General features: G+C 40.9%; 1 protein-coding gene, 2 long non-coding RNA genes and 2 pseudogenes across 6 annotated transcripts; 2 read left to right on the forward strand and 3 right to left on the reverse strand.

The window, feature by feature from the left end:
• Nucleotides 1-10,399: 10,399 nt before the first annotated feature.
• LOC117513844 lies at nucleotides 10,400-27,087 on the forward strand. The gene is made up of 3 exons (XR_004561728.1): nucleotides 10,400-10,519; nucleotides 23,904-23,911; nucleotides 27,077-27,087. It is a non-coding gene; the product is annotated as an uncharacterized LOC117513844 (long non-coding RNA).
• sh3d21 (SH3 domain containing 21) lies at nucleotides 24,894-82,957 on the reverse strand. 4 transcript variants are annotated; one of them, XM_034174076.1, is made up of 19 exons: nucleotides 82,778-82,957; nucleotides 78,806-78,963; nucleotides 78,643-78,700; nucleotides 68,082-68,188; nucleotides 64,269-64,359; nucleotides 64,120-64,181; nucleotides 63,970-64,009; nucleotides 63,410-63,504; nucleotides 61,337-61,438; nucleotides 60,984-61,035; nucleotides 33,825-33,875; nucleotides 33,400-33,450; nucleotides 33,137-33,187; nucleotides 32,935-33,052; nucleotides 31,449-31,614; nucleotides 30,037-30,117; nucleotides 28,365-28,561; nucleotides 25,447-25,510; nucleotides 24,894-25,320 (listed from the first exon to the last, which is right to left on the reverse strand). In XM_034174076.1, the coding sequence occupies exons 1-19, from the start codon at nucleotides 82,779-82,781 to the stop codon at nucleotides 25,288-25,290; spliced, it is 1,581 nt and encodes a 526-aa protein (XP_034029967.1). In that variant the 5' UTR covers nucleotides 82,782-82,957; the 3' UTR covers nucleotides 24,894-25,287. The 4 variants fall into 4 exon arrangements, with proteins under 4 accessions (XP_034029967.1, XP_034029968.1, XP_034029970.1 ...); XM_034174077.1 differs by lacking the exon at nucleotides 33,825-33,875; XM_034174079.1 differs by lacking the exons at nucleotides 33,400-33,450; nucleotides 33,825-33,875.
• Nucleotides 47,907-50,900, reverse strand: LOC117513839 (annotated as a pseudogene).
• On the forward strand, nucleotides 51,818-75,671 carry LOC117513842. The gene is made up of 4 exons (XR_004561727.1): nucleotides 51,818-52,034; nucleotides 55,932-56,288; nucleotides 58,508-58,513; nucleotides 75,659-75,671. It is a non-coding gene; the product is annotated as an uncharacterized LOC117513842 (long non-coding RNA).
• On the reverse strand, nucleotides 53,571-54,720 carry LOC117513841 (annotated as a pseudogene).
• Nucleotides 82,958-107,857: the final 24,900 nt, after the last annotated feature.

The following is a 107,857-nucleotide window of genomic DNA, read 5'->3' on the forward strand; positions in this document are numbered from 1 at the left end:
TTCTTGCGCATTTCTTAATCCCTCCCAGATGTGGCACGAATTGTGTTTTTTTTTCCCCATTCAGGCTGATTCGGCTTCATTCGTGCTCATTCATGCTAAGTGTGACAGTCACTCAATTCTACCAGAAGACTCAATGGTTAAAGAAAATAATTTATTACAGAATTGAATACAAAACTGTAAATTTAGTTTGCCCTCAGTCCCTGTCACGGCTGTGGGAGGAGCTGAGAGAATCTTGAATCCTGTCAATAGATCCCTTACAGTCACATGACCCAGCCACTTCCTGGCCACTCCCCATTGCCATGTTGCTGGTCATGCTCAGGGCTTCCTTGATTATTTACAAGAGAAACAACATACGTATTGCAAAGTGTGGGTCAAGCTTAGAGATAAACTCATCATGTCTGAACCTGATAGTGGAGTAAGCAAACCATACTAGGCCTCTTTCTGGCGCTGAATTACAGCAGTACAAGGAGAAAATTTCTAACCATACCCATGGTGTAATGGCGGAAAAAACAGTGAAAGCAGAGGAAAGATGAGTTGAGATGGCTTGTTTAAACAGCCAAGCGTATTGTGACTGACTAAAATTGACCTTTAGCTACACGTGGCACTGCCCTGCATGTGACCTGTGATGCCATGTGTAAAGCCTCTATGGAAGAGGCAGGGCCAGAGCCCATCCCCCCACAGCAGACAGGGACCACCTGGTGGTGGTGGGGCAGCGGAGGGAACGTCGAGCAGACAACTGAAATGCAGCAAGAGGTGAGTGAAACATTGAAGCTTTTAAAGGATGTGCTTGCATCTTATTGGTTTGTGGTGATATTTGATGGTAGCAGCTGTTTAGGGTTATGTGTGTGGCTGGAGACAGTTAGCTGATTATGAAACACTCTAGATAGTGGGTTAGGGTTAGGGTTAGATAGTGAGATATACCATACATGGGAATGTTTATGCCTTCATCCCCTGACTCACTGAAAGAAAACTGAGTCCTTGTCTCTATACTTAGGATAAATTGGGGGGGGGGGGGGGGGGGGGGGGTAGTATGTGTTAAGGCCTGAAATGCAAGAATTACTGTATAATAACAGATGAAATTAAGTCGACCACACAAAACATGAAATATCTTGGGTTCATTCTGTCTGCAATGAAAAAAGTAAATGTAAGGATCACTGCATATTTTATTTATTTATTCATTTTTTGTATTGGCCATATCTTTGTAACGTTTCTGATTTGGGGTTGTACTTATACTGAAAGCTTTCCTGTTGCCGTGCTGTTGCAGTGCTGCTACAACCAGTTTTGTAGTCGAGGCCACGTCCTTAGGCCGAGTCCAGATCCTGGGTGTCTGAGACCAAGGCCAAGACCGAGTCATTACAACTGCAGACCAAGGCCAAGGCCACAGTATCCAAAGTTTATCGTATTGCTGCAGCCCATTCCCATAAACTTATGCATAATTTCAAGCCACAACCAAGTGAGATGGATGTGATCTTAAATAATCTTTAGCGTACTTTGTGATGCAATGTGTTGGGATCACAGACATTAATATGTTACCCAAGTTGTTGTTGTTGTTGTTGGCCATTCGGCTGCTCCCGTTGTTGATCGGGGTCACCACAGTGGATACAGCCAGATCTACATTGGTATTTGTCACAACTTTTATGCCAGATGCCCTTCATGACACAACTCCAGTGTAATCTGGAGAAACACACACAGCCGCTGGTGTTCCAAAGAGGTCTCCCATCGACGTACTAACCTGCTTAGTTTCTGAGATCAGGCTTACACAGAGCAGACCGGCTGCAATATGTTACTCAAATGAAGGAAAATAATAATTCTTGGGTTATGACAAGGCTGTTTCAGAAGTTTTTTTAAATGTTCCGACTTGTAGATAGAGCATAGCGTAGCGTGTGCATGTAGTACTGTGGCAACAAGAAAACAGTTTGTTTGGTGGGACATATATAGGGCCAAGAGCCAGTCATAACAGCTAGGCCAAGGCAAGATATCACAAAATTTTCCCGAGACCTCCAACACTGGCTATAGCCAGCTCAGTCTTCATCATTTCTCTTTAATAATCATTAGCAGGATAATCAATCAATCAATCAATTTTATTTATATAGCGCCAAATCACAACAAACAGTTGCCCCAAGGCGCTTTATATTGTAAGGCAAGGCCATACAATATTTACGTAATAATTACGTCATTTTGTTTAAAAAAGTACAGCACAGCTTATGAAGGGCTTTTTAATGGTTCAAACATATACTCTAGTCTGTTTTGTGTTTTGAACCATATTGTGTTGAACCATGCTTTGTGTTTAAGAATAATTTACAACCAGAGCACAAAATAATTTACAAGCACACAAAGGTCTAAATAATTTCAGCCTCTAAAAAGTGCACCAGATTGATGCAGTTATCTTTACAATATACCACCAGACCCACAAGTTTGGTAGTGGTATTGCCACCAAACTGTGGTGATGCCACATTTTATGTTCAACTACTTTAAATACAACTTACTTTCACAGTACATCACTGACTGACTCAGTTCCTTAAAATTCCAGAGCAACCCTGATCCTTCAGTTTTCAGCATTTTCATGTCAGGCCTCTTAAATTCATCCTGTCCTATCCCACAGTATGAAAAGTAATACATTTCAGGGCTACCTGGATGATGAACAATATCTGTCTTCACTATGATCAACTATTCAGATTGTTTGCAGGACAAAACTAAAATACTTTCTTGTCTCCAGGATGTCATCAATATCCCACTCATATTCTTGCTTCAACCTCTTAGTTTACTTTTAACTGTTATTTTGCTCTTGTCTCAATGGGACCATGTCCTTGTTGACCAACACTTGATACTTTTTTTAGCATGGGATATTCCCATGGTAGTTTCAGAAGCACCACGTCTGTGATGAGCTCCAGATGTTGTCCAGATGTGCTTTGGAGGTGGAACGCTAATAGGCTGAGGCAGGAACACGCCGCCACCTCCTCCTCCTCCAAATCTACAAGCTTTACTGATCCAAAACTGACTAAAAATGAATTTCTTCTCCCATTGACAAATGTAAATCATTTTACACCACTGAAGTTTCACAGACTGAGTACAACAGCAGTCAGGGTCTCCCGTGGGATTGCCTTGTTGATCTGGTGCCATCACCTCACCCTCTATCTGACCACATATATTTAAAATTTTGTGACATACAGCAGGTAAAATAAGTATAGAACACATTACATTTTTCTTTGTAAATATATTTCTAAAGGTGCTGTTGACATGAAATTTTCACCAGATATGGGTAACAACCATAGAAGGCATGGAACTCTTTGAATGTCATAATACACATTATGCTTGGAGGTCAAATGGTTCAGGCACACGGTGTGGCGGAGTTCAGCGGCAGAAACAGAGGCAAGGTAAAAAACAAACAAAAAAAAAGCAGGGTCAAACACGGGCAGGCAGTCGAACAAGGACTAAACAAGGCTGAAATGATGACACAAAGTTCAACAAAGTGGTGGAGATGTGGGGAACACAAAGGGCTTAAATGGGACAGGTGGTGATTAGGAGAATGAGACATAGGTGTGAGAGAACAATCAGGAAGGGGGAGTGGCAAACAGAAGGGAAAAGACACACCCATACCAAGCCCTGACAGACAAGAGCGTTCAGTTAGACAAAAGCAAAGTGAATAGGCCCAACTAAAAGATAAACCTCAAATTGCAGTGATCCAAATAAAATACCAAAACCAAAGACAAACAAAATCCAAGGCCTACTAAATAAGAAATAAAATAAAGAAGACCCAACATGAAGGAACAAGGAATTAAACCAGGGAGCAAATGTAAGAACCAAAAAGGGATCAACAAGAAAATAAAGGCTAAGACAAAAGTGGAATGGAACTCACATGTGGCAAAGGTATAATAGACAGTACAACTAATGATATGATAAACAGAAAATAAAACCAGTAACTACAACATAACAAACAGAAAATAAAAGATCGAGTATCAAAGAGGTGGGCAAGGACCATAGATATCTACTTACTCGCTAGATGGAGGACCGGGGTGATCCGCTCATTCGCTGGCTGTTGCCAGAGCGCCACCACCTTCATTAGGGTCTGACAACCAGGAATAAATAGAAATCAATGTGGGCATGACCAATGATTTCAACAGAGTTTCACTATAAATCTGCATTTTTCGTGCCACTTGTACTGTGCTGTTACATTTATTCAAACTAAGTCTCATATTTGTACAGCCACTATTTGTCAAAACTAATGCAGAAGAGGATCAGATTATTTATATAACAGATTTGAATTTGTTAGTCTCAGTCCAGATGTTGTGATGCAAGACAGAAAATAATACCATAAGTTTGTCAAACACAAGACAAGATCCTAGTATGATTCTTAATTAATTTCATTAGGAAGTTAAAAGATGGGAAATAATTGGGGATGAAAGTAAGAGCTTTGCATGCTCATATTAGATATTAATATTAAAGACTGCTCTTAACCCACATGCAGCGCCACTTTTACAAAGCGCTTCCCCGTAAAAGTGTCTATTTGAAAATTTCAAATAAAATAAATAAAATGAAACAACCATGCCAGCCAGGGTGAAAGTAAGATTATTCAATCATTTTTTCTGGACCAAGTTGAAAGAAATCTGAAAACGGTTCACTGGAATATGGAGTATATCATAGAGAAATTAATCTTATTCATGTATATTCTTATATTAGTATAATACGAGGTCTGTTAGAAAAGTATCTGACCTTTTTATTTTTTGCAAAAACCATATGGATTTGAATCATGTGTGATTGCATCAGCCAAGCTTGAACCTTCGTGCGCATGCATGAGTTTTTTCACGCCTGTCGGTTGCGTCATTCGCCTGTGGGCAGGCTTTGTGTGAGCAGTGGTCCACCCCCCTCGTCGGATTTTTATTGCGAGAAAAATGTCTGAACGAATTGGAGCTTTGCTGCATCAAATTTTTCCAGAAACTGTGAGAGACAGCCAGGTGGACACCATTCAGAAAATTCAGATGGCTTTCAGGGACGATTTTATGGGGATCATACAGATTAAGGAGTGTTACAGCCGGTTTAAAGACCGCCCACAGCGGCTGAGAGCACGCCGCACTCCGAGCGGTGATCGACAGGCTGAAACGACCAGATCATTTCAAAAGTGAAGGCTGTGTTGATCCGGGATGTCGTCTGACTACCACAGAAATGGCAGAAGACGTGGACATCAGCACTTTTTCGGCACATTCCACTGTTACAGGAGTTTTTGTCATGGTTTTTGCTTCTGCCATTTCTGTGGTAGTCAGACGACGTCCCGGATCAACACAGCCTTCACTTTTAAATGGACTGCCTTTATATAGCTCTTTTCCATCTGCATCAGACGCTCAAAGCGCTTTACAATAATGCCTCACATTCACCCCGATGTCAGGGTGCTGCCATACAAGGCGCTCACTACACACCGGGAGCAATAGGGGATTAAAGACCTTGCCCAAGGGCCCTTAGTGACTTTCCAGTCAGGCGGGGATTTGAACCCAGGATCTTCTGGTCTCAAGCCCAACACCTTAACCACTAGACCATCACCCCCCCCTTTTGAAATGATCTGGTTGTTTCAGCCTGTCGATCGCTGCTCGGAGCGCGGCGCGCTCTCAGCTGCTGTGGGCGGATCTTAAAACCGGCTGTAACACTCCTTAATCTGTGTGATCCCCATAAAATCGTCCCTGAAAGCCATCTGAATTTTCTGAATGGTGTCCACCTGAAGGTCTCTCACAGTTTCTGGAAAAAATTTGATGCAGCAAAGCTCCAAATCGTTCAGACATTTTACTCGCAATAAAAATCCGATGAGGTGGGTGGACCACTGCTCACACAAAGCCTGCTCACAGGCGAATGACACAACCGACAGCCGTGAAAAAACTCATGCATGCGGACGAAGGTTCAAGCTTGGCTGATGCAATCACACGTGATTCAAATCTATATGGTTTTTGCAAAAAATTAAAAGGTCTGATACTTTTCTAACAGACCTCATATACAGTGTCAAAGCGACAGTCATGTGACCCACCAAATTCAGACAAAAAGCATTTCCATTCTATAAATTTGCTCTTACAGAATATCTCAGGATAGAAAACCTGATGTGAAGAAAAAAAAAAAACAGATCAATTAAAAAGGGATCAACTGAGAATTATGAAAGTGCGACTTCTAATTCTAATCTAATTACATTGTTTCCGCAAATCTGATTGGTTAATCGTGTGAAATTTCAGATGGTATAATATCGGGTGTAAGGTTGCAAAATATTACACCTTTTCACATTTAATGCATTACTCCGCACCCTGACTGGCCACGTGCGCTGCTTCACAGATGTCAGTAATGGCGCTGTTAGCTGAGAGGGACAGAAAGTCGCGTACCGATGACGATGCCAAAATCAGTGAATTTAACATACCATACAAAAGTACTGATGTGGATTCTGATGCACAAACAGCATTTTCAGATCACTTTAACCCAAAATTTAAGTCAGCACATCATAGATTTCTATGTAATCTAATGCCTGACTACGCAGAATGACGCTAAGTACAGGCTGCTTTCGCCATTTAGTGGATTAAATAGAAATCGATGGCAAGGACACAGACATGGGACAAAACCAAAACATGAGCCCAGGACAGGGCAGAACCATGACATGCTCCCACTTTCAAAGACATTAGGTGAACTGAATAGGTGACTTTAAACTGAACACAAATGTGAGGGAATGTGTTTGTCTATATGTGTTGGTCGTGAAATGGACTGGCAGGCCTCCAGTTCCCTTCCACCAGGAGTTAAATGGAAGAAGCAGGTTTAGAACATGTATGGATAGCATGACTGACATGGATATTTCATTTGTGATGGAACAGATGAGAGAACAGTGTTGTATACAGTGGAGTTAAAATATCAATGGAGTTTGTTCTTAACAAAATCTGTTTTGTATGTGTCTTCAAACTTGGAGTATTGATTGGAAATTATCAAAACTATGCAACACAAGAAAGATGTTTTCCACAGTTTAGATCATGTTTCAGTAAAAGTAATGAAACTACCTAATACCATAACCATCTTTTATGAATTGAACATTGAACTTCTTTATGTTAACTTTACTCAATTGGGGATCGTGAAGGGTGGAACTGTACTGTATCTGTGTTGACAGATAAACGATATGTTGTGTTACCAATTGCTTTGGACAAATATTTAAACTTATTTAACCCTTTAATTTAACCCATTTTTCAACAATTTAATAGTATACAAATAATGATCCTTGTCATTTTATATTATATTATACAAATAATGAAGGTTTATGAGTTCAATGGTACAAAGATTTCATGAGGTGAAATATTTCAATGAGGCGAAGCCAAGTTGAATGGTATGTTCCAGCTTTCACCAAATTAAATATTTGTTTCATTGAAAGAATGTAAAAACATTCGTTAGTTGTTTTATATAACGGCTAAAATAGATCCTTGTCATTTATGAACAACATTAAAGGGACTTACATTTTGGTGTTCCACTGCTGCTAATGTCCAAATTGTGACATGTAGTCCAATGATGCTGTGCACTGACTTCGGACTTCCATAAAAAAAGAAAAAAAAAAGACTTTGTGTAGTTCCTCAGTCCAGCCAAAAATCACGTCACCTTTTCATTTGAACAGCTCTTCATGCATCCAGATGGCTTACAGCGGAGTGGATTTGTGTGTGCGTGTGTATGTGTGTGTGTTACAAGAATTAGCAGCATCAGTTAGCTCAATCAAATCGTCACCTTGGTAGAGTCGTTGTTCCCCACGCGCACGCACACACACGCAACTGGGTCGGCGCTTGTGTGCGCGTGTACTACCAAAAAAAAGACTGTACATCCTCAGTGCAGTAAAGAAAAAGCACGTCAGAAACTAGTCCAGCTTTTCGTTCTAACTTCCTGCCAACAGCCTCCAGACAGCGCAGTGTTTGTTTTGTGTGTACGTTCGCGCGTTTTGTGTGTGTGTGTGCACGCACGCGCATGTCTGCATGTGGGCACTCGCGTGCATGTGCATGCACGAGCATGTGTGCACCCGTGCATGTGTGCGCGTGTGTGTGCGCACGTGTGCAAAGTGCAATGGTACCAAACACATGGAACCAAATTTGCACTCTAAATGGAATCAAACTGCACTCTAAATTCAATGCAATACAAATGGGACGAATAATCCATGTCATGTGACATACAAAGCACCAATCAAATGACAAGGATCCACTCAGCTGTTATATAATAATTTACAAACAACAGAAAAGGGGCTTACATTTTGGTTCATCCTCAGTGCAGCCAAAAAAATAACATCAGAAATTAATCCATATTTGGTGCGTCACTGCTGCACAATCCAACACGAACTTTAAATACTAGGAGTTCAAAAATATTTCTGACAAGGAAGTCCACCATGCCGTGCATCAAATTGTCATCCGTTAGCAAAATAAACTGCGCCATGTTTGTTTTAAAGCTAAGAGCTGCCCGACGTGCGGGAAGGCACTTGTGCACGCGTGTACTACCAAAAAACGAAGACTGTGTATTTCCTCAGTGCAGCAAAAAAAGTCAAGTGAGGCGGCTTACAGCGCAGTGGATTTGTTTTGTGTGTGCATGCATTTGCGCATTGTGTGTGTATGTGCGTGCTCGTTGTGTGCGTATGTGTGCACTCGCATGTGTATGTGCGTGCGTATGTGCGCACACATGCGTGTATGTAGGTGTGTGTGTGTGCAGAGTGCAATGGTACCAAACGTATGGAACCAAATTTGCACTCTAAATGGAACCAAATTCCACTGTAAATGCAATGCAACACAAATGCAATGAATAATCCATGTCACGTGACATACAAAGCTCCAATCAAATCAAATCAAATCAATTTTATTTATATAGCACCAAATCACAACAACAGTTGCCCCAAGGCACTTTATATTGCAAGGCAAAAGCCATACAATAATTACAGAAAAACCCCAACGGTCAAAACGACCCCCTATGAGCAAGCACTTGGCGACAGTGGGAAGGAAAAACTCCCTTTTAACAGGAAGAAACCTCCAGCAGAACCAGGCTCAGGGAGGGGCAGTCTTCTGCTGGGACTGGTTGGGGCTGAGGGGAGAGAATCAGGAAAAAGACATGCTGTGGAAGACAGCAGAGATCAGTCACTAATGATTAAATGCAGAGTGGTGCATACAGAGCAAAAAGAGAAAGAAACATTCAGTGCATCATGGGAACCCCCCAGCAGTCTAAGTCTATAGCAGCATAACTAAGGGATGGTTCAGGGTCACCTGATCCAGCCCTAACTATAAGCTCTAGCAAAAAGGAAAGTTTTAAGCCTAATCTTAAAAGTAGAGAGGGTGTCTGTCTCCCTGATCTGAATTGGGAGCTGGTTCCACAGGAGAGGAGCCTGAAAGCTGAAGGCTCTGCCTCCCATTCTACTCTTACAAACCCTAGGAACTACAAGTAAGCCTGCAGTCTGAGAGTGAAGTGCTCTATTGGGGTGATATGGTACTAAGAGGTCCCTAAGATAAGATGGGACCTGATTATTCAAAACCTTATAAGTAAGAAGAAGAATTTTAAATTCGATTCTAGAATTAACAGGAAGCCAATGAAGAGAGGCCAATATGGGTGAAATATGCTCTCTCCTTCTAGTCCCTGTCAGTACTCTAGCTGCAGTCAAATGACAAGGATCCACTCAGACGTTATTTCAATATCAATATGCTCTACCAAATTTGAGAACATTAATCCTTTAATGTTCTCAAATTTCAGGTGGATTTTGCTAATTTCCCTACAGATAATATGTGTGCTGTGAATCCTCTTATTTTTTATGTAATTTATAAAGAAAAATGTTGCTAAAAACACTCATTTGTTATATCACCAATAAAAATCATGAAAGTCCTAAAAATGGCTGACTACAAAATGTTAACATCAGAAAATATTTTTAATTTGTAATAAGTGTGTTTTAGCATTTTTCTAGGTCATGCTGGTTAAATTCTCATTATTATATACAGCGGGTAAAAACAGTACTGAACACGTCACCATTGTTTTCAGTAAATATATTTCTAAAGGTGCTAGTGACATGAAATTTTCACCAGATGTCGGTAACAACCCAACTAATCCACACATAGAAAGAAACCAAACCATATATGTCCACATGTAACGGAGGCCAGCAGGTGTCGCTGTGCAGATGTGGTTAGTAAACCTCACTCCCAACAGCTCAATTGGATTCTCTGGTCACAAGGCCAGAGCCCTGGGATTTAGCCTTCTGGTTAGAGAGTCCGACTTCCATGCCAAGGATCATGAGTTCGTGTCCTGAGGGGAGCGAATAGGCTGAGTCATAACAACACAACGCAGAGTGCAGCCGCTACACACACATTAAGTTATGTGCAATAATGTGAAATGACACAGGGAAAAAATATTGCATACGCTAATGAAATTTTTTAATACTTCATACAAAAGCCTTTTTTGGTAATCACAGCTTCAGGATGCCTCCTATATGGAGAAACTAGTCACATGCATTGCTCAGTTGTGATTTTGGCCCATTGTTCCATATAAACAGTCTACAAATCTTGAAGGATTTGTCAGGAGATTGGCTGGACCATTCTATCAGCTTTATTTTCATTCTCTGAATCTAATTGAGAGTTTCCTTGGCTGTGTGTTTGGGATCATTATCTTGCTTCAATGTCCACCGTCCTTTCATCTTCATCATCCTTGTAGATGGCAGCAGATTTTTTATCAAGAATGTCTCAGCATATTTTCCCATTCATCCTGCCTTCATATTGTCAATTATATGACATTTGCCAGTGCTGTATGCCGATAAACCGCCCAACACCATGATGTGCTTTGTTTTTTTTTTTGTTTTTTTTTTTGTTTTTGTTTTTTTATTTTGATTTGTTTTTTTGTTTGTTTTTTTGGACCTTGCCTCAGCATCACATCTGCCTGTTAACTCCGCCTCGCTGACTATTATACTGTGTACTGAACCTTTTGCCAGATTAGTACACAAAGCCTTTTTGATTACTCCAATGTTTTTGTCTGTGAGTCTGCATTTGCATCCTATAACCTTCTGCACCACGCCACCTCGAATCATGACAGAGGAAGCCAAAACACCTATAGAGGAAACCCACGCAAACAGAGAACATACAAATTCCACACAGGAAAGACCAACTTGGAAGTGAACCAGGGAACGTCTTGCTTTGATGCAACATTGCTAACCACTAAGTCACCATGCTGCCTCACAGTCATGTCATTTTCCTGAAAAAAAAAATCAGCATTGCAATTATTGAAGGAGCTGCAACAAAGACAACCTGAGACTCTCGGTTTTCTCACACAGTTGCGTCTCGATGTGACTGAGGCTCATATACGTCATGTAAGACTCCTGACGTAGCTACTCATTTGACACAAAGTTATATCAGTAGGACCCAAGAATTCTCTAGAGAAATACCAGATACTTTATGCCACTGGTCAGAATCCAGGTTCCTTATTCATAACACTTTGTGTACTAAAACTGTGTGAATGCACAAAGGTGGAAATGTGCAACTCTAGTTGTAAAACCATGCATACACATGGTTCTCCTTATAAATTGCAATCACTGTTAAACTGTATGTGCGTGCACAAGATTGCTTTCCACATCTATCCTTATCCAGGAATCGGTGTTGACACTCCCTCAAGCATGCAGTTGCAAATGCAAACACTGTATGGATCATGAGATAGTAGACATAGCATTGCCAGAATAGTGAAGAAGTATAATTTCACCCATTGAACAGTGGTGAAAATCTTAAACAGGCTGTACAGCATAGAAGGATTTCAGGGTGTGCAATTTATTACAAAGCTAAAGGTACTAGATTATAGTGTATAATAAATTGCACACTAAGCGCAGCTGTTGTGTTTGGATCAGCTTCACAAAAATACAGGTAGGTTCTGTATATTTCAACAACTTAAATATAGGATCTAGTGATGTTCACGAATGAGCAAGCCTTACTTAAGGGGAATTCACTGCTAGATGATCTTGTTTTTATAGCATGTTTCCCATGTGCATAGCATGTGCATACTGAAATCATGACAATTAAGTTCACAACTTAGAAAATTGTGTATGATGTTTGTGATATGTAACAAGTGTAAAAACAAAAGAAAACAGAATTTTCACTACTTGTCTTATTCATGTACAACCCCAATTCCAGTGAAGTTGGGACATTGTGTAAAATGTAAATAAAAACAGAATACAATGATATGAAAATCCTGTTCAACCTATATTCAATTGAATACACCACAGATACAAGATATTTAATGTTCAAACTGACAGACTTTGTTGTTTTTATGCAAATATTTGCTCATTTTGAAACGGATGCCTGCAACACATTTCAAAAAAGTTGGAACGGGGGAACAAAAGACTGGGAAAGTTGATGAATGCTCAAAGAACACCTAATTGGAAACAGGTGAGTCTCATGATTGGGTATAAAAGGAGCATCCCCAAAAGGCTCAGCCATTTACAAGCAAAGATGGGGTGAGGATCACCACTTTGTGAATAACTGCATGAAAAAAATAGTCAGTTTAAGAGTTTAACAGTTTAAGAACAATGTTTCTCAATGTTCAATTGCACGGAATTTAGGGATTCCATCATCTACAGTCCAATAATATAATCAGAAGATTCAGAGAATCTGAAGAACTTTCTACACATAAGCGGCAAGGCCGAAAACCAACATTGAATGCACGTGACCTTTGATCCCTCAGGCGGCACTGCATTAAAAACCGACATCATTGTGTACAGGATCTTACTGCGTGGGCTCAGGAACACTTCAGAAAACCATTGTCAGTTAACACAGTTTGTCGCTACATCCAGAATGCAAGTTAAAACTCTATTATGCAAAGTGAAAGCCATACATCAACAACATCCGGAACCTTCTCTGGGCCCAAGCTCATTTGAAATGGACAGACGCAAAGTGGAAAAGTGTGCTGTGGTCTGATGAGTCCATGTTTCAAATTGTTTTTGGAAATCATGGACATTGTGTCCTCTGGACAAAAGAGGAAAAAGACCATCCAGCATCCATTGTTACCAGCGCAAAGTTCAAAAGTCAGCATCTGTGGTGGTATGGGGGTGTGTTAGTGCCCATGGCATGGGCAACTTACACATCTGTGATGGCACCATCAATGCTGAAAAGGTACATCCAGGTTTTGGAGCAACACATGCTGCCATCCAAGCAACGGCTTTTTCAGGGACGTCCCTGCTTATTTCAGCAAGACAATGCTAAGCCACATTCTGCACGTGTTACAACAGTGTGGCTTCGTAGTAAAACAGTGCAAGTACTAGACTGGCCTGCCTGCAGTCCAGACCTGTCGCCCATTGAAAATGTGTTGCGCATTATGAGGTGTAAAATATGACAACGAGACCCCAGACTGTTGAACAACGGAAGTCGTACATCTAGCAAGAATGGGAAAGAATTCCACCTACAAAGCGTCAACAATTAGTGTCCTCAGTTCCCAAACACTTATTGAGTGTTGTTAGAAGGAAAGGTGATGTTACACAGTGGTAAACATACCACTGTCCCAGCTTTTTTGAAACAAAGTTGCAGGCATCCATTTCAAAATGAGCAAATATTTGCACAAAAATAAAGTTTATCAATTTGAACATTTAATATCTTGTCTTTACGGTGTATTCAATTAAATATAGGTTGAAGAGGATTTGCAAATCATTGTATTCTATTTTTATTTACATTTTACACAACATCCCAACTTCATTGGAATTGGGGTTGTATGTGCATTACTGCAATACCACCACCAAATGGCGTGAATGGTATGTTTACATTCTTGTTCCAGGACTAATGATTTCATGCATAATTAATATCCTTATAATATTATGGGCTTGGGCACCTTTAAAAACCACATGCAAATATCTGGAGAGCAATATTTTTCTTGAAGGATGTTCTATATAAGTAGCCACAGAATAGTCAGTTTATTTTTCCCATATCAGTCTGTGTCAGTTTACTTCGTTGTTTATTTGGTCACACATTGCACCAGAAATGTTCCTTGCTGGTGAGATCACATGTGCTGCTGCATGACATCAGAGCAGGGACAACATATTCTTGAGTGCTTTCGCTCACATTGGCAGAGGCTACAATCAGCGATTTGGAAAGCTTTTCATCCAAAATGTCTCTGAATGATGACAATGAAATGGACCAAGTTGAGGAGATATTGAAAGAATAGAGCCGAGGTGGCGTACAGCCTTACAGGTTTGAGCCAGAACAGTCAGAACTATATTCAGATGAAGAATCAGACCAAAACAATGATGATCACAACAAACATGGTGGGGAAGTCAGAAGATCTGTATTGGTCAGAAATTTGGTTGTGTAAATTGTTAATGTTATTTTTTCACCACAGCTTTAAATGGGTAACACACTGGACCGATTCATGTTGAAACAGCCATATGATCAAATGAAGCCTCTTACAGACTGCATGCATAATATGCACCCTAAAAGATTTTACTGTATCATGGCATGCACACCGAAAACAAATCTGTTTAATTTACATAATTTCAATATGTACATCAAGTGGCACATGATCAGAATATATACAAATACCTTTACCTTCAGGGTAAATTCTGGGGGTGGTGACCATCTTCAGCTTCAGGTACTTGGCCAGCCCCACATCATTTATGTTGATGTAGTCACTGAAATACCACCAACATATGGTAGAGTTATTTACTTTTGTTTCCTCTTGACAAATTGTGCCCATGCATCTTCTTGCTTCTTCTCTGTGGGAAATTCAAGGACAACTCCAGTTTTGGGCACATTGCCACACCAAAACACAATACAGTGATTCACTATCTCCAAATATAGACTCCACATACCAAGGTGATTCAAAATATCCAAACTGGTTTTTCCATATAAGTAGCAGAATGCAGAGAAAATGTAAGTACAAGCAAGTCTCCCATCTTTGCAGGCTATTAATCCAGGCAGGCAGCTCCCTGCTGTGACGTCTTGTGCTTACTGACCTACTGACAAAAACTATAGGGCATGTGGTAATTTTAAATGCTCGGCGTGACCGCTCACAGCCATTTAGAACTTTTATTGACAGGGACCGGATAGCCCTTAGGAAAGGGTCTCCATCAGCTCTCCATGGGGTCTCCATCAGCTCTACACGCGATGGAGGGTGTAGAGCTGGTCCAATGTGCCACGACTAGGATGAAAACCATACTGCTCCTCCTGAATCCGAGGTTCGACTATCAGTCGAATTCTCCTTTCTAGTACTCTGGAATAGACCTTACCGGGGAGGCTGAGGAGGGTGATCCCCTGTAATTGGAGCACACCCTCCAGTCCCCCTTCTTAAACAGAGGGACCACCACCCCAGTCTGCCAATCCAGAGGCACTGTCCCCGACCGCCACGCGATGTTGCAGAGGCATGTCAACCAAGACAGTCCCACAACATCCAGAGACTTAAGGTACTCAGGACAGATTTCATCCACCCCAGGAGCCTTGCCACCGAGGAGCTTTCTGACCACCTCGGTGACTTCGGCCTGGGTGATGGACGAGTCCGCCTCTGAGTCCCCAGTCTCTGCTTCCTCTTTGGAAGACGTGACGATGGGATTGAGGAGATCCTCAAAGTATTCCTTCCACCGCCCGACAACATCCCCAGTCAGGGTCAACAGTTCCCCACCCGCACTGTAGACAGTGCTGGTGGAGAGCTGTTTCCTCCCCCTGAGGCATCGGATGGTTTGCCAGAATTTCTCTGAGGCCAACCGATAGTCCTCCTCCATGGCCTCCCGAACTCCTCCCAGAACCGAGTTTTTGCATCTGTGACTGCACAGGCTGCAGCATGCTTGGCCTGCCAGTACCTGTCAGCTGCCTTCTTCAGCTTGACGGCATCCCTTACTTCCAGCATCCACCACTGGGTTTGGGGATTGCCGCTGCGACAGGCACCAGAGACCTTGCAACCACAGCTACGAGTGGCCACATCGACAATGGAGGTGGAGAACATGGTCCACTTCGTTGATAGAGGGTTCCGCCAGTCGTTCCCAGCAGGCCCTCATGATACGTTTGGGCCTGCCAGGTCTGACCGGCTTCGTCCCCTCCCAGTGGATCCAACTCACCACGAGGCAGTGATCAGTCAACAGCTCAGCCCCTCTCTTCACCCGAGTGTCCGAGACATGTGGCCGAAGGTCAGATGATACGACTACAAAGTCGATCATTGACCTTCGGCTCAGGGTGTCCTGGTGCCAGATGCACTTATGGACACCCTTGTGCTCGAACATGGTGTTCGTGATGGACAAACTGTGGCTAGCACAGAAGTCCAACAACTGAACACCACTTGGGTTCAGATCGGGGAGGCCATGCTTCCCCCGATCACCCCCCTCCAGGTCTCACTGTCGCCACCCACGTAGGTGTTGAAATCCCCCAGGAGAACAATGGAGTCCCAGTCGGAGCACTATCTAGTACCCCTCCCAGGGACTCCAAGAAGGTCGGGTAATCTGCATTGCTGCTCAGCCCATAGGCCGAGACAACAGTGAGAGACCTGTCACTGACCTGAAGGCGTAGAGACGTGACCCTCTCGTTCACCGGGGTGAACTCCAACACATGAGCTGGGGAGCAATAAGCAATGCTACCCCAGCTCGCCGCCTCTCCCGTGGGCAACACCAGAAAAGTGGAGCGTCCAGACTATCTCTAGTCAGTACCTCTCAACCTCCTGCACAAGCTCAGGCTCCTTCCCCCCCAGTGATGTGATGTTCCACGTCCCAACAGCCAGAGGCTGTGAGTGCGGACCGGGCCACCGGGCCACCCACCCTCAACTGCCACCCAGTCCTCTCTGCACCCAACTCCCATGGCCCCCTCTGCAGGTGGTGAACCCACAGGAGGGCTGGCCCACGTCGCTCTTTCAGGCTGAGCCCGGCCGGGCCCCGTGGGCTAAGGCCCAAACACCATTCTCTCGCACATGAGCACCAACCCCAGGCCTGGCTACGGGGGAGCCCCGGCTCCGCCATACTGGGTGACGTCTCAGTCCTTGATTTTGTACTGGTCATGGGAGCTTCTGAACTGCCCTTAGTCTGACCCGTCACCTGCGACCTGTTTACCTTGGGAAACCCTACCAGGGGCACAAAGCCCCCAACAACATAGCTCCTAGGATCATCCGGGTACGCAAACTCCCCCACCACAATAAGGTGGCAGTTCGAGGGGGAGGCACCCAGAAACAATTACTTATATAGAAGTGTTCCGATATAAAGTCAAAGGGGTTATAAATAACCCCACTCTGTCATATTAGTCACGAGAATAGCTTGGTCGCTTGAGGTTTAATGGTATAAAGCAAGGATCAAGATCATCACTAAAAACTTATCCAGGCATAAAGATGTTCTCACCACATCCCCTAATTTTGTTAACATCCATCACTTTTTTTAATACAATCTCCACCCTCCTTCACTGGCTGACAGCTCAGTTTCTGTTGCGGTCGTCATCGTGTTATTTAAGAAAGGGTCCTTGTCAACTGATAACACTAGGATGTATGTTTTGGTTTTACCATATTTTGAAGGATGGCACTGGTGTTAGCAGTTGTTGGTCCTAACAGTACCTGCAACATCATGACTTGGACTCCTCCTGATGGGTTTGTGTGTAATATTTGCATGTTGTCCTCATGTATGTGACAGTTTTTTTTCTGTACACTTGTTTTCTCCATCACAAAAACATCCCAGTTAGGTGAACTGATGATTAAATTAACTGCAGTGAATGGTTGTGAGCACGTGATGGAGTAGTGACCTGTGTACAGCAACCCTCGCGTGCATAGAGAATGTATTATGTATTTCATACATAGTGCGAATTTGGTTGATTTGCGCATAAAGTGCGCATGAAGCAGGAATCGTGCAAAATGTGTAAAATTGTAGCTGCCTCGTACACCTGTTGCTACAACTATTTGTGCACACCAGAGCCTGAAAGACAGAGTGTGCACTGTGAGAGCCCATCGATCCCTCTCCCGGCAGGTGTCGGCCAAATTCCACACACATGAACATCTCACACCATTCATTTAGCACTTACAAATGTGTGGCCATTCGCACTTTTAACACAACAACAGTCAGCAGACACTCACTGTCGAGGTGGATGTGAAATTTGTCTAAGTGCCCCATGACTGTGAAGTGCACATGTGGCATGCCAGAGTGTCGGCTCCCCCCACAACACGTGTGCGTATGTTTTGCTTGAAAGACACCGGCATCGTGCACGCCTGTCCGTCGGTGCGATGTTTCATGGTGCGCTCATACAAGCTTTACTGCCATGAGTCGCCCTGAGTTGTACATATTCGCACTACGTGTGAAGGGGCCCTTACTGTTTGGCCATATTGTATGTTGCTTGTGTAAACTGTGTGAAATATTTGGAAAACAAAATATTTGGATGAGAAAATGATTTTTTTCATGCATTACTATAACTAAGGCTACAAACAAGAATCTTAATTAGTTTTGAGCAGAACCAGTATTTTATTACACTTCACATCTGCAAAGCAGCAATCAGGGTATTTTCACTCATGTGTGTCTGTGTCCACGTCCATGTGTCTTCTGGAGACATGGAAGATAAATCAAAAATGGCTGGATGGATTTCCTTTGAAGTTGATGGAAATATTACTGTATTCACGCATCTGAGCACCCCTGGCTGTTCCACGAGAAATTCTGCTTGAAGTGGGGGTGGGCATTTGCACTAACTCAACTAAAAAATATTCTCGTCAGACCACCCATTTCAATACATTGTCTGACTTCAGCTCCTGCGGCTGAAGCAGAGGAAAGCAGCAGGACCTGATGGGATCTCCCCGAGGCTGCTGAGGACCTGTGCAGATGAGCTCTGTGAGGTCCTCAGCCACATTTTTAACAAGAGCCTTAGCCTGGGGGTGGTCCCCACCCTGTGGAAGACCTCCTGTATGGTCCCGGTTCCCAAAACACCGCACACCAAGGAACCGGTCCACTACAGACCAGTTGCCATGACCTCCCACCTCATGAAGACCACGGAGCGGCTCGTCCCGTCTCACTTCCGCAACGTGGTGAGCGACATCCTGGACCCACTGCAATTCGCCTACAGGCCCAACATCGGTGAGAGTCATATTGTTATGTGTCGGACGCAGGACGGAGAACCGACCAGCGTTTGAAGGACCCAGTATAAAATAAGCAGAGCACGGTACAAAGGATAACTGAATTTAATAACATAACAGTGATGTGCAAATTACAAACAAATGAGTGCGCGGTCTGCGAGGTGGAGATACGGTGCGCTCCTAGCAGCACAAACGGTCCGGAGCCAGAAACAGTTCGGACCCAAGGACCCCGCCGACACCCCCCAGGTGGCCGCGACCAACCGAGTCTGTGAAAGAAGAACCCATCATGTGAGTCCACACTCCACACACAGAGAGACCACTCAAAGGTGTACATAAACAGCAAACACTTCCTGGCTTAATCACTAATCAGCTTCCCACCCTGCAGGCATGGAACACCCAGTTCACATTCTCAACTGCAGTGGAGGCTGATTAAACGACTAACATAACAGCTCAATATAATAAGGTGTGAGGGACACCACATTTACTGACTGTACTAATGTTAGTCACAAAACCTACTGTACCTCAGGAAGTGTGCTGACGAGCGTGAGACCTCACCCCCTCCTCTTTCACAGACCATGGCATCAAAACCTGGTATGGTCTCTGCATCCATGATGATGAGATGGCTCTCGAGACGACGATCTCACCCGTCTGGTCACAAGGTCGAGTCTCTGGCAAATACACACTGTGTACTCCAGACTTAAATGCCACCATGCCCCAATCCATGTAGATGCACCACAGCTGTGAGTCCTGACGAGCTGCACATGACCAGCCTCAGGTGATCAGGGTGAGGTCCTAATAGCTCAGCCACACAGCCACTCAGTCCTGAACGCAAGCCACCTGGAAGGAAAAAACAAAAGACAGAACAGAAGACAGAAACAAAAGGCAGCCAGGAACCCCCAGCCATACAACACATATTCTTTGATTTCTCCGGGGCTTTCAACACCATCAGACCGGTGCTGCTGCGGAGGAAACTGGAGGACGCAGGTGTGGATGGACATCTCGCCGCCTGGACCATCGACTACCTCACTGACCGCCCGCAGTACGTGCGACTGTCAGTCTGAGGTGGTAAGGTGCAGCACCAGGGCCCCCCCAGGGCACCGTCCTCTCACCTTTCCTCTTCACCCTTTACACCTCGGACTTCACCTACAACACAGACAGCTGCCATCTCCAGAAGTTCTCTGATGACTCCGCCATTGTGGGTCGTGTGTCTGAGGGGAACGAGCTGGAGTACCGGTCGGTCATCACAGACTTTGTGGACTGGTGTGAGCGCAACCACTTGTGTCTCAACACCAGTAAGACGAAGGAGATGGTGATTGACTTCAGGAGGAAACCACCACCTCAACCACCGGTGAACATCCAGGGGGAGGACATAGAGACTGTGGACAGTTTCAAATACCTGGGTGTTCACCTCAACAACAAACTGGACTGGACTCACAACACTGATGCCCTGTACAAAAAAGGCCAGAGTCGCCTCCACCTCCTGAGGAGACTGAGATCTTTTGGAGTGAGTAGGCCTCTGCGTAAGACCTTCTACGACTCTGTTGTAGCCTTGGCTCTAATCTATGCTGTCGTCTGTTGGGCCCCAGGCAGCACAGAGCGGGAGAGAAAGAGACTAAACAAGCTGGTCAGGAAGTCCAACTCTGTCCTGGGCTGTCCTCTGGACTCTTTGGAGGAGGTGGCTGAGAGGAGGGTGTTAGCCAAGTTCACATCCATCATAGACAACTCCTCTCACCCTCTGCACTCGACTGTAATGGAGCTGAGTAGCTCCTTCAGTGACAGACTGAAGCACCCTCAGTGCAAGAAGGAACGATACCGCAGGTCGTTCATCCCTGCTGCTGTCAGACTGTACAATAACACTGTGAAATAACCACATGCAATAATATGTCCACAAATCACGTGCAATAACAACTTCTTTACAAATTCCAGCACTAGTGGAGTTTATCACATCTATACTCCACTTCACATATTGTAAATAAGATGCTCCTATTTTTTAATTCCAATCATGTTTATATACTTATACATACTTATATACGAGGTCTGTTAGAAAAGTATCCAACCTTTTTATTTTTTCAAAAACCATATGGATTTGAATCATGTGTGATTGCATCAGCCAAGCTTGAACCTTCGTGCGCATGCGTCAGTTTTTTCATGCGTCAGTTGCGTCATTTGCCTGTGAGCAGGCTTTGTGTGAGCACTGGTCCACCCCTCTCGTCGTTTTTTTATTGTGAATAAATGTCTGAACGATTTGGAGCTTTGCTGCATCAATTTTTTTCCAGAAACTGTGAGAGACCTCCAGGTGGACACTGTTCGGAAAACTAATATGGCTTTCAGGGACAATTTTATGGGGATTACACAGATTAAGGAGTGATCCAGATGGTTTCACAATAAAAAAACGACAAGAGGGGTGGACCAGTGCTCACACAAAGCCTGCTCACAGGCGAATGACGCAACCGACAGGCGTGAAAAAGCTGACGCATGCGCACGAAGGTTCAAGCTTGACTGATGCAATCACACGTGATTCAAATCCATATGGTTTTTGAAAAAAAATCAAAAGGTCGGATACTTTTCTAACAGACCTCGTATATATATATATATATATATATATATATATATATATATATATATATATATAATTTCTACCTCATTTTCTTATTTTATTGTTTTGTTACAAGTATTATTATTATTACTTATGTTTGCACACGCTGTTTGATGCACATTTTCTTCTACTCGCACTCATCTTGTGTGTTTATTAAGAGCTGATGTAATGTGAATTTCTCCACTGTGAGATCAATATAGTCTTATCTTATTTCCTCGCAAGGAATGAAGCACGTGTCTGTGTGTCTGATTTTTTCCCCCTATCCCTTTGTCATTTATTAAATGTGTTTCTTGTCAGCTGATGTCTGGTGCAGCAAATAAATAAATAAATAAATAAAAGTGACAGGAAATGCACGGTTGGTTTTCAGTATTAATAGTTTACTTCACTGAAACTTTTTGCACAGCGTTTATATTAAAGCAGAGAACTCCAGCATGACATCATCACAAAGCTTCTGAAAGGCTGCACACACACACACACACACACACTCTCATCTTCAACTGCTTATCCAAGATTGGGTTGTGGGGGGCTGGAGCCTATCCCAGCAGTCACAGGGTGTGAGGTGGGGTACACCCTGGACAGGACTCCAGTCTGTCGCAGGGCCACATGTAGACAAACAAACACATTCACACCTACACGCACCCGCACCCCATGTGGGAGGAAGCCGGAGCACCCGGAGGGAACCTACAGGTGGGAGCTACTGTGCTGCTGGTCGGAAAAATTAATTCTCTACCATAAGCCGTCTCCAAAGGCATTTCAGAGAATTTGGCAGTACATCTAACTGGCCTCACAACCGCAGACCACGTGTAACCACACTAGCCCAGGACCTCCACATCCAGCATGTTCACCTCCAAGATTGTCTGAGACCAGCCACCTGGACACCTGCTGCACCAATCAGTTTAGAGAACCAAAGAATTTCTGCACAAACTGTCAGAAACCATCGTAGTGAAGCTGATCTGCACCTCGCCGTCCTCATCGGGGTCTCGAGCTGACTGCAGTTTGTCATCGCAACCAACTTGAGTGGGCAAATGCTCACATTCGATGGTGTCTGGCTGCTGATTAACTCTTTGTGAAGGAGATGTGATGCACTGCGTGAGGAAAATGGTTTTCACACCAGATACCAGTGTTGCCACAGTTACTTTGAAAAAGTAATCCAATTACTGATTACTGATTACTCCTTGAAAAAGTAACTTAGTTACTTTACTGATTACTCAGTTGGAAAAGTAACTAAGTTAGATTACTAGTTACTTTTTTAGTTACTTTCCCCAGCTGCCGACAACAACCCCCTGCCATCTCAACATGACAATACTTGTTTTGCCAAAACTCACTTTATAGTCACCCTTTCTTGACTTCAATGAAAATAAATACTTGTTTTATAAAAAGTAAAATAAAGACCTCTTTCTTGACCTCATATTTAACTGTTGACAGCACTGTAACAGTAAAACTTAAAATTTCTAACCTACATTGTTTATAAATGTAACTATTAAATTTTTTCTAATATTTAAATTCTCTCTAAACATTTTACTTGTCGAAATTATTATTTTAAGTAGTAGTAGTAGTAGTTGTAGTAAAAAAAACGACTTCAAAACTGGACCTTTAATCTAGGGGTGTTGTGGGGGGGGCACATCCTTGCCCCACGTCCCCATTCCATCTGGATTCACCCCTGCCTTGGCGTTTGGGCACAAAGAATGGATAACATTTATTTACGCAGGAAACATGACCAGATTTACAGGTAAGAAAGTTTTATTGTGTTTTCACATCATGTGGTCCTCAGAAAGAGAGTTTAGGTGTATTTGAGTGGAAAATAGTGTTAGTCGTTGACGTGTGGCGGAGGACCAGCTGTTTTTAGCAGCAGATACGGAGCGGCTCAGAGAGAAAAAAAAAAAGCATAAAAATGTCTTTGTAAAGCTCAGTGCATTTGTGCTGTTGTCACTGCTTTAAGAGGTGAGGACAAGTCGTAGCTGCTGCCTGGGAGAGGCTGCAAAAAACCGTGGATGAAAAGCTCGCAAAAACCGTGGATGAAAAGCTCGCAGCTCACTTAAAGTGGGCAGTTCAGTCTTCCTGCCCACGGACCACGTTTAATGCTGCTATCGACCCACAATGCAAAAATAATAGTAACGCACAGTGATTTGGAGAAGTAACTTTAATCTGATTACTGATTTGGAAAGATTAACGCGTTAGATTACTCGTTACTAAAAAAAGTGGTCAGATGAGTACCGGCATCACTGCCAGATACTGACAGGTTTTCTGACCCCCCCCACCCCCCCACCCCGTTAAAGCAAAACCGCACATTTTAGGAGTGGCCTTTTATTATGGCCAGCCTAAGGCACACCTGTGCAATAATCATACTGTCTAATCAGCATCTTGATATGCCACGCCTGTGAGGTGGGATGGATTATCTCAGCAAAGCAGAAGTGCTCACTAACACAAATTTAGACAGATTTGTGAACAATGACGCAACCGACAGGCGTGAAAAAATTCATGCATGCGAACAAAGGTTCAAGCTTGGCTGATGCAATCACACGTGATTCAAATCCATATGGTTTTTGCAAAAAATAAAAAGGTCCATTACTTTTCTAACAGACCTCGTATTTACTTCTTCTGGTTGGAACAGGGAAACCAAACCACATTTGACTTTAATCGCCTGCTGCTGTTAAATTTCTGATGTACAGTGGAAGACAGTAAGTGAACACACCACCGAGTTATTCAGAGCAGAAAGTATTTTAATTTTTAATTTAAAAAATATGAATAACATTATTACAATGATTTCAAATAAAGGTTTCTGCTACAGAACATTAATTAATACAATATTAAGATTCTGGTTTTTGTTTTCATTCCTTGAACCAGTTCAAAGTCTTGTTTAAAAGGTCTGTAATTATTTTCCAATATTCCCTGTATCCATCACAGTGAGTCACTGAGTTCTCTGTGACTCACAGTTTCAGTTTGCTCAGTACTCTGAGGTGGCAAAGGATTTTCTTAACTGCAGAAAATACAGCACACCACACACTCTGCATACACAAATCCAAGAATCACATGAAGCGTTCTTTTAAAAGTTTTCTTTAATAAAATGTGTTTCTCAACCCATCAGCATGTATTTTCAAATTTCCTTTTCTGCATGAACTACATGAGATCACGAGTGCCAGTTAACTTCCATCAACCCAGAATCCACTGAGAATTCGTAGGTATACAGCGCCCCCCAACGGGGTAATGCCGTGTTACAGCCTAGTGTTGCTTTCCAGCCCAGATGTTGGCAGTTTCAACTATTTAGATTTTAATACCTACTCTTTGTATAACCCAACAATATATATTTTAATTCTTTGCAGTAGACATCACAATATTTCCTTCTATGTACAGCAGCATATAATATGTTATGTTCAGCCCTTAAATCTGAAAAAGGTAAATTCTATTTAAAAAGAAAAATTATCTATAACAAAAGGAATAAAAAGCATCTTGATATTTGCTAAAATGTATATATTTAAAACATTTACATTGCTACCAAATGTAACCCACTTTGGTCAAGTGTGATGATTTCCAGCATTTAACTGTATAAAATCTTAAACAATACATATATTGTCTTTTGGAGGATCCATCTTGTCCACTCAGAATGAGTCTGATGCCCAGCTACTCTCTTGTCATCTCACTTTCCACTTAAAAAAAATATTAATCTTGGTAAATTTTGCAGTCCAGGACTGTCACAGTGTTTGCTGAGGTTAATGTTTCATTCTTAAACCACGTACTTCCTCCTGCATGAGAAAAACATGACAAATAAGACATTGCAGTACATTTTGGACACCAAGTTTTCAGTATTCTTTGTTGTCAGCAAACTACAAATGTGACCAAAACTTGACTCATACGAGTACTTCACTGACCTGAAGTGCCAATCTTTTGCTTTTCTCCTCTGTCAGTTCTTCTTTCATTTCCTGCATGTCTCGCCTGAACACAGGGGAGGAAGCAGACATGGAATATTTCAACATGTTTACTGAGGGCTCTGAAAAGCCCTTTTTATCTCAGCACTTTGTTGTTAAATGCTAACCATGTAATATATGTTAAAGGTGTGTTCCCTTTCAGTTAAGGCTTAGAAAGGATTTTCTTCGGAACAATAATAATTTGTTCTTTTGTGCTCAAATAAAGGATTCACAATTTTATATCAACAATATGCATAAAATGACCTTTTTGTGATAATTTAGGATTTTGACCCATGTGGGTTAAAATACTGTGACAAGATGACAAGGCACACTGGGAAACTTATGGTGTTAGCACCATGGAGACACACAGAAGGCCTTCAGCTGTGACTCAAAGTGTACATTACATCAATAAATGATTAAATAAATAAAGACATAAAATGGAAACAGAAAAACAGTAATGGACACAGCTAATGAACATAGGCCACTGGAAATCTTCTTATCTAGAACTGAAAACACAGGTGTTTAAATAGATTCTAAGCTAACTCTGAACATAGCAAAATGTGGGCATTTCACGTGAAAATTTTCCTGGATACATACTGAACAGGTAAGACCACATTCACACAAGTCAGCTGTCAATATTAACAGTTACAATAACAGTTATTTATTTATTTCCTTCCTTATTTATTTATTTATTTATTTATTTTTTTTGTCAGAATGAGTCAGGAGAGAGACTAACATATCATAACTTTATTAGATATATTTTTCCAAGATATTAGATGAACATTCAGAGTTCCCAGTTTGCATTAAATGCACTTTGAACCTTCAATATGTGCTTCCACCTTCATGTCATGCACCTGCAAGATCTCATGGTGGATACATTGCTCTAGGCATAAAGGTGGTGAGGGCTCTACAGCTGGCTATGAATGACAATTCATCCTCTGTGGTACCATTATTGGATCATACTGTGGCATTTGATAGAGAGACTTAAAAATGACTTTCACATCTCTGGTTGGTTTTTGTTCCATGGCTGTCAAACTTTACACTTTGATCACAGTGTATCATTATGCCTGTGCTGGTAAGAGCAGAGGTTCTTGGATAGAAAAAAAATACTGATAAGTGGGTGAGTGAATGAATCAGTTCTAACCAACTTGTGTAGACAACATCAAAACAATAAATGCTATCACCTTATAACTCATAAACATTTGTATGATCAATTCACAATATCTTTTGGTGATTGTGTAATTCATTATAATTGATGAATGAAAAAAAGTGCAATGGATTTGAAAGGATGATGTGAGGAGAGCTATGAAGAGGATGAAGAGTGGAAAGGCAGTTGTTCCAGATGACATTCCATTGGAGGCATGGAAATGTTTAGGAGAAATGGCAGTGGAGTTTTTAATCAAATCATTTAATAAAACTTTGAGACGATGCCTGAGGAGTGGAGAATAAGTGTACCAATACCAATATTTGAGTATAAGGGTGATGTGCAGAGCTGCAGTAACTACACAGGCATAATGTTGATCAGTGATAGCATGAAGTTGCAGCAAAGAGTAGTTGAAGCTGTGCTGAGAAAGAGGTAAAGATGTGGGAGCAGCAATATGGTTTCATGCCAAGAAAGGGCACTACAGATGCAATGTTTGCACTGAAAGTGCTTATAGCAAAGTACAGAGAAGGACAGAAGGAATTACATTGTGTGTTTGAAGATTTAAAGAGAGCCTCTGACAGGTTTTGAAGAAAAGAGTTGTGATATTATATGAGGAAGTCTGGAGTAGTAGAGAAGAATGTGAAGATGGTGCAGGGTATGCACAAGGATAGTGTTACAGCAGTGAGATGCACTGTAGGAATGAAAAATGCATTCAAGGTGGAAGTGGGATTACACCAAAGATCAGCTCTGAGTCCTTTCTTGTTTGCACCAGTGATGAACAGATTAATGGATGAGATCAGACAGGACTTTCCATGGACTATGATGTTCGCAGATGACGTGATCTGTAGTGAGAGTAGAGAGCAGGCTGAGATGAGTCTGGAAAGGTGGAGATATACGCTCTGCAGAAAGTCAGCAGGAGCAAGATGGAGCACATGTGTTTGAATGAGAGGGAGCATGGTGGAATAGTGTGGTCACAATAAGTAGATGTGGTGAAGGCAAATGAGTATAAATATAAAATCCAAAATGGAGAGTCTGGTAGAGATGTGAAGAAGAGAGTGCAGGGAGGGTGGAGTTGGTGGGGAAGAACAACAGGAGAACATCATGAGACCAGCTATGCTGTACGGCTTAGAGGCAGTGGCACTAACAAAAAGATAAAAAGAGGCAGGGTTGAAGAGGCTGCAATTTTCCTTTGAAGTAATGAGGATGGACAAGATTAGGAATAAACATATCAGAGGGACAGTTTGCAGGTACGGTGGTTTGGAAACAAAGTCAAAGAGGTGAGATTGAGACGGTTTGGAAATATGCAGAGGAGGCAGCCAGGGTATATAGGGAGAAGGATGATGAGGATGGAGCTGCCAGGCAGGAGCACAAGAGGGAGGCCACAGAAGATGTGGCGAGGATGGACATACAGATTGTTGGATTGGAAGATGTGGAGGACACGACAAGGATTATCTGCTGTGGGGATCCAAGAAGAAGAAGAAGATGCACTTCATGTGTTTAGGAGTAAATGCATGTATACTTAATGACTGCACCCCTGTATCAATGTGACATGGGAGCAAATGTTATTTTACCATATGTATCCTTTCCCATTACTCTGAACAATAAAATATCATGTACGAGCAGTTGTTAGTATCATAAAGGACATGATCAGTGATACCTTTGTTCTCAATACAAATCTGGTGCATAGTTGACAAGGATCTGTGATTTAATTACTTTAATACAGGTGAGCAATACTCACTCGTGGCGTGTCTGCAGCAGTTCCAGGGCCATCCTCAGCTCTTTGATCTCAGCCTGGAGGCTTTCCAGAGAAGGTTCTTCTTTATGCACCACAGGCTTTCCACCAACCACTGTTTTAAGGGGTGCTGGCTGAACAGGAGGCGGTGTCTTGGGTGTATGTTCATGCTTTTCAGGTGATGGTGTGGGATTTTCTGTAATCTGTAAAGATTTAGGTATATTTGCATATCATTGTGCAAACTCTGGAACTACTAAATATTTCTTTTTACAAATGACAGAAACTCAGATCTGAATGATATCTTTTAACAAAGGCATTTATATATATATATATAGTTGTACAAGTGGGTAGCATGTCTGCTTTCCATAAGGTCTTTAGTTCAAAACCAACTGTGCCCATGTGGTGACATGTACATGTGGAGTATAAAAGTTGTTTCAAGTTAATAGCCTTGTTTCCACTATCCCATCCAGGTCTGTACGGCACGGAAGAGTATTTTGTGCATTTCCACATTCAGCTTTAAGGACGGGTACCAAAATAACCAACCCATATGTACCACCTTTTGGCACCATTCGCTTGGTGGACCAAAAGAATGGAACAGCAACAAAAGGGATGAGCTAACGCACTGCTGTACATTGATTGGCTCATAGCAACATAGGAACGCATCATCACCCTGAGACAGCTTATGCACAGAATCTTGTTAAAAATATGTATATGCAGCATTTTAAACATCCACGCAACAAAGAATGCCAGCGAAAAGCAGCCAACTTTGGACAAACAAGGAGGTGCAGACTTTCCTGATGATCATTGCAGAGGAACGACATGACATCACACTGCCCATCTCAATGATGTGCATGTCAACATCTACCATGCTCCAGCTACCAAACAAAGGGTACTGCTGGCAGTTCAAATGCAAGCCAAACTATACTGAACCATTCTGAACTGTACCATACTGGCCGGACCACTCCGTGGAAATGAGGCTTAATATGTGGACCCATACCCAATCCGCTCTTGTGACTCAAACAAAAACATGATTATGGCCAAAGAAAACTAATCATGGCAGCACGGTGGTTTAATGGATAGCACTGTTGCCTCACAGCAAGAAGGCTGTAGGATCGATTCCCACCTGTGGCCTTTCTGTGCGGAGTTGGTATGTGCTCCCCGTGTTTGTGTGGGTTCCCTCCGGTTGCTTCGGCTTCCTCTCACATCCAAAGACAAGCAGGTTAGGTGGATTGAAAACATTAAATTGTCCGTAGGTGTGAGCGCGGGTGTGCATGTCTTTGACAGACTAGCATCCAGCCTAGGGTGTGCCCTGCCTCACGCTCTATGACTGCTGGGATGTGCTCCAGCGCCCCGTGACCCTTAATTGGAGTAAGCGGTTGACAATGAGTGAGTGTGAAAACTAAACATATTAGTGGACAAGAAGGGTGCAGTGATCAAAGTTCATGCCCTGATTGGTGCCCTGTCCAGTGTGTACCCCACGTCTTGCATAACGACCGCTGGAATAGGCTCCATACCACAACAACCCCGCCCCCTCTTCCCCAGAACCCTTAATTGAAATAAGTGGGTGTAAAAAATGAATGAAATTCAGTCCATCAAGACCGATTTTTGCCTTGATGTACAACCATTTTTAATGTAATCTGTATAGTATGTTAAAAAATAATTGACTAATGTCACAAACCATTTGTAAGGCAGGTACTTTCTCTGTCTGGGATTTCTTGGGGGGTGATTCTGGTTCTGTCAACTCAGCTCCAGTCTGATCCTGAAAAAATAAACAAAGAAAACAACATTAAACACCATCTGCTGGTCTGATAATTACCAATACAGTCAACAAACACCTTTGTTCAGAGTCACTGTCATTTCAAAAAGAGATATTCCAGAAGTCATTCCATACCAGCCAAGGAAGCTGGATGTTTGGGATAGTGAGAGAAACTCTATCCAACTGATTATAAGGACATCATTAAATGCTGCGCAGCAGTGCAAAATTCATGATTTTTGTGTTCATTCTAATGATTAACAAACTTTTTAAACCAGTTTTAGAACATTTTATGCTCAAAGAGACAACAAACTTGAACATCCACCTTGCTGTCTGTCAAAACAGCATTTACACAGCAAACCATTCAAAATATAAATATTGCTGTTTGTGATCCTTTCACTTTGCTCCTACTGCATCTGTAGAGTTCTGCATTTGTGTATGCAATAATACTGGGTGGATGTTATACCTACTGCTATGCTACTATGAGATTAGAAGAAAATTAAAGTATTTTATATTGGATTAGTAAAACGTTTTTGTTTTGTTTTGTTCTGTTCTGTTTTTTATTTATTTATTTGCATTGCAGCTAAAGTCAATTGGCAGTAGGGGGTGCCGGAGGCCCCTCAGAACACCTACTTCCGGCATTTCTGACACCAGCTGAACCTTGCATCTATCAGACTCTATAACCATTTAATTGCAAGAATTTTCAAAATTTGCCAATAATCCAGGCTTGGATTGGAATGATGATGAAAATCATTAGTTGAGTAAAGTAAGATTAATTAATGAGTCAATGACTAATCTTGACAATTTAAATTAAGAAGGTCAGACCTAAGCAATGAAACCATGGCATTAACACCATGAACAAGGAAGGAAACCATGAGCAAGGAAAATGTTTGTGGTACTATTCAGTTTAAGATATTTAATCAAAACCCTTCAGTGAAGGGAGTGCTGACTGCTGGTGGACGTTGGCCTGTGTTACTTCCTGCTTGATCTCTGTCCTAGGTGAAAGAATCTCTGCAAGGGTACTCTGGCTGTTTTTGATATACTGTATACACTGAAACCATAAAAATATGTTACTTTAATAGTCATGTACTAGCTAGTCATAGTTGACTATTATTAGGAATCTTCTCAACCCTTGTCTAGATGTAGGATACATCCATCCAGACTGGAAACTGCACACCAACACTTTGGTAGAAGATGGATCGTGTCCTCTTGGCACATCCCGGGTCCCGGTTTAAGTGACTGTACACTTTGGTTCTAAATTGTTCCCATTTTCAGCAAATGTCTTCATATCAAAAATCAGTCATCACTCAGTTTTAGTGTGTCTAACATTGACATACTTGTCCTCCTGTGGCCAGGCCTGACGGTGGCCTCCTGTGTGGTGGTTTGGCTCTGTTTGCTGTAGGGTGGCTGAGTTTATCGGTTTGCACTTGCACACCATCAAATTGGTCCGATCCTTTCTCCTCTTGCTGTTTTGATGAGACAGGAAGTAAATCCCCATTGGTTCTAAATGGGGTGGGGGGGGGGGTTAATTAATTTTTTATCAAAGAAATCTGACGTTTAACGCTACAGTGTGTCATCTCGTGGTGATGTTGCAGATTGCATGAGACCATTGTTTTTCCTCACATTTTCCCTTCTTTAGTGACGGGGATTCATGCTGCCTTGCCTTCTTTTGTGATGATCTAATATGTGTAATCTTTCATTTCACAAAAATTAGGACTTTCAAACTTGTTAGACTGCACTAGCAACCAGTAAACTGCATATAGGGAAGTAACTGATTCCTTTTCTTTGTTCTTCAGTATTCCAGCTGCACTGCAAAATGTGAAAGATGGAGTAAGTATGTCCCGTTTAGGCTACTGTACCAATAAGACAGTACAACATGGCAGCTTCCATGAGGGGGTCCTGCTCCCATGTGTACATACGAAGGGATCAATCTAAGTTTATGAAAACACATTGATTCATTGTTTCAGGTAATTATACACTAATGAACACACGGTTATGAATGCTATATTACATTTATGCCAATAAATACCCTTAAATCTGACACACTGCAGCTTTAAATAAACAAAAATGTGAGTATGCAAAGGCAAATTAAGAAGTAGAATAATATCTTTAACCAAAACAAACTGGTGTATGAACACAGTTTCATAATCTATTTGCATGGTGGCCAAAAGTGCAGCTTGAAGTTTCTCTTGTCTCACTTTCATGTAAAAAAAAAAAAAAATCTGAATAGTTCATCACAAGCAGAACACTGTAACTTGACTAATCCTGGCACATGGCTTTCTCCCTCCTTTAAATTAGGTTTATAAATAAAGAGCCTGGAGTTAAACGCTCGGAAAACACGGCTTTTGTAATCATGCAAAAGGATTTTTTTTAAAGCTGGAAAATCATCCCTTCCAGACGTGCTAACTTGGAAACCAGTGTAAGAAAGGTTTGTTCTCCATTGTTTTCTCACTTTCAGGCTTTCATGTGTGCTTCTATTTGCTCAGGAAATGGGAAATGGGCTGTTCTCTTCTGTTTGGGCCCAAAATGACTCATCCCAGAGTTTCCACTAACCCGACTAAAGGTCTGGCATCCTGGCATTCTTCTTTAAGGACACCGTGGCATCCAAATCTTTAGCATCTAAAAGCTTCCCTACGTTTTCCCACACTAAAGAGCAGTGACATTTACTAAAGGCTCTTGGCTTTACAAATGCTGCAGATGAATCAGTATTCCTGTTTCAGAGTGAGTACTGAACACGTTCTGCAGTAAGTAAACTATTAGAAAATCTTCAGCTTGACGCTAACTAATGGAACCAAAAATCACAGATGATTCAGGATCACTCACATGGGTAAAAATTTGATTGGTTTATCTTTGATCGGAGGTGGGCTGGGCTTCTGAATGGGTGGCAACTTGACTTTGGTTGGTGGGTTACTTCTTAAATCCTTAGGTGGTGTTTTGTCATCTGTAAATTAAGTGAACATACTTGAAAATACTATATCCAGACAGTGTTGTATTTATTATTAACACCGCTGGCATTATTTTATACCTTTTGCTGTTGTTGTGCCTCCTTTGTCCATTGCTGGCACTTCTGTTTTTACTGAAAAAAAAAAAAATAAGTGTGTTTTTTTAATGTTAACAGAGCACTTTGGGAAAATTAAAAATAGAAACACAAACACTGCAATATTTAATCTGTTTGTAAGGTAGAACAAAAGTGAATAATTGATATACACCCTGTTTGTGTCTGTGCATTTGTGTCGTGTGTTTAATGTTATATGTTTTTTTCTTTTCAGGTACAGAAATGCCATTCACCTTTTGTCGTTTTTGTGCCTCCTTTCTCCATTACTGGCACTTCTGTTTTTACTAAAAGAAAAAAAAAGAAGTGTGGTTTTAGTGCTAACAGATCACTTTGGGAAAATTACAAATACTGCAATATTTAAAATCTTTGTAAGGTAGAACAGAAGTAAATTGATAATTGCAACTGATATACACCCTGTTTTTTATGTATTTGTGTGTATGTCTATATATATATATATAGACACACACACACACACAGACACACACACACACACACACACATACAGGATGTTACAGAAAAATTTATATAATTTTGTAATCTAATAAAGATCAATTGTCATTCAAATGATCTGAAATTTTAACAGAATGTGTTGAAATAAAATTCTGAATTTAATGTATTACTTTTTTTTTTTCTTTTCAGGTACAGAAATGCCATTCACCTTTTGTCGTTGTTGTACCTCCTTTCTCCATTACTGGCACTTCTGTTTTTACTAAAAGAAAAAAAAAAGTGTGGTTTTAGTGCTAACAGATCACTTTGGGAAAATTACAAATACTGCAATATTTAAAATCTTTGTAAGGTAGAACAGAAGTAAATTGATAATTGCAACTGATATACACCCTGTTTTTTTATGTATTTGTGTGTGTCTATATATATATATATATATATATATATATATATATATGTATATATGTATATATATATATATATATAGACACACACACACACACACACATACAGGATGTTACAGAAAAATTTATATAATTTTGTAATCTAATAAAGATCAATTGTCATTCAAATGATCTGAAATTTAACAGAATGTGTTGAAATAAAATTCTGAATTTAATGTATTACTTTTTTTTTCTTTTCAGGTACAGAAATGTCATTCACTGGCTAAAAAAAGGCATTTTGTGTTAGAATATGCTGAACAAGACTGTGCAGCATGCATTTGTGAGAAAATTCGTTACAAATACACCAATTGCAATGCAGATTTGGACATGGCGCTAAAAGGATGAAGGATGTTTGTGCAGTGCAAAAGGATCAGGACGACCACCAGTACCGGAAAAGATGGTCAAGTGGGTTCAGGAAATGTTTTTGCAAAGCCCCAGGAAGTCCAAAAGAGCGAGTTTGGAAACCAAGATTCCTCCAACAGGTTGTCGTTTCAACTGACCTGATGTGTGAAATCCATATACCTTTGAATTTTAATTGAATTCCCATTCAGACTTTGGTGAATAAATCTTATTGTGCTTAACATGAAGCCTGTTTAGTTTCATTTGCCTAGAACAAGTAGTTACTCAGATATTTCCATCTCAAATTACAACCCCAATTCCACTGAAGTTGGGACGTTGTGTAAAATGTAAATAAAAACAGAATACAATGATTTGCAAATCCTCTTCAACCTATATTCAATTGAATACACCACAAAGACAAGATATTTAATGTTCAAACTGATAAACGTAATTGTTTTTGTGCAAATATTTGCTCATTTTAAAATGGATGACATGCAACACGTTTCAAAAAAGCTGGGACAGTGGTATGTTTACCACTGTGGTACATCACCTTTCCTTCTAACAACACTCAATAAGCTTTTGGGAACTGAGGACACTCATGATTGGGCATACAAGGAGCATCCCCAAAAGTCTCAGCCATTCACAAGCAAAGATGGGGTGAGGATCACCACTGTGAACTACTGCATGAAAAAATAGTCCAAGAGTTTAAGAACAATGTTTCTCAATGCTCAGTTGCAAGGAATTTAGGGATTCCATCATCTACAGTCAGAATCAGAAAATTTAGAGAATCTGGAGAACTTTCTACAAGTAAGCGGCAAGGCCAAAAACCAACATTTAATGCCCGTGACTTTCGATCCCTCAGGTGGCACTGCATTAAAAACCAACATTATTGTGTAAAGGATCTTACCGCACAGGCTCAGGAACACTTCAGAAAACAATTGTCAGTTAACACAGTTCGTCGCTACACCTACAAGTGCAAGTTAAAACTCTACCGTGTAAAGCAAAAACCATACATAACATCCAGAAACACCGCCGCCTTCTCTGAACCTGAATTCATTTGAAATGGACAGATGCAAAGTGAAAAAGTGTGCAGTGGTCTGATGAGCCCACATTTCAAATTGTATTTGGAAATCATGGACATTGTGTCCTCCAGACAAAGGAGGAAAAAAAAACATCCAGATTGTTACCAGGGTAAAGTTCAAAAGCCAGCATCTGTGATAGTATCGGGGGGGGGGGGGGGGGGGGGGGGGGTTGTTAGTGCCCATGGCATGGGCAACTTATACATCTGTGTTGGCACCGTCAATGCTGAAGGTACATCCAGGTTTTGGAGCAACACATGCTGCCATCCAAGCAACGTCTTTTTCAGGGACGTCCCTGCTTATTTCAGCAAGACAATGCTAAGCCACATTCTGCACATGTTACAAGAGTGTGGCTTCGTAGTAAAAGAGTGCGGGTACTTGACTGGCCTGCCTACAGTCCAGATCTGTCGCCCAATGAAAATGTGTGGCACATTATGAAGCGCAAAATATGACTACGGAGACCCCAAACTGTTGAACAACTGAAGTCGTACATCAAGCAAGAATGGGAAAGAATTCCACCTACAAAGCTTCAACAATTAGTGTCCTCAGTTCCCAAATGCTTATTGAGTGTTGTTAGAAGGAAAGGTGATGTTACACAGTGGTAAACATACCACTGTCCCAGCTTTTTTGAAATGTGTTGCAGGCATCCATTTCAAAATCAGCAAATATTTGCACAAAAACAATAAAGTTTATCAGTTTGAACATTAAATATCTTGTCTTTGTGGTGTATTCAATTGAATATAGGTTGAAGAGGATTTGCAAATCATTGTATTCTGTTTTTATTTACATTTTACACAACATCCCAACTTCATTGGAATTGGGGTTGTATATCAAGTTTTTTGAAATGCCCTGTGTGTGTGTGTGTGTGTGTGTGTGTGTGTGTGTGTGTGTGTGTGTGTGTGTGTGTGTGTGTGTGGTGTGTGTGTGTGTGTGTGTGTGTGTGTGTGTGTGTGTGTGTATGTATGTTTCTTATTTGGAAAATTTGTAAATCACTTCTGACTGATCTGCAAGAGGTTGTTATTTCTTCTGTGCAGAATTTACCTTTTCATGGTATTAAGATACTCTTTTCAAAAACAATACAATTCGATACAGGCTCCACAATACCATTATCATGATTCACTGTGGATCGTTACACCCTGACCAGATGTCATAGGATAAAGCTGATAAGCATCTTCGACACCCCCTGGACAGGATGTCAGTCCATAGCAGGTTACTTCCTGAGCCAAGGCTGGACTGACTGACAGTGTAGTTGTTTCTTGTCCAAGGACACAGACAGGTAGCCTGAAAAATGCCTGGAATTGAATCCTGGTCTACAGGTTTGTCATCCAACTGTGATGCCAAGGAGCAGTATAATAATACAATGTATTACTTAATATAATAATATAATGTTAATGGACAACCCCTGCCTGTGATGCTGACGCCTGTGTGGAATTCTCATCTTTTTATTTATATTGTTTGATTTTCTATTCTCTGTTTCTTCAGCTTTGTAAAACTTTGCAAAACCTTGTAACTGTTAGAATGACCTAAGCAGAGGGTCACCCCTTTAAGTCTGGTCTGCTTGAGGTTTCTTTTTGAATATCATCAGAGGGAGTTTTTCCTTACCACTGTCACCTGTGTGCTTGCTCTAGGGGTTGGTAAGGTTAGACCTTACTTGTGTGAAGTGCTTTGAGGCAGCTTTGTTGTGACTTGGTGCTGTATAAATGATATATATTGAAATTGAATTGATAGATGAAAAGTTTAGTGCAATATTTGTGCATATTCCTATGAATTTGCATGTGCATTACATGCTCAGAAATGCCCCTTGGGGTTGAGTAAAGGGTTAGAGGAGGACTATGTCACTGTTAAAAGCAAGGGACAAAAATATTTTATTAGATGGTGGAATTTATACTTGTTTTCATCAGCAAGGAATGTGTTTGAGAAAAAAAAATCAGTAACAGTCCTTGATTAGATTATCAGACTGGTTGCATAAGACGGCAGAGATGTGCAGATCAGTGGGGCAGACTGGGTCACAGCTGTGTCCAATAAGACTGAAGCTACAGGTCTCCAGGGGTCCTGACAAGTTCTCAGCTCAAAACACAGCTCCCAAGAAGGCTTTGCTTTGAGAAATGATTCTCAAGTTATAATGCTCCGGATTCTTATCTGCGAGCGATAAGAATGCTTGACTCTCTTTGTATGAAGGTCCTTTTTCACATAGGTGAGGAATCTGGTTGTAGCCTTATTAAATAAACACAAGTCTGAAAAGTAGAAGCTTTCAGTGTGTAGTCTTTGGGGAAACAAGCCTGGTACTTTGCATAACAAATATATTGTTGTACTTCAACTGAACAAGAGCACAAGAAGCCTACCTTGACTGAGCATTGTGCAACATTCCCTCTAACGCAAGCTATCCACACAGCAGTTGTAGATAGAGCTTCTTCATGGGCCGGTTGTGAAATCTCTGTGACAGAGCTCCCCCTCCACCCCCACCCCTTCCTCCAAGACTTCTGAACTGTGTCACATGACCACTATGACCATCCCCCTTAGGCTGAGACTTCCTGTGACATGTGTGAGGAAGGAAAAAGAAATATCTGGTGACACTATTCGATGTAAGACTGTCGGGATTCATTTAGTTCAATCTTCATTTTTAATGATGGTGTATTCACCTGCCGTTTTAAAACTCACACTTAGACCATCACTCTGGAGTTACATTTATGCATTTGGTCAATGCATTTATCCAAAAGAACTTATACCAAAAACATTCTCACACCGATGCCACCTGCCTCTTGTGCAAGATGTCAATCTACACACTGAGGGCAATTTAAAATTAAGTATCTTACTGTAGATTCAAAAACATGCTTATTTAGGGTCTGCTCCTTGACCAAGGCAGCACCTACAGTAGTGTTCAGAATAATAGTAGTGCTACGTGACTAAAAAAATTAATTCAGGTTTTGAGTATATTCCTTATTGTTACATTGTGGGAAACAAGGTACCAGTAGATTCAGTAGATTCTCACAAATCCAACAAGACCAAGCATTCATGATATGCAGACTCTTAAGGCTATGAAATTGGGCTTTTAGTAAAAAAGTAGAAAGGGGGTGTTCACAATAATAATAGCATCTGCTGTTGACGCTACAAACTCAAAACTATTATGTTCAAACTGCTTTTTTAGCAATCCTGTGAATCACTAAACTAGTATTTAGTTGTAGAACCACAGTTTTTCATGATTTCTTCACATCTGCGAGGCATAAATTTTGTTGGTTTGGAACCAAGATTTTGCTGGTTTACTAGTGTGCTTGTGGCCCAACACCATAGTAGGAGAAACATGCCCGTATCATGATGCTTGCACCACCATGCTTCACTGTCTTCACTGTAAACTGTGGCTTGAATTCAGAGTTTGGGAGTCGTCTCACAAACTGTCTGCGGCCCTTGGACCCAAAAAGAACAATTTTACTCTCATCAGTCCACAAACTATTCCTCCATTTCTCTTTAGGCCAGTTGATGTGTTCTTTGGCAAATTGTAACCTCTTCTGCACATGTCTTTTATTTAACAGAGGACTTTGCGGGGGATTCTTGCAAATAAATTAGCTTCACACAGGCGTCTTCTAACTGTCACAGCACTTAGAGGTAACTCCAGACTGTCTTTGATCATCCTGGAGCTGATCAGTGGGTGAGCCTTTGCCATTCTGGTTATTCTTCTATCCATTTTGATGGTTGTTTTCCATTTTCTTCCACATGTCTCTGGTTTTTTTTGTCAATTTTAAAGCACTGTAGATTATTGTAGATGAACAGCCTATAATTTTTTGCACCTGCGTATAAGTTTTCCCCTCTCCAATCAACTTTTTAATCAAACTACGCTGTTCTTCTGAACAATGTCTTGAACGTCCCATTTTCCTCAGGCATTCACAGAGAAAAGCATATTCAACAGGTGCTGGCTTCATCCTTACATAGGGGACACCTGATTCACACCTGTTTGTTCCACAAAATTGCTGGTTCTGCTGGAGGTTTCTTCCTGTTAAAAGGGAGTTTTTCCTTCCCACTGTAGCCAAGTGCTTGCTCACAGGGGGTCGTTTTGACCGTTGGGGTTTTACGTAATTATTGTATGGCTTTGCCTTACAATATAAAGCGCCTTGGGGCAACTGTTTGTTGTGATTTGGCGCTATATAAAAAATTGATTGATTGATTGATTGACAAAATTGACGAACTCACTGACCGAATGCCACACTACTATTATTGTGAACACCCCCTTTTCTACTGTTTTTACTAATAGCCCAGTTTCATAGCCTTAAGAGTGTGCATATCATGAATGCTTGGTCTTGTTGGATTAGTGAGAATCTACTGAATCTACTGGTACCTTGTTTCCCATGTAACAATAAGAAATATACTCAAAACCTGGATTAATCTTTTTAGTCACATAGCACTACTATTATTCTGAACACTACTGTACATCTGGAGTTGGTCTGCATGTGCCGGACTGTGGCTACCCACTACACCTAGTGGTTGAACTGTGTCTAACTATAATTAGGATGGATTAAATGCAGAGGACAAATTTTGTATGTATGCATGTATAGTGACAACAAAGGTCCTTTGTCCTCTATTTAAAACAGCCACATTACATGACTGTTTGCTAAATGATATATCAAAACCAAATCATTGTAAATTGTGTTTGTAATTTTGTTCTTTTCTTTCAGAAAGTACTGATAAGAATATGTTAAAGCACTGGCCTGGTAAGTAGTTCCCCTAAGAGTAGTAGTACCATTAAAATCTTAATGATACCCATCCCTACATCTGTGTGGTTCTCTGCTCTGGGGTCTCCAGCTGTGCTAAAATGGATATAGCACGTTCAAGTGTTTCAGTCTCATTTGTATTGCAAATCATGTAGTGAGTAGCTCACTTTACACACACACACACACACACACACACACACACACACACACACACACACACACACACACACACACACACACACACACACACACACACACACACACACACACACAAAGATGTAACAAAATACCTGTATTTGATCCACCATCCCTTAACTTCATGTACAATCCACTATACCCAATAAGCAGAAGTTGTGTGAACCCAACTATGTAACAAGTTAGAAATATATTAATTTGGGCAACATTTGGCTTACAAAGTTATGCTCCATTTGTAAACGGGGCTACCAGTTTGAGAATGATGGTAAAAATCTTGAGATGAAGCTTGACTCTAAACCACATCCTGCCCTGCGGCTTGCAGGCTGGATTTCTATGTCTCCATGCTGCAAATGCTGCTGTGTTCAGCAGCCACCCGGATGAAAAAAATTATAAAGTCAGCTCTACTTTTGTAAGCAGTAATGATGATTTTAGAACTTACAAGTAATTCAAGTGTAACAAGGGAATCCCAAAATTCCAACACTCTGAGCTGGTATGACAAAACCCAATTGCACCATGTGGTGGTTAAGAATATGCTACAAAGTGTCAAATGAGAGCATTTATTTAACGAGAGGTTTCTAAAAAAAAGTTTTCTAACAATGTAAAATTGCTGATCTTTTTTGTGGAACGTGATGTAAATGCAGTGCACCAACAATATAAATTGCACGGAAATAATATATATCCTTCCATCTATTGTCTAAGCATGCTTATTCCAATTAAGGTCACAGGGGAGCTGAAGCTTATCTTAGCAGTCAAAGGGTGATAAACCCTGGAAAGACCGGCATAAATAATACATGTATGACATATTGATATAGAAAGTGAAAACACAAAGACAACACAGATTATCACTACATGGTGTAAGTGGGTTCTGTCATAGACAATTAGAGTACCATAGATCCATGACTCTCATACCTGTAACCTCCCTTATAACAACCACAGTGTAACAAAAATTACAAAGCAGCGTTTAAGAAGTGGATATATTGTACTTTTTCCCGTACATGGTCAGATGTTAGATACATGTGTGGAGGATATGGTCATAAAATGTAAATGGAAAATAGAATATATTGTTTGATTGTATTATTTAGAAAAGTCTTTGTACACACAAAATTACATTTCTTCTCTGCTTCAAACGGATCATAATTATAGTTAGACACAGTCTAACCACTAGAAACCACTAGTTGTATTAAGGTTTCGGTCTGTGAGAAGTATTGTAATGCCAGCTGCTAGTACAGGTAGTGATAGGAGCAGGAGTACGGCGGTTACTAGTGTTGATCAAATGAATAATGGTGTTTGATATTGTGTAGTAATTGGGGGTTTTATATTAATGATTGTAGTAATGAAGTTAATTGCGCCTAAGATGGAGGATACTCCTGCAAGATGAAGTGAGAAGATGGCGAGGTCTACGGAAGCACCTGCATGGGCTAGGTTTCCGGCAAGAGGGGGGTAGACAGTTCAGCCAGTACCAGCGCCGCTTTCAACGATAGAGGAGGCTAGTAGTAGAAGAAATGATGGTGGGAGGAGTCAAAAGCTTATGTTGTTTATTCATGGGAAGGCTATATCTGGGGCTCCAATTATTAATGGGATTAGTCAGTTACCGAAGCCTCCAATTATAATAGGTATTACTATAAAGAAGATTATAATAAAGGCATGGGCAGTGACAATAACGTTGTAGATTTGGTCGTTTCCGAGGAGTGAGCCGGGTTGGGTTAGTTCTGTTCGGATAAGTAGGCTGAGGGCTATGCCGACTATTGCTGCTCAGGCACCAAAAATTAAGTAAAGGGTGCCAATGTCTTTGTGATTAGTTGAGAATATTCAACGTGTAATTGACATGGGTGTTGTTTAGGGGTTGAAAGGTTGAGGCTTTCTCTTAGGGCTTTGAAGGCTCTTGGTCGAAGGATCCTTAACCCCTGTTTTGAAGCTTAGAGGTGTTTTACATGTAGGATTGCAAATCCTAAGTCGTTAGTGTTTATTAACCTAGGCTTAAAGAAAAATTATTTCTAAAAGGGGGGTTAGTGGAAGTAATATTGTGGATAATAAAATGGAGATGGGAAGAGAGGAGTTTAGGTTGGGTTGGTTTAGACGTCATGGTAAAGAAAAGGATATATTGTTGGGTGGTGTAGTTAGTGTTAGGCTATATGATAGTCGGAGGTAGAAGAAGAGGCTAAGTAGGGAGGAGAGTGCAGTTATGGTAGCTAGGAAAATTAGGTTATGATTGGCTAATTGTTGGAGAATAAGTCATTTTGGTAGGAAACCAGTTAATGGGGGTAGTCCACCCATGGTTAGAAGAAGAATAATTATTGAGGTTATTATGATTGGAGCTTTAGTTCAGGATAGGGCCAGGCTATTGATGTTGTAGGTTTTATTTAGGTAAAATATAATAAATAGGGAATATGTTATTATAATATAAATGGTTATAGTTATGAGTGTAATTATTGGGGAAATTTTGATGATAATAATGATTCAGCCTAAATGGGCGATGGAGGAATAGGCTATGATTTTACGTAATTGTGTTTGGTTGAGGCCGCCTCAGCCACCCACTAATATGGATAGAAGGGCTAGGGTTATTAGTAGGGTACTATTAATTTGTGGAATTTGAAGGAGAAGAATTAGTGGGGCAAGTTTTTGTCATGTAGAAAGGATTAACCCTGTAGTTAGGTTTAAGCCTTGGAGGACTTCTGGGAGTCAAGCATGAAGGGGTGCTAGTCCTATTTTTAAGGAGAGGGCTAGAACTATAATAGAGTTAAATAATGGGTGATTTATTTCGTTAATATATCATTGACCTGTCAGTCAGGCGTTTGATGTGCTAGAAAATAGTAATAGGGCAGAGGCAAGTGCTTGAACTAAAAAATATTTAATGGATGCTTCAGTTGCGCGAGGATGGTGTTGTTGAACTATAAGTGGGATAATGGCTAGTGTACTTAGTTCTAAACCCATTCAGGCAAGTAATCAGTGGGAGCTAGCAAAGGTAATAGTAGTACCTAGGCCTAAATTTAATAGGAAAAGGGATAGGACTGTAGGACTCATTAGTAAAAGAAGGAATGGCCAACATTTTTGGGGTATGAGCCCAAAAGCTTAATTTAGCTTATTTTACTAGAAAGTGGTGTAGAGGGAGCACGGGGAGTTTTGATCTCTCAGGGATAGGTTCAAGACCTTTTTTTCTAGGAGCTAGAAAGATTAGTGCTTTCATGTATCACCCTATCAAGGTGGTCCTTTTTCAGGCATAACTCCTTAATTGCTTCTGGAATTATATATTCTTCTTATCGTTTTCATCGATATGCTTTATGTAAGCTACATTAGCGTGTGAAGCAAAGAATAGTTTAAGTAGAATTTTGGCTTTGGGGGCCAATAGTAGAGGTTTAAGTCTTCTTTCTTTGAATAGTTGTTTTTGGTTGTGCAGTTAGGGGATGTTAGGTCCAAAGGGGGTGGGGGAATTTATGTACTAATACAAGATATGAACAAGGTACATAAAAAAAATCTAGAAGATTTTGGGTAAAAATGGTCAAACTCGATAAATTAGGGTTATAGAGTTAAGCCAGATTTTAGGTTATTGTGTAAAAATTTTATTAAAAATGAATAAAATAATGAATTATTTTAAAATACCACGTTTGTGTGGAGGGTGTGATGTAACTGTTTTTGATGGTTCAAGTATTGGTTATATAAAATAAAATAATTAAGGTATAAGTAGGGGGTATAATTAAGTCTATTTTAAATTAGCCAAAGAAATACTTAAAGAACTATAGAATGGGGGAATAATTGTGTTATATATTTAGGGTGTATAATTAGGGAAGTTACTATTTGTTTGGTTAGTAAATTTTTATATTTAGGTAATTGACATATTGTATTTGATCAAATTATAAGCCTAAGTTTATAATATATTTATTTGAATTGTTGAATGGTTTTGTTTTAATTGATTTTTGGATAAGCCTAATTTTTCTAGTTAGGGGGTTTGGGGGAACAAACGCAAAATACCCCGGGGGGAAACGATGGAATGATTGATGAAAGAGAAAATATTATGTACTAGTACAGTATATGCAATCCCTTGTTTCAAAGTTTAAGTGAATGATCTGAATTTCCAAATGCAAGAGAAAATGTACTAGCTTGATTATCATTGACGCTCTGCACTCTGAAATGCGGGGGAAAGGCTACCAAAAAAAAAAACCCCAGGCACTTTAGAGAGAACGCTCGGCTGATGGGATCATGGGTAATCGCCATTAACACATTTCAATCGGAGCACGTATTCACGGGGTGACGCGATGATCGGTAAGATGTTCCTGAGATGATTCTACACCCCAGGCACCGTAGAGAGAACGCTCGGCTGATGGGATCATGGGTAATAAGTGGGTAAAGTGCGCAGTGTGTGCTAAACGCATTCTGGGTTGGGGATACTTGTGAGAAATGTACCTGAGATTTCTCAGACAGGTATAAGATGATATGCTATTAAAATATTTCTAGGTTTTTGGAAATGCAGTAATATTTATTTTTGAAATCTTAATTAGGGTATAATTAGGTAGGGTGATTTCACTGTTATTTATGTCGAGAAATGTAGTTGTAATATAAACTTAAAAGCTATGTCGAAAGAAATGGGTGTGTCATTAACAAGGAAATAGTTCGTTGTATATGACTTTTTTGATGGGTATCTTGGGTAATATCAATTAATGTTCGAGAAAAATGAGTGTCCTAATACATGCATAATATGTATTAGTACATTAACATGCTTAAAAGCGAGAAAAACTCAAGATCATTATAAGGCATAATGTTCTAGAGTTTAGGTTGGAGTGTGTTTTACTAAGTAAAAGCCCCTGAAATTAGGGCAGGTTTAATGGAGAGGAGGAGGAGTGGGGTGATGTGGAGGAATAGAAGGAGGTGTTCTCGTGAGTGGGTTGGAATAATAAGGGATTTGGGTGGGGATTGACCTCGTTGGGTGATGAGAAATATTGATAAGGAGTAAGTGGCGGTGATGAGAACTCCGGCGCCTGTAAAGATTAGGGTTCATGGACATCATTTAAATAGTGATGTAATAATAGTTAGTTCTGCTATAAGATTAAGAGTTGGGGGGAGGGCCAGGTTAAGAAGGCACGAAAGAAGTCATCATGTGGATATGAGTGGAAGAATAATTTGTAATCCTCGAGTTAATAATATAGTTCGGCTGTGGGTTCGTTCATAATTTGTGTTAGCTAAGCAAAATAGTATGGAGGATGTAAAACCATGGGCAATTATTAATATGATTGCGCCAGTGATGCTTCATTGCGTTTGAATTAAGATGCTTGCGATGACTAGGCCTATGTGACTTACTGATGAGTAAGCGATTAGGGATTTAAGATCTATTTGGCAGAGACAAATTGAGCTTGTTATAATGATGCCCCAGATTGCTAGGATAATAAAGGGGTAAGCTATTTGATATGGAAGAGGTTTAAGAAGGGGGAGGATACGAATTATGCCATAGCCTCCTAATTTGAGGAGAATAGCGGCAAGAACTATTGATCCTGCGATAGGAGCTTCTACATGTGCTTTAGGAAGTCAAAGGTGTACGCCGTATAGTGGTAGTTTAACTAGAAATGCTATCATGCATGCTAGTCATCATAGGTTATTGGAAAAGTGTGGTGAGGTAAAAGAGTTATTGAATTGGGTTAATAAGAAGAATAGGGAATGAAGGTTTGTTTGTGAGGATAATAGAATAATTAGAAGTGGGAGGGAACTTAAAATGGTATAGAATAGGAAGTAAGTTCCTGCATTGAGGCGTTCTGCTTGGTTTCCTCATCGTGTAATAATTAGTAGAGTGGGGATGAGGGTGGTTTCAAATATAATATAAAATATAATATAGTTAGAGGCGGAAAAGGCAAAAATGAGTGATAAGTGAAGGATAATAATGATGGAAAGAAATGAGCGTTGACGGGGTATAGGTTCTAATTTTAAGTGGTTTTGTGATGCTAGGATTATTAGGGGTAAGAGTCAGAATGTTAAAATTAGAAATGGTGTGGATAAGGAGTCTGTGTATGAATAGAGGTTTGATAGGGTAAATAATTGAGATGGGGGGGTATAAAATATTGTGAGACTGTAGAGTGCGAAGAGTATAGAGTAACAGATGGATGTTGGTCAGAGTCATTTTGGGGGTATAATTCATAATAGTAAGATAAGGAGAATATTTGGGAGGATGATTTTTAGCATTGTAGGATGGTTATGGATGATAAGCGGTCTGTTGCATGTGTGCGGGTGGTGGCGACTAGAAGAGCTAATCCTGTAGCTGCTTCACATGCCGAAAGTGTAAGGAGAAGGATGGGAGCGGGGGAGAAGATAGTGAAGTTTTGGTTGGATATTCAAAGGCTTAGGGCTATAAATAATGTTAATATTATGGCTTCTAAGCATAAAAGTGTTGATAAGAAATGGTTTCGATGAATTGTATAACCAATTAGTGCGGAGCAGAATATAAGTGAGAAGATAAATTGTTGTAGTAACATTAGGTAATTATACTAGGGTATAATTGTCTAAGTCGAAATTAGATGTTTTATTTAAACTAATTACCCGGAGATGGGAAATGTAGGTACATTAAGGGTGGTTGGTAGGCACCATTATCAGCTTAAAAGGCTGATGCTATCCTATTTTAGCTACTTAGTGGGGTGTGAGAAAATGGCAGAGTGATATGTGGTTGGCTTGAAACCAGCAGATGGGGGTTCAATACCCTCTTTTCTTGATATTTGAGTTGTTTTGATGGACATTTTTATTAAGTTGGTATATATAGGTTTATTAATTGTATAGGTATTAGGTTTTGTTTATCTTGTGAATTTGTGGTTTAGATTAGTGGTGGGGGGATAAGGGGGGGGGGATATATGTGTCAGTACAAGATATGAACGATGTACATAAATTAAATCTAGAAGATTTTGGGTAAAAATGGTCAAACTCGATAAATTAGGGTTATAGAGTTAAGCCAGATTTTAGGTTATTGTAGTGAAATTTTGGGAAAAATTTTTAAAATATTAAAATGTGTCAAGAGGATTTGTTTACCACATCTTCGGATTACAAGACCGGTGCTTTATTTAAGCTACTGATACATTATAAGTTACGAGTAATTAAGGTATAAGTAGGGGGTATAATTAAGTCTATTTTAAATTAGCCAAAGAAATACTTAAAGAACTATAGAACGGGGGAATAATTGTGTTATATATTTAGGGTGTATAATTAGGGAAGTTACTATTTGTTTGGTTAGTAAATTTTTATATTTAGGTAATTGACATATTGTATTTGATCAAATTATAAGCCTAAGTTTATAATATATTTATTTGAATTGTTAAATGGTTTTGTTTTAATTGATTTTTGGATAAGCCTAATTTTTCTAGTTAGGGGGTTTGGGGGAACAAACGCAAAATACCCCGGGGGGAAACGATGGAATGATTGATGAAAGAGAAAATATTATGTACTAGTACAGTATATGCAATCCCTTGTTTCAAAGTTTAAGTGAATGATCTGAATTTTTAAATACAAGAGAAAATGTACCAACTTGATTATCATTGACGCTCTGCACTCTGAAATGCGGAGGAAAGGCTACCAAAAAAAAAAACCCCAGGCACTTTAGAGAGAACGCTCGGCTGATGGGATCATGGGTAATCGCCATTAACACATTTCAATCGGAGCACGTATTCACGGGGTGACGCGATAATTGGTGAGATGTTCCTGAGATGATTCTACACCCCAGGCACCGTAGAGAGAACGCCCGGCTGATGGGATCATGGGTAATAAGTGGGTAAAGTGCGCAGTGTGTGTTAAACGCATTTTGGGTTGGGGATACTTGTGAGAAATGTACCTGAGATTTCTCAGACAGGTATAAGATGATATGCTATTAAGATATTTCTAGATTTTTGGAAATGCAATAATATTTATTTTTAAAATCTTATATTAGAGTATAATTAGGTAGGGTGATTTCACTGTTATTTATATTAAGAAATATAGTTGTAATATAAACTTGAAAGTTATGTCGAAAAAGATGGGTGTGTCATTAACAAGGAAATAGTTCGTTGTATATGACTTTTTTAATAGGTTTCTTGGGTAATATCAATTAATGTTCGAAAAAAATGAGTGTCCTAATACATACATAATATGTATTAGTACATAAACATGCTTAAAAGCGAGAAAAACTCGAGATCATTATAAGGCATAATGTTCTAGAGTTTAGGTTGGAGTGTGTTTTATTACCAGGGTTGTTAGTAAGGCGGTTAATACGAGAGCTAGTAGGTAGGTTATGATTTTCCCTTTTTGGAGACTACTTATGTATATGCTTGTTTTTTGATTAGTGGATGATAGAAGGTGAGGGCCTATTTTTTCTAGGAAAAAGAGGTCAATGGTTTGGCTAGCCAGGTGATGACCAAGAAGGAGGTTGAGTTTAGGAAGGTGTCGGTGAATAATGGGTGGGAAGTATCCTAATGAAGAGGAGAAGGAAAACAGGGGTGAGTTAGGTGAGGGTTGAATTTGCTTATTAGTAAAAGAGGCTAGTTCTAGGGCTATTAGGAAACCTATTAAGGTTAGTGAAAGGGCAATTAGCTTTACTATTAAGGGTAGGGTTATAGGAGGGGTTTTTGTTGGAATAATTAATGAGGTAAATAATAAACCTGAAATTATACTCCCGTAAGCTAGGCGTTTGAGTGAGTTGATGAGTGTTGGATTATTTTCATTTAATGGTGAGAAGGATGTAAATCGTGGGTAACCTAGAACAACTAAGTAAATTAGTCGGGTTGAATAAATAGCGGTGAAAGAAGTAGCAATTAGGGTTAATGTTATAGCCCATGAGTTAAGGTAGGATATATTTATTGTTTCGATGATTAGGTCTTTAGAATAGAAGCCTGCTAAGAAGGGAAAGCCTGTGAGGGCAAGGCTTCCAATAGTAAGACAGGAGGATGTTGTTGGTAGGAGGTTATGTAGGCCTCCTATTTTACGGATATCTTGTTCATTGTTTAGGCTATGAATAATTGAGCCAGAACAGATAAATAGTATAGCTTTAAAGAAGGCATGGGTGCAGATGTGAAAGAAGGCTAATTGGGGTATGTTAAGGCCAATGGTTACTATTATTAAACCTAGTTGGCTTGAGGTTGAAAAGGCAATAATTTTTTTGATATCATTTTGTGTTAAAGCACATGTTGCGGTAAATATGGTTGTGATTGCTCCTAAACATAGGCAGGTTGTGAGGGCTAACCGGTTATCACATATTAGAGGGTTAATGCGAATTAGGAGGAAGATGCCAGCCACTACTATAGTACTAGAGTGTAATAGGGCTGAAACTGGGGTGGGACCTTCTATGGCAGATGGAAGTCATGGGTGAAGTCCAAATTGGGCGGATTTTCCAGCAGCTGCTAAAATAAAGCCCAGGAGAGGTAAAGTTATATCTAGTTTTTGGTTTATAATAAATAGTTGATTAAGTTCCCAAGTGTTTAGGTGTGTTGCGGTTCAGGCAATTGAGAGAATTAAACCGATATCTCCAACGCGGTTATAAATTACTGCTTGGAGGGCTGCAGAGTTAGCTTCGGTTCGGCTGAATCATCACCCAATGAGAAGGAAGGATATGATTCCTACACCTTCTCAGCCGATGAAAAGTTGAAAAAGGTTGTTTGCTGTAACAAGGATAATTATAGTAATAAGGAATAGAAGGAGGTATTTGAAGAAGATGTCTATGTAGGGGTCAGTGGCTATGTATCAAATAGCAAAATCTAGGATTGATCAGGTCACATATAAGGCTACGGGTGTAAATAAAATTGAGTAGAAGTCGAATTTAAAGCTAATGAGGATAGGGAGGGTGAGAAGATCTATTCAGGTAAAACAAGTGGTAGTGTTTTCTAGGCCTTTGTTAAGTAGTAGAAAAAGTGGAATAAGGCTGATAAAGAAAGTGGCTTTTACCGTGTTTTTAATTAAGAGGGGAAGTTGGGTATTAGGGGTTTGTGGGCGGAGAAGTGGATGTACAAGGATAACAAATATAATTAGGAAACATGATGGTGTAAGTGGGAGATTATTCATAGCTTTAACTTGGAGTTGCGCCAAGGGGATTGACTCCTAAGGCCAAATGATACTTTTATCTTTAAAGCACAAGAGAGCCTTGAATTTAATCAGGTTATAAAAGTTAGCAGATATTAAATTTCTCCCTCATTATTCAGCCCATTCAAGGCCGCCCTGAATCCATTCATAAACTAGGCCCAAGGTTAGGATGATGAGAATTAATGATGCTCAAAGAGAGGATATGGTTGGGTTAGGTAAATGATTACCTCATGGAAGGGGAAGCAATAGGGCAATTTCTAAATCAAAAAGTAGAAATAGAATAGCTACTAGGAAAAATCGGAGTGAGAAGGGGAGGCGAGCTGAGCCGAGGGGGTCAAATCCACACTCATATGGGGAGAGTTTTTCACTATTAGAGTTAATTTGGGGAAGTCAGAATGAAAGAAGTATAAGGATTGTGGATAGAGCAGTGGTTATTAAAATAGCTAGGAGTATATTAATTGTTTCCCTTTCTTGAGGAGACATAGTATAATTACTATATATAAGGATACATATGATTTATGGTTAATATATTTCTCCTCGAATGGTCGAGATTTAATAATTGGAAGTTATTAGTATTAAGTTATACTAGAGAAATAGTTAAGAACCTCATCAGTAAATTGATACGTAAAGGAAGAGTCAGACGACATCGACGAAGTGTCAGTATCAAGCGGCGGCTTCGAAGCCAAAGTAGTGTGTTGTAGTAAAGTGGAAGTTGATTAGTCGTAATAAGCAAATTAGAAGGAATGTTGAGCCGATAATTACGTGAAGGCCATGGAATCCTGTGGCAACGAAAAATGTAGAACCATATACACTATCTGCAATTGTGAAAGGTGCTTCATAATATTCTATAGCTTGAAGAAAGGTAAAGTAAAAGCCTAGAAGGATGGTAAGGGTTAAGGATTGAATTGCTTCTTTATGGTTTCCTTGAGTTAGGCTATGATGTGTTCATGTTACAGTCACACCAGAAGCGAGTAGAACAGCAGTATTAAGAAGGGGGACTTCGAATGGGTTTAGGGGTATAATACCTGTCGGAGGTCAATGACCACCGATTTCAGGGGTTGGAGCAAGGCTGGAGTGGAAGAAGGCTCAGAAGAATCCTAGGAAAAAGAAGACTTCTGATGTAATAAATAGAATTATACCATAACGTAGGTTTTTTTGGACTGGAGGTGTATGGTAACCTAAATATGTGCTTTCTCGTACAACGTCTCGTCATCATTGATATATAGTGAGAAGAAGAAGGATTAAGCCTATAAGTAGTAATTTGGAAGAATTATAATGGAATCATATGATTAAGCCTGTTGTCAGGAGGAGGGCGGATGAGGCGCCTGTAAGCGGTCATGGGCTGGGGTCGACTATGTGGAATGCATGTGCATGATGAGTCATTAAATGTTTTCTTGTAAATATAGGCTTAGAAGAAGAACAAAAACGTATGCTTGGATTATAGCAACAGCAATTTCTAACAATGAGAGGAGGGCAAGAAGTATTAGGGTAAATATAGCAGTCAATGTAGAAATTGTTAGGAGTTTAAAGGTTGCGGTAGCGATGAGGTGAATAAGTAGATGTCCGGCTGTAAGGTTGGCTGTGAGACGGACGCCTAAGGCTAATGGACGGATGAGTAGACTTACTGTTTCAATAATAACTAGAATGGGAATTAAAAGAGGTGGTGTGCTTTCGGGCAGTAAGTGTCCTAGGGCTTTAGTGCTATTATTTCGAAATCCAGTTAGGACTGTGGCCATTCATAGAGGAATAGCAAAGCCAAGGTTAATTGATAATTGTGTGGTTGGGGTAAATGTAAAGGGGAGGAGGCCTAAAGTATTAATGGAAATTAGGAATAAAAAAAGGGTTAGAAGTAGAAGTGTTCATTTATGTCCTGGTTTATTAATAGGTTGTATAAGTTGAATAATAAATTGTTTAATTCAATATATTTGAATTGTGGTGAATCGGTTTTTTGTTCAACGAGAGGATTTAGGTTTAATAATAAGTAAGGGGAAACATAGGGCAATAATAATTAATGGGAGGCCTATAAGAAGTGGGCTTTCAAATTGGTCAAAAAGGTTCATGTGGACAGTTGGTTAATATATAATTAATTTTAAAACTAGAGTAGATTGGGGGAGGGAGTATGGAAGGGTCATTAGGCTTGTATTAAGCTAATATTATGTTCAGGTTCAAGTTCAGTGAATTGAGTTTTCTTTATTTTCAGAGAGACTGGGTATATTAATATAGGTGCTTATTATAATTAAAGTTATAGGAATAATTAAAATGATTCAGGAAAAAATGAGGTACTTTAATCAAGGGTTTGGGTTAAGTTGAGGCATTGCTTAGGCATATTTGAATAAGACCATATTTAGGACTCATTTTGAGTCTCTAGTCAGTCTTTGAAGTACTGTAAAGGTAGGGCTTCAACAACAATTGGTATAAAGCTGTGATTTGCGCCACAGATTTCAGAACACTGACCATAAAAAACCCCTGGAAGTGATGCGACTAATGCTGTTTGGTTTAGTCGTCCTGGAATGGCATCTATTTTAATTCCTAAGGTTTGAACGGTTCAAGAGTGAATTACGTCATCTGCTGTAATTAAGAGTCGAATAGGGGTTTTAAAAGGTATAATTATACGGTGGTCTACATCTAAAAGGCGAAATTCTCCATGTATTAGGTCATTAGTTGGAATTATATAGGAAGAGAATTCTAAGTTGTTTTGATCAGTATATTCATAGGTTCAATATCATTGGTGACCAACAGCTTTAATAGTTAAAGAAGGGAAGTTTAGTTCTTCTATCAGGTATAAGATTCGTAGGGATGGAAGGGCCAGTGAAATAAGAATTAGGGCGGGGATTATAGTTCAGATCGTTTCAGCTACATTAGAGTCGAGAATAAATTTATTATAGGTTTTAGTAGAGGTTAAGGTAAATAAAATATAAAGTACAAAAGAGCTGATAAAGATAATTACAATTAAGCCTGAATCATGGAAGAGTAATAACTTTTCTATATGAGGGGATGTAGCATCTTGAAAACTAAGTTGGGCGGCTAGAGGCATGTAGGGCTCGTAAGGTTTTAACTTACAACTTCGTTATGACAAAACAATATAATTTTTACTAGGGCTCTAGTAAGGTGGCCGAGATAGGTGGCAAATTGTAAATTTGTCCACGGAGGACATTCCCTCCCCTTATTTGTCCCGGGGGCTCCCCCGCCTTCATTCCCCCAGGCGGGGGAGCCTAGGTGAATTCTTGTTGGTTTAAGTGCTTAGCTGTTAACTAAGAGGTTGTGGGATCGAAGCCCGCTCATCTAGTATAAAGATTTTAGCTTAATTAAAGTGTCTGTTTTGCATACAGGAGATGTGGGTTTATGTCCTACAAGTCTTATAGGGGGAGTACCTAGTAGTGTATTAATTAGTATATTATTAAGTAGAAGTAATGCTAGTGTGAGGGGAAGGAAGGTTTTTCATGTGAGATGTATAAGTTGATCATAACGGAATCGAGGGTAGGATGCTCGGACTCATAGGAATAAAAGGGAGATAATGAGTATTTTGGTTATGATAAGGTGTGTGGAGATGTCTGGTATAAGGTGTTGGTGAGTAGTGCCTATAAAGAAAATTGTTGTGAGGGTGCTTATTAAAAGGATGTTGGAGTATTCGGCTAGGAAGAATAAGGCAAATGGTCCTCCTGCATATTCTACGTTATATCCAGAGACTAGTTCGGATTCTCCTTCTGTTAGGTCGAAGGGTGTTCGGTTGGTTTCTGCTAAGGTTGAGGTGAATCATATTATTGCGAGGGGTCAGGTGAATAAAAAAAATGGTATTTTTTCTTGGGTTGTGCTAAAGCTTGTTAGGGAAAAGTTTCCTGTTATAAGGAGTAGGTTAAGTAGAATTAAGGCTAAAACGACCTCGTAGGAGATGGTTTGAGCAACGGCTCGTAGGGCTCCTATAAGGGCATATTTAGAGTTGGAGGCTCATCCGGAACCTAGGAGTGAGTAGACTGCAAGGCTGGAGAGAGCAAGGATAAGAAGTACTGGGAGGTTAAGGTTAATTGTTGGGGTTGGAAGAGGTATGGGAGTTCATAATAGTAATGCTAATGATAGTGCAAGTATGGGGGATAGGAGAAAGAGATAGTGGGAGGAAGATGAAGGTTTAATTGGTTCTTTAATAAATAGTTTTATTCCGTCTGCAAAAGGTTGTATTATTCCGTATGGGCCTACAATGTTTGGGCCTTTTCGAGTTTGTATGTAGCCTAGGATTTTTCGTTCAGCTAAGGTTAGGAATGCTACGGTTAGGAGAATCGGAATAATGAGGGTTAATAAATTAATTATAGTGATCATAGTTAAGGAGAAGAGTTGAACTTCTTTTGAAGGGGTTTAGGTCCTTTGCATTACCTATACTGCTACCTTAACATTATCTCGAGTGTTGTGTTATGTCTTGTTAACACTTTAGGTTAAATAAGTGTTTAGGGATAGGGCTTAAATGTTTTATTGGCCTTCTTTATTTGGTCCTTTCGTACTGAAGAAAAGCAAGTTATAGATAGAAACTGACCTGAATTGCTTCGGTCTGAACTCAGATCACGTAGGACTTTAATCGTTGAACAAACGAACCCTTAACTGCGGTTACACTGTTAGGATGTCCTGATCCAACATCGAGGTCGTAAACTTTCTTGTCGATAGGGGCTCTTGAAGAAAATTGCGCTGTTATCCCTAGGGTAACTTAGTTCATTAATCAGTTGTACTGGGTCTTGATGGTCAGAAATTCTGTTAATTAGAACTGTCGTTCGTGTTTTAGGAGTTTCATTCCTTATGAGGGTTGTGTTGTTCTTCATGGTCGCCCCAACCAAAAACAGGTTGTAAGTGATATGGATTTGTGAATATTCTTAGTCTGTTTGAAGCTCCATAGGGTCTTCTCGTCTTATAGGGTAATCTTCGTTTCTGCACGAAGAGAATAATTTAATTGATGGGAAAATAGAGACAGTTGAATCCTCGTGATGCCATTCATACAGGTCTTTAATTAAAAGACAAGTGATTACGCTACCTTTGTACAGTTATGTTACTGCAGCCGTTAAATAATATCACAGGGCAGACGGGACTTCTTATAAGTTCGAGAAGCGATGTTTTTGGTAAACAGGCGGGATTCTTGTTTGCCGAGTTCCTTTACTTTCTTTTTATCTTTCCCTTAATGCACGCCTGTGTGGGGTTTACGGTTTGGAAGAATAAGTTATCTGGTAATTTATATAGTTTTTAGTTCTCTCTGGTGGGAGGCCGAGTAAGTATCAGTCGATATTCGGGGGTGATGAACAGTGGTGCGGGGAGAGGCATGTGCCTCTTATTACTCATACTAGCATTATTTTTACCACAGGGTGGTATAGCTTAATAAGTTGGGGGAATAAGTTAATTTATCGGGATTTGGTGTTGATGGTTTGAGCTTTAACGCTTTCTTTAAAGGTGGCTGGTGTTAAGCCTACTTTAATGGAAATATTATAAATTATGAACTTTATCCTGTTTAGCAGTTGTTTCTGTTATCAAAGGGGCTGTCCCCCATTTGATGACTCTTGTAAGTCTTATGATTCTATAGGTGAAGTTAGGGTTTACAAGGCTGAACTTTTATTCATTTCTTAAGCAACCAGCTATTACTACATTCGGTAGATGTGTCGTCTCTACTTGAGGCTCTTCCTACTCTTTTGCCACAGAGATTGGGATAATCCTTTAAAATTGATGGCCTGAAGTAGCTCATGTAGTTTCGGGGAATAAAGCTGAAGGAGGTCTGTGCTTATTAGACTAGCTAGTCCATGATGCAAAAGGTACGGGGGTTAAGGCCTACTTTTTAGTGCTGGCATATTTATTTCAATTCTTTTTCAGCATTCCCTTGCGGTACTTTTTCTATAGTTCGTTTAACTTTTTCTATCGTCTATACTAAGGTAGTAAATATTTTGTTAGTGTTTTTAGGTTATTTATATAATTATATGTATAAAGTTTCGACTAGCAATGGTGCGTGTCAAGGTAGTCCTATTAGAGGACATCTTCTCAGTGTAAGGGAGATGCTTTGTTTTAGCTATACTTTGTTTTCAAGTACACTTTCTAGTACACTTACCTTGTTACGACTTACCTCCCCTTGTCCTTTATGAGTGTGGCTTATGTTAGGATTAGTAGTTGGATGGGGAGGGTGACGGGCGGTATGTACATGCTTTAGGGCTGATTTCAGTAGGCTATTCTAAGCTTATTTACTTCTAAATCCTCCTTCTTAAGCATTTTTCAGTGCTTATTTCGTGTTCCCTGGGAGGGAATGTAGCCCATTTTGCACCCTTTCATAGGCTAGGATAGGACAGGGTTACTTTTTCCCGTACATGGTCAGATGTTAGATACATGTGTGGAGGATATGGTCATAAAATGTAAATGGAAAATAGAATATATTGTTTGATTGTATTATTTAGAAAAGTCTTTGTACACACAAAATTACATTTCTTCTCTGCTTCAAACGGATCATAATTATAGTTAGACACAGTCTAACCACTAGGAGTATAGGCAGCCATAGTCCTGCACCTGGGTAACAAATCAACAGTACGAGACACTGATCAAGGACATGAAAAGAGTATGAGGCTAATGAGACAAAGAAAGATCAATGCCAATATTGAACCTTGGACTTTGATTCTGTGAGACAACAGTACTAACCACTGTTCCACTGTATCATCAAGAAGTATTAGTGCTCACTGTTCACTTCATAATGAATGTAAACATGGTAATGACAAATAATTATCTGCTTTGCATCACCTTTCTAACCCTACTGGTTGTTGAGATGTATGAAAAAATTTGGGGGTTGGCCAGTTATTACATAATTTCATGATAACCTATGAATGATTTCCTGATTGATATATACTGTACGTTACTTCTCAATCGGAATCAGAATCAGATTTATTGCCAAGTATGTTTTCACAAACAAGGAATTTGATCTGGTGTAATTGGTGCATAAACAGTAAGAAAAGCAAAGAAAAACACTTCTGTAAGAAGTAAAAGAGCTAAATAGGCAAAACTAAATTCACTGTTAAATGAATCTTCTGTTTTTCTTGTTTAATGCTGACAAATTATACATGTACTTTATTTGTTGTCTTTCTGATGTCTGATTCTGCTTTTTCCTTTCTGTTTGAGGTGTGGCTCCATCCAGAGATGGGTGTGGTGTTTGCTTCTGCTACCCTCCTGTCCTGTGCACCGGCAACATTTCCTGTATATTTGTTTTTGTAAATTGTTTTGTTTTGTTTTTCCCTCATATCATCAGAGGGAGTTTTTCCTTACCACTGTTGCCTGTGTGCTTCCTCTGGGGGTTGGTAAGGTTAGACTTTACTTGTGTGAAGCACCTTGAGGCAACTTTGTTGTGATTTGGCGCTATATAAATGAATATAAATTGAAATAAATATAACGTAATGAAATGGGACTGTGCAAAAACAAGAACTGAAGCACAGATGTATGTTCTGATTCAGATTTAAGCTCTGTTGGTGGAGATATCCTATGCCTGCGTTCATCTGCGTCTTATATGACAGCGCTGCTGATTGGAAGAGGACCATTGCGCCAGCCTACTCTACTGGCCAGAGAGTATGGCTCTCCACATGGAACCTGCCCCTATGGGGACTGCCCAGGAAACTTGCACCCAGGCTCATTGGTCCATTCCCCATATCAAAAATCGTTAACCCTGTTTCTGTTCGTCTTCGTCTCCCAAGGTCCATGCGGATCCATGCTACGTTCCATGTCAGCCATGTTAAACCAGTGAGGTCCAGCCTTTTTGAGTGAAATCAAAGACACCACTTTCAAGGTATGTGATCACTATGATTCAGTCTTATTGAGACATATGTGATGTTTTGTTTTGTTTTTTCCGAATACACCACAGGTTTACAAAGAGGCGGAGACTGATATATGTTGATCGCAAAATACAAGAATTTGATTAGAAAACCAAATTAAAGCCATATTACATTTGGAGACCAAAAACAACCCAGATTGATTGTGTGTACTGTAGTCAGTCATGAAGTGGACTGTATCTGAACATAGGTGGAGTGACTTTCAGACACTCAGCGCCTGAGGTTATGTCACTTTTATGGCTAAAAATATCTCTGAATCTGTGGGCATTTTTCAGAAGCTGTATGGCTAATTTTAGGGCCCCTTCACACATAGTGCGAAGTTTGATCGAAGTACACATGAAGTGCGCATGAAGCAGGAATCATGTGCAAAACATATATAATCATCCCTACCTCAAACACCTGTTGCTACAACTATTTGCACACACCAGTCACTGAAAGACAGAGTGTGCGTTGTGCGAACCCATCGATCCCTCTTGTGGTAGGTGTCAGCCACTTTCCAGCTGACACACACGAACATCTAACACTGCTTGTTTGGTACTTAGAAAATGTGTGGCCATTCACACTATTGGCATGACAGCAGTCTGCAGACAATCACTGTTGTGCTGGTCGTGAAATTTGTCGTGAAGTTCCCCACGAGTGTGGCTTTGGTGTGTGCGCTAAACTGACAGGAGGTGTGTCCGCCCACTAAAGCGGCTGTGGAGATCTGTTGATCTGGACGTTCCCGCTGAACAACACGTACTGTGTTTGGACAGACATGGACTAACAACTGGCCACTGTGACGTGTGTGTGTCTGTTTGCTGTCACCACGTGGACATAAATAAAAACATATATTGCTGTGGCGATATATACTGTGGGCTGCAGCGAGTGTGTGGGCGCTCCCTCGCTGCAGCCCATTGATAGGCTGCCCTCAGGTTGCAACAGACCATCAGATCAGAACATGCAACTTGCGATCTGACTTTCACGTCACCCACATGAGCTCTGTTCCATATGACGCAGTGTCAGTTCCGGTGCGCTGTCCACAAGACACGCGTGTCAGGCAGGACATGCACGTGGGCTTGCTGGACACACGTCAGCCGATGTGGACATGAGAAGAACAAACTACTTCTCATTCAGGTCATTTCATGACTGTATGCCTGTGACCATGGGTCATCTACAGAGGAACAGATGGATCATATTTTTATTGCCCGCTTGATAAGAGGGATCCAATATAAAATACTGTGTTTTTTATGATGTATGTTTTTTTTTTTTTAAATACGTCCATCTCTTTGTTGATTTCAGGCATTTTCCCCACACCATTTACAGGCCAGTGACGGTAGCTCAGTGGTAAAGTTTTGGGCTGGCAATCAGTAAAATGCAGGTACGAATCCTGTGGGTGGTATGGTTTTTTTGTGTATTTTTATTTATTCCACATCAGCAGCGCAATGTGGTTCCACAGGTACCAGCTGGTTTTTATGTTTTATTTATTTGACATAAGCGGCGCGATGTGGTTCTACAGGTACCAGCTGGTATTTATTTTTTATTTAATCCACATAAACGGCGCAGTGTGGTTCCACAGGTACCAGCTGGTTTTTATGTTTTATTTAATGCACATATGCGGCACAATGTGGTTCCACAGGTACCAGCTGGTTTTTATTTTTTATTTAATCCACATAAGCGGCGCGATGTGGTTCTACAGGTACCAGCTGGTTTTTATGTTTTATTTAATGCACATATGCGGCACAATGTGGTTCCACAGGTACCAGCTGGTTTTTATTTTTTATTTAATCCACATAAGCGGTTCAATGTGGTTCCACAGATGCCAGCTGGTTTTTATGTTTTATTTAATCCACATAAGCGGCGTGATGCAGTGCACCTCATGTGTTCCTGCTTGAAAGACACTGTTGTGTACACAAACCCTCACACCGGGATCATGCATGCCTGCTCATCAGTGCAATGTTTTGTGGTGCGCTAATTCGAACTGTTTCACGCTGTTTTGCCGTATTTGACCAAATGTCACACTATGTGTGAAGGGGCCTTTAGTTTTATCTGCTACATCAGGAATCACACAAGTTTAAAAGTTGGAAGTAATGATTCATAATCTGACATATAATTTTTTAAAAGATAGTGTTTACTGGCGTGTGATACGCCCTTTGACTTGTTACATGACGTCACGTCAAGCTGGGCGCCACATATAGCAGGTGGCAAGTTTATATATGGGCTATTTCATAAGCAAAGCAAAGTTTTGCAATTAATATTGTGAATCAAATTTAACTGCCATCTAATGTCCATCCTTGTTTTGTGCCAGTTTGTGCCATACCCAAGGCCAAAATATGGCTGTTGGGTATTGCGTAGGTTTTGCGTCGGTCCGTCCGTCCGTCCGTCCATCTGTGCTCGGCATAGGTCCAGTCCTATTACTGCCAGGGTCTTCAAATTCACAGGGAGCATTATTGGGACACAGATCTTGGAGAAGTTCAAAGATGGCTAACCTTGACCTATTTAAAGAGGTCAAAAGGTCACATTCTGTTTCTTATATCTATGCTCATACGGCTGAGGGTATTTTAGCATTGCATTTTTTTTTTTTAAAGTTATTGCTTGCAGAAGTGGCTAGAATGGACTAACACACTCATTCATCTATATTTTTGCTGAGCAGTGGAGGGGAAAATACAGAAAACCACCACAGTGATGCTTCCAGTTCAACAGTCTGCCCAAGTACCCACTGCCAACTAAAAACCACTGCAGTCAGAAGTCATTATTCAGAGCTCCGGTTACCCACTGCAATATCAAACATCGTTTGTTCCTGTGCTTCTTACCTGGGGGTTTGTCAGCGATGGTACGTGCAGGCGGCTTACTTGCATTCCCAGACTAGAGGAGAAACAGGAAACTCATCATGTTACCAAATATGTCGCCTTGTGCATGAGAGACACATCTCCTCTACACAGTCTTTCCATGAGTAATTGCGTGAGTGAGTGAGTAATTCCAAAGCAGAGGAATAAAAACACAGCTCTGAGTCACTGCACTGACTGTAGACATTCAGAAGCAAGTCAAACACCATCTTGGTATGTTTTCCTCGTTTAAATCTTGACTTGAATATTCACACTCCTTTAACATGTGGGGAAGTTCCAATCCAGCAACAATTCTGAGGTTGTACTGTGTGCCCACTCACTTTGAGGCTGTCCATTTGTGGTATCACCATGACAAAGTTATCAGGAAAACACCCACAGCGTCCATTTAGCTCTCCCTCCCACCAGCCTTCATCTTCTGTTTCCTTCAGAGTGAGATTAAAGAGTCACATTAGAGCGCAAAGGCACCGTCCACTGGGATGTGAAATTTCTGGACGAGATTACCAAAGGGTTAAGCAAACATGTTCCAGTGATTATCAAGTCATGATCTCAGACAGAACTATTCTGTGGGAAACTGATGGATCAGTGGTATTCAAGTGCCTCGTGACTTCATTGTGAGTTTTCAAACTAGTTTGGCAGGTTGAACAATATCCTAACACACAACTACTATGAAACAAAAGAAATTACAGCCAGAGGACTTTTTTTAGTCTGAAAAGCATGACATCAGATTGAAGCAGCAGGACCTTCGTGGCCGGGACGACGGTGGGGGATCGAACCCACGCGGCTCGCACCAAAAGACCGTTCCTCTACCAGATCAGCCAAAGGGGAACTCCCCCATTAGCCAAGCTAGCGGGAACGTCTTTTCAATTGGGACCCGGGACTTTCATCCCGCTACAAGAAGAACACAGTTTAGAAAAAAGTGACAACCTCTGGGGCTAAAAAATGAAGCCAGTACAGAAGTGTCAAAACTTGGAATTCATTGACTGATCACTTGAGGCAGGAAAAGCAAGTCATTCTACATAGAAGCCCATGTTAATACTTACAATTTTACACCAGAAATGAACATGTTTACAGCCTGGTACAAAGAAAAGTTTTGGTGTTTACATTTTATGTTGGTTTCTTAGAATGTAAAAGATGGAGAATCATGCCCTACTTTTTCTGGGTCAGGATCAAAACTTCTCAATTGCCCTTTGTTTGCTGTGGAGTTGACAGTGCTTGTCCTCCTTGAGCATTGTATTATAAATATTTGAGATAACATCTTGCTGTATGGCTAATTGTACAAACAGACCATCTAAGAAGTCTGTGCTCCAGTATTTCCGTTGTGTGAAGCTTTAGTATCATTTAATTTATATGTTAGCAGCATTAGTACTAATTAGCAGATATCAATAACTTGGTGACATTAGCAACAGTGATAGTGCCATGCTTATACAATATTCTACTGGTTGCACTCTTAATACGTGCATCGTAAGAACCACCTAGTCTGCAAAAATATGTGTTAATATGTGTTTGGGCTTTATTTGTCACACCAAGGTTGCATTGGTATTGCCCACAATCCACCTATTTACCCATTCATGGGTTAGCCGGCAGCTAGGTGTATTCAAGCACTGCCAAGTTGGCAACGTACACAGCCCCTGAATTTAAGCTTCTAACCAGCTCTTCATTGAACCTATGGCCTAAGTCACAGAGGATTTTTTTTTTTTTTTCATTTTTATACAGTCTATGGTTAGGGCCCTGTCCCACTGGCGTTTAGGAGGATTTGCGCATGAAATGAGGAGACAAAAGCTGAGCGTCCGCAACAAAGGTGGGTGGAAATGACAAATGTCCTGGGGTGGATCAGCGAATACATGAGGAAGAAGAGTGGATATAACAGGGAACAGAAGCGAAGGCGACCGCGGAGGCGCTCCCATGAGGGGCACAGCGGCCGTGATGCACTCACATCATCCGTGCCCACTCTGTCTGCATGCGTGACATACCATTTGCGTCCGTGATGTGGCCGTGCTGGGCACGCGTCATATCTGTTGTGCACGCTGTCCCGGTCCGCTGCCAAGCCGCGCCAACCCGTTGGTTGCGGATATCAGCGGATGACAGGGGATATGCGGCGCGTTGGTTGTGTATGTCCTGCGTATGTCTTCAGTATGTGTTCAGGCAGTGATGCGGATCTCATCCGCAGCAGGATTTTTGAGCCGCTCAAAAATCCTGGCTGTGGACATGCGTGCCTCTGCGGATGATCACGGACGTGTTCGGATGGCGGCCGACTCATACAGGAATGTTACACAGTTATTGCGGTTCTTTGGCAAATGTGGGCCACTTTTATGCACATTCCATCCGCAAATCCTCCTAAACGCCAGTGGGACAGGACCCTTAGAAACAATGTCAGAAAACAAACTCAAACCGACCTTGCGGACTAACTTTATAATATCTCCTTTTTTCAGATCCAACTCATCTTCTGCTTGGGCCTTATAGTCAAACATGACTTGGCAGTATTCCATCTCTGAGAAGACACAAAGAAGAAAGTACGCGAGATTTTAACAGTAGGACAGATCTTATCAGTCAGGCTGGCAACCTTGACACTGGAATGTCTTTCATAACTGCCACAACAAATTGTGTGAAAGATATAGTGAGTAACTGGAGATAAGGTTGTGAAGCCGTGACCTTTGATAGATATCGCACTTTGACATATCACTCTATTACAATGAATGGCAAAGCCATGTTTCTACCAGTATTTGTACCTGAACTTTCCCATAAATTTGGAAATACTTGATGTACCACATGTCATACAGTGGCTTGCTTGTAGGTATATCTAGACCCGTCAAATTCCTTTTGAGACATGCCTGAACAGTCCGGATGCTGAGTCAACACTATTCCTAAACTAGCGAACTATTTATGAGCAAATATTTGTCAAATAGCATAAATAATACCTTTATAGCAGCTTGAATTTCAAAGTTAGTGAACTTACCATTTTTTGCTTTGTTACGCACACTTGCTCTTTGAGTTATCTTAAAGCAAATAAAAACAAAATACTGTAAGTCAAAAGAAAACCAACTCATGCAATGTTAAGGATTTTGCAATTACGGGAAAAAAAAAATTACTAGATTACAGTACATACCGCTTTGCTGAATGTTGCATCTGTAATTTTGGGTCGTAATTTACCCTCATGGTGTTTGACATCTGTAAAATTGTAAGCAATTTGGTTTTTAAAAATAGGTTAACAGAACAGTAGTGTGGATTAAGGATACAAGAATTGGATTTACTCACCTTTTGGGCAAACAAAGATTTCTTTCACAAAATTTGAGGGAAATGCTCCTATTTTGCCATTTTTTAATCCCATCCACCATCCGTCTTCAATCTGTCATACGGATAACATCAAATGAGACAAAATGCAGCAAGAAAATATGGAAAGAGCAAGAGAATAATTTTCATGACAAGACACTCTACAGCTGAAATGCAGTTGATCAATTAGTCAAACATCCAAGTATCATTTCTAAGCCATTTTTTGGAAATACCACAAGTCACAGTTGTTTTTTTCAAGTTTCTGAGATCATGCGATTTATATTCTGAAGCGTCTCATATGTTAAAACAAAAATACTGCCGTGTCCTTTATGGCCAGAATAATTAGTTACTGTGATTCAGACTCCAGATAAGAAGGTGGTGTGAACATAGCATTAAGATGGATACCAACTGCCATAAAACAAGAAGAAGATCTCAATGAGACAAATGGTCTGTGTCTTAGAGAATGAGTACATTTAAGAAATCATGCTGTCAAACTGAAAGACCACACTCCAGAATAAAAAGAGGGAGGGACTATAACTTCCATATGTCTCAGGACAAGACTTGCTTGGAGTGTGACAACAAGAACAACAACAGCAGGTCAGCAGGCCAACTGTAAAGTCCCCATCACACATAGCAAGAATGTGCCGGAACCATGCCGGACACTGCAAATATTGCCATAATCCGACGCAGTCAGGACTAAAAGAGGTGTGGTCAGCCGTGTCAGAACGCATCTGAAGTACCTCGTCCACACCATCCAAAGCATATGCTGACAACAGAAAGATGACACAGACTGCTGTCAGATGGCCATAAAAGGCGCTGCAGCCTGCCCGAGGTCCAAACGTCTGGATGGCAAACACGGACTGGAGCGTTGTGTTCGTCGCGTGTGCGTGAGTGTGCACATGCACGAGTGTGCAGCGTACGTGTGTGCGGGGCGCACGTGCGCTCCGCGCACACGTGTGGGGCTGCAGTTATTAGCACTCAGCCGTGTGTCTGTGTGTGTATGCATATATGAGCGTGCGCTTAATACCACTAGACAGCTTCATTGAAAGTTTGCTGGCAGCTTGCCATGCTGTCTCCTGCGTTAGATGGAGCGTTTCAAGTGAATTTTAATTTCTTTTTTCTTTTCTGCTCTCTTCAGGAGCACATGCAGATCCAGTATGGATTCACTATTGCTATCATGAGCTGAAACCTGAGTGGCCAAAAAACCTACACAATGTCACAACAATCAGGGCCCCTGTGACGGTTTTGTGCATGCAGGAACACAGTGCGAGCAGCTGTAAAAAAAAAAAAAAAACATGCTGTGAAGGTTTCGTGCATGCAGGAACACAGCGCATGTGTTACCACATTGCGCAGCTGCTGTGAAAAAAATAAAAATAAAAAATACATGCCACCCACAGGATTCGAACCTGCACTTTCCAAAAGCTCTGACTGCCAAACAGAAACTTTACCACTGAGCTACCATAGCTATCCTGTAAAAGGTGCAGGAAAATGCCTGCTATCAAGAAGGACATGGATGTATTTAAAAAAAATACACCCACACACCATTTTATTGAATCCCTCTTATCAAGTGGGCAATACAAGTATGATCCATCTGTTCCTCTGTAGATGACCCACAGTATGCACAGAACCAGCGATCACTGCAGAGGCCCCTGTCAGCAGACACACCCCGTGTCAGTTCAGCGCACACACCAACGTGTCACTGTGTCTGTGTTATGTCTGCTGTCAGTGAGTCTCTGATCATCAGCTGACAGGCACCTCAGTGTACTGTGTGCGCTCTGACCTACCTGTCCGGCCCCCATGTGGTCATGTCTATGCAGCATATATATCAGCATTTTATGGTAGTGTGCCCCCGGCATGCCACATGTGGTGGGGGAGCGGCGGGGGGCAAACCACATGTATGCCACATGTGTTTCGGGGGGGGGGGGGGTGAGCGCGACGCACACGTGTGATACACATGCAGACCACAAAGGGGGTACTTAGACAAATTTTACATCCAGCTTGAAAGTAATCATCTGCTGACTGTTTTTGTGCTGATAGCGTGAATAGCCACACATTTTCTAAGTGCCAAGCGAGCAGTATTAGATGTCCGTGCGTGTCACCTGGAATTTGGCCGACATCTGCTGCGAGACGGATCGAATGGGCTCTCACAGCGCACACTCTGTCTTTCAGCTGCTGGGGGGCGCAAATAGTTGTAGCAACAGGTGTACGAGGCAGCTACGATTTTTCATGCATTGCATACGATTCCTGCTTCATGCGCACTTCATGTGCAATTTGACCACATTTGTACTATGTGTGAAGGGGCCCTCAGCAGAAACATTGAGATCCTCCATCTACTATCACATTTTGCTCTGGTTCAAGCTCACCACAAGATTGCACAGTTTAATTCCTTTGTCTCAGCCAGAGGCAATTCAGACATGTAGCAACACAGAAGTAAAAGCTATGCTGTCTATGTTGTGCTTCAAAACAGTAACATCTCTTTATTAAAAGCTTGCTGGTCGCTCTATTAATAGTGACATCCTTAACTATTTGGACAGGGACACATTTTTTTGTAACCTTATCTCTGTATACCACCACAGTGATGTTGAAATGAGACAAGATGTGTTTGTAGTGTAGACATTTAGCTTTAATTCAAAGGGTTTAACAAAAACATTACATTAACCATTTAGGAATTATACTCATTTTAATACATCGTCCCTCCATTTTCAAAGGCTACAAGTAACTGGACAAAATAATTATAACGATTATTGTTTTAACCAATCATTACTTTTAGAGCCAGCTTTATTTAGTCAAGTTAGAAGGGATTGTGCGAGAGAGACTCATTAAAGAAGGCACAACATTAAGCCCTTGTCTACACAGAAGGTGAATTTTCCTTATATGATCGTTTAAAGAAATAGCTCTGTCCACACGAAACTGCCGAAAATGCAGTTTGTACATATGTACATATGTACAATATACATATGCCAGGCCTGTATGTGGCACAGTAACGCTTTGACAAAATGCCAATACGATGCAAAACTTTTGCGGACATGCCTGAACCCACCTCTGTGTGGATGGGGTCTAAGACACCCATTATAATGCTGAAGGCATTATAAGCTTCTGTAGCTGTGATTGCATAAACTGTGCAGAGTACAACTTTTGCCTGTTGAGTCACCAATATCCAGCTTCATGTGAAAGTCTACACTACAAGAAGAACATCCTGTACAGGCCCTGAAGCCCGTTGTGCTTATCTCCAGATACCCTAACCTATGACTCTAACCCTATCGCCATTCCCCAAATGAGGCCAGTGCCCATTAACAGCTAGGTGGAGGGAAATACTGTAGGTTTAAGTGCCTTGTCCAAGGACATAGACAGGTATCTTGAGCGGGATTCAAACCCAAATCTGCATATTGGCAGGCTAGCTACTTATCCACTCAGCTACCTACACAGCTGAATTATTTCATGACAACTCTGCTGTAGTAGCATTCAGAGGCAAAACTGCAAAAGTTGTGTTGCTGACTAAACACTTATGGATCAGATTATATTCATGATCAGCTCAGAGAATATACTTCATCAGCATCTTGACTGGCATTCAATCTCATTCCATGATGAAAGCAGAGCTTTGCTGTCACACGTTAATCACTGACAGCAGTCATTAAACAGTACGTATCATGTTGCATTTACAATCTTCTTAAGGTCTTCTCTGACAAGGCGTTACACCTACAGGATTCAGGGATTGCATTGCACTGAGCCAGCTTTGATGCAGTTCCACTGTATTCAAATACGCAGTGGAGTTTAAGCAGTTATATGTGTGGACTGTACCTCTTTGATAAGCTCTATAGTTTCCCCAACAATCAGCTCCAGCTCATCTTCATTTATGGGACTGTAGGCAAACGCAACCTCACATTGCCTCACTTGCTTCTTCTTCACTGGAAATGGGGGAATCACCAAACACATTAGCTGACAGATGTACAGTTTACTACCTACTGATAATACTAATGATAAGAATAGGTAGTGTTTATAAAATAGACAACTGACATTTTTCAAGGGTGGTAATAAAATTGTGCAAAGTTTCTATAATGTGTTGGAATGGTGCGTGTGAGTCCAGAATGTTTTAAAACGGTAAACCTTAGGCCACAATAGTTTTTAGAAGAAGAGTTCAACCCTTTTATTTCCTGTTAGTTACGTAATTCTTTAATGTTAATTTACTGTCTTATATATTTATAATTTTTTAGGTTCTTGTTATCATATACAAGGTCTATTAGAAAAGTATCCGACCTTATTATTTTTTTAAAAAAACCATATGGATTTGAATCACGTATGATTGCATCAGCCAAGCTTGAACCCTCATGCGCATGCGTGAGTTTTTTCATGCCTGTTGGTTGCGTCATTCGCCTGTGAGGAGGCTTTGAGTGAGGTGTGGTCCACCCCTCTCGCCGCTTGCCGCAAAGAAACGCCGTGATGAAGCCTTCCAGGACATGTTTGGGCATGTCCAGCTCATGCACAATCACAATTGGATATTCACACAACTGGAAAGCAACCGGAATCTGTCTGAAATCCACCTGAAAGCTGTCCTGAGAGACCAACACCGAGGTGGTTTTGTGCCGCGCCATGAGCGGCACGGTGGCGCATCCCTCCGCTTCTTTTTCCATGAAAAAAACTCCTGTTGTGGTGGAATGTGCCAATAAAGTGCTGATGTCCACATCTTCTGCCTTTTTGTGAAAGTCAGACGAGGTCCCGGATCAACAAAGCTTTCACGTTGGAAATGATCTGGTTGTTCCAACGGGGTGTCAGCCTGTCGATGGGGGCTGGGAGTGCGCCGCACTCTCAGGAGTTGTGGGCAGTCCTTAAAGCGGCAGTAACACTCCGTAATCTGTTTAATCCCCATAAAATCGTCCCTGAAAGCCATATTAATTTTTTGAACGGTGTCCACCTGGAGGTCTCTCACAGTTTCTGGAAAAAAATTGATGCAGCAAAGCTCCAAATCGTTCAGACATTTATTCGCAATAAAAAATACACGAGAGGGGTGGACCACACCCATGGGCGTAGATTTTCTCCCAATGTAGGGGGGGATGATTCTGGCCAAGCCTAGTGGCTATTAATAAAAATAGTGGGGCTGCATGGCATTTAGAAAAAACCCTTAATTAGCACCATTTTAAGAGGAGCTAGCCTAATATAGTTCTGGTTAAATAACTATTTTAAAGCTAAAACAATTACTTGCAGACTACTGATTGTTCTTTCAATTATAATAGGAATTACAACAGGTCAACATTAATAACTGAACAGCACAACACTCCTGTTTATTTAACTATAAATTATATTAAATATCATAATAGCAACTATAAAGCTGTAAATAGAAATGACATATTATAAAGAACAAGAAAATTTAACTTTGTATCAACAAATGCGAAGAAATGTCATACTGCCCAGGGTTTTCATGCAAGATGAAATCTATGTCACAGTATGGGAATGCTCTTAACTTCTAAGTTAAAATTAATACTTAAGGTTCTACACACTAACACAGTACTTATATCTAATAGCCAGACTCAAGTTGAAGTTGAAGTTGGGATAACACCAAATATTGAATGACACTGTAAACTCTTTTGCCAACATGTTCAGCTCTATTTTGTTTGTATGGCAGACAGCAGTGTGTTCTACATAGTACTTGTATCTAAGAGTCAGACTCAAGTTTAAGATGAAGTTGGGACACCAAATATTGAACACTTTTTACATGACTGCTCAATCAACTCAACCAACATGTTCAGATCAAGGTTGTCATTACTTGTCAAGCTCTGTTTTATGTGAAATTGTTTGTATGGCAGACAGCAGTGTTCTACACAGTACTTAATCTAAGAGTCAGACTCAAGTTGAAGTTGGGACAACACCAAATATTGAACGCCTTTGTGGTGACCACTCAACAAACTCTTTTGCCAGCATGTACAGATCAAGGTTGTCAAGCTCTGTTTTGTGTGTATGGCACACAGCAATGTGATTGAGTCTCTTCTGTGACACAGTAGCTCTCAGCCAGGTTTTCATGCGTCTGAGTGTGGAAAAACTTCTCTCACACTCACAGCTTGACACAGGGCATACCAACAGCAGTTTGAGTAACACAGCCACTTCAGAAAACAAAGCTCTGCATGCTGGATTCATTTCCTGATATGCCGTTCTTGCTTCATAGACTGTTGTTGCATTTGTTGTTCCTTTAAACATGGGTAGCTGGTACTTGAGCTTGTCCAGTTTGCATTCAGGGTACTGCAGTACAAGGCCTTCATTCACTGTGCCACTGACTGTGGCTTCCAATTCCAGGTACCTCTGTAAATCTTGGTTTGAGGCATCAAATCTGTTGTTCAGCTGACCCAATAGGGTGTCAAGGAATTCAAAGTACTGAGGCCTGAAATAATCCTTGGCAGTTTGATATGTAGCTGCAGCAGTAGTTCCAAACTTCTGTGGAATTTGTTTCTTCCTGGGCATTTTTATAGCCTCCAAATCCATCTTTTGGATCTTGTCCTCAGCCAAATCATACAGCTTGTTGTAGGACTCTTCTGATCTCAAATTTTGAAGCTGTGATTTAACAACATTTGTGGCTTCAATCATGCCTGAAACATCAGCAGACTGGGCTTGAAGAAACCTGTTTAATTTTTCTAGTATAGCAAATGGTGTCTGTGCCATCAGCAGTCCAAGTAGCGTGGTGCCTTCTTCAAGCTTTCTGCACAAGCCTTGGGCTTTTGAGGCAGTCTCTCCCTTTCCTTTTCCCATTTCATTTAGAGATTCAATGATTGGCTCATACTGAGTTAGGGCTCTGTCAATGCCAGTGGCCCTGCATAGCCAACGGGTTGGGCAGAGAGGTCGAATGAATCTAACAGGACCTGCACCTGCAGTGGCTTCATTGTGGTCTGTGTCATCTTCATCTTCTGTTGTTGAAGCAGAAACGAATTCAGTAAAGTGTGTCTTGTATTTTCCTGATGATTTAATCATCACACCAAGATCATGAACACAATGAATGGCATCCCTGATGGTGTTACATGATGTGGCAGCCTGTTGCATCACAAGGTTGGTCATGTGTGCCCCACAATGAAAGAATAGTGCCAAGGGCTCTCTCTCTTTTACCTTGCTTTGACACCCTTTGTAGGCTCCACTCATATTGGCTGCGCCATCATATGTTTGGGCTCTCAGGTGTGACAGTGGCAGGTTGAGTTGTGTCAGAACATCAAAGACCATGTTAGCAACAGCTTCACCTGTGGTGCTGGTCAAATTGTACAGGCCAAAGAAAATTTCGTGAGGATTCATGTTGTCATCTACATATCGCAAGCAAATGGACTCCTGCTCCTGTCCAGAGATGTCCTGGGTTCCATCAACCATTATTCCAAACATTTGGTTGTTAGTCACCTCCTGTACTAGCTTTCTCAGAATTGAATTTGAAAACATTTCAAGAATCTCATTCTGCCCTTGGGGAGACAGAAAATTTGTTGATCTCTTCATGTACATTCTTAGATCAGGGTCATCATAAGCCATTAGCTTGAGCAGTTGGATGAAATTGCCTTCTTCTGGTGAATGTCCTCTGACAGGCCAACCCTCCCGTGCTAAGTACCTGAGGCATCCAAACACTTTCAAAAGGCATTTTCGAGCAGCTTCCTGGCCCTTTTAGTGTCTTTGATCCATTAGGGTATCCACACTGGGACCTTTGGCAGATGCAAGCTGGGTAGTGGCCAATTTGTGCTGGCTTGAGGATTCATGGTTTCCAAATTTTGCTCTTGCCTTTTTCCAGTTGTCAAAGCCCTTTGATATGAACGTTGGCTCCAGTGGTCTATCGGGCTTCATTGAAAATAGACCCATCTGACTTTCCTTCATGCATGTGAAGCACAGTACCTTCTTCTTTGCCATGTCATAATGGATCCAAGGGTATTCTGTGTACCATTTTGACTGGAAAAACACTTGCTGACTTTTGGTTTTCATTGAGGGAATTTGTTCTGGGTTTGGCTGGTTTGGCCTGGCAGGAAAATTTGAAGCATTTAATTTGCTGTCCTCAGGTTGATGAGAACCAGAAGGGGTATCGCTCAAGAGCTCATCTTGTGTAGAACTGATGGCCATAGGCTGCTCATCCTTGGTCAATTCAGGATTCACTACTTGTGATGGAGGTTCCTCATCCTTGGTCAGTTCAGGATTCACTTCTTGTGTTGGAGGTTCGTCATCCTTGGTCAGTTCAGGATCTACTAATAGTATTGGAGGTTCCTCATCCTGGGTCAGTTCAGGATTCACTGGTGTTGTGTTTCGTATTTTCTTGAAATATTTTTCAATGACACCAGTATCACTTCTTTTTCTTGACATGATTTTCTTCTGAAGTGATTAGGAAAAGCTTTAATAATTTACCTCAGGAATGATTTAGAATTAACTTTTTTTTTTTTGCTTTTAACAATGCAGTGGTCAAAACTGTTTTTGTTTGGTTCAAAAGACATCTGCAATAGGAAAACGTCTTCTTATATGAGCTATAAGCAGTTCTACACTTTTGTCTGAATATTAAACAATAAATATATGTAATACAAATGCAATTTTATTACTGTAGTTCTATACAAAATGGTATATTCTCAATCTTAACATTTAGCAATGACCAAACACAGTTAATCTGTTGTTTTTAGCAACACATTTCTCAGCATTTTGTGTTTACAAACACTGATAATATCAAAATCTCAGCTTGCTATAATATCTGGTCTCCAGGGACTAACAAATTAACAGTCTACCCCAGTTAAGCAGTGCCCTGGTAAGAACATGTGTTGGCCATCATACATGTATGATTCATCATCACAGATTTATCACTATGCATTTATTCAAAGTTTATTGCAAGTTGCAACACTTTTTTGAAATTGCAAAGGAACTGTTGTGCTGTGACAAATATATATTATATTACTTTACTTTCATACTGTAGACCTCAGATTCAATCTCAGACTTTTCTTATAATCAGTCAATATGTTAACTATTAAATGTATATTACATCATAGTTTGCATTTGCAACTGTTTGATGCAATTGTACAGTAAGCACTTTTCAGTTTTCATGCAGGTAAAAGTAAATTGATGAAGTAAACTTACCAGTGTTTGCCACACCAAGCTTCTTCAAGGGGTGAGTGACCTGAGTGACCACTGTGACCTAATTAATTAGGACATAGGAAAGGGGATGGACATAGGGGTGTGCCATTTTTAGGGAAGGAGCCAAAGGGACGATGGGAGCAGAGAGTTGGTACTCTCTGATGACCCAGTGATGGGAGTGACACTGAGTCAGTCTCTCAGAAGCTCTCAGATGTATTGCTGGTATATATTTTGAGAAAAAAAACAAAAAACATACCAGGTTACTGGTTAAAAGATTGCAACTCAAGGTCAGCAAAGGGGGGGGGGGATGATTACATTGTCCATCCACCTCACCCCTTTTGAAGGGGGGGATGTATCCCCCCCATCCCCCCAGGATCTATGCCCACACCTCACTCAAAGCCTGCTCACAGGCGAATGACGCAACCGACAGGCATGAAAAAACTCACGCATGCGCACGAGGGTTCAAGCTTGGCTGACGCAATCACACGTGATTCAAATCCATATGGTTTTTTAAAAAAATAATAAGGTTGGATACTTTTCTAATAGACCTCGTACACACTATTATCATCATCATCATCATCATTATCATCATCATTATTATTACTTCTATTTTGTCATTTGATTTTTAAATGGACCACAATGGAAGTAAGGGTTTTCACTTTCTTGTGTCATTCATGTATTTTTAATGTATTTACAACTATATTATGTACTTACATGAACTTACTAAATAACACACTCCCGCTTTTAATATAGAGATGATTTACCGCACAATGGTGAAATGGCGTGTTAGTCCAGAATGTCATTAGCAACATTAGTTAATATACGTAGTTTCTCCAAAAATATTAGTCCTATCAATGCACCATTTTCAGAGCGTTCATCCTTGACCCAAAATACATAAGCATATCAAACAGCAAAAGGAAGCTCTCCACACTCCACACTTTGATCATGGACCTCTCCATGCATGTATGCACACATGCATGGAGAGGTTTTTGTATTTTCTGCATTCTGCCGCAAGTAAGTGCTTCTATTTTTAGACATGCACAAACAGAGACTGTGGAGGAAGACATCAAATGCAATACACTTTTCACTCATGGTACCAGCAACATGACACTTAACACAGTCATGGTAACGGCAACATGACACTTAACTAAACTGAATAAACCAAATGAACTATAAAAACACAATCAATCAATAACACTAACAACACTCTTAAACTAACATGAACCACAATAACAACATTTAAAACTCCCAAACCCCAAACTCCCATAGTACATTGCAGCACAACATCCATTGTTTACTGGTTAGTGAAATTGCTAATTTCTCCAAAAATATTTGTCCTATCAACTTTCTGTTTTCACAGCATTCATCCTTGATCCAAAATACATAAGCATACCAAATGGCAAATGTCAGCTCTCCCAAGTTTCTCCATGATCGAAGCCAAACACACACGCACGCACACAGAAGCCACGTGGATATTGTAATACAGATTACATTATTAAAGGTAGTATCTCACTGGGCTGCGACAGCCTGCAAACTGAATCTACAAGGAAATTTGCGCAGTTTGGCGTGAGGTTCCCAACAATTCACTATCCCCTTGCCTCAGTCGCAGGGTGGCACCAAAGCAATACTTGATTTCTGAAAAAAAAGTCCCCGCGATGAACTCCCTCGTCAGATTGTCAGATGAGCACCTTGTACCCCTCTCCACATAGTCTCTGTGACTCAGAACGTGCGTAACATGTGAGACACCTTGTGAAGGGTTGACACACACTTTTCCATTTATATGATTGGAGAGGAACAGCACTTCTGAAAGCACCTGAACGAGTCCAGCAGCATCCAGTGGGAACCCACCTGTTGTGCACACACATGACCAAGCTGGGCGTGTCCTGTACAGCCAGCTGATTTATTGTGGTTTCTTGTATTTATTCATTTACTTATTTTTCTGAGGACAGAGGCGAATTTAAGTTTAATGCTCCTGGTCGGCCGCCACCCACTGTGCACGCGTGCACGCCGTGCTGGACGGAGGATGTCAGCACTCTGGTTTCATTTTTTTTTATGTTATTTTTATTGGGGCGCTTCTAAAGGATCGTGGTGCCTGTGCATCCTGTCCTGCCACAGCAGAGCCGTGCCATCTAATTGACCTCAGTTTTATGCGTGTCCCAGCTGTGAACACACAGTCTGGCTGCACCATGCTAGACGCATCCTGTCCAGCCACAGAGGAGCACACACGGACCAAATTTTCTCTTTTCATTAACTTATTTTTTCTGAGGACTGCAGTCTAATGCTGCCGGTCGTTGGCAGGGACAGTGACGTTTTAGATTTAGAATGTTATTTGTTTACAAAATATGCACTTGTACATTTTATTATAATGTAACTATATGGGTATAATTAATACAAGATCTGCACTTATTTTTGGCCTTCAATCCAGGTCAATTTATTGACCTTCAAAATAAAGAATTTGGGCACATCCATGTTTAAGGAAAAAATCTAAATGAATGGATAACATGTTTCTCTTCAAGAAGTAGCTTCACCACATCGACTACGAAAAGCAGTGAAACAAAATTGTGGAGAATGAGACGTAGACAAGTGCATCTTTTGTTTTTTTGTTTTTTGTTTTTTTTTTGTTAGTCCAGTCTCACCCTATTAGATAGTGATATGTCATGAAATGTAGTGGATTTTTGTGATGGGTTTCTCTAACCCTAATGACCACAACCCAAATGCACATGATGGGTCTGCACCCCCCCTCAGTTTGTGATCTTTATTATTTCATGATATTATAACAAAAATCTACTACATTCTGTGACTAATAGATTAAATCACTTTTCGTGATGGTATCACGAAATGACCGTGATATATGGTTGGTTTTGTTTTCATTAATTTAAATGCAAACCATCATCCAGATGGTTTGCATTTAAATTCATGAACTTGTTCTAATCCACATACGAGCTGCGACTGAACATGACACATAATTTCAGTTTCAATTTATTTTCATTTATATAGCGCAAAATCACAACAAAGTTGCCCCAAACACATATATAACCCTGGACTGGCAGCCTGTCCAGGGTGTACTGCCCCCTGACCCTATGGCTGCTGGGATAGGTGCAACTCCCCCCCCCCATGACCCTTGGAGTAAGCAGGTATAGAAAATAAATGAATGAAAAGATGGATATTCAACCTGTAGAGCCCCAATGTCACTCTCCTGTGTCCCAGTAAATTTTTTTTAACATATTTGTATTAAATTTCATATCTTTGAACAGTGTTCTTGACTAATACATGTTTGCATTCAGATAGCTCAGATTGTTCTGAACATTTTGATATGCCACACATGAGCATTATATGAAAAGAAACTACTTTAAAAGGGAAATATCTTAAGGTGTGGTAAAACTGAGAAAATACCCTTAAAGGGGATAGAGAATCAAAATCATCTTTTTCATGTTTTTGGTGTTAGTTCAGAGTCTCCCCGCTGTGGGGAATACATACGAAGTGCCAGCAAGTTTCAGAACCTCTGTTTCAAGTAATTGTCCTTTTTTGAATTTCCACCAGAAAATAGGCCAATTCGTGTTTGAGGGAAACATTGCGTCACATTTTCACCAATAGCCCCCCCACACACGCCCACACCCACCCCCTTTCACAAACGCCCCTTCGAAATGAATTATTCATAAGGTTGTGCTCACCCATTCCTACCACTGGAAGAGGAGCAATGGCGAGCTACAGGTGTGCCTTCCCAGGCTGTCATAGCAGACTACGATCTTTCCATATTCTTCCCACGGAAAGCAATGTACGCAATCACTGGCTTTTATTCATTTTTAACCACATCCCCAGGACATACAACCGCCGACTATTTCTTTGAGCACGGACTGCACGCACGGAATGCGTGGACTGTTTCACCAACCTTGCACAATTTCGAGCTGGCTTAGTCGCCATTTAATACTCAGTAGAGGGTCAGTTCCGACTTTGAGACAAAATCAACCCCAGCAAAATCAACCCCAGCAATCAGTACAGCCTGTAAGTATCACATTTTCTTTTGTTTTAAATTTGTGTTGCGCTATATTCCTGCTGTAAGAATTGCACGTTAGAATGGCACGTTAGCTCTGGTTTGTTCCTCTAAAGGGAATGAGCTAACCTCTTAGCAGCTAGCTATTTGCATTATTATGCTGGCAGCAAGTAAGCCTGCAAAGGGCAGCTTGCTTATTTCAATGCATAACCTTTGGAAGTCACAGTAACCGAATTAAAACAAAACAAATGATGTTTCGCGGATTTTTTTAGTCCAATTTTGCATTTTTTTTTTTTTTTTTTCGTCCTCATCAAGCAGCCGGTCGCGGCGCCGTGAAGGGAGAGCACGTGCATTGTGTTCTGCGTGTGTCTGTTTATAAGAACCTTCTCGCCCAGAAGAAAAAAGAGCGCCAACAACTACCAGTGATGCCGGTAACGGCACTGAGCTTTACAAAGACATTTTTATGTTTTTTTTTCTCTGAGCCGCTCTGCATCTGCTGTTAAAAACAGCTGATCCTCCGCGCTTTCTTTTCAGTGAGAGTAAGGGCAGCCAATCAAACAACGGCAACCGATCAGCGCCAACACCTACATGCATTTCATAATGAGGTTGCCAAATAAGCTCCGAAACGACGTCTTTAAGGGCAAACGACGCATTCTAAACCCAGCATAGTAACATAGCTGTTTCAGAGAGCCTTTTAGGAAGGTTCTGAGCCATTACAGACCCAACCAATTTTTTTTGGGCTACATATCACATCACAGAACAAGGATTAATGCCCCATTCAACCTCTCTCTATCACCTTTAAGGCTCCCAGGGTTAATCCTCAAGCCTTGTGCTTTTGTACAAATTTGATGTGCTTCCTGATGGAATTAACACAACTCATGCATTTTTAGGACTAGAGGTGGGTAATCCTAGTTTCAGTGAGTAAAAGTCCTACCACGTTTGTTCCATCCACCCATTAAACCAGCTGTTTCTAATGATCTCAAATGAAATCACATGTTTAGGTGCACAGGTACACTTTTACTGACTGAAACTGCCGTGAGTACCTCTCGTCAGAACATTAAAAATTTCTTATCAGTTTTTTTTCTTTTTTAAAGCCAATGAACAAACTATTGCAATCAACTGCCTTCACTGTTGCTCTTCAAATACTTACTGTCTTCATTCATCTAGTGTTGGAACTGATTGTGCTCACTGAGTGAATTCAATGAAATGCATACCGCTAACAGTGGTAGAAAATATTAATCAACCACATTATTCCAGGATAAATTCATGTGACATTAAGGAGGACATAAACTGCAGAAAATTTTGGTGGAGTACCTTTGCGAATGCTTCGTGGTTCCCTGTTGCTGCCACCCATCAAACAGACTGGCACCTCCTAAAATTAGAAAAACAGTGTATTTTACATATGAATAAACATGAATATTCTTATGCAAACAAATCATAAAGGTATAATGCTGCAAGCTCTTTAGTGTGATCAAACCTTGCAAAAGCTGGCGGGGATCATTCCTCTCTTGCCTTTCAGATCCCCTATCAGCCATCCTTCCTCACTGGACTTGGTGACGTTTTGAACCACATCTCCCATCTTCACTGTCAGCTCGTCTCCCATGGTGCCCTCAAAGTCGTGCAGCACCAGCACCTCTACAGTGCAACAATAAATGGAGCAGAAAATTATGTTCTTTGCACAAAGGGTAGTGCACAGGCTTCACAAGTGATGCGCCCTAAGTTTTTCCAAACAAATTAAGGCAGTGTAACATTGTGAGCACGATGATATGTTGCCATGAACTGTAATGCTTTCATCTTTCATTTCAAACAAAGGGTAAAATATGGATTGTTACATTCATGTCCACAGGTGATTGGACAGTGACAATTTATTTTTGTAATTTTGCCTCTGTACACTACCATCACAGAGTTGAAATAAAACAGTAAAATTCTGCTTCTAGTGTAGATTTCAGCTCAATTCAAGGGGTTTAATAAAAACATTGCACTAATCATTTAAGAATTAGAACCATTTGTGCACATAGTCCCTGCATTTTCAAAGCCCACAAGGAACTGGAAGCAATAAATGCCATATTTTCCAGAGTATAAGTTACACTGCAGTATAAGTCACATCTTTTTCTGTGTTATGACCACTTTAATTTGGGATTTTTGTGCATTGTTGTAGCATTTTTATTTTTTTAATTACTGGCACTTATTCTCTTATTATTGGACTTTATTTTGTTTAATGCTTTGATTCTTGGGAAAGTTCTATATAAACAGCCATTATAACTGCTATTATTAATAACAAACTTGTGAATTTTGGTATATAAGTCGCACTGGCGCATAAGTCGCAGGGCCAAAATAGCAATAAATAAATAAATAAATAAATAAATAATAACACAACTTATACTCTGGAAAATACGGAGAATTCCATAAGGAATATTTTGAGGTTTTGAAATTAGTGGAAGTTACCTTGGACCTCGCGTGATGTGTGTTCCCTTGGTGTGAATACTAACATCTGTAAGATGTCTTGTAAATCACTCCAGAGGTGTTACCTGATTACTATAAAAACAACATTTTTAGATTCTTAAGTGTCGATTTCTACTATCTTTTACAAAATACTGCATGGGAGAGACAGATTTGTACAGAAATGAGCCATTTCAGAGCATTTTTTGCCATTTTGGATAATTTTGTTCACGTGAGCAGCCAGCTGACATCTCTGTGCCTCTCTACTCTGATTGGCTGTTAGCGTCTGCTTCCCAGAATCCCTCATGCAAGTCGGAGGAACCTCCACGTGATCTATGATGTTGCTATGGTCACTATCAAAGGCTGTATGGGCCACAGCCATCTGTTTGTTTGAAATTTTTGCTTCAGAGGAACTATTTATTGATTTGTTTTTCCAGAAAGTGTGAATTTTGATCATAATGACAATGTCTTATTATGTCAGTTAGCGTAATAGCAGGCTAATGCTTATTTAGTGTGGCATTATCCGACATGATGAACAGCACATTGGTTTCACTTGCTGATTGAGTAACAAGCAGTAAATCGCACAAATCACAAATTCCTTTTCAACACAGAATGATGTATTCCATGTCTGCACAAACAAGGACTGCCCGCAAGGCGGGCAGGGTCAGACTTGTATAGCAGTTTATTCACTTTCATTTAGGTTTACAATATGTTGTGTGGGCCGCCTGAAGAGGAGGTACTGCTGGCCCACCACCACCAGATGGCGCCCTGCCTGGAGTGCGGGCTTCAGGCACGAGAGGGCGCTGCCGCCACGGACACAGCCGGGGGTGACAGCTGTCACTCATCATCTCATGACAGCTGTCACCCATCAACACTTCTTCATGCTACTCCATAAAACCCGGACGTCATCTCCACCTCGTTGCCGAGATATCATCGACCTGTGAAGGTAACAATCTCAGCCGTATAAATAACTGTGTCTAGTAAACTCATTTTTTGCAGCTGTTTTTTCCTGTGGAGTGTACTATCTGGAGATTGGCGTGACCGGCGACAGCTTCGCTTTACACCCCACCAGATAAGTACTGTGTGACAGGAGCTGCACGAGTGTGGATGAGAGGTGGAGGTGGAATCTCCACCAGTGCTGTTACTGGGTCTGCACACACCCACATCTTGTTGTTTCTGCTTCTTGCCAGCAGTACCAGATCCGACATTCGGAGACGGCGGCCACCTGGGGACTCGGGACTTGGCGGCTCCAGTATTCTCCGGGTTCGGTGGCGGAGGAAATCGTGTGGTTCCGGTTCTTCTCAGGACAGACGTCTTCTATCCTCGAACCTGCCCACACGTCACCCTTGTGATTGACTGTTTGCAAAATTTCACATTCCTCTGTATTGTGGTTGTGCTCATTCACAACAGTAAAGTGTTCATATTCGACTCTTTCATTGTCCGTTCATTTACGCCCCCTGTTGTGGGTCCGTGTCACTACACTTTCCCCAACACAATAGCTGCCAACAAACTCTTAGCACTGTGCTCTATGACTTGACCAAGGCTACAAGTTGACCAAGCGGGTACTACGAGTTGGTAGATGATGAGTTGACTATAAACCCAGTAAAATACTGTTTGAATCTCTTAATGATTGAAGCAAATTTAAATCCAAGACATATTCAGTGACTTGGAAAAGTTCATTTATCCATCCCCTGACTTGTCTCAAGAAAACTGTACTTGAAAGTGATGAATTGTCTTTAAAAAGCCTTATATTTGTTTGTCCAGTTAGTTTTGGACTCTGTAAACAGCAGTAATTCCTAAGGGGAATTGGCTATTCATATGTAGCCATATTAGTAATTCCAAATTCTGTTCATACATAGCTCAGCCTTGTTATGGTTAGGGGTTATTGTTGTGGTTAGGATTTGGATCAGTGGTTGTGGTTAACATAGTTTAGGATCCTATGTATCAATACCAAATAAATGTAGAAGTATATAGCCTCATGATCACGTGACCTATATTGACAAATGAGACAGATGCTAGGTACCTGTAGAATTTAACTCTCCGAGTACGGCTACGCGTGGATAGCCACTGCTTTCCTAAAGCTAGCATCTCACACAGCCTAGAATACTGATGATCATAGCAATTTTTGGATTCATCAACTTTTGTGGCAAAAATCAAGCCCATAATCTCAATGAGAGGTGAATGCTGATAAACATAGGCATTTTTGGATTCGTCAACTTTGTTAGCAAAAATCAAGCCCGTATCTCATGGAACGGCAAATACTGACTAACGTAACAAATTTTTGCTGCCCTTGAGGAAGAATTGGTTTGTCTGGCAGAAGATTTGTCTGCTGCAGAAGATTAGGAAAAAACAGGAAGACAAAGAAGAAAGGAAGAAGAAAAGGTACACTGTTTGGCTCAGAGAGTGGTTGCAAGCCAAAAAGAACTTTAGCGACACGTGTTACAACCATTTACACTTATGTTCTACAAACATTTGCGGAAAAATGAATTTGCTAAGAAATTTTCAACGTATTCTAAAGTTCAGCGTTCACCGCTCCATGAGATACGAGCTTAAATGGTTAACGTGATATTTTTGTTGACGCTTTTGTACTAAAGCTGAAAGTTTACACTACAAGCAAATATTATGTTTCATTTCAACTCCATTGTGATGGTGTACAGAGGCAAAATTAACAAAATTGTGTCATTGCCCAACTACTTAGAGTCCGGACTGTAGTTTATCTTTGCTAAACATACATTAGTCAAGTCAACAGGATAGACGCATTCCAGAAACAATCTTTAGTGTTTGCTGAGCTGTGGATACATGTGTCAATCAATTCCCTTTGTATCTATTATCCATATACTGCTGGTTTACTCTTAGCTACATATCACATTGCATCATAAAATAAATCTGTTTTTATCACCATAATAGCTACACTTCTTGATTTTACTGTCTCTCTGTAAGTGCATAACCAATATCATGAAAAAAGTCCATCTTACTGTGACTATATCAACACATAATAATGCTGACTCACCCATGGTGTCTTCCTCTCTGTTTTGTATTTAAATATGCAAGTTGCTCACAAAGCAGCAAACAAATTCTCAGCTGAAATGAGAACTGAAAGTGTGGTGGTTTACAAGACCGAGCACCGATTCAGCCAAGGACCTTCTTCTTCCTTTTTGTGAAATATTAACACTGAGTAACTTCTCCTGAGGCGAGTCAAGGCAAGTCAACTGCAAGGAGGAGGAGAAAGATAAAACCAGTAAGACAGGTTTGTAGTGAAAAAAACAAATCGAATGAGTGTCGCTTCAAATGCAGCATGTCAGCAACAGCAAAGAGCATAATAGTGCAGCAGATAACTGAAACAATTGTGCAAATGGTGATACAAGCACCAAAGTTAGTACAAATACTCCTTAGACATTACTCTTTTGAAAAAACTGACTGGCCACTTGAGTTTCAATAGGCGGCCAGGTAGGGGTCAATTGAAGAATTACACAGGGGTCAAAATTAAAAATGCTCAAATCAGTTTGAAAACTATATATACTATATATACTATACTACATTATTTGTCTGATCATAAAGATTCCAAAAAGGTATAGTTTGGACTATCTAATCAATTCAATCAATCAATCAATTTTTTTATATAGCGCCAAATCACAACAAACAGTTGCCCCAAGGCGCCTTATATTGTAAGGCAAGGCCATACAACAATTATGTAAAACCCCAACGGTCAAAACGACCCCCTGTGAGCAAGCACTTGGCTACAGTGGGAAGGAAAAACTCCCTTTTAACAGGAAGAAACCTCCAGCAGAACCAGGCTCAGGGAGGGGCAGTCTTCTGCTGGGACTGGTTGGGGCTGAGGGAGAGAACCAAGAAAAAGACATGCTGTGGAGGGGAGCAGAGATCGATCACTAATGATTAAATGCAGAGTGGTGCATACAGAGCAAAAAGAGAAAGAAACAGTGCATCATGGGAACCCCCCAGCAGTCTAAGTCTATAGCAGCATAACTAAGGGATGGTTCAGGGTCACCTGATCCAGCCCTAACTATAAGCTTTAGCAAAAAGGAAAGTTTTAAGCCTAATCTTAAAAGTAGAGAGGGTGTCTGTCTCCCTGATCTGAATTGGGAGCTGGTTCCACAGGAGAGGAGCCTGAAAGCTGAAGGCTCTGCCTCCCATTCTACTCTTACAAACCCTAGGAACTACAAGTAAGCCTGCAGTCTGAGAGTGAAGCGCTCTATTGGGGTGATATGGTACTACGAGGTCCCTAAGATAAGATGGGACCTGATTATTTTAGGTTTTCACTTTATAACACAGCCTGTTAGGAGGCAAGCTGCATTAAGCCATTTCATCCTGTATTTGCCCTTATTTGGATTGGGGGTTAGTAGAGTGCCACCCTGTGGATTAGGGGTGTAAAAGAAAACCGGAGTGTTACACAATGCTAGAAAATATACAAGACTTGAATAAATCTAGTTTGTGATGTAGATTTTTAAAAAAATCCCAAGTAAAGTTAGTCACATGATGGTGCAGGTGCAGCGGCAAGGTCTGGGTGCACCTGGAATGATGTGGAGGAACATCGGGTGTTCAGAGGAGGAAGTGATGCAGGATGTGCTGAAATGCTCCACCTCAGGCACCTGTGGTGGATAAGTGCTTTTGCTTGTGCTCTTTGGTGATGTGTATGCAGAAACATCTCGTCAAAAGAAAACCTGTCACTTAGTTTGCTATCAAGCTGCAGTGCACCATTTGCTGGTGCACCAGACAGAAAACTCTTTGATTGGTTTAATTAATTTTATTTTATGCCCAAAATACCACTGGAAGTAATTATGTGACTACATACAACTCCTTTGCGCAATACTCCTTACATACATTGCTCTTGGATTATGCACAATCTAAACAAAGTGGAGTTGGACAAACCTCAAATGCACTTGTGTCACATGCTTCAGACCATACAAGGTCTGTTAGAAAAGTGTCCGACCTTTTTATTTTTTTCAAAAACCTGATGGATTTGAATCACGTGTGCTTGCATGAGCAAACCTTGAACCTTCGTGCGCATGCGTGAATTTTTTCACGCCTGTCGATTGCGTCATTTGCTTGTAAGCAGCCTTTGTGTGGGGATGGGTGGAGTCTCTCGTCGTTTTTTCTTTGCAAGGAAATGGTGGAAAGACTGGAGCAGTGTGACTGCATCAAATTTTGCCAGAAACTGGGCGACAGCCAGGTGGAAACCATTCGGATTATTCAGACGGCTTTCGGTGACGATCCTATGGGCATCACACAGATTAAGGAGCGGTACAACCAGTTTAAAGACAGCTGCACAACGGTGGAGAGCGAGCCACGCTCCGGGCGGCCATCAACATGCTGAAACGACCAGATCATTTCCAAAGTGAACGCTGTGGTGATGTGGGACCGTCGTGTGACTATCCGAGAAACTGCAGAAGAGGTGGACATCAGCACTTTTTCGGCACATTCCACTGTGACAGAAGATTTTGCCATGAAAAAAGTTACAGCGAAATTCATGCCGATGGCTTGGGCATGAAGCTGATGGCGGAGCAAAAGCGCCACTGTGTTGAAGTCTCACAGGACATGTTGTGACATGCCCAGCTCGTCCACAATTTCTCGGATAGTCACACGACTGAAAAGCCACCGAAAGACATCTGAATCTTCCGAATGGTGGAAGAGGTGGACAAAAATGTTCCAATCATATTGAAAGGTATACCATATTATTTGTCTGATCTTGATTCCAAAAAGGTAAAATTTAGACTATCCGTGACTAAATGTTATGAAGTAATGGCGTTAAAACAGCAAAAACAATGGCGAGGGTCAATTTCAGCTAAAGTTGCCCCAATTTTGGTAATAAAGTGATGCAACTTATTGGTTGAGCTAATGGGATTAATAAATGGAATAGTTTTGGTTGTGTTGAATGTTCGGTCTCCAAACTAAAGGTCAAACAAGGCTGACGTCCATTGGATTCTATGACATATGTTACCCTGTAGTATGATAACTAAGCATGACACATGGTATTCCTTTTTGTAACCCTATTAACTCAACCAATAATTTGCATCAAGTTCTACCAAAAGCGGAGCAACTTTAACTTTTGACCGTTGCACAAACTGAAATTGACCTTTGTCATCCTTTCAGCTGTTTTTTACCATCAATTCATAACATTCAGTCATAGATTGTCCAAACTATACCTTTTTGGAATCCTTATGATCAGACAAATAATAAGGTACACCTTTTGATATGATTGAAGCATTTTTAAATTTTAACTCCTGTGTAATTCTTCATTGGCCATTGTAGGTCAGTAGAGGTCAGCTCCAGGATGCCTCCACATCTAAAAATGAACATTACTTAGGGCCCCTTCACACATAGTACAAATGTGGTCGAAATTACGCATGAAGTGCACATGAAGCAGGAATTGAATGCAATATGTGTAAAATCGTAGCTGCCTCCAACGCCTCGTACACCTGTTGCTACAACTATTTGTGCACACCAGCAGCTGAAAGACAGAGTGGCCATTTGCACTATTAACACGACAACAGTCAGCAGACAATCAATGGATGTGAAATCTGTCTAAGTACTCCACGAGTGTGGCTTTACAAACAGACACAGTGACACATTGGTGTGTGCACTGAACTGGCAGGTGTGTGTCCGCCGACAGGAGCAGCTGTGGAGATCTCTGGTCTGGAAGTCCCAGCTGGAGAAGGCAGACCGTGTTTGGACGGACATGACTTAACAACTGTCCACTTTGACGCGCGTGTGTCTACTTGCTGTCCTCACATGGACATACATAACAACATACTGTATACCACTGTTGCAATGGGCTGCAGCCAGTGAGTGCACCCCACGCACATTGACAGGCTACCCCAGGTGAAACGGACCGTCAGATCATAACACACAGCGGGTGATCTGAATGTCATGTCACCCATGTGAGCTCTGTTCAAATCAAATCAATTCAAATCAAATCAAATCAATTTTATTTATATAGCGCCAAATCACAACAAACAGTTGCCCCAAAGCGCTTTATATTGTAAGGCAAAGACATACAATAATTACGGAAAAACCCCAACGGTCAAAACGACCCCCTGTGAGCAAGCACTTGGCGACAGTGGGAAGGAAAAACTCCCTTTTAACAGGAAGAAACCTCCAGCAGAACCAGGCTCAGGGAGGGGCAGTCTTCTGCTGGGACTGGTTGGGGCTGAGGGAGAGAACCAGGAAAAAGACATGTTGTGGAGGGGAGCAGAGATCAATCACTAATGATTAAATGCAGAGTGGTGCATACAGAGCAAAAACAGAGAGAAACACTCAGTGAATCAAGGGAACCCCCCAGCAGTCTAAGTCTATAGCAGCATAACTAAGGGATGGTTCAGGGTCACCTGATCCAGCCCTAACTATAAGGTTTAGCAAAAAGGAAAGTTTTAAGCGTAATCTTAAAAGTAGAGAGGGTGTCTGTCTCCCTGATCCGAATTGGGAGCTGGTTCCACAGGAGAGGAGCCTGAAAGCTGAAGGCTCTGCCTCCCATTCTACTCTTACAAACCCTAGGAACTACAAGTAAGCCTGCAGTCTGAGAGCGAAGCACTCTATTGGGGTGATATGGTACTATGAGGTCCCTAAGATAAGATGGGACCTGATTATTCAAAACCTTATAAGTAAGAAGAAGAATTTTAAATTCTATTCTAGAATTAACAGGAAGCCAATGAAGAGAGGCCAATATGGGTGAGATATGCTCTCTCCTTCTAGTCCCCGTTAGTACTCTAGCTGCAGCATTTTGAATTAACTGAAGGCTTTTTAGGGAACTTCTAGGACAACCTGATAATAATGAATTACAATAGTCCAGCCTAGAGGAAATAAATGCATGAATTAGTTTTTCAGCATCACTCTGAGACAAGACCTTTCTAATTTTAGAGATATTGGGCAAATGCAAAAAAGCAGTCCTACGTATTTGCTTAATATGCGCATTGAAGGACATATCCTGATCAAAAATGACTCCAAGATTTCTCACAGTATTACTAGAGGTCAGGGTAATGCCATCCAGAGTAAGGATCTGGTTAGACACCATGTTTCTAAGATTTGTGGGGCCAAGTACAATAACTTCAGTTTTATCTGAGTTTAAAAGCAGGAAATTAGAGGTCATCCATGTCTTTATGTCTGTAAGACAATCCTGCAGTTTAGCTAATTGGTGTGTGTCCTCTGGCTTCATGGATAGATAAAGCTGGGTATCATCTGTGTAACGATGAAAATTTAAGCAATGCCGTCTAATAATACTGCCTAAGGGAAGCATGTATAAAGTGAATAAAATTGGTCCTAGCACAGAACGTTGTGGAACTCCATAATTAACCTTAGTCTGTGAAGAAGATTCCCCATTTACATGAACAAATTGTAATCTATTAGATAAATATGATTCAAACCACCGCAGCGCAGTGCCTTTAATACCTATGGCATGCTCTAATCTCTGTAATAAAATTTTATGGTCAACAGTATCAAAAGCAGCACTGAGGTCTAACAGGACAAGCACAGAGATGAGTCCACTGTCTGAGGCCAAAAGAAGATCATTTGTAACCTTCACTAATGCTGTTTCTGTACTATGATGAATTCTAAATCCTGACTGAAACTCTTCAAATAGACCATTCCTCTGCAGATGATCAGTTAGCTGTTTTACAACTACCCTTTCAAGAATTTTTGAGAGAAAAGGAAGGTTGGAGATTGGCCTATAATTAGCTAAGATAGCTGGGTCAAGTGATGGCTTTTTAAGTAATGGTTTAATTACTGCCACCTTAAAAGCCTGTGGTACATAGCCAACTAACAAAGATAGATTGATCATATTTAAGATCGAAGCATTAATTAATGGTAGGGCTTCCTTGAGCAGCCTGGTAGGAATGGGGTCTAATAGACATGTTGTTGGTTTGGAGGAAGTAACTAATGAAAATAACTCAGACAGAACAATCGGAGAGAAAGAGTCTAACCAAATACCGGCATCACTGAAAGCAGCCAAAGATAACGATATGTCTTTGGGATGGTTATGAGTAATTTTTTCTCTAATAGTTAAAATTTTATTAGCACAGAAAGTCATGAAGTCATTACTAGTTAAAGTTAAAGGAATACTCGGCTCAATAGAGCTCTGACTGTTTGTCAGCCTGGCTACAGTGCTGAAAAGAAACCTGGGGTTATTCTTATTTTCTTCAATAAGCGATGAGTAGTAAGATGTCCTAACTTTACGGAGGGCTTTTTTATAGAGCAACAGACTCTTTTTCCAGGCTAAGTGAAGATCTTCTAAATCTTACGGGTTATCTGCTTTAAGCTGCGAGTTTGTGCGTTATACCACGGAGTCAGGCACTTCTGATTTAAGGCTCTCTTTTTCAGAGGAGCTACAGCATCCAGAGTTGTCCTCAATGAGGATGTAAAACTATTGCCGAGATAATCTATCTCACTCACAGAGTTTAGGTAGCTACTCTGCCCTGTGTTGGTATATGGCATTGGAGAACATAAAGAACTGTTCTACATAACATAATGTCTGCCCTGCTGTGCACCGTCCACAAGACATGCATGTTGATGTGGACATGATAAGAGTGCCCTGCTTCTCATTCATGTCATTTCATGAATGTACGTCTATGACCATGGGTCATTTACAGAAGATACTTGTATTGCCCGCTTGATGAGAGGGATTCAATAAAATGCGGTATTTTTATATGGTGTGTGTGTTTTATATATATATATATATAAAACACTGTGAGCAAGCACTGTAGCCAAGTGCTTGCTCACAGGGGGACGTTTTGACCGTTGGGGTTTTACATAATTATTGTATGGCCTTGCCTTACAATATAAAGTGCCTTGGGGCAACTGTTTGTTGTGATTTGGCGCTATATAAAAAAATTGATTGATTGATTGATATATATATATATATATATATATAATATAACACGTCAATGCCCTTCTTGATATCAGGCATTTTCCCGCACCTTTTATAGGACAGCAATGGTAGCTCAGCGGTAATGTTTCTGGCTGGCAATCAGAGCTTTTGGAAATTGCAGGTTCATCAATATTGTTCATTAATATTGTATTTAACAGAGTATGTCATGTTTCATATTTTTGTTCACATATTCTTTAATAAGTAACAAAGTGCACTACAGCAATGCAAAAAATGCCAAATTCAAGAACCGATAACAGAAAAAAATGTGTAACATACTCCAGTGCAACTAGTACTTGGGTAAATACAGTAATGTTTTGTTCTTGTTGAAGGTGTGGTGCTTACTCATCAAGTCTGATGGTGTTACTCCAAACCAGGGTCAAAGTTGCAACCAGGGTTTTATTGCCAGTGTCGACACAGACACATACTTTTATGATTGCCTCTGTTTCTGTCTTTAGCTTAACAATACCTAATCCGATGATCAAACTTGGTGGGTACATTCAGCCTCGAGACAGGACGTTTTTGGATTTTTGATACAGTGCATCTGGAAAGTATCCACAGCTCTTCACTTTTTCCACATTTTGTTATGTTACAGCCTTATTCCAAAATGGAGCAAATTCATTTTTTCCCCTGAAAATTCTACTCCCAACACCCCGTAATGACAATATGAAAAAGTGTTTTTTTTTTTGTTTTTTGTTTTTTTTTTAAATTCATTATTATTATTAAAAAAAAGAATCACCTCCCTGACTCAGGCACTTCTCCCCTGATTGCTCAGTTTTGATGGGCAGCCAGCTCTAGGAAGACTCTTGGTGGATCTGAACTTCTTCCATTTAGGGATGATGGATGCCTCTGTGCTTATTGGGAATTAGGAATCTACAGCAGGCCACGGAGCAGGTGATTAGAGACCCTGCAAGGCTTATGACAAATGTGGGTGTGGAATCCATTAGCTTAGTGGGGAATTTAATGCAGAAAATCCACTATGGTGATAGTGCAGTTTATTTGTCAGGGAGGGAATTTCAACAAGTTGAGACTGAGGCCTGCGTCCATAGTCGTGTCCATAAAAATCATAGAGGGATTTGCTTTCCAAACTTAATACCCATTACTATATTGGATGATGTTGAAATTGAGGATGGCCCAGTGGTTGTTCCAGCAATAGCAAAGATTTCGTGTCTGCTACCTACAACACGCGTGGAATGTCTTAAACCTAAACCTACTTCTAGGCATCTTATATATGCTACTCTGGAACCACCCCTTAAACCCAAACAATTCAACTGTCAACCCCACTGAGGTCCTTAGACTGGGTCTCATTAACATAAGATCACTGTCCTCAAAATCATTGTTGATCAGTGATCTATTTATTGATCATCACTTAGATATGATTGGGCTATGTGAACACTGGCTTAAACCTACAGCTGTCCTCCCCTTAAATGAGGCCTGCCCACCAGCTTATACATTTAGTCACGTCCCTCGTGATGCGAAGCAAGGCGGGGGTGTTGCTCTTATTTATAAATCTAGGTTTAGCTTATTAGCTGTTGGGGGTTACAAATATCACTCATTTGAGCATCTGATTCTCCACTCTGCTCAGGATATTACACATTGCCAAGGTCAGAAGAATAAAAGTCAGTTGTATTACGTTGTCACTGTATATAGGCCTCCAGGCCCATATTCTGAATTCTTAGATGAATTTGGTGCATTCATCTCTAACTTGTCAGCTAGTGTAGATAACATTCTGATCATTGGTGACTTTAACATTCATATAAATAAGCCTTCTGATCCCCTCTGCAAATCATTTAAGGAAATTGTGGATGCATTAGGATTTTGGCAATGCATTCGGGATTCGATGCACATTAGTGGAAATACCCTGGATCTGGTTCTCGCACGTGGTATTGCTGTCATGAATATTGACATCATGCCTCTTACATCAGTGGTGTCTGATCACTCTCTTATTAAGTTTACAGTTTCGCTGCCGTGTTTAGTGGAACAACAACCTTATATATCATTACGGCGATGCATCAACTCCTCAACTAAGACTGAACTCGAAGCTAAACTGCCTGATGTCTTAGCTTCACATTTGACAAATACCCAGTCAGTAGACAGACTTGTGGATAGTTTAAACTCCGTGCTCAAAACTACACTCGACATGATTGCACCACCTGTGTTAAAACCGCGCTCCCCCAAATCACAGTCACCTTTGTTCAATGATTATCTGCGTGACCTCAAGCATAAAGCAAGAGGTCTAGAACGGAAATGGTGTAGTTCAAAATTAGAAGTATTTTACCTTGCGTGGCGTGATGCTATCTTAGACTATACGCATGCATTATTGGCTACAAAGCGGACTTACTTCTCTGATTTGATCAACAAAAACAAGCATAACTCAAAGTTCTTGTTTGACACGATAGCAACACTTATGCATGGACAACCACCTGAAGTTCGCTCTCCTTTTACAGCACAAGATTTTGTGGATTACTTTGGGAAGAAAATAGAAGACATCAGGTTAAACATATCCCGGCATGCCTTAACCCAGCTACTACACCCTGCTATTGAGGTGGGCACCACTATACTGAGGTATTACCTAGATTTACAGAATTTGATAGTATCTCACTAGGCATGCTGACAAAACTCGTAATGTTAACAAAAAGCACAACCTGTTTATTTGATCCTATACCAACAAAACTGTTTAAGGACCTGTGGTCCACTATGGGGAAACTGTGCTGGAAATTATTAATCTTTCTTTAACTTCTGGATCTATTCCTAAATGTTTCAAATCTGCAGTGATTAAACCATTACTTAAACCTAATCTTGACCCTAGTGTATTGACAAACTATCGGCCGATATCAAATCTATCATTTTTCTCTAAAATTCTGGAAAAGGTGGTGTCACGGCAGCTCGTAGACTATCTTACTGAGAATAATCTCTTTAAGCCACTGCAGTCTGCTTTTACAAAATATCATTCCTCAGAGATGGCTCTCACTAAAGTGGTGAATGATCTTCTGCTTACAATGGATTTGGACACCACTACGGTTCTGTTGCTGTTAGATCTCAGTGCTGCATTTGATACAATGGATCATCATATTCTACTTGATAGGCTGGAAAATCATTTTGGGATTACTGGGAGTGCCCTTGCATGGCTGACGTCATACTTGACAAGTCGTTCTCACTGTGTTTTGTACAGTAACACTACCTCTAACCTTAGTGACATGAAATTTGGGGTTCCACAGGGGTCTGTCTTAGGCCCCCTGCGTTTCTCCCTTTATATACAGTAGCACCCCTTGGGCACATATTGCGGCGTTTTGGGATTACCTTTCACTGGTATGCAGATGATACTCAGTTATACATGCCGATAACTACTGGTAATCTCATTCACATAAAATCCTTAGAAGATTGCCTTGCAGCAGTGAGAAGTTGGATGTCTAGAAACCTCCTACTTTTAAACTCTGATAAGACTGAAATGATGGTTCTTGGTCCAGCGAGACATCTGCATCAGTTTGACCAGTTAACGCTCAGCCTCGGCTCATGTGTCATACATCACACTGACAAAATGAGGAACCTTGGGGTAATTTTTGATCCTTCATTGTCCTTTGGCCTCCACATTAGAAATATTACTAGGACTGCTTTCTTCCACCTGCGAAATATAGCAAAGATTCGTCCCATCCTGTCTATGGCTGATGCTGAGACTCTGATCCATGCATTTATCTCTTCTAGATTGGACTACTGCAATGTTCTATTTTCTGGTTTACCACAATCTAGCATTAGGGCTCTCCAATTGGTTCAAAATGCTGCAGCCAGACTTTTGACACGAAGCATAAAGTTTGACCACATTACACCCATTTTGTCATTTCTTCACTGGCTTCCTGTCACAGTGAGATCAGATTTTAAGGTTCTGCTACTAACCTATAAAATTATTCATGGACTGGCACCTCCCTACCTAGCTGACCTAATTAAACCTTACGTACCGGCCCAGGCTTTACGTTCTCAGGGTGCAGGACTACTTTGTGTCCCTAAGGTGAAAAAGAAGTCTGCGGGTCACAGAGCTTTCTCTTATCGTGCCCCTGTTCTGTGGAATGATCTCCCTGCATCAATAAAACAGTCAGATTCTGTGGAGATTTTCAAGTCCAGACTTAAGACACACTTATTTACCCATTCATGTGGCTAGCATACTGGTACGGTTTTGTTTTACGCTTTTTACTCTTTTAATTCATTTATTAGTAATTGGAGCGGGCTGCGGCCTCAACTTTACCTAAATTCTGGGTCTTTTAGTGAAGTTTAGGGCTAGTGGCCGGCGATCACCTTAGTATTTCTCTGTTTTTCTTGTTGTTTAATGCTGGCAAATTATACAGTATTTTTTTGTGTTTCTAATGCCTGATTCTGTTTTTTCTCTCTGTTTAAGGTGCAGCTCCATCCAGAGATGGGAGTTGTATTCGTGTTGGCGATCCTCCTGTCCTGTGCTCCAATAGCATTTCTTGTATATTCGTATATTCTGTAATTTATGTTTGTAGCATGGCCCAAGCAGAGGGTCACCCCTTTGAGTATGGTCTTCTTGAGGTTTCTTCTTCAGAGGGAGTTTTTCCTTACCACTGTTGCTCTGGGGGTTGGTAAGGTTAGACCTTACCTGTGTGAAGCGCTTTGAGGCAACTTGGATTATTTTGAGAAGAAAATATAAGCATATCTCAGCACGCCTCGGCCCAGCCATTAAAACCTGCTATGGAGGTGGGCGCAACCACTGAGGTGTTACCTAGATTGACAGAATTTAATAGTATTTCATTGGGCATACTGAAGAACTGACTTGTGGCGTCTACAAAAAGCACAACCTGTTTATTTGATCCCATACCAATAAAATTGTTTAAGGACCTGTGGCCCACTCTTGGGTCGACTGTGCTGGAAATTATTAATCTGTCATTAACCTCTGGATCTATTCTGAAATGTTTTAAATCAGCAGTGATTAAACCATTAATCTAATCTTGACCCTAGTGTATTGAAAAATTACAGGACGATATCAAATCTATCATTCTGTTACAAAATTTTAGAAAAGGTGGTTTCACGGCAGCTTATAGACCACCTCACTGACAATGATCTTTTTGAGCTGCAGCAGTCTGCTTTTAGGAAATATCACTCCACAGAGACAGCACTCACTAAAGTTGTGAATGATGTTCTGCAAGCAATTGTCTCAGACACCACTACGGTTTTGGTGTTGTCAGATCTCAGTGCTGCGTTTGATACCGTGGATCATCATATTTTGCTCAATAGGTTGGAGAACGTTTTTGAGATTACTGGAAGTGCCCTTGCCTGGTTGATGTCATATCTGTCCAGTTGTTCTCAATGTGTCTTTTATAATGTCACTACCTCTGACCTTGCTGACATGAGATTTGGGGTTCCACAGGGATCTGTTTTAGGCCCCTTGCTTTTCTCCCTGTATGTGGCACCCCTTGGGCGTATATTGCGGAGTTTTGGGATTGCCTTTCATTGTTATGCTGATGATACTCAGTTGTACATGCCGATAACTGCGGGAAATCTCACTCCCATAAAATCCCTGGAGGACTGTCTTCTATCAGTGAGAAGTTGGATGTCTAGTAACTTCCTACTTTTAAACTTTGATAAGACTGAAATGATGGTTCTTGGTCCAGCGAGACATCGGCATCAGTTTGACCAGCTGGCGCTCAGCCTGGGTTCCTGTGTCATACATCATATGGACAAAATGAGGAATTTGGGGTAATTTTTGATCCCACGTTGTCTTTTGACCTCCACATCAGGGACGTTACTAGGACTGCTTTTTTCCATCTGAGAAATATAGCGAGGATCCGCCCCATCCTGTCTATGGCTGATGCTGAGACCCTGATTCATGCTTTTGTTTCTTCTAGACTAGATTATTGTAATTTTTTATTTTCAGGGTTACCACAGTCCAGCATTAGGGGTCTTCAGCTGGTTCAGAATGCTGCGGCCAGACTTCTGATGCGTAGCAGAAGGTCTGAACATATCACACCCATTTTGGCATCTTTGCACTGGCTCCCTGTCTCTGTGAGAGCAGATTTTAAGGTTTTGTTATTGACTTATAAGGTTGTTCATGGACTGGCGCCATCTTATCTGGGTGATCTGGTGGAACTCTATGTGCCGGCCCGGGCTTTGCGGTCGCAGGATGCGGGACTTCTCTGTGTTCCCAGGGTGAAGAAGAAGTCAGCAGGTCAAAGAGCCTTTTCATATCGTGCACCCACCCTGTGGAACAGTCTTCCTGCGACCGTGAGGCAGTCTGAGTCTGTGGACATTTTTAAGTCAAGACTCAAAACCTATTTTTATTCTCTTTCTTATGGATAGTTTTTATTTTTATTTGTTTTATTCTTTTACTTCTGTTTTTATTTATGTATTTGAATTTTTTATTCATTTTTAATTATTTATTCAATTTTATGTTGACTTGTTTTATGTAAGGCGCCTTGAGACGGCTTTTGCTGTGATTTGGCGCATTATAAGCTAATTAAATTAAACTCTGTTGTGATTTGGCACTATATAAATGAAAATAAATTGAAATTGAAATTATTAGGACCTTCAAAGCAGCAGAAATGTTTGTGTACTCTTCCCCAGATTTGTGCCTCAAGACAATTGTGTCTTGGAGGTCTACATAGGTTTGCACAGCCAAATCATCAGTGTCAATTTAACTCTCATAGTGTTAAATTGAACACTTTCTTAGTGTTTGCATAGTTCTCACAGATTCAGAGTTAAATTTACACTATCAAAAGTGTTAATATTTTAATTCAAGAATAGGGTTTAAAATCTAACACTTTTAGTGTTAATTTATGACACATAAAACTGTTCTTTATGACACTAAATTGTGTTATTCCCCAGTACTGTCTGTGTTAAATAATGACACATAAGAATGTACTTTTTGACATGAGGAGGGATACACCCTGGACAAGGATGCCAGTAAGCTTCCAATCCACCTAACCTGCATGTCTTTAGATGTGGGAGGAAGCCAGAGCACCTGGTGAGAACATGTAAACTCCACACAGAAAGGCCACAGGTAGGAATCAATCCAGTGATCTTGTTGCTGTGAAGCAACAGTGCTAACCAATAAGACACCATGCTGCCCATTTGAGGACTACACTGATTAATTTAATTTATGAAGGAAATGTCCGGAGAACAACTCCTAAAGTGTTGTGTGTGTGTGTGTGTGTGCTAACCGTTTCACTTCTCACTTCTTTCTCAGCGAGTGACAGAACAACACAGGTTTCACTCCAAATCTGAAGATAAAGCATCAGTGCCGACTGTCTGTGGCCCAACTCCAAACCTGAGAGCTTGATCAGTTAATGTTGTGTTACTGTGTGTCGTGTGATATATCATAGAGTGTGTTATTAGTGTGGCGGCTAAAGTGTGTAACATTATTCCTGTAAATGCACAATGTGACCAGGGTGTGATTTACCATAACAGCGTGACATGAATGCGGTGTACATTTGTTTGAAATTAAGACCAGAATCTTAACACTTTCCACTGACAAGCCTTAACACTGGAAATTTAACACTGACAGACTTGCTGTGTGAAATGCAATGTAAACTGTGGGACCTTATATGTTAGGTGTGTGCCTTTCCAATTCATGTCCAATGAACTAAATTTACCCCAGAAATACCCCACATTGTCATTATGGGGTACTGTATGTAGAATTTTCAGGAAAAAATATATTTCATCCATTTTGGAATAAGGCTCACAAAATGTGGAAAAAGTTAAGCACTGTGAATAGTTTCTGGATGCAGTGTAAATCAGACAAAAGATCATGGTGAGAGGTCAGGGTACAATTTCTGGTCCCATGGAAACACACTCAAAAAAAAAAAAACAAAAAAAAACAGCAAAAATACTGTGGATTGACTCTGGGGGAAGTCCCATTGACTAGTCATACTGACAAGTGGGAAATACCGCAAGTCCAGATCCTTTCAAGGCTCATAAGAGTGTGTGTATGGTATGTGTGTGTTTTGATTATGTATGCAGGTCTGCATCACTGAAGACTTTCCTTGTCTGACCTGTTGAATCTTAAAGATGTGACTCATGACTGAAACTCTTAAACACTGTGTTCCTGATTGTTTTCAGTAAAAAGTGCAATGCAGACTATATGCTAGAGATAAGATTTAGGACAAGCTGATAAAGTCATCAGCCATTTGAGAAAGCGATAATAATGTTATACCAAACATGCATTTCAGGTCTATAAAATTATTTGATTTTTCAGCTACTTTAAATAACAAAGAGCTGCTACTGTCTTTATCCTCATCTGTGTGGGTGCGCCTTAAAAAGGGCAGAGAGTTCAGTGGGTGTGTCTTGAAAAGAAACCTTTAGCTACGTCACAAAGTAAAACTTGTAAGTTCACTTGTACAGAGATTCGGGGAAAAGAACCAAACATCTGGTTACAAACCCGACTTTAACTTCTGACCTCACTTCTCATAAGCACAACGGTATGTATTCTACCATGATAACTCAGGTATGTTCTAAACCACTATGGCAGTGCATGGCACACTTCTTTATCTGAATTACAAATATAACATTTATTATTGTCTGGTCATTCAATCAATTTTAGAGTGTTAACAGAGGCAAAATACCCGTTTTGCATTTTGTATAGAATTGGTGGGGTGGGTATATAAAATATATAACGCAATGTTAAAATACCCTCGGCCGTATGACCATTGTCTTCTTCAATTTACAGTTCTTTAATTGGTATTCCAGTGCAAAGTATATATATATATATATATATATATATATATATATATATATACGAGGTCTGTCCGTAAAGTATAGGTCCTTTTTATTTTTTTCAAAAACTATATGGATTTCATTCATATGTTTTTACGTCAGACATGTTTGAACCCTCGTGCGCATGCGTGAGTTTTTCCACGCCTGTCGGTGACGTCATTCGCCTGTGAGCACTCCTTGTGGGAGGAGTCGTCCAGCCCCTCGTCGGAATTTCTTTGTCTGAGAAGTTGCTGAGAGACTGGCGCTTTGTTTGATCAAAATTTTTTCTAAACCTGTGAGACACATCAAAGTGGACATGGTTCGAAAAATTAAGCTGGTCTTCAGTGAAAATTTTAACAGCTGATGAGAGATTTTGAGGTGATTCTGTCACTTTAAGGACTTTTCACGGTGCGAGACGTCGCGCAGCGCTCTCAGGCGGCGTCATCAGCCTGTTTCAAGCTTAAAACCTCCACATTTCAGGCTCTGTTGATCCAGGACGTCGTGAGAGAACAGAGAAGTTTCAGAAGAAGTCGGTTTCAGCATTTTATCTGGATATTCCACTGTTAAAGGAGATTTTTTTAATGAAAGACGTGCGGGCGGATTGCAGCGTCGGCTCGCAGCCGCCGCGACGCTCCGCCACAGGAAAAACACCTCTGTTGGAAGCCTTGAGGACAAGTTGGAACATCTCCAGCTGATAAACAATTTCTCATATACTCACTCCACTGAAAGCCATCAAAAGCCAACTGGATTTTAACAAATGGTTATCAACACGGAGGTTTTTTCCTGTGCCGCCGCGCCGCGTCGGCTGCGTCCCGACGCGCGGACCCGTCCGCACATCTTTCATTAAAAAAATCTCCTTTAACAGTGGAATATCCGGATAAAATGCGGAAACCGACTTCTTCTGAAACTTCTCTGTTCTCTCACGACGTCCTGGATCAATAGAGCCTGAAATGTGGAGGTTTTAAGCTTGAAACAGGCTGATGACGCTGCCTGAGAGCGCTGCACGACGTCTCGCACCGTGAAAAGTCCTTAAAGCGACAGAATCACCTCAAAATCTCTCATCAGCTGTTAAAATTTTCACTGAAAACCAGCTTAATTTTTCGAACCATGTCCACTTCGATGTGTCTCACAGGTTTAGAAAAAATTTTGATCAAACAAAGCGCCAGTCTCTCAGCAACTTCTCAGACAAAGGAATTCCGACGAGGGGCTGGACGACTCCTCCCACAAGGAGTGCTCACAGGCGAATGACGTCACCGACAGGCATGGAAAAACTCACGCATGCGCACGAGGGTGCAAGCATGTCTGACGTAAAAACATATGAATGAAATCCATATAGTTTTTGAAAAAAATAAAAAGGACCTATACTTTACGGACAGCCCTCGTATATAAACAGTTATTGTTATTTACATTAATTATTAAGATCCAATTGCCATACTTACAATTTGTACATGTTCAATAAAACCCCTCTAGCTATCAACCGATCAGTCAATCAGTCATAAACAACATTTATGTTTATGAGATTTTGACAAGAGCGTAAGTTAGCTTATAGTTAACAGAAGTTAGCGTGCACACTGACATCCGTGAAATGTCTTGTAAATCACTCCAGATGTGTTACCAGCTTACAAAGACAGTGTTTTCAGTGTTTATTTTTCCCTAGCTTTTACATAATGTATGACAAAGAGGTTTTATTTACACACAAACAAAATGCTTTGTGGCTGGCCTGTGACATCACCATGTTAACATCTGCAAAATATCTTGTAAATCACTTCAGAGGTGTTATTATGTTCCAAAACCAGTGTTTTCAGCTTTAGAAGTGTTTATTTCTGGCTAGCGTTTGCAGTATATATGAGAAACATGTTGTATAAACACATAAATGAAGCTGTTTTACAGAGACCTGCCACTGACGCCATGGCGCCACTCTACTTTGATTGGCTGTCACCATGTCATGCAAAACAAAAACAGAACAGAACATTTTAACCTCTTAAAATAGGTCAAAGTTAGCCATTTTTGAACTTATCCAAGGTCTGTGTCCCAAGAATGTTCCCTGTGAATTTGAAGACTCTGGCAGTAATAAGACTGGATTTATGCTGAGCACAGATGAACGGATGGATGCAAAGTCTTCGCAATACTGGATGGGCATAGTTGATGGCCTTGGGTAAAAATTGGTATTACAGACATTAAAAAAAAAAACCTTGATGGTTGCTGGAACAAAGGTTTTGTGTTTCATCTGTACTATCAGACTGCAGTCATCACAGGGTGGAGGAGAGATAATCTCAGTCTGTGTGGTGTTTGTTTCACCTGAGTCTGCTTCTCTTTATAGCAGGTGACTTTAAGCTTTTGGTGAGCAGTAATTATAAAATAGGATGACGTGTCACGCCTAAATTACAGCATGAGAACACTGTGTCTGTAACACCTGTATTTTGTAAGTGCTGCTGCTATAATTGTGAAGTGGCTTGGTGAAATAGATGGAAAAAAAATTGTGCAGCATGATAAAAGCATGAAATCTGGCACAGAAAAAGCGGGTCCGGGAAATTCTCTGGGCTACTCGGCGTACTCAAATCTGTCCCAGTGCTACTGTGGCAGCACGGTGACTTAGTGGTTAGTACTGTTGCCTCACAGCAACAAGGTCATGGGTTTGCTTCTCACCCGGAGCCTTTCTGTGTGGAGTTTGCGTGGGTTCCCTCTGGGTGCTCTGGCTTCCACCCCCTGACAAAGACATGCATTTTAGGTGAACTGGAAACAAGCCTGTTTATGTGCACTTCCACAAGAGTTTGTATTCCAAAATAAAAGCCTCTGAGGTTGCTGCAGACCTGACAGAATCCATTAGTCTGTCCATCCTCTAACATCACAGACAGCAGATTTGAATCTGGACATTTTTTGTATGCATGTGACCCCAAACACAGAATTAACATGTTCACACTCTGGAGAAAACAGCGGAATTGTGTCTCAACAGTGTTTCACACAGGTAAAAAAAAAGGAATAAAAAGAAAAGAAATTTGATCTAATGTGAGCAATGTCTTCCCAGGGCCATCCAAACTCTGTACTCCCAAAGCAAGAGCTGTGTTCGGCAGTAAGTCGGAATTATTTATGGTGGGGGTTGGCATCTGCCAGGGCTGTGCCTTGTCACCAATCCTGTTTGTGATAGTCATGGACAGAATATTGAGGCATATTTGGGGGGAGGACGGTTTCGATTTTGGTGGGCTCAGGGTCTCGTCACTGCTTTTTGCAGATGATGTGGTCCTGTTGTCTTCATCGGCCTGTGACCTCCAACACTCACTGGATCAGTTTGCAGCAGAATGTGAAGCGGCTGGTATGAAGATCAGCACCTCTAAATCTGAGGCCATGATTCTCAGTAGGAAACCGATGGATTGCCTATTCTGGGTAGGGAATGCGGTCTTGCCCCAAGTGGTATTGTATTACCGTATTGCATTCGCTCTACTGTACAAAGCTCTCGATCTACTGGTCAATCTTCGTTCCTACTCTTACCTATGACCATGAGGGTTTAGGTCATGACAGAAAGAACTAGATCACAGGTACAAGCGGCCGAAATGGGCTTCGCTAGGAGGGTGGCTGGTGGCTCCCTTAGAGATAGTGTGAGAAGCTTGGTGATCCATGGAGAGCTCGGAGTAGAGCCGCTGCTCCTTTGCCAGCTGAGGTGGTTCAGGCATCTGGTAAGGATGCCCCTGGACGCCTCCCTAGGGAGGTGTTCCAGGCACGTCCAACTGGGAGCAGACTCCGGGGAAGACCCAGGACTAGTATCTCCACACTGCCCTGGGAACACCTCGGGATTCCCCAGTCAGAGGTGGTCAATAGGCCCGGAAAAGGGACGTCTGGTGTCCCCTGCTGGAGCTGTTGCCCATGCAATCCAATCTCGGATAAGTGGTTGAAGATGAGTGAGTGATGAGTGAACAGTCACATTGTAAATAAAAAACTTTTTTCTAATTTCTTTCCATGGAATATTGTACTGGTTAAGCAGCTTCAGAAAAGCTTAGTGACGACAAAACTTCATTTTATAAAAGTGAACACAACTCAAAACAGATTAAACCTTCAATAAAGACTTTCATAAAAGCCAAGATATTTTTCTATGTCAGTAGTTAAAAAAGTAGCATAACTGGAAACAGATTTTCCCCAAAAGTCAGCTGTCCTCCGTATATAGTACAAATGACCACATCTAGAACCTGTGCTTCCCCGTGGGTCAACATTCTAGTTATACCTTATCTGTGGTCCTGATCTGATTCATTGTGGAATTTGACAAGAACTGGGCATTTTATTTATTGTGAAACATATTTGAGACACGAGTTACTTCTCCAATAAATCAAGTGTTCATGCTTTGCTATGTTCAGTAATGTTTGATCCTGGTCTGCACTGACCTCTGCAACCTTTCTTGCAGCGACTTGTGGCATGCATTTGACACTTCCGGAAGAGAAGTTCGCTTCACTTTACAAAGTCCACCATCAGTATGAACCTGCCCTTCTGAGAGAAGAGATGCTTCTGTTGACCATTACCTCACTGTTTACACGGTCCTACAGGAAGACCACAATGCACTCCAACTTCTCGAGGTATTCATCAACAGAGCCAGGGCTGAATGACAAACCACAATATGGATATATATGCACACACACACACATATATGTATATCATGCGCTCACAAGCGCCACTAGCTCTCATTATGGCCAAACAACTGTAAAGTTTCTGGGTCTTCTGTGTTAGCACGCACCCGTGGCCGACGTGCTTGATGAATTCCTGTGCAAAAAATGTAGTTCCCAGATAAAATTATAAAGATAACTGAAGTTTTAAGAGTGGCCCTTGTTATTTCTTCCCCCAGTTCTTTCTGTAATACTGCCCTTTACAAAGTACAAACCTGAACTATTCCGCATTTTAAAATTTAATCAAAGTCACAGCAAAAATAATCAGGCCTTGCCTCTGCAAGAACTTCGCTTACAGACAAGTTCCACTCTTACAGAACCCAGAACAATGGATACAAGCAGTTTTTATACAGGATTACATATGTGTGACAGAGGCGGACCTTATTTTGCAAAATCCTTCTGTTATTGGCCCCCGTGGGCATTCAAGGGAGGTCCATCCCCCTGCCCCAGGCCCGTGCAATAACGGGAGACATATGATTTATAATTGTAACCTAACTCTCTTTATCCTAAGTGGTACAAACTGGTTAAATCCGGTTCTACATGCACATACCAAGAGAGAACAAAGGAAAATGAGAATAAGAATGAAACGAAAAGTATAACCCTAAATGTTAAACCCTAACCCTAAACTACCTTAATACCAAAACAAGTACAGAAAACAAATAAAGAAAACCATAATTGAACACAGAAATATATCTAACACCAATAAATATTTTAAAAATTTAAAGTTTACGAGCAACTTCACCTGTTATTGCTCAAGCACATTGTAAACATTAACACGATGGAGTTTGATGCGGAAGAGTTCAGAAAGATACGATTGGAATGTTCTGATGGCCATTTACAGTTGGCAATGAAAGACGGGTGTTAATTTCTTGTTAAAGTCAGAACAAGAAGCTGCACTGAAAGAGATCTATCTGGGAAGAGACGCATTCGGTGTGTTGTTGCTGCAATGAGAGCGGCACGCTGGAGCAAGGTGGCGAAAGTAGTCCGGCGAGCTCAATCTGTGGGTGAGCTATCCCACAATGCCAACACAGCAGAGGTGTCAGTGGCACTCTGAGCAGGGTGCATATATATGTCCATCCATCCATTTTCTATACCTGCTTAGGGGGGCTGGACCCGATCCCATCACTCATAGGGTGTGAGGGAGGATACACCATGGTCAGGACACCAGTCTGTTGCAGGGCCACATATAGACAGAGAAACACATTTACACTCACATGCACTCCTACAGTCAACTTAAAGTTTCCTATCCACCCAACCTGCATGTCTTTGGGTGTGAGAGGAAGCCGGATCACCTGGCGTAAACCCACACAAACACATAAACTCCACACAGAAAGAGCAGGAAGCAGGCGCATGACCTTCTTGCTGTAAGGTATCAGTGCTAACCACTGTAATCTAACTGCATACTAAATATTCCCATGGCATTCAAAACAGTCTGACTGCGTCCGAGAGAAATCTGCCATGGGCAAGCACGTCTAATCCTGGCAGCATGTCTCAGACTGCACCCTTCGTGCATCACATTCGGGGTGTGCAAAGGAATTATTACCTCCGCTAAGGAGGTTATGTTTTTGGTCGCATCCGTTTGTTTGTTTGTTGGTTGGATTGTTAGCAGGATTACTCAAAAAATCCTCAACAGATTTCAATTAAATTTTTACCAGGGGTGTATCTTGGCCTAACTTAGAAGTCAATAAATTTTGGTAATGATCCGGAACACGAGCCGGATCCAGTAATTTTTTTTAAGGATTCTTTATCATTGCAAGATAGGGCCAATTTCAACATTTTTGCATCTAACTTCATGAAGACGGGTCACAAAGGCTGAACAAAAATTAAGTTACAACACAACAATAATTTAGCATTTGGTTCTCCTCATTGAATAAACTTATTTGAAAATAAAAAAAAATGTGTAGTTCATGCAGTTTCTCTTTATAAATACATTTGCTGATGATCTATGGGTTTAACCCTCTGGGGCCGACGGCGTTGGATACAACGGCTGAGACCAAGCTTTACTAAATTTTAAATAACTTTTTAATGATATGAGATAGAAACTTATTTTTTTGCTGAAAATTTAACTTTGCGGACATTCCAGCCACCGTCCACCATCTTTGTACTCCTGATAGAAGCTGTGTGATGACGTGAGCAATGTGAGCGTCCAATCGGAATTGGTTCACCGTCACATGGTTTTCCAAAATCCAATCGTAGGGCAGATTCACCTCACGTGACACGCCAAAGATTGGTTTTAGGAGTGATGTGTTACTAGTTGGCCCATTTGAATAGCCCCCTGGCTGCTCCAATGCGCCCTGCGCCATTACGCACAGTGAAAGTGAAAGTGATCAGACAGAGCAGACGGAGAGCCTCTCATACAATCTCACGTGCTCAAACAGTGTGTGAGTATCAGGACTGCTTGACTAGTTTTCCTGTGAATGTTACTGGATAAGCCTGTGGCAAGCTCTCTCACTCCGGCGTAAAGCACTGGAGCGAGGGGGAAGGAGCCACTCCTCAAACTGAATGAGCCTCGAAGTGTGAATGTTGCTTTCAGAGCAGGAGAGAACAAACACACAGTCAGCTATTGCTGTGAGATGAAGACAAACAAAATGCATAGATCATTTTGTATATATTGTTCAAAATGTGCATTTGTGTTTATTGTTTGAACCTTTTTGTTGTACAGTCTTTCACACAAGAGCCCAAATTACCTTTATAAAGTGTCAAAACAGTTGTTTATTATAGTTTGCTGTGTGTTTTGAATAAATGTGTGTGGAAAATTATTCCGCTTTACTTTTTCCTTTCTTATTTCTGATTGTAAACCTTTATTACACTTATAAAACACAACTACAGCATATATATTTTGAAAGTACAGGTTGTCCTGAAAAAAAGAGACATAACAAACAAACTTGATTGTGGGATGCAGGAAGAGCTGTTAACAGCAACAATAAAACATTTATGCCAGGTGAGTGAACTGTCCAAAAAATGCCCTCGGACCCCAGAGGGTTAACCACTGAATCTGAATCATGACGGTAGATGCGTGAAACAACATGGAATAATTCTTTTTGCCAAAGGGTATTCCATGTGACGTCAGTGACCCTATGGCCTTGGTGGAGGTTTGCGCTCTCCGAGTGCTTCTAGTTGTAATGTGTATTATCTGTGGCATGTATTCATATTGTGAACTACACGGGAACAGTGTGCAATCAAACCGAAAACACTGTGTGTTACTGTGGTTCGGCATGTCCCTGAGCGGCAGAGCAGCGCACAGAGCTGAACACAGTTTTACGTCCATAATAAGTAGATATCACAGATTCTAATCCAATTACTTTTTTTTCCACAAATTTGATTGGTTAATTTTGTGAGATTTCAGACCATAAAATATTGCGTAAACAGTGGCAAAATATTAAAACCGTTTCACATTTAATGTGTTACTCCGCGCCCTGTCCACGTGCCCTGCTACGCAGATGTCAATAATGGCATTGTCAGCTGAGAACGAGAGGTTGCCAACCGCCATTAAACATAAAGAGGAAGAAGTAGAAGAAGAAAAAGAAGAAGAAAACAACTGATGGAGCAATTACATCAAAATGGAATAATTTAAGATACCATTTGAAAGTAGTGATGTGGATTCTGCTCACAGAATTTCCAGTTTGGCATGAAGACACTGTTGCCATAGTAAGCTTCGACAAGCTGACCACACCCTTTCTCTGCGTAACATTTTTACCGAACTATGTTATTATAGTTCAGTGGTGGACACGGATCCGTGCAAACATTGAAATTGGATTAGATTGGGAATAACCCCCTTGTGTCTGATGAGTTGCGGACATTAATGCTGGATTACGAATGTAAATAGCCGTTTTAACTCAATTTGCATCCGTAAAATCCATCATTAACGTCCACAAATCATCAGACACAACAGGGTTATTCCCTAATCCATTTTCAGTCCACCTCATGTGTCAGAGGATGTATCTATAATATCATGTTATCATAGCTGTTATACCCCGTCCAGATGGCCGTGCTGCACGTCAGCGCATCACTGTGACGCGTCACAGACGCGCAGCGCTTGTGAACACAGTGTTACAGCTGTAATACACATATAATGACCAATACATCATCCAAACCATCAGAAGGCCTGATGATGTCACCATTTACCAAGGCACTACAATGTAAATTAAGTAATCACCTTTGGAACGGCTCCAGACAAGCTTCCCACCGCATGGTGACCACCTGCCACACCATAGCCATCAGCTGTCATGTCATCCATGTGACATGGGTGCGAAGTGCGATGGCGACATCCACCATGATCAGAGAGCAGATGTGCTGTCCACTATAAAATAATTATCCCATATGACGCCGCAGTGCTCCTGCATTGGCCCACAACATCTGATTGCTTTGGTGTGCGTGTGTGTGGCTGGATCATCTGATTGTCTCTGCATTCTTGCATGGACTCACATAACCTGATAATTTTAGTGCACGTGCATGAGCCCATTTGGACAGTGGGCGCCCGACTGTTCGCTAAACAGGTGATCACCTGGAGAGGGAGGGGGAGAGAGAGAGAGAGAGCGTGCGACAGATTTAGTCCTATCTTACATATATGGATCTCAACACGATATATTCCTCAGAATATACTGTGTCGCCAGCTGATATACAGCCAGTGAATGATGGCATTGGTAATGATGTTGTGATGATGACATTTGGCTGGTTATGATGTGGCCCACATCAAATTCACCCCCAGCTGCAATCATATTTTTTTCAAATGCTATTTTGATGCAGTGAGAATATTTACAACGCAGTCAGAGTGCAGTTAGAGTCCACCTTGAATGCACCTCGACAGTGGAGGGCATGTGCTCTACTTTCGGGCTGGCTGCACGACTGTGCCCGACTCTTTAGACTGCGCTCAGAA

Source organism: Thalassophryne amazonica, chromosome 7, assembly GCF_902500255.1.
Source record: "Thalassophryne amazonica chromosome 7, fThaAma1.1, whole genome shotgun sequence".
Taxonomy (NCBI): domain Eukaryota; kingdom Metazoa; phylum Chordata; class Actinopteri; order Batrachoidiformes; family Batrachoididae; genus Thalassophryne; species Thalassophryne amazonica.

Coding starts and splice junctions, on each gene's coding strand:
- sh3d21 (XM_034174076.1), bottom strand. Junction 64,360..68,081: donor CTATAGAGCTTATCAAAGAG/GTACAGTCCACA, acceptor TCCGTATGACAG/ATTGAAGACGGATGGTGGAT. Junction 33,876..60,983: donor CATCGCTGACAAACCCCCAG/GTAAGAAGCACA, acceptor TTTTTCTTTTAG/TAAAAACAGAAGTGCCAGTA.